Genomic DNA, 144,179 nt, shown 5'->3' on the forward strand with positions numbered 1-144,179 from the left:
GTACTCTCATCACACGGCTCCACGGTGCGGCCCCTCGGTACTCTCATCACACGGCTCCACGGTGCGGCCCCTCGGTCCTCTCCTCACACGGCTCCATGGTGCGGCCCCTCGGTCCTCTCCTCACACGGCTCCACAGTGTGGACCCTCGGTCCTCTCCTCACACAGTGCGGCCCCTCTGTCCTCTCCTCACATGGTGCGGCCCCTCGGTCCTCTCCTCAAACAGCTCCATGGTATGGCTCCACGGTCCTCTCCTCACATAGTGCGGCCCCTCGGTCCTCTCCTCAAACAGCTCCATGGTGCGGCCCCTCGGTCCTCTCCTCACATGGTGCGGCCCCTCGGTCCTCTCCTCAAACAGCTCCATGGTGCGGCTCCTCGGTCCTCTCCTCACACGGCTCCACAGTGTGGACCCTCAGTCCTCTCCTCACACTGTGCGGCCCCTCTGTCCTCTCCTCACATGGTGCGGCCCCTCGGTCCTCTCCTCACATGGTGCGGCCCCTCGGTCCTCTCCTCACACGGTGCGGGCTTTCGGTCCTCTCCTCACACGGCTCCATGGTGCGGCCCCTCGGTCCTCTCCTCACACTGCTCCACCGTGCGGCCCCTCATTTCCCGCTTCTCTTCTCCAGCAACCTCAGCTCAGCATCAGCAAAATGCAGCTTCCTGCTCTCGGGTCTTCATTTTCAGTGGCTTGGCCCCGCCCCTTCCGATGACGTCAGTGCCTCAGGAAATAAACTCCGGAGTCAGTCTAGTCTGATCTAGTCGCTCCCGCAGTGGGTGCCGCTATTGTCTCTGGTGTCAGCCGCCGCACACAGGACGTCTTCACACGGCTGCGGCCTCTCTGCGGTATCAGGTGAGGTGACAGCAGCCAGGACTCGGGCGCAGCTCTCACACAGGCTGTGCAGTCATGGCTTCCTCTCTCTCAGGCACAGAGTGGCCGGTTGTCCGGTGTTCTGCTCCCTCCCTGCAGTCTCCTCCCCGCGGTCCGCACACTGTCAGGACGGAGGCTCCGCCCCCTTGTCTTCTCTGGAGCAGAGACCACCCCCTTGCTCCCTCGGGAGATCGGACCTGTCTGTCCCCACACGGAGGCACCGCCCCCTTGTCTCCTCTGGAGGAGGGACCGCCCCCTTGTCTGTTCTGGAGATTAGACCTGTCTGTCCCCACATGGAGGGACCGCCCCCTTGTCTCCTCTGGTGATTGTACCTGTCTGTTTCATCACTACTGTAATGTCCTATACGTGGTCCTCCCAGACACGGGGATACACCGCCATCACTACTGTAATGTCCTATACGTAATCCTCCCAGACACGGGGATACACCGCCATCACTACTGTAATGTCCTATACGTAATCCTCCCAGACACGGGGATACACCGCCATCACTACTGTAATGTCCTATACGTGGTCCTCCCAGACACGGGGATACACCGCCATCACTACTGTAATGTCCTATACGTGGTCCTCCCAGACACGAGGATACACCGCCATCACTACTGTAATGTCCTATACGTAATCCTCCCAGACACGAGGATACACCGCCATCACTACTGTAATGTCCTATACGTGATCCTCCCAGACACGAGGATACACCGCCATCACTACTGTAATGTCCTATACGTAATCCTCCCAGACACGGGGATACACCGCCATCACTACTGTAATGTCCTATACGTGGTCCTCCCAGACACGAGGATACACCGCCATCACTACTGTAATGTCCTGTACGTGATCCTCCCAGACACGGGGATACACCGCCATCACTACTGTAATGTCCTATACGTAATCCTCCCAGACACGAGGATACACCGCCATCACTACTGTAATGTCCTGTACGTGGTCCTCCCAGACACGGGGATACACCGCCATCATTACTGTAATGTCCTATACGTAATCCTCCCAGACACGAGGATACACCGCCATCACTACTGTAATGTCCTATACGTAATCCTCCCAGACACGAGGATACACCGCCATCACTACTGTAATGTCCTATACGTGATCCTCCCAGACACGAGGATACACCGCCATCACTACTGTAATGTCCTGTACGTGGCCCTCCCAGACACGAGGATACACCGCCATCACTACTGTAATGTCCTATACGTGATCCTCCCAGACACGGGGATACACCGCCATCACTACTGTAATGTCCTATACGTAATCCTCCCAGACACGGGGATACACCGCCATCACTACTGTAATGTCCTATACGTAATCCTCCCAGACACGAGGATACACCGCCATCACTACTATAATGTCCTATACGTAATCCTCCCAGACACGGGGATACACCGCCATCACTACTGTAATGTCCTATACGTAATCCTCCCAGACACGAGGATACACCGCCATCACTACTGTAATGTCCTATACGTAATCCTCCCAGACACGAGGATACACCGCCATCACTACTGTAATGTCCTATACGTGATCCTCCCAGACACGGGGATACACCGCCATCACTACTGTAATGTCCTATACGTGGTCCTCCCAGACACGGGGATACACCGCCATCACTACTGTAATGTCCTATATGTGGTCCTCCCAGACACGGGGATACACCGCCATCACTAATGTAATGTCCTATACGTAATCCTCCCAGACACGGAGATACACCGCCATCACTACTGTAATGTCCTATACGTAATCCTCCCAGACACGAGGATACACCGCCATCACTACTGTAATGTCCTATACGTAATCCTCCCAGACACGGGGATACACCGCCATCACTACTGTAATGTCCTATACGTGGTCCTCCCAGACACGGGGATACACCGCCATCACTAATGTCCTATACGTGGTCCTCCCAGACACGGGGATACACCGCCATCACTACTGTAATGTCCTATACGTAATCCTCCCAGACACGGGGATACACCGCCATCACTACTATAATGTCCTATACGTAGTCCTCCCAGACACGGGGATACACCGCCATCACTACTGTAATGTCCTATACGTAATCCTCCCAGACACGAGGATACACCGCCATCACTACTGTAATGTCCTATACGTAATCCTCCCAGACACGGGGATACATCGCCATCACTACTGTAATGTCCTATACGTAATCCTCCCAGACACGGGGATACACCGCCATCACTACTGTAATGTCCTATACGTGATCCTCCCAGACACGGGGATACACCGCCATCACTACTGTAATGTCCTATACGTAATCCTCCCAGACACGGGGATACACCGCCATCACTACTGTAATGTCCTATACGTAATCCCCCCAGACACGGGGATACACCGCCATCACTACTGTAATGTCCTATACGTGGTCCTCCCAGACACGGGGATACACCGCCATCACTACTGTAATGTCCTATACGTGATCCTCCCTTATGCCTCAAAACTACTGGAACAGCATGTCCATCTTGAACTGTCCGCTCACCTCACCTCTTCTTGTTCCCTCTTTGACCGGTTACAATCTGGCTTCCGACCCCATCACTCAACTGAAACTGCCCTAACTAAAGTGACCAATGACCTACTAACTGCCAAGAGCAAGCGACACTACTCTGTCCTCCTCCTCCTGGACCTGTCTTTTGCCTTCGACACAGTGGACCATTCCCTATTATTACAAACCCTCTCATTCCTTGGCATCACAGACTTGGCCCTATCCTGGATCTCATCATATCTAACAGACCGGACATTCAGTGTCTCCCTCTCCCACACCACCTCCTCTCCTCGCCCCTTGTCAGTCGGTGTTCCCCACGGCTCAGTTCTAGTGCCCCTGCTCTTCTCCATCTACACCCTCGGCCTGCGACAGCTCATAGAATCCCACGGTTTGCAGTATCATCTCCAAGCCGATGACACGCAGATCTAACTATCTGGACCTGACCTCTCGTCCTTACTGACCAAAATCCCACACTGTCTGTCTGCTATCTCGGCCTTCTTTTCTGCTCCCTTTCTAAAAATAAACATGGACAAAACAGAATTCATCATCTTTCCCCATCTCACTCTACCCCTTCACGAGACCTATCCATCAATGTCAATGGCTGCTCACTTTCCCCGGTCACGCACGCTCGGTGCCTCGGGGTGATCCTCGACTCTGCCCTTTCTTTAAAGTCACATATCCAAGCTCTTGCCTCCTCCTGCCGACCCAAACTCAAAAATATTTCCCTGATCCGCGCATTCCTTCACCTGTTATGAAAGATAATTCAGAACCACAATGGACATAGAGGTCAGCGCACATACAGTGACCTGACAATAACCCAAAAAACGAGAACGAGCTCTGAGACGTGGGAACTCTGTTGACCGCAATCCCTGATCCTAATAAACCACACTAGAGGCTGCCGTGGATTGCGCCTAACGCTGCCTATGCAACTCGGCACGGCCTGAGAAACTAGCTAGCCTGAAGATAGAAAATAAGCCTACCTTGCCTCAGAGAAATACCCCAAAGGAAAAGGCAGCCCCCACATATAATGACTGTGAGTAAAGATGAAGAGACAAACGTAGAGATGAAATAGATTTAGCAAAGTGAGGCCCAACTTTCTGAACAGAGGGAGGATAGGAAAGGTAACTTTGCGGTCAACACAAAACCCTTCAAAAACCACGCAAAGGGGGCAAAAAGACCCTCCGTACCGAACTAACGGCACGGAGGTACACCCTCTGCGTCCCAGAGCTTCCAGCAAGCAGAAAAAAACAAATACGCAAGCTGGACAGAAAAAAACAGCAAACAAATAGCAAAGAGGAACTTAGCTATGCAGAGCAGCAAGCCACAGGAACGATCCAGGAGGAAACAGGTCCAACACTAGAACATTGACTGGAGGCCAGGATCAAAGCACTGGGTGGAGTTAAATAGGGAAACACCTAACGACCTCACCACATCACCTGAGGAAGGAAACTCAGAAGCCGCAGTACCACTTTCCTCCACCAACGGAAGCTCACAGAGAGAACCAGCCGAAGTACCACTTGTGACCACTGGAGGGAGCTCTGCCACAGAATTCACAACATTCACCATGTTACCACAAAAACGCTAGTGCACGCCCTTATCATCTCCTACCTCAATTACTGCAACCTCCTGTTGTGGCCTCCCCTCTAGCACTCTGGCACCGCTCCAATCCATCCTACACTCTGCTGCCCGACTAATCCACCTGTCCCCCCGCTATTCCCCAGCTTCTCCCCTCTGTCAATCCCTTCACTGGTTCCCCATTACCCAGAGACTCCAGTTCAAAACCCTAACCATGACGTACAAAGCCATCCACAACCTGTCCCCTCATACATCTGTGACATGGTCATCCGGTACCTACCTACCCGCAACCTTCGATCCTCACAAGATCTCGTTCTCTATTCCCCTCTTATCTCTTCTTCCCACAACCGCATCCAAGACTTCTCCCGTGCTTCCCCCATACTCTGGAACTCTCTTCCCCAACACATCAGACTCTCACCTACCATCGAAACCTTCAAAAAGAACCTGAAGACTCACCTCTTCCAACAAGCCTACAACCTGCAGTGATTCTTACTCTGCAGAACCTCCGCACAACCAGCTCTACCCTCTCCTACTGTATCCTCACCCCCTCCCCTGCAGACTGTGAGTCCTCGCGGGCAGGGTCCCCGCTCCTTCTGTACTTGTGTGTGCCTTGTATTGCTCATTTTTATTGTGCTTGTCTATATTTGCCCCTTTAACATGTAAAGCGCCATGGAATAAATGGAGCGATGTATATGTGTATAATAATAATCCCGCCATGTTGGGCAGTCACAGACCAGAGGCAGGCGGAGGGGCGGGGAGTCACAGACCAGAGGCAGGAGGAGGGGCCGGGGAGTCACAGACCAGAGGCAGGAGGAGGGGCCGGGGAGTCACAGACCAGAGGCAGGCAGAGGGGCCGGGGAGTCACAGACCAGAGGCAGGCAGAGGGGCCGGGGAGTCACAGACCAGAGGCAGGCAGAGGGGCCGGGGAGTCACAGACCAGAGGCAGGAGGAGGGGCCGGGCAGTCACAGACCAGAGGCAGGCAGAGGGGCCGGGGAGTCACAGACCAGAGGCAGGCAGAGGGGCCGGGGAGTCACAGACCAGAGGCAGGCAGAGGGGCCGGGGAGTCACAGACCAGAGGCAGGAGGAGGGGCCGGGGAGTCACAGACCAGAGGCAGGCAGAGGGGCCGGGGAGTCACAGACCAGAGGCAGGCAGAGGGGCCGGGGAGTCACAGACCAGAGGCAGGCGGAGGGGCCGGGGAGTCACAGACCAGAGGCAGGAGGAGGGGCCGGGGAGTCACAGACCAGAGGCAGGAGGAGGGGCCGGGGAATCAAATCACTGACCGCAGGCAGGTAAAGGCGCTGAGAAGTTGCAGACCGGAGGCAACTGGAGAGGATGGGAAATTTGAGACTGGAGGCAGGCGGTGGGGCCCAGGAGTTTCAGAAAAGTTATATGTAACTGAGGCTTCAGATTTCTATATAGGATGTTGGAAAGCACAAGGTACTAACAGGTGGTGGAAGGTCTCACCTGTCTCATTTAATCTGTAAATGTCACTGTGCAATGAGATCAGATCTGTATGTGACTGACGATGTCCTTGTATGATTTAAAGCCTCCTGTCATAAAGACACCGAAGAACCAGATCCATTCACACCACCAAGATTTATCCCCGAATGACGAACCAGAGATGGACGAAGACGAGAACAACATTTCCAGAAGAATCATAGACTTCACCTTAGAGATCATCTCCCTACTGAGCGGAGAGGTAAACTCTTCTATATTTCTATTATTATCTGCTGAGCGGAGAGGTAAACTCTTCTATATTTCTATTATTATCTGCTGAGTGGAGAGGTAAACTCTTCTATATTTCTATTATTATCTGCTGAGCGGAGAGGTAAACTCTTCTATATTTCTATTATTATCTGCTGAGTGGAGAGGTAAACTCTTCTATATTTCTATTATCTGCTGAGAGGAGAGGTAAACTCTTCTATATTTCTATTATCTGCTGAGCGGAGAGGTAAACTCTTCAATATTTCTATTATTATCTGCTGAGCGGAGAGGTAAACTCTCCTATATATCTATTATCTGCTGAGCGGAGAGGTAAACTCTTCTATATTTCTATTATTATCTGCTGAGCGGAGAGGTAAACTCTTCTATATATCTATTATCTGCTGAGCGGAGAGGTAAACTCTTCTATATTTCTATTATTATCTGCTGAGCGGAGAGGTAAACTCTCCTATATATCTATTATCTGCTGAGCGGAGAGGTAAACTCTTCTATATTTCTATTATTATCTGCTGAGCGGAGAGGTAAACTCTTCTATATTTCTATTATTATCTGCTGAGCGGAGAGGTAAACTCTTCTATATTTCTATTATTATCTGCTGAGCGGAGAGGTAAACTCTTCTATATCTCTATTATTATCTGCTGAGCGGAGAGGTAAACTCTTCTATATTTCTATTATTATCTGCTGAGCGGAGAGGTAAACTCTTCTATATATCTATTATCTGCTGAGCGAAGAGGTAAACTCCGCTATATTGACAGATGACCTAGACAGGCAGAGTTAAAAAAAAAAAAGTCACAAAATCAAGTCTGTTTATAAAAGCCGGTGAATAACATCTCTTCATTTAGCCCAGCAGGAGTCAGACATTGCAAATTAAAGATCCATTCGCGTTTGAGAAACTCCAGAGTGATATCCTAATGTTAGAATGTATGGTCTCAAGTCCCATGATCTTAGTTTCAGCAATATTGCAATTATGCTCACTCCAGAAATGTGCAGCCACGGATGACAATGTTTTCCCCTTCTTTGTATCTTCACTGTGGCAATGTTGGAAAAATGTTGTTGTATACGTTTTCTTAGTTCTTGCATGGTTTGACCCACATATATTTTAGGGCATGGGAAGGCTAATGCATATATTATATTACTTTACATGTCTTACAGTTGAAATAAGATTTGAACTGAATCGTAAAAGGAAAAATAGGGAGTGTGATGGTGTCACAACCAACGACGTATTGGCACATGTTACACCCACCACAAGGAAAAGTGCCACGGGCGTCTAAAGCCCCTATTAAGTTTAACTGTAGGTCTTTTAAAATGGCTATGGCTCACACGATAATTCAAGGTGGTGGCCCTTCTGGCAGCCAAACTAGTTTGCTCAGAGATATGGGGTTTTAACTTGGGTTTACTCAGTAAGATGCCCCAATATTTGGAAAGGATCCTGTGAATATCCCATATTGTGAATTCTGTGGCCAAGCTCCCTCCTGTGGTCATGAGCGGTACTTCGGCTCGTTCTGTCTATGAGCTTCCTTTGGTGGATGAGAGTGGTACTGCGGCTTCTGAGTTTCCTTCCTCAGGTGATGAGGTTAAGTCGTTAGGTGCTGCTCTGTTTAACTCCACCTAGTGCTTTGATCCTGGCCTCCAGTCAATGTTCTAGTATTGGTCTTGCTTTCTCCTGGATCGTTCCTGTGGCCTGTCTTCCTGCATAAGCTAAGTTTTGCTTGTGTTATTTTTGTTTGCTATTTTTTTCTGTCCAGCTTGCTATATTGGTTTTTCTTGCTTGCTGGAAGCTCTGGGACGCAGAGGGAGCACCTCCGTATCGTTAGTCGGTGCGGAGGGTCTTTTTGCCCCCTCTGCGTGGTTGTTTGTAGGGTTTTGTGTTGACCGCAAGGCAATCTTTCCTATCTTCGGTCTGTTCGGTAGGTTGGGCCTCACTTTGCTAAATCTATTTCATCTCTGCGTTTGTATTTTCATCTCAACTCGCAGTCATTATATGTGGGGGGGCTGCCTTTTCCTTTGGGGTATTTCTCTGAGGCAAGCTAGGCTTATTTTTCTTTCTTAGGGCTAGCTAGTTTCTCAGGCTGTGCTCGAGGCGCATAGGACTGGTCAGGAGCGCTCCACGGCTACCTCTAGTGTGGTGTGATAGGATTAGGGATTGCGGTCAGCAGAGTTCCCACGTCTCAGAGCTCGTCCTATGTTTTTGGTAATTGTCAGGTCACTTTGACTCTGAACTTCAAGGTCCATTGTGGTTCTGAATTACCTGTTCATAACAGTACTGGAGGCCCAAAGTACTAATGCTTCTCAATAGAGGGAAAAGAGAAGTTCTGAGACCATTTTTTTTTCTTTGCACTGTGTTCTGTCTTTCTTTTCCCCTTTACATCAGGGTGGTTCAGAACACAGGTGTGGATAGGACATTCAGGGTCTGTTCTCTTTGATGGATAATCTCGCTATAAATGTACAGAACATTCAAGATTTAGTTGTTCAGAATCCTATGTTAGAACCTAAAATTCCTATTTCTGAGTTATTTTCTGGAGATAGAGCTAAGTTTTTGAATTTTAAAAAGTAATTGTAAACTATTTCTGGCTTTGAAACCCCGCTCCTCTGGTGACCCAGTTCAACAAGTTAAGATCATTATTTCTTTATTACGTGTCGACCCTCAAGACTGAGCATTTTCCCTTGCGCCAGGAGATCCTGCATTATGTAATATTGATGCGTTTTTTCTGGCGCTCGGATTGCTGTACGATGAACCTAATTCAGTGGATCAGGCAGAGAAAAATTTGCTGTCTCTGTGTCAGGGTCAGGATGAGATAGGGATTTTGTCAGAACTTTAGAAAGTGGTCCGTGCTCACTCAATGGAATGAATGTGCGCTGGCAGCTATTTTCAGAAAGGGTCTCTCTGAAGCCCTTAAGGATGTCATGGTGGGATTTCCTATGCCTGCTGGTCTGAATGAGTCTGTCTTTGGCCATTCAGATCGGTCGACGCTTGCGTGAGCGTAAATCTGTGCACCATTTGGCGGTATTATCTGAGCATACACCTGAGCCTATGCAGTGTGATAGGACTTTGACCAGAGCTGAAAGGCAAGAACACAGACGTCAGAATGGGCTGTGTTTCTACTGTGGTGATTCCACTCATGCTATCTCTGATTGTCCTAAGCGCACCAGGCGTTTCGCTAGGTCTGCCACCATTGGTACGGTACAGTCGAAATTTCTTTTGTCCGTTACTTTGATCTGCTCTTTGTCTTCTTATTCTGTCATGGCATTTGTGGATTCAGGCGCTGCCCTGAATTTGATGGACTTGGAGTTTGCTAGGCGCTGTGGTTTTGTCTTGGAGCCCTTGCAGTGTCCTATTCCATTGAGAGGAATTGATGCTACGCCTTTGGCCAAGAATAAGCCTCAGTATTGGACCCAGCTGACCATGTGCATGGCTCCTGCGCACCAGGAGGATATTCGCTTTCTGGTGTTGCATAATCTGCATGATGTGGTCGTGTTGGGGTTGCCATGGCTACAAGTCCATAACCCAGTATTAGATTGGAAATCAATGTCTGTGTCCAGCTGGGGTTGTCAGGGGGTACATGGTGATGTCCCATTTCTGACTATTTCGTCATCCACCCCTTCTGAGGTCCCAGAGTTCTTGTCTGATTACCGGGATGTATTCGATGAGCCCAAGTCCAGTGCCCTACCTCCGCATAGGGATTGTGACTGTGCTATCGATTTGATTCCTGGTAGTAAGTTTCCTAAGGGTCGACTGTTTAATTTATCTGTACCTGAGCACGCCGCTATGCGGAGTTACGTGAAGGAGTCTTTGGAGAAGGGTCATATTCGCCCGTCATCGTCGCCATTGGGAGCGGGGTTCTTTTTTGTGGCCAAGAAGGATGGTTCGCTGAGACCTTGTATTGATTACCGCCTTCTAAATAAAATTACGGTCAAATTTCAGTACCCCTTGCCGCTGCTGTCTGATTTGTTTGCTCGGATTAAGGGGGCTAGTTGGTTCACCAAGATAGATCTTTGTGGTGCATATAATCTTGTGCGTATTAAACGGGGCGATGAATGGAAAACAGCATTTAATACGCCCGAAGGCCATTTTGAGTACCTGGTTATGCCATTCGGGCTTTCTAATGCTCCATCAGTGTTTCAGTCCTTTATGCATGACATCTTCCGAGAGTACCTGGATAAATTCCTGATTGTATACTTGGATGATATTTTGGTCTTCTCGGATGATTGGGAGTCTCATGTGAAGCAGGTCAGAATGGTGTTCCAGGTCCTGCGTGCTAATTCTTTGTTTGTGAAGGGGTCAAAGTGTCTCTTTGGTGTTCAGAAGGTTTCATTTTTGGGGTTCATTTTTTTTCTCCTTCTACTATCGAGATGGACCCTGTTAAAGTTCAGGCCATTTATGATTGGACTCAGCCAACATCTCTGAGTCTGCAGAAGTTCCTGGGCTTTGCTAATTTTTATCGTCGCTTCATCAATAATTTTTCTAGTATTGCTAAACCGTTGACTGATTTAACCAAGAAAGGTGCTGATGTGGTCAATTGGTCTTCTGCTGCTGTGGAAGCTTTTCAAGAGTTGAAGCGTCGTTTTTCTTCTGCCCCTGTGTTGTGCCAACCAGATGTTTCGCTTCCGTTCCAGGTCGAGGTTGATGCTTCTGAAATTGGAGCAGGGGCTGTTTTGTCGCAGAGAAGTTCTGATTGCTCGTTGATGAAACCATGCGCCTTCTTTTCCAGGAAATTTTCGCCTGCTGAGCGAAATTATGATGTTGGCAATCGAGAGTTGCTAGCCATGAAGTGGGCATTCGAGGAGTGGCGTCATTGGCTTGAAGGAGCTAAGCATCGCGTGGTGGTCTTGACTGATCATAAGAACTTGACTTATCTTGAGTCTGCCAAACGGTTGAATCCTAGACAGGCTCGTTGGTCGCTGTTTTTCTCCCGTTTTGACTTTGTGGTTTCGTACCTTCCGGGCTCTAAAAATGTGAAGGCGGATGCCCTGTCTAGGAGTTTTGTGCCCGACTCTCCGGGTTTGCCTGAGCCGGCAGGTGTTCTCAAAGAGGGGGTAATTTTTTCTGCCAACTCCCCTGATTTGCGGTGGGTGCTGCAAAAATTTCAGGCTAATAGACCTGACCGTTGCCCAGCGGAGAAACTGTTTGTCCCTGATAGGTGGACGAATAAAGTTATCTCTGAGGTTCATTGTTCGGTGTTGGCTGGTCATCCTGGAATCTTTGGTACCAGAGATTTGGTGGCCGTCTCTGTCGCGGGATGTGCGTTCTTTCGTGCAGTCCTGTGGGATTTGTGCTCGGGCTAAGCCCTGCTGTTCTCGTGCCAGTGGGTTGCTTTTGCCCTTGCCGGTCCCGAAGAGGCCTTGGACACATATCTCTATGGATTTTATTTCGGATCTCCCCGTCGAAATTACCTTTTTTGGATATCCTCTATTCTTGAACCTTTGTGTGAGATCCTTGAATCAAAAATTCACCCTGAGTGCTGCAATTCCTCTTCAATGTAAAGAATTGTCCCTTGGGAATGCCATTTTTCACATGTAGAGGATGGAAACTTGAGTAATGAAGAAGGCTGTTGGTAGCCGTAGGTTTACTATACAAAGTGGAATATACCCAACAGTCCCTGAAATAAAGTCTCAAATCCAGGAATTCGACCATCGTGAAGGACCAGTGTGCCGTTAAACAGATGTTAAGAGAATTAGCATTCAATTGTCCAATGAATGCTTGACATTCTTCCACGGTGCCTATCCAGAAAAATAGAATGTCATCAATGTAGCTGAACCACTTGATAATGTGCTGAGAAAACACATCCAGACAATACACCTCTAGAAGTTCCCACCACCCTAAAAACAAATTTGCTGACAAGGGCGCACAACGTGCGCCCATCGCAGTGCCGGATACCTGCCTATAATAGACCCGATCGAAAACAAAATAATTCTTGTCCAATAGAAAATGTAGGAGGTCCAAAATTAAGGAATCATGTCCCCTTTCCCCAGAGGTCTGCAAGTCAAGAAAGTAGGACACCACCTGTAGGCCAAAGTTATGTGGAATACTGGTATAAAGAGATTCTACATCAAGAGTTACCGTTAGAGTATGGGGTGGAAGTACCAAATCTTGAAGCTGTTGTATAAGATGTGAAGAATCCCTCACAAATTAGCCCAAAGAGGAAACCAATGGCTGAAGGAAAAAATCAAGATAAATACAAGGTCATTTGAGTAAACCCCAATCCCCGAAATGATAGGCTTACCTGGCTGTTCCTGCACTGACTTTTGCACTTTGGGGAGCCCGTAAAAGGTAGGTGATTTCGGATGATGGTTGGACAAAAAATCTTTTTCTTGTTTTTTAATGATTTTAGGCATAGACGGTAGATCGTCCAATTTACTTTTGAAGAGCATGGTGGGATCTGAGGGTAGAATCTGATAACAGATGGGGTTTTTCAATTGGTGTTTGGCTTCCTTGGTATAAAGGTCAACTGGCCAGATAACAATATTGCCACCCTTATCTGCTTCCCTGATGATAAATTCATCACTAGTGCTAAGTTTTGAGATAGCTGCACATTCTAATTTACTCATGTTCCCATTCCCAATATGGTCTAGTTTCAGCAGTTGAATTTCCCTAGAAACTGTATCAGAAAAGATTTGTACCACAGGGAACTGAGAAAAAGCTGGCGTAGCTTGAGATGGCAATTTACTCCAAAAAGTCTTTTCGGTTAACCAGTCTCCCCTTCCTCCAGCAATGCCACAAGGTCCCTAAGCACATGTCTCTCATCATATGGAAGGCTGTCAATAACAGAAGGCTAATGGTATAATCATTTAAACATAAGTTGCCTACAAAACAAATCTTTGATCAGTGTAAATTTGCCTAATGTATTCATCGGACAGAAAGGTAGACCGCGTTCAAGGACAGAAATCTCAAGCTCAGACAAAACGTAAGAAGACAAATTCATGATTTGTAACCTACCCATCTCATGTGAGGCAGTAGAAGGGGTAACAGACATTAACGTCTCTGATTCGATCTGGTGTCCCTCTTGTAATTGGGGGACCAATTCCTGTATGTCTTGGTTTTTTTTTTTTTTTTTTGTGGTGTCTATTTTTTTGTAAACCCCTCCTGTTGCGCCTTCTCGGCTCCAAAGATAAAAAATCTCTAGACTGTAGTTCATGTGATGTAGAAATGTCCCTGATGGAGGTGCTTTCAGACCCCATGGGCCTCCTGTTGCCTTTATGAATCCATCTATAGGCCCGTCCATTTTTAAAATCCATCTGGTCTCGCTTGAATTTGTGTTTTTTTTTTTTTTTCCTCCCAGTAATTTATTTTTCAAATTGATCAATTGGGGTTTTCAGTTGTTCTTGGAAAGGTTCTACCAGGTTCTTTTTATCAAAGGAATTCAGCTTCAATTCACAAGATTTAATTTTATCCTTGATGACCACTAATAAACCCCTATCATGCTGTATCAACATGTCCATAATGATCGTGGAGCACTTCAGCAAACCACTTTCCCATGTTTTTTGAAAAGGACCCTCTGCTTCCCAGGCAGGGAAGATTTGTACCCTTAAAACTCTGGGAACCAAACCACATTTCTTATATTCCTCCAGGCTTTTTATATTCCACCATCATTTTGAAATTGACTTATGGAAGCCAGTAACCTCTCTTGATACAGTCTGAAAACCAGCATCCGTATTGATATCACTACTCGTACCGCCCTGAGGCTCATCAACAATCCCCTGCGCCAGATTCAACCACACTGCCTCTCTGGCAGCCAAATCCGTAACTAAAATGTAAATGAAACCTACGTGCCAACACTCCAGAGAAGGTGGAGACAAAAATCAACCACCTAAAGGCATCAATATAACAAACGGGTGGAGGGCACCACAAAACAATAATGATGGGGACCAACCCAGGGCCCAGACAATAACAATGAATAAAGACTGTGTCCTGACACCGCTCCAATTTTTTGGTGTGGTGTGCTGTTTGTATCCTGTATATCTGACCTACACTGCTCCTTATTACTAGTATCACTGTGTTGTGGGGACTACCTCTTTACGGGTAATACTGTACTTGTTTAGTCACGTGTCTAACTTTTTAAATGTTTTTAAGTGTGGTGTTCTTGCGTTTTTTTTTTGTTGCACTCAATAGAACTTAATTATCTATTTACTATGTGGTGATCACCGTTATTGTGGCCCTACTTTTTTCTTTTCTTTATTCATTGACTCTCGATCTCCAACTACCAGGGTCCTCGGACCTCCCAAACAGCAGGGAGTAATCCAGGTAGTCAGTGCCACATGCGCTCTCCTGCTGAGATGGACGGGCAGCTGCAGAGACGACACATAAAATGTCATGTTCTTATGTTTCCTTATGTGTAATATTCATCAGCATCTCTCCATATACAGGATTACACCATAGAGAAGACATCAGGTGACTGTGTGACTCCCATCATCCATCTCCATGTATCCGGAAGAGGGAGCAGGAGTGAGAGCCCCATCACAGAAGCCCCACACTCCCCGATGCCTGAGAAGAAGATCCTAGATCTCACCAACGAGATCACATTGCTGCTGACTGGAGAGGTGACTGCTGGGAAATTCTAAAGTAATACAATGGGGGATTCTGGGTAGTGATAGTATACAGTTAGGTCCAGAATTATTTGGACAATGACACAAGTTTTGACCTTTACAAGATACAGTAGTTATATAATCTGGGACAACAGTGCCGACTCTCAGCTTTAGTTTGAAGGAATTCCCATCCTAATTGTAGGAAGGGTTTAGGAATTACAGCTCTTTGATATGTAGTTCCCTCTTTTTCAAAGGACCAAAAGTAATTGGACAGTTATCTTAAAAGATCTTTAATGGGCTGCATGGGATATTCCCTCATTAATTCATCATAAATTATGCAGGTAAAAGGTCTGGGGCTGATTTCTGGTGTGGCATTTGCATTTGGAAGCTGTTGCTGTGAACCCACAAAATGTGGTTAAAGGAGCTCTCAATGGAAGTGAAGCAGATCTTCATTAGGCTGAAAAAAGAAATCCAAAAGAGAGATAGCAGAACAGTTTGTACATTCTGCAAAAAGAACGCACTGGGGAGCTCGGTTACTCAAAAAGACCTGGATATCCACAGAAGACAACAGTGGTGGATGATCACAGAAGCCTTCACAGCATCCACCCAAGTAAGGAACACTCTCCATAAAGATGATGTCTCGGTATCTGAGTCTACCCAAAGCATCCTGCGAAAGCAAAGAAGTGCAATGGCCGAGACATCACCAGATCTCAGCCCCAACAAGCCGCATTTCACAGGCTGAAGACTAAACTGAAGGGAGAAGGAGCCACAAACAAGCGACAACTGAAGTCTCAGCGATGGTGATGGCCTCCAGACCTCAGGCCGGTATTACTGCAAAGGAATCTCTGCAAAGTATTGAAAATGGACATTTTATTTATGGGAAAGTTAATTTGTCCAATTACTATTGAGCCCTTGAAATGTGAAAGCTTTATAGAAAAATGTCTGCAATTTCTAAACGTTTCACAGAAGATTTTTGTTCAATCCCTTTAATTAACCTCTTCCTGTCATTTGATGTATCTATACGTCACGGAAGGGAAGAAGTTCCCGATCGATGAGGTGCAGATACGTCCTGGCGATCGCCTGGGCACAGAAGTTGTGCGATCGCTGCCGGGAGTTCAGCTAACATGATAGCAGACACCCGGACCTCACTACCGCTGGCCGCACCGCCCCTGGTATTTTAACCCCCTAAATGCTGTAGTCGATATCGATCGCAGTATTTAGAAGGCAATCGTGACGACCTGATCATTGCCATGGTGACCCGAGGTTGTCCTGACGACATCCAGGCTACGGCGCGCCTATTAGACCATGCGGAGAGGATAAGAGGCTTGTGTCAGTGCAGCAGTAACAGTTACAAAGCATTGCACTACATTATAGCAGCGATCAGACCGCTACACGTGCAAGTCCCATAGTGGGACCAAGTAAAGAAGTATTGAAAAATGGAGCGGCCCGACCGACAAAACAGCACACTAGTTAACCCCGTCAGTGAGCACCGTAAAAAAAAATAAAACACCCGGTAAAAAACTTGGTTCTTTCATCATACCGCCGAACAAAAAGAGGCATAAAACGCAATAAAAAAGACAAATGTAAATAAAAATGGTTTCTCTGAAAACGTCATCATGTTCCGCAAAATACAAGCCGCCATACAGCTCTGTGAGCAGAAAATGAGAAAAGTCACATAAGAAGGAAGGATGGTCCAGCGATGAAGCAGGGTAAGAATTAAGACGTCACATTTACTGATGGTCTGAAGATTACCGCAGCCTCATGTCACACGCTAAACCTGCGCGTTTCCGCTAGAGAGCCGTACTGCCGGTCTAGATCGCTGCAGGCGGACCGTTATTACATACTATTGGCTGTACATCACATGTGGCTCATCAGCCAATGGAAAACATGCAGACAATTAGCGCACCTGCTGGAACAAATACATGTCAGGCTGCTTTCACATTTGCGTCTGTGTACAAATATTTAACATGGTGTACTCAAGGACATGGTTTGCATGCATTCTCATGCTTTTGCGTACACGTGCATCTTTTCTCAATGTGCGGCAGGATGCAGCGAACGCAATATTGTGCAATATTTGACGCCTAAAAAAATTGCAACATCGATTGTGGATGATTGCGTTAAAAAAATGCATTACTGTCTATGGGAACGCATTGTTACGCAGGGACATGCGTTCGATACGTAATGCGTAGTTCACACTATTCCTGTCCAGGAAACTACAGTATGTTACCAGCTGCAAAATCACTGATGTGTAAAAGGGCCGACAGGTCGTCCATTACTCTCAACACTCTGCATGTAAGTATAGGAGCTATGAAAATGGCTCTCACTGCTGTCTGTACTTTGTACTATTATTTTTTTCTGTTCCGTTTAGACTGGTTGTCTCCTGGTGCTGCCGTCTCTCCTGGCGCTGCCGTCTGTCCTGGAGCTGCCGTCTGTCCTGGAGCTGCCGTCTGTCCTGGAGCTGCCGTCTGTCCTGGAGCTGCCGTCTGTCCTGGTGCTGCCGTCTGTCCTGGAGCTGCCGTCTGTCCTGGTGCTGCCGTCTGTCCTGGTGCTGCCGTCTGTATTGGTGCTGCCGTCTCTCCTGGAGCTGCCGTCTGTCCTGGCTGTTGTGAATTCTGTGGCTGAATTCACTCCTGTGGTCACAAGTGGTACTGCAGCTTCTGAGCTTCCTCCCTCAGGTGTTTTGGTGAGCTCGTTGGCTGCTTTGTTATTTAACTCCGCCTGATTCTGTCTTCCTTGCTCCTTGTCAATGTTTGTGTTGGATCTGAGCTTCTGGATCTTTCCTGTGGCCTGCTGCTCTGCTTAGATAAGTGCTGCTTTGTTTTTTGTTGCTACTTTTTCTGTCCAGCTTGTCCATTCGTTTTGCTGGTAGCTCTGAGACGCAAAGGGTGTACCGCCGTGCCGTTAGTTCGGCACGGTGGGTCTTTTTGCCCCCTTTGCGTGGTTTTTTGCTTTAGGGTTTTTTTGTAGACTGCAAAGTTCTCTTTGCTATCCTCGCTCTATCTAGAATATCGGGCCTCACTTTGCTGAATCTATTTCATCCCTACGTTTGTCTTTTCATCTTGCTAACAGTCATTATATGTGGGGGGGCTGCCTTTTCCTTTGGGGTATTTCTCTGAGGCAAGCCAGGCTTAATTTTCTATCTTCAGGCTAGTCAGTTTCCCTGGTTGTGCCGAGTTGCCTAGGTAGTGTCAGGCACAATCCACAGCCACCTTTAGTTGTGTTTAGGATAGGTTCAGGTTTGCAGTCTACAGAGATTCCACGTCTCAGAGCTCGTTCTATTGTTTTTAGGTTGTTGTCAGATCACTGTGTGTGCTCTGATTGCTGGCACACTGTGTCACTGGATTGCCTGCATAACAGTACAAGGAGCCTACCTAATGATTCTCAATAGAGGGAAAAAGGAAGTTCTGACATCATTTTTTTTTTTTTCTCTCAGCTCTGTGTTCAGGTTTTTTTTTTTTCCCTAGACATTTGGGTGTTTCAGGACACAGGTGTGGACATGGATATTCAGGGTCTGTGCTCTTCAATGGATAATCTCGTTACAAATGTACAAAGGATTCAAGATACTATTGATCAGAAATCTATGTTAGAACCAAGAATTCCTATTCCTGATTTGTTTTTTGGTGATAGAACTAAGTTTCTTAATTTCAAAAATAATTGTAAGCTATTTCTGGCCTTGAAACCTCATTCTGCTGGTAATCCTATTCAACAGGTTTTGATTATTATTTCTTTTTTGCGCGGCGACCGTCAGGACTGGGCATTTTCTCTTGCGCCAGGAGACCCTGCATTGAGTAATGTCAATGCGTTATTCCTGGCGCTCGGATTACTTTACGATGAGCCTAATTCAGTGGATCAGGCTGAGAAAAATTTGCTGGCTTTGTGCCAGGGTCAGGATGATATAGAAGTATATTGTCAGAAATTTAGGAAGTGGTCAGTACTCACTCTGTGGAATGAATCTGCGCTGGCAGCTTTGTTCAGAAAGGGTCTCTCTGAGGCTCTTAAGGATGTCATGGTGGGTTTTCCTATGCCTGCTGGTTTGAAGGAGTCTATGTCTTTGGCCATTCAGATCGGTCGACGCTTGCGCGAGCGTAAATCTGTGCACCATTTGGCGGTATTGTCTGAGATTAAACCTGAGCCTATGCAGTGCGATAGGACTATGACCAGAGTTGAACGGCAAGAATACAGACGTCTGAATGGGCTGTGTTTCTACTGTGGTGATTCCACTCATGCTATTTCTGATTGTCCTAAGCGCACTAAGCGGTTCGCTAGGTCTGCCGTCATTGGTACTGTACAGTCCAAATTCCTTCTGTCCATTACCCTGATATGCTCTTTGTCATCGTATTCTGTCATGGCGTTTGTGGATTCAGGCGCTGCCCTGAATCTGATGGATTTGGATTATGCTAAACGTTGTGGGTTTTTCTTGGAGCCTTTGCGGTGTCCTATTCCGTTGAGAGGAATTGATGCTACACCTTTGGCCAAGAATAAACCTCAGTACTGGGCCCAGCTGACCATGTGCATGGCTCCTGCACATCAGGAAGTTATTCGCTTTCTGGTGCTACATAATTTGCATGATGTGGTCGTGTTGGGGTTGCCATGGCTGCAAACCCATAATCCTGTATTGGATTGGAACTCTATGTCGGTATCCAGCTGGGGTTGTCGGGGGGTACATGGTGATGTTCCATTTTTGTCTATTTCGTCATCCACTCCTTCTGAGGTCCCAGAGTTCTTGTCTGATTATCAGGATGTATTTGAAGAGCCCAAGTCTGATGCCCTACCTCCGCATAGGGATTGTGATTGTGCTATCAATTTGATTCCTGGTAGTAAATTCCCTAAAGGTCGATTATTTAATTTATCCGTGCCTGAACACGCCGCTATGCGCAGTTATGTGAAGGAATCCCTGGAGAAGGGACATATTCGCCCATCGTCATCACCACTGGGAGCAGGGTTCTTTTTTGTAGCCAAGAAGGATGGTTCGCTGAGACCGTGTATTGATTACCGCCTTCTTAATAAGATCACTGTTAAATTTCAGTATCCCTTGCCATTGTTATCTGACTTGTTTGCTCGGATTAAGGGGGCTAGTTGGTTCACTAAGATAGATCTTCGTGGTGCGTATAATCTGGTGAGAATCAGGCAAGGAGGGAGTCATTGTGTCTGCCATCTCCCCTGATTTGCGGCGGGTGCTGCAAAAATTTCAGGCGAATAAACCTGATCGTTGTCCGGCGGAGAAACTGTTCGTCCCTGATAGGTGGACTAATAAAGTTATCTCGGAACTTCATTGTTCGGTGTTGGCTGGTCATCCTGGAATCTTTGGTACCAGAGAGTTAGTGGCTAGATCCTTCTGGTGGCCATCTCTGTCACGGGATGTGCGTACTTTTGTGCAGTCCTGTGGGATTTGTGCTAGGGCTAAGCCCTGCTGTTCACGTGCCAGTGGGTTGCTTTTGCCCTTGCCGGTCCCAAAGAGGCCTTGGACACATATTTCGATGGATTTCATAGTTACATATAGTTACATAGTTAGTAAGGCCGAAAAAAGACATTTGTCCATCCAGTTCAGCCTATATTCCATCATAATAAATACCCAGATCTACGTCCTTCTACAGAACCTAATAATTGTATGATACAATATTGTTCTGCTCCAGGAAGACATCCAGGCCTCTCTTGAACCCCTCGACTGAGTTCGCCATCACCACCTCCTCAGGCAAGCAATTCCAGATTCTCACTGCCCTAACAGTAAAGAATCCTCTTCTATGTTGGTGGAAAAACCTTCTCTCCTCCAGACGCAAAGAATGCCCCCTTGTGCCCGTCACCTTCCTTGGTATAAACAGATCCTCAGCGAGATATTTGTATTGTCCCCTTATATACTTATACATGGTTATTAGATCGCCCCTCAGTCGTCTTTTTTCTAGACTAAATAATCCTAATTTCGCTAATCTATCTGGGTATTGTAGTTCTCCCATCCCCTTTATTAATTTTGTTGCCCTCCTTTGTACTCTCTCTAGTTCCATTATATCCTTCCTGAGCACCGGTGCCCAAAACTGGACACCGTACTCCATGTGCGGTCTAACTAGGGATTTGTACAGAGGCAGTATAATGCTCTCATCATGTGTATCCAGACCTCTTTTAATGCACCCCATGATCCTGTTTGCCTTGGCAGCTGCTGCCTGGCACTGGCTGCTCCAGGTAAGTTTATCATTAACTAGGATCCCCAAGTCCTTCTCCCTGTCAGATTTACCCAGTGGTTTCCCGTTCAGTGTGTAATGGTGATATTGATTCCCTCTTCCCATGTGTATAACCTTACATTTATCATTGTTAAACCTCATCTGCCACCTTTCAGCCCAAGTTTCCAACTTATCCAGATCCATCTGTAGCAGAATACTATCTTCTCTTGTATTAACTGCTTTACATAGTTTTGTATCATCTGCAAATATTGATATTTTACTGTGTAAACCTTCTACCAGATCATTAATGAATATGTTGAAGAGAACAGGTCCCAATACTGACCCCTGCGGTACCCCACTGGTCACAGCGACCCAGTTAGAGACTATACCATTTATAACCACCCTCTGCTTTCTATCACTAAGCCAGTTACTAACCCATTTACACACATTTTCCCCCAGACCAAGCATTCTCATTTTGTGTACCAACCTCTTGTGCGGCACGGTATCAAACGCTTTGGAAAAATCGAGATATACCACGTCCAATGACTCACCGTGGTCCAGTCTATAGCTTACCTCTTCATAAAAACTGATTAGATTGGTTTGACAGGAGCGATTTCTCATAAACCCATACTGATATGGAGTTAAACAGTTATTCTCATTGAGATAATCCAGAATAACATCCCTCATAAACCCTTCAAATATTTTACCAACAATAGAGGTTAGACTTACTGGCCTATAATTTCCAGGTTCACTTTTAGAGCCCTTTTTGAATATTGGCACCACATTTGCTATGCGCCAGTCCTGCGGAACAGACCCTGTCGCTATAGAGTCACTAAAAATAAGAAATAATGGTTTATCTATTACATTACTTAGTTCTCTTAGTACTCGTGGGTGTATGCCATCCGAACCCGGAGATTTATCTATTTTAATCTTATTTAGCCGGTTTCGCACCTCTTCTTGGGTTAGATTGGTGACCCTTAATATAGGGTTTTCATTGTTTCTTGGGATTTCACCTAGCATTTCATTTTCCACCGTGAATACCGTGGAGAAGAAGGTGTTTAATATGTTAGCTTTTTCCTCGTCATCTACAACCATTCTTTCCTCACTATTTTTTAAGGGGCCTACATTTTCAGTTTTTATTCTTTTACTATTGATATAGTTGAAGAACAGTTTGGGATTAGTTTTACTCTCCTTAGCAATGTGCTTCTCTGTTTCCTTTTTGGCAGCTTTAATTAGTTTTTTAGATAAAGTATTTTTCTCCCTATAGTTTTTTAGAGCTTCAATGGTGCCATCCTGCTTTAGTAGTGCAAATGCTTTCTTTTTACTGTTAATTGCCTGTCTTACTTCTTTGTTTAGCCACATTGGGTTTTTCCTATTTCTAGTCCTTTTATTCCCACAAGGTATAAACCGCTTACACTGCCTATTTAGGATGTTCTTAAACATTTCCCATTTATTATCTGTATTCTCATTTCTGAGGATATTGTCCCAGTCTACCAGATTAAGGGCATCTCTAAGCTGTTCAAACTTTGCCTTCCTAAAGTTCAATGTTTTTGTGACTCCCTGACAAGTCCCCCTAGTGAAAGACAGGTGAAACTGTACAATATTGTGGTCGCTATTTCCTAAATGCCCAACCACCTGCAGATTTGTTATTCTGTCAGGTCTATTAGATAGTATTAGGTCTAAAAGTGCTGCTCCTCTGGTTGGATTCTGCACCAATTGTGAAAGATAATTTTTCTTGCTTATTAGCAGAAACCTGTTGCCTTTATGGGTTTCACAGGTTTCTGTTTCCCAGTTAATATCCGGGTAGTTAAAGTCCCCCATAACCAGGACCTCATTATGGGTTGCAGCTTCATCTATCTGCTTTAGAAGTAGACTTTCCATGGTTTCTGTTATATTTGGGGGTTTGTAACAGACCCCAATGAGAATTTTGTTACCATTTTTCCCTCCATGAATTTCAACCCATATGGACTCGACATCCTCATTCCCTTCGCTAATATCCTCCCTTAAAGTGGACTTTAGACAAGACTTTACATAGAGACAAACCCCTCCTCCTCTCCGATTTTTACGATCCTTTCTAAACAGACTGTAACCCTGTAAGTTAACTGCCCAGTCATAGCTTTCATCTAACCATGTCTCGGTTATTCCCACTATGTCAAAGTTACCTGTAGATATTTCTGCTTCTAGTTCTTCCATCTTGTTTGTCAGGCTTCTGGCGTTTGCGAGCATGCAGTTTAGAGGATTTTGTTTTGTTCCAATCTCCTCACTGTGGATTGTTTTAGAAATGTTCTTACCTCCCTTCTGAGTATGTTTTCCTGGATCTTCTTTGTTTGAGTCTAATGTTTTTCTTCCCGTCCCCTCTTCTTCTAGTTTAACGCCCTCCTGATGAGTGTAGCGAGTCTTCTGGCGAATGTGTGTTTCCCAGGTTTGTTGAGGTGTAGTCCGTCTCTGGCGAGGAGTCCATCGTACCAGTAATTCACACCGTGGTCCAGGAATCCAAATCCTTGTTGTCTGCACCATCGTCTTAGCCAGTTGTTTGCATCAAGGATCCTATTCCATCTCCTGGTGCCATGCCCGTCTACTGGAAGGATAGAAGAAAAAACTACCTGTGCATCCAGTTCCTTTACTTTCTTCCCCAACTCTTCAAAGTCCTTGCAGATTGTCGGTAGGTCCTTCCTTGCCGTGTCATTGGTGCCAACATGTATCAGAAGAAATGGGTGGACGTCCTTGGAGCTGAAGAGCTTTGGTATCCTATCGGTCACATCCTTGATCATCGCACCTGGAAGGCAGCATACTTCTCTTGCAGTTATGTCCGGTCTGCAGATGGCTGCTTCGGTGCCTCTCAGTAGTGAGTCTCCCACCACCACCACTCTTCGTTGCTTCTTGGCTGTACTTTTTGCTGTCACTTGTTGCTGTGTGCCCTTTTCTTTTTTGCTTGCTGGTATTGCTTCATTCTTAGGTGTGCCATCTTCATCCTCTACAAAGATTTGATATCGGTTCTTCAGTTGTGTGGTTGGTGATTTCTCCATGGTCTTCTTGCTTCTTTTGGTCACATGCTTCCACTCATCTGCTTTTGGAGGTTCTCTGACACTTTTTGCACCTTCTGTGACCAGTAGAGATGCTTCTGTTCTGTCTAGAAAGTCTTCATTCTCTTTGATGAGTTTCAAAGTTGCTATTCTTTCTTCCAGACCCCGCACCTTTTCTTCTAAAAGGGCCACTAGTCTACACTTCTGACAGGTGAAATTGGATTCTTCTTCTGGTCGATCTGTGAACATGTAGCACATGCTGCAGCTCACCATGTAGGTTGTCACATCTGCCATGTTGCTCCTAGATCCTGCTGACTTGCTGTGTGTTTTCCTTCTTGTGTAATCTACTCAGCCAAGCTCTCTTGCAATAATGTCCTACAGGCAAAAATTTGCGCGCCGTAAGGCGCGCGGTTTGGTGATGCTTTCGAAGCATCTGGTCCCGGCTGTACCCAACGATCTTCTAGCTTAGGGAGACTTCGCTTCTCCCAGAAGGCACCTGGAATATGCAAATTAGCCTCCTGAAGCTTGAATCCCTGGTTTGGTGATGCTTTCGAAGCAGCTGGTCCCGGCTGTACCCAACGATCTTCTAGCTTAGGGAGACTTTGCTTCTCCCAGAAGGCACCTGGAATATGCAAATTAGCCTTCTGAAGCTTGAATCCCTGGTTTTCATTTCATTTCATTTCTGACCTTCCCGCTTCTCAAAAGATGTCAGTCATTTGGGTGGTCTGTGATCGCTTTTCTAAAATGGTCCATCTGGTGCCCTTGGTTAAATTGCCTTCCTCCTCTGATTTGGTGCCTTTGTTTTTCCAGCATGTGGTTCGTTTGCATGGCATTCCTGAGAATATTGTTTCTGACAGAGGTTCCCAGTTTGTTTCAAGGTTTTGGCGAGCCTTTTGTGGTAGGATGGGCATTGACCTTGGAAACATATCTGAGATGTTTTGTTTCTGCAGACCAGGATGATTGGGTGTCCTTTTTGCCTTTGGCTGTGTTCGCCCTTAATAATCGGGCCAGGTCGGCTACCTTGGTCTCTCCATTTTTCTGCAATTCTGGGTTCCATCCTCGTTTCTCTTCAGGACAGGTTGAGTCTTCGGACTGTCCTGGTGTGGATTCTGTGGTGGACAGGTTGCAGCAGATCTGGACTCAGGTAGTGGACAATTTGACCTTGTCCCAGGAGAAGGCTCAACTTTTCGCTAATCGCAGACGCCGTGTGGGTCCCCGACTTCGTGTTGGGGATCTGGTTTGGTTATCTTCTCGTCATATTCCTATGAAGGTTTCCTCTCCTAAATTTAAACCTCGTTTTATTGGTCCGTATAGGATTTCTGAGGTTCTCAATCCTGTGTCTTTTCGTCTAACCCTCCCAGACTCCTTTTCCATACATAATGTATTCCATAGGTCGTTGTTGCGGAGATACGTGGCACCTATGGTTCCATCTGTTGAGCCTCCTGCCCCGGTTTTGGTGGAGGGGGAATTGGAGTATATTGTGGAGAAAATTTTGGATTCTCGTGTTTCTAGACGGAAACTCCAGTATCTGGTTAAATGGAAGGGTTATGCTCAGGAAGATAATTCCTGGGTTTTTGCCTCTGATGTCCATGCTCCAGATCTTGTTCGTGCCTTTCATGTGGCTCATCCTGGTCGGCCTGGGGGCTCTGGTGAGGGTTCGGTGACCCCTCCTCAAGGGGGGGGTACTGTTGTGAATTCTGTGGCTGAATTCACTCCTGTGGTCACAAGTGGTACTGCAGCTTCTGAGCTTCCTCCCTCAGGTGTTCTGGTGAGCTCGTTGGCTGCTTTATTTAACTCCGCCTGATTCTGTCTTCCTTGCTCCTTGTCAATGTTCCAGTGTTGGATCTGAGCTTCTGGATCTTTCCTGTGGCCTGCTGCTCTGCTTAGATAAGTGCTGATTTGTTTTTTGTTGCTACTTTTTCTGTCCAGCTTGTCCATTCGTTTTGCTGGAAGCTCTGAGACGCAAAGGGTGTACCGCCGTGCCGTTAGTTCGGCACGGTGGGTCTTTTTGCCCCCTTAGCGTGGTTTTTTGCTTTAGGGTTTTTTGTAGACTGCAAAGTTCTCTTTGCTATCCTCGTTCTATCTAGAATATCGGGCCTCACTTTGCTGAATCTATTTCATCCCTACGTTTGTCTTTTCATCTTGCTAACAGTCATATGTGGGGGGCTGCCTTTTCCTTTGGGGTATTTCTCTGAGGCAAGCCAGGCTTAATTTTCTATCTTCAGGCTAGTCAGTTTCTCTGGTTGTGCCGAGTTGCCTAGGTAGTGTCAGGCGCAATCCACAGCCACCTTTAGTTGTGTTTAGGATAGGTTCAGGTTTGCAGTCTACAGAGATTCCACGTCTCAGAGCTCGTTCTATTGTTTTTGGGTTATTGTCAGATCACTGTATGTGCTCTGATTGCTGGCACACTGTGTCACTGGATTGCCTGCATAACACCTGGCGCTGCCGTCTGTCCTGGCGCTGCCGTCTGTCCTGGCGCTGCCGTCTGTCCTGGCGCTGCCGTCTGTCCGGGAGCTGCCGTCTGTCCTGGCGCTGCCGTCTGTCCTGGCGCTGCCGTCTGTCCTGGCGCTGCCGTCTGTCCTGGCGCTGCCGTCTGTCCTGGCGCTGCCGTCTGTCCTGTGCTGACTGCTGTGCTGTTGGACTGCTGCCTGTAATGTAAGTTTTGGTTTCCTTTTTTTTTTTTTGGCTGCATTGTGTTTGGCTCCAACAAGTTTATTTCTTATCTTTTTTTTCTGTAGTGTTTCACTTGACTGCTACCTGCTCTTCAACCTGTTCCTGAAGTGAAGAACGGACGGCTTCCCATGGTGGACATGACACCGATTAGGTAATCACATTTGCTGTACTGATTGCTATGTATTGACTGGAAATCCTATGTCTGTGTTACATCATGTCATTTCTTTGCAGGTACCTTTCAGTGATGACGAGCAGGAGCAGTCGAGTGGAAATGATTCTTCCCAGGGTCGTCGGGCTCATGTGTATCAGGAGGAAAGACGGGGTGTAAGTATTCTTTTCATCAGAGATGTAATTGAATTTTTTTTTCTTTTTTTCTTAAATTATTTTGTTTTATTGGATCTATAGGTTCCAAAACTGGAAGAAGCCAATCAGGACATTGAAAATGAGCAACTCCTTAACCTTATGCAAGAGCGAGTGTGGGAAGAAGTGGCCAGATCGCTGTTGCATGATCGGGACCGTGCCACGCCACGTACCAGAAATGATTATGGTAAGTATTGCAATGTGACACACCAGTGAACTGTAAATGTAGAGGTGCATTGTTTTACAATTTTTTTTTTTCCTTTTTTTTCCTCCTTATATTTTTATGAAGGATGAAGGATCGCTTCAGCAAGGACATGAGACAGGAGAACCAGGTTAAAAGTGGTGCTGCTCGAAGGATAATAATAAAATGCAAATACCACGTAACCTTGCTTTCCTGACACCTGCGCTTGCTACGCGGACATGAGTATCGTTTGTGTTGTCTGACTATTATTTAACCTTTTTTTTGTTTTGTTTTTTTACTAATGTTTTTGTTTTATTTTCACCACAGAACCTGGTGCAGCACAACACAACCTGGATCATCGTCTTTTGAAGCGCCCCTCATCGACCAGCCACCGGACAGATGCAGTCCCAATCATCCACCAGCGATGTAGCAACCTGTCAGGCCTCACAGGCTGGGGAACAGGCAGCCGCCGGTCCATCAGGTTTTCCTTTCTCCCAGCCCTCTGCCGCTGCTTTTGTTGGGTCTTATCAGCGGCAGAGGGCCTGGGAGAGGTCACTCATGCCTGAGTTTAGGCACTTAAGCTCGGTCTTCCAGGAGGGGATTAAGGTGCTTGGTGACAGACAAAAGAGTGGGTTCAACTATGTGAACACACTTCTGCAGGATGTCAACAAACGCCTTGACCACCTGGAATTCGACCTTGAGAGACTGGCGCAACATTTTTTTTCTTCAATAGAGCGGGAAGTGTCAGAAAACCTTATGCCTCAATTCCAGCTCAATGTCATGCGGGCCTGCCAGGCTGCTTACAGCCACGCATTGCAGCAGCAGTCCCAAAGCTACAATTCACAGGCCAGAGGATATTACCAGTAGCCGACCATATACTTTACAACTCCCACAGCACTGAACTATCCTTCACCACTGCCTCCAGTTCACAGATCCACCAAGCTCCCAAATTCAGCACCTCTGCAGCCAGCAGCATCCACCATGCTCCCATGTTCAGCACCTCTGCAGCCTCCACCATGCTCCCACGTTTAGCACCTCTGCAGCCAGCAGCCTCCACCACGGTCCGAAGTTGAGCACCTCTGCAGCCAGCAGCATCCACCATGCTCCTACGTTCAGCACCTCTGCAGCCAGCAGCATCCACCATGCTCCTACGTTCAGCACCTCTGCAGCCAGCAGCCTCCACCATGCTCCTACGTTCAGCACCTCTGCAGCCTCCACCACGCTCCCAAGTTCAGCACCTCTGCAGCCAGAAGCCTCCTTCACTGCCTGTCAGATCAGCAATCTGATGTAATATAGTAATGTCCCATCCTGGGACCATGTAAAAAAGTTTTAAAAAAAATATGTGTGTGTGTGAAATTTTTTTTTTTTTTTTAAATCCCAAAATAAAAAAATTATTATTTTTCCAATAAATGTACAGCACTGGCAAAAATTAAGAGACCACTGCAAAATCTTCAACATGTCTCCAAAGTTCCAAGCAATAAATGTTGTATTTTCTGAAAATGATAAATGTTCACAAATAACAAAAAAATGCATTGCTTGCAGACCTCAAATAATGCAAAAAAAAAAAAGTTCATAATTATTTAGAAACCACAATACTAATGTTTTACCTCAGGAAGAGTTCAGAAATCAATATTGTGTGGAATAACCATGATTGTTAATCCCGGCTTTCCTGCGTCTCGGCAGCTTTCCACCAGTCTCTCACACGGCTCCTGGTACAATAATGTCAGCCGTTCTCCTGTGTTTGATGTTTTGTGACTATCCATCATCCTCCTGATTACATTCCAGAGGTTTTCAGTGGGGTTCAGGTCTGGAGATTGAGCAGCCATGACAGGGATGTGATGTGTTGTGAATTCTGTTGTCGAACTCCCTCCTGTGGTCGTGAATGGTACTTCGGCGAGTTCTGTCTATGGGCTCCCTCTGGTGGCTATGAGTGAAGCTGCTGCTTCTGAGGTTCCTTACACAGGTGATGTGGTTTATCCTTTGGTTGGCTGCTCTATTTAACTCCTCTCAGATCGTTACTCCATGCCAGCTGTCAATGTTTTTGCATTCGTTCAGTTCGCTCCTGGATCTCTCTGGTGACCTGCCTTCTCCTGCAGAAGCTAAGTTCCTTATTGTCTTATTTTGTTCTCTGTTTTCTTGTCCAGCTGGTTTTCATGATTTGGTCTTGCTAGCTGGAAGCTCTGGGATGCAGAGTGGCCCCTCCGCACCGTGAGTCGGTGCGGAGATCTTTTTTTGCACACTCTGCGTGGTCTTTTGTAGGTTTTTGTGCTGATCGCAAAGCTACCTTTCCTATCCTCTGTCTATTTAGTAAGTCTGGCCTCCCTTTGCTGAAACCTGTTTCATTTCTGCGTTTGTTACTTTCATCTTTACTCACAGTCAATATATGTGGGGGGCTTCCTTTACCTTTGGGGAATTTCTCTGAGGCAAGGTAGCTTTATTTTCTATCTCTAGGGCTAGATAGTTCTTAAGCTGTGACGAGGCGCCTAGGTCTGGTCAGGAGCGCTCCACGGCTATTTCTAGTGTGTGTGATAGGATTAGGGCTTGCGGTCAGCAGAGCTCCCACATCCCAGAGCTCGTCCTGTATGAGGTTTAACTATCAGGTCATTCTGGGAGCTCCTAACCACCAGGTCATAACAGTGATGTGGTGGTCCTTCATCCACACCTTTATTGACCTAGCTGTGTGGCATGGCGCATTGTCCTGCTGGAAAAAAACAGTCCTCAGAGTTGGGGAACATTGCCTGAGCAGAAGGAATCGGCTGTTTTTCCAGGATAACCTTGTATGCGGCTTGAGTCATGCGGCTCCTGGAGACCTCCGGCTTCTGAGGAGGTGCGGTGCGCGGCTCCGGTCTGGGCAGACCCTGGGAAACCCGGGCGGGAAGCAGAGCCAGCAAGAGATGGTAGCCATTTTCTACTGCGTGCTCTGGAAATCGGAGGCGCAGCACTGAAGAATCCACTTCAGGGGTGGCTGGTTAGACGGTACACAGGAGGATACGCGCGGTGTGAGCTCTGAGAAAAGAGCCCCACATTCCCTCGTTAAAGATATATACCGCGTGCTGGCGCCCACCATTATAACTATATTCAGCACTTTCGCTGCCATCTCCGGTCTGCTAACGGCACGTCATATTAGACCATACACGGAGGTCTGTTGCGGGAGCCTCATAATGGGCTTCCACTGCTAAGAAGCTGAAGTCGCAGTGGGTGCAATAATCTGCTGATAAAGCAATATAATAGACAATACGCTGGTGTTTCTGCGCTTTCACTTTCCTTTCCCTACATATGGGGTATAGAAGATGCAGCAACTTGTCGGTGTAACATTATATTTAAAGCTGTACTGCATCACTCTGGTACACCAAGAAAACTGAGCTTCTATTTTATAAAAGTGCTGCTCGAAGCAGGGGCAAAGGGAGAGGAGAATATATTTAACCAACTTGCTATATCCCATATACGATAATTATAAACCGCTTGAAGAGTTCAGGGGCGACTGAAAAGCTAAAAGAATTTGTAAGACCTGATCCATCTGACAACTCAAGATCCCACAGAAATAATCAATCAAATGATAAAGCTGCAGTCCAGCATAAAAATCATACGTCTGATGGTGAAGAAGTTGGGGATCAAGAAGACCTGACTCTAACGGTATGTGCACAGGTTGCAGATTTCCAGCAGATCTGCAGCTTTTTTGTCTGTGCAGAAACGCTGCATATCCGCAAGTGATTTACAGTACAATGTAAATCAATGGCAAAAAAAAATGCTTATGGAGAGTGGTTCAAAAATTTCTTCTGCTATCGCCTTCAGTGTACTCTTGGGTGTAATTCATCTGGACCTGTAGACTTTAATTCATTTGTTAGCGAAGTGTTCCCTCACCATATTTCTGTTTATAGATAACCTGGATTCTTCTATTCCCTTTATAGGACAGTGAAGATCAGTTGATGTTACATTTCCTTTCTGACAGAAAACAGATGCAAAATAGGAATTTAAAAGTTCGGCCTTCTCAACATCCTTTCTTACCATTTCATCATTTGCATCCTGTAAAAATCCTATGGCATCTTTTTTATTGCTTTTGACATCTCTTGCAGCCTTAATTCAGTGTCAGCTTTAGATAATCTGATTCGTGCCCTGCAGGTTCTGCAGACAGCATTATATTCTTCTTTAGATATGCCGCCCTCTTTCCATTTGATAAACATTTCTTTCTTCCTTTTTAGCATCTGTTTAAGTTCTGTGTTCATCCATCCTTGGTTTCCTTAATTGCTTTGAATTCTTCCCTCCTTTTGGAATTGTTAACAATTGTGCTTTGAGAATCTAATTTTTCAAGATTTCCCAACCTTCCTGGACATTTTTGTCCTTAAGGATATCCAGCCATTGGATCCCTCCGATTCTCTTCCTGAGTCCCTTAAAATCTTCCTTTCTGAAATCTAGCCTTGAAGTCTGAGTCTTCACAGGTCTTCCTCCTCTAGTTCTCCAAAATTTTAAAATAGCATGGTAGCTACCTCCTAGGGTACCAATCACTCTTACCTCCTCAACCATTTCCTCCCTGTTTATAAGGATTAGATCCAAGGTAGCAGATCCCCTTGTTGTCTCTCCTACCTTTTGGAAGATAAAGTTGTCAGCAAGAGAGAATAAGAATTAGCTTGACCTGTTAGTTTTGCCTGAGAGAGATTCCCAACAAATGTCTGGATAGTTGAAATCTCCCATAACCACTATGTCATATTTTTTGGAGAACTTTGACATTTTATGCATAAAGAGTTCATCCATATTCTCAGCTTGCACATGCGGCCTGTAGTAAATACCTACAATGGTGTCCTTTCCGTTGTTCTCTCCTTGTATTCTTACCCAGTTTCCACAGAACTCAGTCTCTGAAGCTTGGATCTCTGTGCAGATATACTCTTTTCTCTTACCCCCATGATGGCACCACGGAGAGAGAGGGATCCGCCCCCAGGGACAGGAAACCTACAGGTGAAAAAGGCAGTACCTCTCTCCCACATCAGTTCGGTTTCCTGTCCCTGATTGGGAACCTGCAGCGTGATCATTGTGGGATGCTGGGGGTCCATCGCTTCGATTATTTGCAACGGGGTGCCCTGCTTTGGATGCGGTGGATATCCCATCCCCGAAGGCCATGATCCCAGGGTCGGCGGGCCTTGTGCGTGAGCAGGGGAGAAGCAGTGAAGAAAGACCCAGTCTGCTTCTCCCCATAAAAAGTTTAGCAACCGGTAATAGGTGACGGCGGTCACCTGGTGTCTTACCGCCGTCTTTTCCTGCTGGAGCGGCGCTCCCTCTGCCGTACACTGGAGTGCACCTGTAGTCCCAGGGGAGGCTGGTCGGGTGCGGTGGTGGCGGCGAGGCGATCTGGCAGACGGTGGATTGGCCATGCTCCCTCCAGGAAGCAAGACGCCGGAGGAATGAGCGCACACACTGGCCACAAAGCACCCTGGTATTCCCAGTATGTCCGATATGCTCTGTAGAATTGCCCGCTACGTGAGTAAAAAAAAACTCTGCCATATGCATAGAAAATATCATTTCGGAAGAGTCCCCAAGATTCGCATCTGACTGAAAATAGTTAATTAAATCCCAGGTAGAGGATGCGTTAAAAAGTGCCAAAGGTTTAAAAAGGAATCACAGGTCCAAACATAGATCCCCGGAGCCAAGTTCCAGCGAAGAAGATAGCGATACCTCTAATTCAGACAGTTCGCTCTCCTCTCTATCATCCTCTTCCTCCTTGGAGGGGGGCCGAAATTGCTTTCCCATTGATGAGACATACGCTTTAGTAAAGGCGGTAAGAACAACTATGGGACTAGTAGAGACCAAATCCAAAAAATAGCGCAAGACTTTATGCTTAGCGGTCTGGAACAAAGGAAACGAAGAGCATTTCCAGTAAATGATAAAATACCTGCCCTAATTAAAAAAAAAAAAAAAAAGAGTGGAAGAGGCCAGACAAAAAAGTCCTCTTAACCCCGAAAATGAAATATCCTTCTGACGACCCAGCCTGTTCTTCCTGGAGCAAGGCACCAAAATGAGATTTTGCCATTGCAAAGGCATCGAAAAAATTTGCTTTACCTTTTGAAGATATGGGGACCCTAAAGGACCCCATGGATAAGAAGTCTGAGGTATTTTTAAAAGGTTCTTGGGAGGCCGCCGGGGGCGTGACTAAAACCAGCTATAGCCGCCACATGCACCGCCAGAGCGTTAATGGTGTGGTTAGATCATTTACAGTCACAGCTAAAAGATAGATCTCCGAGAGAATCAATATCAGATTCAATCTTAATAATGAAAGGAGCAGCTGCGTTTCTGGCAGACGCATCTATGGACTCTGTGAGACTGGCAGAAAGAGCTGCTTCCTTTTCAAAAGCAGCTAGGAGGGCTTTATGGCTCAAATGTTGGCCGGGGGACCTATAAACGAAAGCCAAATTATGTTCCATACCCTGTGAAGGGAAGTTCCTATTTGGCCCTACCCTAGATCATATCCTGGAAAAAGCGGGTGACAAGAAAAAAGCCCAACCAATTATATGAACAGTCCTTTCGGACCAGAAAATTCATGCGTAGAAGGCCCCCAAAAAATCAGAAAGAAGGATGGGACGATAAAAAATTTAAAGGAAAGGGCTAATTGTTCAACAAGCCTGACACCAAAAAACAACCCTAATGAAGGTGGTCCCCAGGTGGGGGGAAGACTGGCACACTTTCTCCCAGCCTGGGAAGAAATATCCGGGAGCCTATGGACACTAAATATAATAAAAACAGGGCTGAAACTAATATTCCATTCAATGCCGTCACTTCACTTTGTAATAACACCACAAAGGAAAGCGGAAGCCGAACAACTGGGCCTTCAAAAGGAAATACAAACGCTATTAGCAAAGAATGTACTACAGGAAGTCCCAAACCAGGAGAAGGGCATGGGATTCTATTCTCCTCTGTTTCTTTGGACAAAACCGGATGGAACTTACAGGACGATAATAAATTTTAAAAAATTGAACTAGTACCTAGTGACGGAGAGTTTCAAGATGGAAACAATAAAGACATGTTTGAGAACACTTTATCCGTCTTGTTTTATGACTGTCATCGATCTAAAGGACGGATACTACCATGTGCCCATCCACCCAGACTACCAGAAATTTCTCAGAGTGGCGGTATTAATGCAGGGAGAATTAAAGCACTACCAATTCAGGGCCCTTCCCTTCGGTCTAGCCATAGCCCCGAGGGTATTTACGAAGTTGATGGCGGAGGTCATGGCTCACATAAGAGAGCAAAACATATTAATAGTTCCATATTTGGACGACCTCCTGGTAGTTGGCAAAACTCCCCTCCATTGCACTCAACAATTGAACAAAGTAATGACATCCCTGACAAACCTAGGTTGGTTGTTGAACCTAGCAAAGTCCAGGATCATTCCAACCCAAGTACAACAATACTTGGGGTTAATATTAGACTCAAACCGGCAGGAATGCCGCCTTCCAGGGGAAAAAGTTTCAAACGTGGTCCAACTGGTAGAACAACTCAGAGTCTTCAGTAGTAACTCTACGAAAAGCGATGTCCATACTGGGATCGATAAGTAAATAACGAAATTTGAACTGCACTACTGCACTAGAAATATGAAAAATGAGAGCTTTTAGCGCATAAAAATGGCCAATTTTATGTGTACCTCGTAGCCACTTTACGGCATCTCTCTTATACGAGGTCCTACGCTTGACCTACCTCGCTGAGAATAAGCGTCTCCATCTGAATGGGTACATATGAAACCTCTTCTTGGACTCAAATTCTCTCTCTCTGTGGAGGGGTATTGGACCTACTATAATTAAAACACCTGAAGCTAGGAGGCAGGGAGTGCACGATCAGAAGGCTAGAGAATACATTTCAAAAACCTGACCTGCACATCCAAACATAGACACAGTGTGAACAGGTGCTGAACCCAGAGTCGCCAACTCGTATATATTTTCATATTTCTAGTGCAGTTCAAATTTTGTGTTTTCAAGTTTGCATGTTTTGGCGCTGCAGTGTGCTGCCCTATTTACTTAACTATATACGAGTTGGCGACTCTGGGTTCAGCACCTGTTCACACTGTGTCTATGTTTGGATGTGCAGGTCAGGTTTTTGAAACATACTGGGATCGATGACAGCCTGTCTTCCAGCAGTCCAATGGGCCCAGAGTCACACCAGAGACCTCCAGTGGGAGATCTTAGAAGCAGATTCTATATTAAAAGGGGATTTAGAAAAGCACCTAAAAATCTCCTTGCAAACAATACATTCCCTAGCTTGGTGGGTGGATCCACACAATCTAACCAGGGGTGTTCCATGGGTATGGCCAACATCTATAACCCTAACTACCGACGCGAGTCCTTGGGGTTGGGGGGCTCATGTGGACAATCAAATTGCTCAAGGGCCATGGTCGGAGGAAGAAAAACTGGTTTCCTCAAACATGAAAGAACTCCTAGCAGTAAAATATGCACTCATCCACTTCCTACACTCCCTCCATTCCCATCACGTGAAGGTATTATCGGACAACAGGGTGGTAGTAGCGTACTTAAATCACCAGGGGGGCACGAGGTCTCGTACCCTGATGGAAGTGACAAAATCCATTCTTTTGTTAGCAGAGACCAATCTATCGTCACTGTCAGCCCTTCACATCAAGGGGTCAGAAAATCAAACTGCAGACTTTTTAAGCCGAACACAACTCAATCAGGGAGAGTGGGAATTGAATCAGGCAGTCTTCAATCACATAGTACAATTGTGGGGTCTCCCAGAAATAGATATTTTTTTGAACAACCAAAACCGAAAGACTCGGGCCTTTTGTTCAATCGACCCGTGCGGGAACCCAGTGACCCTAGATGCCTTTTCAATTCCATGGAATTTTCGTCTAGCCTATGTGTTTCCCTCAATAGCGCTAATTCCTTTAGTGTTGAGAAAGATCAGGGAGGACGGAGCAAGAGTCATCATGATAGCTCCTTTTTGGCCAAAGAGAGCATGGTTTCCATGGCTAAGGATAATGTCTGTAACAGACCCTTGGGTCCTTCCAGAGATTCCTAACCTACTATATTAGGGGCCGGTAAATCACCCGCAAGTAAAGAACTTGCATATGACAGCCTGGAATTTGAAAGGAAGCTTCTAATCAAGAGAGGGTTCTCTTCAAATTTAGTCTCCACTCTTCTACTAAGCAGAAACCCAGTGACTACTAGGGCGTATGGGAAGGTTTGGCGGAGATTTTTATCAGTATCAGGTGCCAGTTTATCTTAGGAAATCCCAATTCAGAAGGTACTAGAATTTCTTCAGAAGGGGTTAGAAAAAGGCTTAGCAACAAGCACGCTTAAAGTCCAGGTAGCAGCGCTGGGAGCCCTTTACAACTGTGACCTGGTGGGGAACTGCTGGGTAAAGAGATTCATTAAGGCCTCATCCAGATCTAGACCAGTGGTACACCATACTACACCTCCCTGGGATCTAAATCTAGTTCTCTCCGCACTAACCAAAGCACCTTTTGAGCCACTGTCCCAGGCCTCTTTAAAAATATCTCTCAAAACCTCCCTTATTGTGGCACTAACGTCAGCACGAAGGATTAGTGACATGCAGAGCCTATCAGCACACCCACCTCTGACATACATACTAGATGACAGAGTAATCCTTAAAACCGATCCATCCGACCCCCTAAAGTGGCATCACGTTTCCATAGATCTCAAGAGATCTTGTTACCCTCTTTCTGTCCAAATCCCAGAAATAGGAAAGCGGAACATCTACTTAGACTAGACGTTAAAAGATGTTTAGTCCAATATCTAGCGGCCACAAGTTACTATAGGAAGGATAGGTCTCTGTTTTGTCTCTGTTTGTGTGTTTTCAGGGTCCAAACAAAGGGCATAAAGCGTCGAAGGCCACACTTGCGAGATGGATAAGGGACGCCATCATCCTCTCGTATTCGTCAAGTAATGAAGCCATTCCAGAGGAAGTCAGAGCTCATTCAACCAGATCGGTGGCGACCTCCTGGGCAGAGAGCAGGAGCATCAATTGAACAGATATGTAGAGCGGCCACTTGGTCGTCTCCTTCCACATTTTTTAAACACTACCAACTAGACCTGACTCCCTCTTCAGACCTCACCTTTGGCAGAAGGGTTCTAGAGGCAGCGGTCTGTTATGTCTGCTAATGAAAGGTGTTCTGAAGGCAATCCAGAAACACAGTGTGCTTAGCGATCAGAGCGCACACAGTGATCTGACAAATACCAAAAAACAAAAGAACGAGCTCTGAGACGTGGAAACTCTGTAGACTGCACACCTGATCCTATCCTAAACACAACTAAAAGCGGCTGTGGATTGCGCCTAACAACTACCTATGCAACTCGGCACAGCCTAAGAAACTAGCTAGCCTGAAGATAGAAAAATAGGCCTGACTTGCCCCCAGAGAAATACCCCAAAGGAAAAGGCAGCCCCCCACATATAATGACTGAGTAAGATGAAAAGACAAAACGTAGGGATGAAATAGATTCAGCAAAGTGGGGCCCGATATTCTAGGACAGAGCGAGGATAGTAAAGCGAACTTTGCAGTCTACAAAAAACCCTAAAGCAAAAACCACGCAAAGGGGCAAAAAAGACCCACCGTGCCGAACTAACGGCACGGCGGTACACCCTTTGCGTCTCAGAGCTTCCAGCAAAACAAAAGACAAGCTGGACAGAAAAAAAAAAACAAAAAAGCAAAAGGCACTTAGCTATACAGAGCAGCAGGTCACAGGAACAATCAGGAGAAGCTCAGATCCAACACTGGAACATTGACAAGGAGCAAGGATAGCAGCATCAGGTGGAGTTAAGTAACGAAGCAGCTAACGAGCTCACCAGACCACCTGAGGGAGGAAGCTCAGAAGCTGCAGTACCACTTGTGACCACAGGAGTGAATTCAGCCACAGAATTCACAACAGCGGTCCCTCCCTAATGTACATCTATAAAATTCTCTCCGTGGTGCCGTCATGGGGGTAAGAGAATATCGTAGTTACTTACCGATAACAGTATTTCTCTGATCCCATGACGGCACTCGTATATTCCCTCCCTTCACGTGTGAGTGTGATCACTAGAGTTAGTCTTAATACTTAGTCACGCGGTGCCTCTAATAAGTTAAAGTTAACATTTTTGTTTGATAACATTTAAGTTACAGCTGAAGTTCTGTTAAGGCTCTGTAAACCAACTGGTGTGGGAGAGAGGTACCGCCTTTTTCACCTGTAGGTTTCCTGTCCCTGAGGGCAGATCCCCCTCTCCGTAATGCCGTCATAGGATCACAGAAATACCGTTATTGGTAAGTAACTATGATATTCTAGCATACAATGCGACGCCTCGTTTATCAAGTCTGTTTCTTGCAAATAAGTTGTCTCCTTCTAGCCTTGTATTCTAGTCATGTGTATCATCCCACCAAGTTTCAGTGATTCCAATGACATCACATTTCTTCTCCTGTTAGTAGTACCAATTCTCCTTGTTTGTTGCCCATGCTTTGTGCATTCATATAGAAACAGTTTAGTTTGTGATTGGTTTCTCTTTCTCCAATATTTGTATTATTTAGATTTTTTTTTTGTCTTTGTTCTTCCTTTCCACTTCTAATAGCAGAGTTCTCAATAGTATTTGTCAGGTGTATGGCTTTCTCTGGCCTTTTGCTTCCCTTCCCTCATTGTTCTAGTTTAAAGCTCTCCTGATGAGTGCAGCAAGGCAAATTCCAAATACCGTATATACTCGAGTATAAGCCGACCCGAGTATAAGCCGACCCCCCTAATTTTGCCACAAAAAACTGGGAAAACTTATTGACTCGAGTATAAGCCTAGGGTGGAAATGCAGCATTTACCGGTGAATTTCAAAAATAAAAATAGATCATTATTTCCCCATAGCTGTGCCATATAGTGCTCTGCACCGTTCATATTTCCCCATAGGTGTGAACCATATAGTGCTCTGCACCGTTCATTGTGCCCCCTAGCTGTGCCATATACGGTGCTCTGCACCGTTCATTGTGCCCCATAGATGTGCCATATACGGTGCTCTGCACCGTTCACTGTGCCCCATACATAGCTGTGCTGTGCCATATACGGTGCTCTGCACCGTTCACTGTGCCCCATAGCTGTGCTGTGCCATATACGGTGCTCTGCACCGTTCACTGTGCCCCATAGCTGTGCTGTGCCATATACGGTGCTCTGCACCGTTCACTGTGCCCCATAGCTGTGCTGTGCCATATACGGTGCTCTGCACCGTTCACTGTGCCCCATAGCTGTGCTGTGCCATATACGGTGCTCTGCACCGTTCACTGTGCCCCATAGCTGTGCTGTGCCATATACGGTGCTCTGCACCGTTCACTGTGCCCCATAGCTGTGCTGTGCCATATACGGTGCTCTGCACCGTTCACTGTGCCCCATAGCTGTGCTGTGCCATATACGGTGCTCTGCACCGTTCACTGTGCCCCATAGCTGTGCTGTGCCATATACGGTGCTCTGCACCGTTCACTGTGCCCCATAGCTGTGCTGTGCCATATACGGTGCTCTGCACCGTTCACTGTGCCCCATAGCTGTGCTGTGCCATATACGGTGCTCTGTGCTCTGCACCGTTCACTGTGCCCCATAGATGTTCCACATAAATTTGTGCCGCCGCTGCCGCAATAAAGAAAAAAAAACACATACTCACCTCCCTTGATTGCAGCTCCCGGCGTCTCGTTCCGGCGCCTCCATCTTCCCGGCGTCTCTGCTCTGACTGATCAGGCAGAGGGCGCCCGCGCACACTATATGCGTCATCGCGCCCTCTGCCTGAACAGTCAGAGAGCAGAGACGCCGGGAAGATGGAGGCGCCGGCCGGGAAGATGGATCGGCGCCCGGCGGCTGGAACGAGGACAGGTGAATATAACATACTCACCTAGTCCTGGCGATCCTCGCGCTGTCCCCTCCTGTCTTCGGTGCCGCAGCTTCTTTCTCTATCAGCGGTCACCGGCACCGCTGATTAGAGAAATGAATAAGCGGCTCCGCCCCTATGGGAGGTGGAACCGCTTATTCATTTCTGTAATGAGCGGTCCCACGTGACCGCTGAAGAGAGGAAGAAACTGCAGCGCCGAAGCCCGTGGGACGGCAGGGACAGCGCGAGGATCGCTGGGACTAGGTAAGTATACCTCAGCGCCCTCACCCGCCGACCCCACCGCTACCGTGACTCGAGTATAAGCCGAGGGGGGCACTTTCAGCCCAAAAATTTGGGCTGAAAATCTCGGCTTATACTCGAGTATATACGGTACATGTTTTCAAGTCTTCGTAAGGTGCACCCCCATCTCTAGCAATCTGTCAATCGTATAGGTAATTCAGTCCGTGATCCAGAAATCCAAATCCTTGCTGATTGCACCATCGACGTAGCCAGTTATTCACCTGCAGAATCTTATTCCACCTCCTTGTTCCATGGCCGTCCACTGGGAGGATGGAAGAGAAGAGAAGACCACCTGCGCTCCCAGTTCTTTCACTTTCTTACCTACGTTTTGAAAGTCACTGCGGATGGTTTCCAGGTCCTTTCTCACGGTGTCATTTGTCCCCACATGTATTAGCAGGAATGGGTGATTGTCTGTAAGTCTGAAGAGTCCTGATAGCCGGTCAGACACATCTTTAATTTTTGCACCTGGGAGACAGCACATTTCTCTTGAGGTTATATCCGGTCTGTAGATAGCGGCCTCTGTTCCTCTCAACAGGGAATCCCCCATGGCCACAACTCTCCGTTTCTTCACAACATTTTTCTTTCTCCATCCAGAATAGATAGATATATCTATAGATCTATAGATAGATTATAGATATAGATGACAGATGGATAGAAAATAATCTATAGATATATAATAGATCTATTGATAGATAGAAAATACCGTAGATAGATAAATAGATCTATAGAGAGATAATAGATATATCTATAGATAGCTATATGTATACAGGGACCAAAAAAATGGAAAGCAGCACTCCAGGTTTTAGCAAAAATATTTGTGGACTTTATTGGGCCCACATGGCGTGGTGCTACATGGCCCTTGTGGGCCCAATGAAGTCCAATTATATTTTTGCTAAAACCTGGAGTGCTGCTTTCTATTTTTTTTGGTCCCTGTATATTTGGCAAGTATATGGATTAGATGCTTGGAGGCCTGTGCACCCATTTAATTGTATGCACTGTTCCATTTTTTTCTTCTATCTAGATATAACTATAGATAGATATATCTATTAATGGGTAGATAGATAATACCAAGCCCGCTGTTTAGTAATAAATAGTGATGAGCGAGTATACTCGTTGCATGGGTTTTCCCGAGCACGCTTGGGTGATCTCCGAGTATTTTTTAGTGCTCTGAGATTTAATTTTCTTCACCTCAGCTGAATGATTTACAGCTACTAGCCTGCTTGATTACATGTGGGGGTTCCCTAGCAACCAGGCAACCCCCACATGTACTCAGCCTGGCTAGCAAAAATATTCAACCTTTCTCTCTCTTCCGGTATTTTCCCATCCTCATTTAAGCAGGCCATCATACATCCACTACTTAAAAAAACCATCCCTCGATCAAAACTGTGCCGCTAGCTACAGACCTGTCTCTAATCTTCCCTGCTCCACTCCCGTCTTACCCGCTATCTCTCAGATAACTCTCTTCTCGACCCTCTTCAATCTGGTTTCCGCTCTTTACACTCTACTGAAACTGCCCTCACTAAAGTCTCTAATGACCTACTAACAGCTAAATCTAATGGTCACTACTCCATGCTAATTCTCTTGGATCTCTCCTCAGCATTCGATACTGTGGATCATCAGCTCCTCCTCACTATGCTCCGCTCCATCGGCCTCAAGGACACCGTTCTCTCCTGGTTCTCCTCCTATCTCTCTGACCGCTCCTTCACTGTATCTTTTGCTGGTACCTCCTCCTCTCACCTTCCCCTTACTGTTGGGGTTCCTCAAGGATCAGTCCTAGGCCCCCTCCTCTTCTCTTTGTATACTGCCCCTATTGGTAGATTTGGTTTCCAGTACCATCTCTATGCTGACGACACCCAATTATACACCTCTTCTCCTGTTATCACGCCGACCTTTTTAGTAAACACCAGTGATTGTCTTACCGCTGTCTCTAACATCATGTCCTCCCTCTATCTGAAACTCAACTTGTAAAAAACGGAACTCCTCGTGTTTCTCCCTCTATTAACATACCTTTGCCTGACATTTCCATCTCCGTGTGTGGTTCCACCATTACTCCAAAGCAACATGCCCGCTGCCTTGGGGTCATACTTGATTCTGACCTTTCATTCACCCCCCACATCCGATCACTGGCTCGCTCTTCTTACCTGCATCTCAAAAACATTTCTAGAATTCGCCCTTTTCTTACTTTCGACTCTGCAAAAACTCTTACTGTTTCACTTATTCATTCTCGTCTAGACTAACTCTCTACTAATCGGTCTCCCTCTTACCAAACTCTCCCCGCTCCAATCTGTCCTGAATGCTGCTGCAGGATCATATTCCTCACCAGTCGTTACACTGATGCCTCTACCCTGTGCCAGTCATTACACTGGTTACCCATCCACTCCAGAATCCAGTACAAAACTACTACCCTCATCCACAAAGCACTCCATGGCTCAGCACCACCCTACATCTCCTCCCTGGTCTCAGTCTACCACCCTACCCGTGCCCTCCGCTAATGACCTCAGGTTAACATCCTCAATAATCAGAACCTCCCACTCCCATCTCCAAGACTTCTCACGTACTTCGCCAATTCTTTGGAATGCACTACCCAGGTTTATAAGATTAATCCCCAAAGTTTTAAGCGTACCCTAAAAACACATTTGTTCAGACTGGCCTACAGCCTCAACGCATTAACCTAACGATCCCTGTGTGGCCCATTCAAAAAAATAAATAAATAAAAAACCTTAAACCATAATCAGGTTCCTCACATCATGTTCTTATATATTTCATGCAGTTAATAGCCCTCTGTGTCTGTACTGATAATACTTAGGCTGATAACTGGTTCATGCAGCTTTACATGAACACTCGATCCTTACACTATGGCTGGCCCGAACAACGAAAGCAATTGTTACCATCCACCTCTCGTGTCTCCCCTTTTCCTCATAGTTTGTAGCTCGCGAGCAGCAGGGCCCTCATTCCTCCTGGTATCTGTTTTGAACTGTGATTAATGTTATGCTGTAATGTCTATTGTCTGTACAAGTCTCCTCTATAATTTGTAAAGCGCTGCGGAATATGTTGGCGCTATAGAAATACAATTATTATTAGTAGTAGTAGTAGTAGCTGTAAATCATTCAGCTTCCGCGATGAAAACTAAATCTCCGAGCAGTTACAAATACTCGGAGACCACCCGAGCGTGCTCGGGAAAACCCGAGTAACAAGCACACTCACTCATCACTAGTAATAAACATAATAAAATGGTACATAAAGAGTTAAATAAAGACACATAGAAATACATGCAGCCGCACATTCCGGTCCTGATTGCAGTTGGCAGTGCCAGGTATTGAGGTGCGAGTTTCCCGGCCTTAAACGCAATATCTGTTTAATTGAAACGCATCCGCGAAACGCGCGTCGGGGCGTTTGTGGTACCGTGGAGGGGCACTTCTTTTGATATGGGATTGTCTTAGATTCCATACACGATATTTTGCTTTGCACTTTTGGCACTAATTGCTCTTTATGATCTGTTATATTGAAAATTTGCAAAATATTATCTTTCTTAGGAGAGATCCTTGTTATTCAGTCTTTGTACTAATCCATAACATGTTACTTTTCCACTCTACCACGTGTGGTTTACTTGAGTACACTCTTTTCCTCTTACCCTATGTGTGTTATTTAACATTTTTATGAATTTTTGTGTTATATACTCTTTAATAAAATGTATACATTTGTATATTATACCTCTGTGAGTGATGTGTCCGGATACTTGTTATCTGAATTTTTTGGTCATGAATTTTCACCACACCCCTGGTGTAGTTATATTTAGGAAATCACTATTATGGTGAAAGTTCCTCTATAATTAATACGTCTTTGGATATGTTTGTAGGGCTCATATTCATGGCCTAGGAAGGGGCCATGGATATTGCTCCCCGGCTACAAGCACAGCTCACAGCCGCCCCAGAAATGGCGCATCTGTAAGATGCGCCAATTCCGGCGCTTAGCCTCTCCCCACTGCCCTGTAGCGGTGGCATATGGGGTAATAGGAGGTTAATGTCACATTTGAATTGCAAGGTGACATCAAGCCAGCTTAGTAATAGAGAGGCGTCAATAAGACACCTATCCATTACTAATCCTGTATTTGTGAAAGGGTATAAATAAATACACAGCCAGAAAAAAAGTATTTTAATGAAATAAAACACAACACAGTTTTGCCATCTTTATTTTTCTGCCAATCCATGCGACACCCTCGATCTCCTGCAAAAAAAAAAAAAAAAATAAACCAGAACCAGCACAAATACTTCCTGTTCTGATGTAGTCCATTTAATAATGAGTGTCCCACGACAATCTCCCCTATAGAGCTTTTCCCACGCAGCGGTGCCGCAAGTGACAGCGACCTCTGACAGCGGAGTAATACAGTGCGGAGGACTAACTCCTGTCACTGTAACACCGGAGCCCCTGGAAGCTTCGCATCTGCCGATCTGACAGCTCTCCACGGGAGATCATCGTGGGACACTCATTATTAAATGGATTACATTGGATCAAAGAGTATATAGTGGTTCATTATTTTTATTTTTTACAGGTGATCGAGGGCTTCGGGGACTTTGTGATTGGTGAGTATATACTGTATGTTGTATGTACTGTATGTCTATATGTATGTACTGTACGTGTGTATGTGTTTTTTTTTTTATTAACACTTGAACGCAGTAGCCGGATGATGGGACTACTACTGTCTGCTCTTCTAGCACTTAGGGGCTCTTTATATGGAATGCACAAACTATTCTTGGAAAATCTGGGTTCCAGGAGGCAAACAGCGCTCTGTCCCTCCCTAGTCTCTCCATATGGCTAAGTAGTACTGTACAGCCACATATGGGGTATTGGTGCACTCAAGAGAAATTGTACAACAAACCTTGGGTCCAATTTCTCCTGTTACCCTTGTGAAAATACAAAATTTGTAGCTAAAAAAGACTTTTGTGGGAATTTTTTTTTTTTTATTACATTTTCACGACTTAACGTTATAAACTTTTGTGAAGCACCTGGGGATTCAAGATACTCAATACACATCTAGATAAGGTCCCAAAGGGGTCAGGTTTCCAAAATGGGGTCACTTGTGGGGGTTTCCACTGCTTAGGCACATCAGGGGCTCTTCAAACGTGACACGGCGTCCACTAATTATTCCAGCAAATTTTGCATTCAAAAAGTCAAATGGCGCTCCTTCCCTTCCAAGCACGGCTGTTCGCCCAGACAGTAGTATTCCCCCACATATGGGGTACCGACGTTGCTCAGGAGAAACTGCACCACAAATTGTGAGGCTCATTTTCTCCAGTGACCCTTGCGAAAGTAAAAAAAAAAAAAAAAATTAGATCTCAAGGAAAAATTTTTGTGAAAGAAAAATAAATATTTGTTTTTTCCTTACACATTCCAAAAATTCCTGTGAAGCACCTGAAGTGTTAATAAACTTGAATGTGGTTGTGCGCACCTTGAGGGGTGCAGGTTTTAGAATGGTGTTACTTTTGGGTATTTTCTGTCTTATAGGCCCTTCAAAGTCACTTCAAGTGTGAGGTGGTCCCTAAAAAAAATGGTTTTGCAAATTTTGTTGTAAAAATGAGAACTCGATAGTCAAATTTTAACCCTTATAACTTCCTAACAAAAAAAAAATGTTTCCAAAACTGCTGATGTAAAGTAGACATGTGGGAAATGTTATTTATTAACTATTTTGTGTGATATGACTCTCTGATTTAAGGGCATAAAAACTAAAGTTTGAAAATTGTGAAATTTTCTACAAATTTCCATTTTTTTTTTCACAAACAAATGCAAGTTATATCAAAGAAATAATACCACCGCCATGAAGTACAATATGTCACGAGAAAACATTCTCAGAATCACCAAGATCTGTTAAAGCGCTCCAGAGTTATTACCTCATAAAGTGACAATGGTCAGAATTGTAAAAATTGGCCTGATCAGGAAGGTGAAAACAGACTTTGGGGCGAAGGGGTTAAAGCTTACGCCATTAATCGTTACATTGCAAGAAACAGCGTTAATGAAATTAAGAGATGAGATTAAAGCCATAAAAACTTCCTTGGCCAGCTAAGAAAATGTGAGTGAAGTGCCTCTTCTGGATTACACAAATAATCAAGTTTATAGATGGAAACAGCAAATCCATTGCCAAAACTAGAGTGGAGGGACAAGTCTACAAAGAACAAAGGGAGTCAGCTTCGCCAGCCCGAACACGTCTATGGGATCTTCTTCCTCCCATACCTGTGGTGATATCTCAGATACTTCAACAGAAAACGAGGACATTTTATCACAAAGATCTGGGTCCAACACATTTTACAGATCTCTATAAAAAAAAAAACGGCACGGAAGGGCAGGGAGGTAACACAAAGGCAAGAAGATGTCCTCAACAAGTGAAAATCGGGTACTAGCCGGCCCTGTCGTCAACTTGTCCAGCTATATTCTTTCCACTGCCCAGATTTCCCCAATCTCTAAAGGTTTATCGTAGGTTTCTCGCCAACCAATAAACTCAAATTATTTCAGACTATATGGGACATTAACAAACTAGTAAAAAACCTTACCTTACTATGTCCTGTTTTTTTTAAAAAAAAATTGAGGATCGTAATCTTGAAGTATCTGAGTCTAATATGCCTGTGGCGTCCCCATGACTTTCTCTTTCCAGAATTTTGCAACTCGGGTATTGTTACAATCTGAATCCCTTGTGCCAGCGGTGCCTTCCTACTAGAGAAAAAGAAATATCTCTACTAAGATGGCGCCCTCGATGGCTGCCCAGTAGCAGTTATCGGCGATCCAATAGATGCTAATACGCCTCAGAGCATGAGCATATCATTAACTGTAAACTCATCACCAGGTTTCCGTGTAATCAGTATAACGGCGCCGACCTGACACTGTAGGTTAATGTGCACAATCCTGCCGACAGGTTCCCTTTAAGGTTGTGCTTCAGAAACGCAGATTTTAATGGACTCCGAAAGAGGGTAGGAACGATCCAATGGCCGGATGTTCTAAAGGGCAGAAATGTCCAAGAAGGACGGGAGATGTTACTAAATGAAATTCTCACTGCACAATCAGTAACAATCCCGAAAAGAAGGACCAATTGGAAGCATTTAAAGGGAACCTGTCACCTGAATTTGGCGGGACCAGTTTTGGGTCATATGGGCGGAGTTTTCAGGTGTTTGATTCACCCTTTCCTTACCCGCTGGCTGCATGCTGGCCGCAATACTGGATTGAAGTTAATTCTGTCCTCCGTAGTACACGCCTGCGCAAAGCAAGATTACCTTGCGCAGGCATGTAGTACGGAGGACAGAGAATTAACTTCAATCCAATATTTCAGCCAGCATGCAGCCAGCGGGTAAGGAAAGGGTGAATCAAACACCTGAAAACTCCGCCCATATGACCCAAAACTGGTCCCGCCAAATTCAGGTGACAGGTTCCCTTTAAAGAGACCAGGATGGATGAACACAGAACTTAACCATGTGTATGACAAATGGAAAGAGGGGGCATATCTAAAGAAAAATATAATACTGTTTCCAGGGAATGCAGGGTAAGAGATAGAAGAGCTAAAGCCAGAGGTGAAGCAAGGCTTGCATGGGAGACCAAAAGCAGCAAAAAAGGATTTGGGGATATGCCAAAAGAAAAATCAAAGATGCTATAGGATTTTTACAGGAAGAAAAGGGTGAAGTGGCCAAAAATGATGTTGAGACGGCCAAACTTTTAAATTCCTATTTTAGATGGTGAGATGATGATGGTGAGGGAACGCTTATTTAATTTACATGAATTTACATCTCCTGCTCCAGATGAATTACATCCTCTGGAAATTGAGATTCTGGTTTGGCATTTATCCTAAGTCATGTGACGAGGCTCGTTAAGGGATCGACATTGACTTATAGGATTGCTACTTCTAATAGGTGGCACTAGAGTTCTAGTCCTCTTCCTCTCTGAAGAGACAATTTGCATATTTCGCAGAGGAGCATTGCGGCTTTAAGTCTCCCCATCTCGGCATGCTTAACATGTCACTCTCCGCAAGGAGAAATGATACTTCTTGGATCCTAGGGTACTGAAAGAGTTAGCAGAGGAAATTGCAGAACCACTAGGTATAATATTTGAAAAATTCTGGAGAACAGATTGAAAAAGGACAAATGTTGGTCCAATCTTCAAGAAAAGAAAGAAGATGGAGCCAGGAAATTACAGGCCAGTGAGCCTAAAGGTACCGTCACACATAACGATATCGTCAACAATATCGTTGCAACGTCACGCTTATGGTGACGTAGCAACGATCCCGCTAACTATCTCGTTATGTGTGACAGCGACCAACGATCAGGCCCCTGCTGGGAGATCGTTGGTCGTTGGGGAATGATCAGGACCATTTTTTGGTCGCTGATCACCCGCTGTCATCGCAGGATCGGCGTGTGTGACGCCGATCCAGCGATGTGTTCACTTGTAACCAGGGTAAATATTGGGTTACTAAGCGCAGGGCCGCGCTTAGTAACCCGATATTTACCCTGGTTACCATTGTAAAAGTAAAAAAAACAAACCACTACATACTCACATTCTGATGTCTGTCACGTCCCCCGGCGTCCACTGTGTCATCGCCGGCCGTAAAGCAGAGCACAGCGCTGACACAGTCAGTGCAGGGAAACTCTCGGCAGCAGTGCGTGCATTAGCAGCGCTCCTGCCGAAAGCAGTTTTAACCCTGTGGATGCCAGCGGGGACGTGACAGACATCAGAATGTGAGTATGTAGTGGTTTTTTTTTTTTTTTTTACTTTTACAATGGTAACCAGGGTAAATATTGGGTTACTAAGCGCGGCCCTGCACTTAGTAACCCGATGTTTACCCTGGTTACCCGGGTGCTGCAGGGGGACTTCGGCATCGTTTCAACTATGCCGAAGTCGTTCCCCTGATCGTTGGTCGCTGGAGAGAGCTGTCTGTGTGACAGCTCCCCAGCGAACACACAACGACTTACCAACGATCACGGCCAGGTCGTATCGCTGGTCGTGATCGTTGGTAAGTCGTTTAGTGTAATGGTACCTTTACTTCTATACCAAGAAAGATCTGTGAACAAATAATTAAACAGCATGTATGTGAGTACTTGGATAAGAATAAAGTAATTAACCAGAGTCAGCATGGGTTTGTAGCAAACAAGTCATGCCAGATGTAACAGGGTGTCACCTCTTGTGAATTCTGCTCTTGGGCTGCCTCCAGTGGTTGTTGATGGTAATGCAGTTATTCTTGGGCAGCAGTCTTGGACAGGTGTTTCTGCTAATTGCAATTCTGACTGGGGTATTTAGCTGTGCAGAACTCATTAGTCCTTGCCAGTAGTCAATGTTCCTTTGGAAGTGTTGGTCCTCTGCTTGGCCTCTCCTGCTTGCTGCCAATTCAGCTAAGATAAGTGTTTGCTTCATTTTTTTAGACACACTGCTGTGTGTTTATTTTCTGTAACATAGTAACATAGTTAGTAAGGCCGAAAAAAGACATTTGTCCATCCAGTTCAGCCTATATTCCATCATAATAAATCCCCAGATCTACGTCCTTCTACAGAACCTAATAATTGTATGATACAATATTGTTCTGCTCCAGGAAGACATCCAGGCCTCTCTTGAACCCCTCGACTGAGTTCGCTATCACCACCTCCTCAGGCAAGCAATTCCAGATTCTCACTGCCCTAACAGTAAAGAATCCTCTTCTATGTTGGTGGAAAAACCTTCTCTCCTCCAGACGCAAAGAATGCCCCCTTGTGCCTGTCACCTTCCTTGGTATAAACAGATCCTCAGCGAGATATTTGTATTGTCCCCTTATATACTTATACATGGTTATTAGATCGCCCCTCAGTCGTCTTTTTTCTAGACTAAATAATCCTAATTTCGCTAATCTATCTAGGTATTATAGTTCTCCCATCCCCTTTATTAATTTTGTTGCCCTCCTTTGTACTCTCTCTAGTTCCATTATATCCTTCCTGAGCACCGGTGCCCAAAACTGGACACAGTACTCCATGTGCGGTCTAACTAGGCATTTGTACAGAGGCAGTATAATGCTCTCATCATGTGTATCCAGACCTCTTTTAATGCACCCTATGATCCTGTTTGCCCTGGCAGCTGCTGCCTGGCACTGGCTGCTCCAGGTAAGTTTATCATTAACTAGGATCCCCAAGTCCTTCTCCCTGTCAGATTTACCCAGTGGTTTCCCATTCAGTGTGTAATGGTGATATTGATTCCTTCTTCCCATGTGTATAACCTTACATTTATCATTGTTAAACCTCATCTGCCACCTTTCAGCCCAAGTTTCCAACTTATCCAGATCCATCTGTAGCAGAATACTATCTTCTCTTGTATTAACTGCTTTACATAGTTTTGTATCATCTGCAAATATCGATATTTTACTGTGTAAACCTTCTACCAGATCATTAATGAATATGTTGAAGAGAACAGGTCCCAATACTGACCCCTGCGGTACCCCACTGGTCACAGCGACCCAATTAGAGACTATACCATTTATAACCACCCTCTGCTTTCTATCACTAAGCCAGTTACTAACCCATTTACACACATTTTCCCCCAGACCAAGCATTCTCATTTTGTGTACCAACCTCTTGTGCGGCACGGTATCAAACGCTTTGGAAAAATCGAGATATACCACGTCCAATGACTCACCGTGGTCCAGCCTATAGCTTACCTCTTCATAAAAACTGATTAGATTGGTTTGACAGGAGCGATTTCTCATAAACCCATGCTGATATGGAGTTAAACAGTTATTCTCATTGAGATAATCCAGAATAACATCCCTCAGAAACCCTTCAAATATTTTACCAACAATAGAGGTTAGACTGGCCTATAATTTCCAGGTTCACTTTTAGAGCCCTTTTTGAATATTGGCACCACATTTGCTATGCGCCAGTCCTGCGGAACAGACCCTGTCGCTATAGAGTCCCTAAAAATAAGAAATAATGGTTTATCTATTACATTACTTAGTTCTCTTAGTACTCGTGGGTGTATGCCATCCGGACCTGGAGATTTATCTATTTTAATAGATTTATCTATTTATCTGTGCTTATCTTGTTTCTATTTTGTTCCTGCTAGACTGTGCCTGATGTTTTTTACTCAGTCTAGTTGGGCTCGCTGGAGTCGCAGATATACTCTCCACATCTTTAGTTAGGTGGTGGAGTATTTGTATTTTTCTGCTGTGGATATTTTGTAGTGTTTTATGCTGACCGCATAGTATCCTGTACTATCCTTTCCTATATAGGTAGAAGTGGCCTCCTTTGCTTATCCCTGTTTTCTGTCTGCGTGTGTCTTTTCCTCTCCTACTCACAGTCATTATTTGTGGGGGGCTACCTATCCTTTGGGAATCTACTCTGAGGCAAGAGAGTTTTCCTATTTCCATCTTTAGGGATATTTAGTCCTTAGGCTGTGTCGAGGTGTCTAGGTCTGGTTAGGCACACCCCACGGCTACTTCTAGGTGCGGTGATAGGATCAGGGTTTGCGTTCAGTAAAGTTACCACTGCTCCAGCGAAGGTCTTTTCATGCTGCTCCAAGGCCACCTGATCATAACAGTCACCCCAGCCTGTACACATGGACCATACTTTAATCAGGCTTACATTAGCATTCCTTGCCCTGTATCTGGTGGGGGCATGCTTGTCTTTGTTCCCCTCTGCAGGGGGCATCTCCAATACACAAACCTGTAGAGAGACTGCAAACAGGGTTTCTGGAACTTTCTTAATCTTTGAAGCTATGTTTAAGGGGGTGGGTGTTGGGATCAGCCCCTTTGTTGGGCAGAGATACTAAGAGTGGTAGGACAACAAGCCACATCTGTTAGTCGATGCTGTGTGCTTTGAAGGACAAGGATCTGCTGCAGCTGGATCCTGGTATCATGTATGGAGATTGGAGATCATTTTGCCACATGGAATTGTGAGGTCTCAGTTCGCTGTTCCAATAAATCTTGTTGGATTGTTTATCAGCCTGGTGTCTTTCTGCTCTGTCGTATACCCCATCACACCAGACTAATCTAATTTCCTTCTATGATGGAATCACTGACTGGGAGGATCAGGGAAATGCGGTAGATATAGTATATCTCCACTTCAACAAAGCATTTTGTAAAGAATCTCATACCATCCTTATTGAAAAAATGACCATGTATGGGATTGACTAAGCAACAGTTAGGTGTAACATAGTAACATAGTTAGTAAGGCCGAAAAAAGACATTTGTCCATCCAGTTCAGCCTATATTCCATCATAATAAATCCCCAGATCTACGTCCTTCTACAGAACCTAATAATTGTATGATACAATATTGTTCTGCTCCAGGAATACATCCAGGCCTCTCTTGAACCCCTCGACTGAGTTCGCCATCACCACCTCCTCAGGCAAGCAATTCCAGATTCTCACTGCCCTAACAGTAAAGAATCCTCTTCTATGTTGGTGGAAAAACCTTCTCTCCTCCAGACGCAAAGAATGCCCCCTTGTGCCCGTCACCTTCCTTGGTATAAACAGATCCTCGGCGAGATATTTGTATTGTCCCCTTATATACTTATACATGGTTATTAGATCGCCCCTCAGTCGTCTTTTTTCTAGACTAAATAATCCTAATTTCGCTAATCTATCTGGGTATTGTAGTTCTCCCATCCCCTTTATTAATTTTGTTGCCCTCCTTTGTACTCTCTCTAGTTCCATTATATCCTTCCTGAGCACCGGTGCCCAAAACTGGACACAGTACTCCATGTGCGGTCTAACTAGGGATTTGTACAGAGGCAGTATAATGCTCTCATCATGTGTATCCAGACCTCTTTTAATGCACCCCATGATCCTGTTTGCCTTGGCAGCTGCTGCCTGGCACTGGCTGCTCCAGGTAAGTTTATCATTAACTAGGATCCCCAAGTCCTTCTCCCTGTCAGATTTACCTAGTGGTTTCCCATTCAGTGTGTAATGGTGATATTGATTCCTTCTTCCCATGTGTATAACCTTACATTTATCATTGTTAAACCTCATCTGCCACCTTTCAGCCCAAGTTTCCAACTTATCCAGATCCATCTGTAGCAGAATACTATCTTCTCTTGTATTAACTGCTTTACATAGTTTTGTATCATCTGCAAATATCGATATTTTACTGTGTAAACCTTCTACCAGATCATTAATGAATATGTTGAAGAGAACAGGTCCCAATACTGACCCCTGCGGTACCCCACTGGTCACAGCGACCTAGTTAGAGACTATACCATTTATAACCACCCTCTGCTTTCTATCACTAAGCCAGTTACTAACCCATTTACACACATTTTCCCCCAGACCAAGCATTCTCATTTTGTGTACCAATTTCTTGTGCGGCACGGTATCAAACGCTCAGTGATTCTTTCAGTGATCATACTGAAAGAATGGTATTAAATGCTTGCACATCCAAATGGAAAAGTGTTTCAAGTGGGGTATCACAAGGCTCTGTCCTGGCTCCAGTGTTGTTCAACATTTATAAATGATCTAGATAAGGGAACTGAAGATAAACTAATCAATTTTGCAGACGATGCAAAACTAGGAGGGATAGCTAACACTAGAGAAGACAGCGAAAGAATTCAGAAGGATCTAGATAAGCCTGAACAGTGGGCAGCGACTAATAGAATGCTATTTAACAGGGATAAATACAAGATTCTACATCTGGGCAAGAAAAATGAAAATTACATGTATAGAATGGGAGGAATAGAACTAAGCAACAGCACATATGAAAAAGACTTGGGTATACATGAGTCAAAAGAGTAATGCAGCAGCAAAAAAGGCAAACACAGTTCTAGGTTGTAGTAAGAGAAGCATAGAGTCCAGATCACGTGAAGTAATTATCTCCCTCTACCCCTCCTCGGTCAGGCCTCATCTGGAATATTGTGTTCAGTTCTGGGAACAACATTTTAGAAAAGACATTGTAAACCTGAGCAAGTTCAGAGAAGAACTACGAGAATGGTGAGCGGACTGCAAAGTATGTCCTACGAGGAACGGTTAAAGGATCTGGGAAGTTTCAATGTAAAACACTTTATAACCTGCAATATCGCTTGCGTGATCTATATGAATGTACGACGTCGGATCCAATATGTAGGCTACACAATGGAACCCTTGTAGAAACTCATCAGAAGGCACGTGTCAGATGCCATAAATCCGACAGCCATTAGCATGTCTGCGGTTTCCTGGCATGTACTGCACACATAAAGGGAATAGATCTGCTTTAACATTTTCAGGCATAGAAAGAGTCTATAAAGCGACCGGGTAACTTGGAAAGCACAATCCTGAGCAGTGGCTCATTCTGGATCTTCAGGTTGTTGCATACCAAACGCCACTGGGGCTAAATGTGAGACAGGACATTGTCCTACAATACATGGGATTGATTGTGAATCACTTCTCATAAATTGTAACAGTTTTACATGTATGTGTTTCAGCAGGTGAACTTATTCTGTGCATGTTTTCGATTGGCTGATGAATCACATGTGACTTAAAGCCAATAGTATGTAATAACGGTCTGCCTGCAGCGATCTTGACCGGCAGTATGGCTCTCTAGCGGAAACGCGCAGGTTTATTGTGTGACATGAGGCTGCAGTAAACTTCTAAAGCATCAATAAATGTGAAGTCTTAATACTTACCCTGCTTCATCGCTGAACCATTCTTCGTTCCTATGTGGCTTCTACAGCTGCGACCTGGGCGTCTCCCTGCGATGTCTCCATTGTGGCCCTTCCAGCAGCAGACCAGGTTAGCTGACTTTCTCCTCCCCCCTTCTTAAATAAAAAGTTATAGCTCTCAGAATAAAGTGAGACAGAAATAATTATTTTTTTCTATAAAATCTTTTATTGTGTAAAAGCACCAAAACATAAAAAAGCTATAAATGTGGTATCGTTGTAACTGTACTGACCCGAAGAATAAAGTTGCCTTGTTAATTTTACCAAACAAGGAACTTCATAAAAAAGACCATTCCTGAATCGATCTTTTTTGTTCATTCTGCCTCCCAAAAATCGGAATACAAAGCGATCAAAAATGTCATGTGACCGAGAATGGTACAGATAAAAACATCAACTCATCCTGCAAAAAACAAGCCATCACATGACTCTGTGGGCCATAATATAGGAAAATTATAGCTCTCAAAATATGGTGATGCAAAATGGTTTTGCAAAAAAATAAAAAAACAATAAAATACTTTTCGTTTGACAGCAGCCAAACATAAAAACCCAGCATAACTTTGGTATTGCTGTAATCGCACCGACTCACCTAATCACTCATACCGCACGAGGAACGTTGTAAAAAATAAAACAAGTTCTTCACCTGCTGTTCATTTGTTCATTCTGCCTCCCAAAGATCACAGTAAGGCTCGGTGCACATTTATCCTGCGCTGAGCGCTTACACCGGGGTTTCCGTGTAATTCTCTGAAATATGTGATTCAGACAGGACCTCTGGCGGAAGATTCCCTTAAATAGAGGAAGATGGGGGCACTGTGGACGCAGTCTGACCTGTGATCTGGCGGTGTCCGTCTTTTTAGAATTGCATAAAAGTGCCATCGGCCACAGTTTTGTGCACTTCTGAAAAGAAGGAAACCACGGAACAGAATCCAGAGTAACTCTACTGCCTCACTATAGTGAATGGATCCATCAGGTGTTTCATCTGAGTCACGTCACTCGGAGATTTAGATGAAAAACCCGATGTCAATACTCAGCGTAGAGCGCTGTATAAATGTGATCCCAAATGTTATGTAAAATGTTCCCAATAAAAGCTTCAACTCAATCCACAAAAAAAAACAAATCCCCACTCAGGTCCATCATCTGTTAACGGAAATATAGAAGGCTGTCACTTTACTAGTTACACAAAGGCTTTAGAAATAGCTCCTCGCTCCACGAAAAGAAAGTTAGCGAATTCTGCACTTCCAAATCTAAAAGCCGCCCTGCATTCTGAGCCCCAGTGTGCCTAAACTTAGTATCCACATGTTTGGGATTTCTGTAGCTATGAGAGCCCAACTAATTTACGGGTGTATGTCTCCAGAAGAACGAGCTTGGCATAATGTACTGGTCACTATAATGGCAGATTTGCAGTTTTCGTTCAGTAGCATCCACTGCTGCTTGTTTCTGGAAAACACCCATAAAGTCAAATCTTCACTACACCTGTAGATAAATTCCTAAAGGTGTATAATTTCCAATATGGGGTCTCTTGAGGGGATTCTGCTCTTCTAGCATCTAGGGGCTCTGTATATGGAGTGTGCCGACTGTTCTAGGAAAATCTAGAGTCCAAGAGGCAAATAGTGCTTTGTCCCTCCAGAGTCTCGCCGTATGGCTAATCAGTACTGTAAAGCAACATATGGGGTATTTCTACGTTCAGCAGAAATTTTGGGACAAATTTTAGTGCCATTTTTGCCAATTTTCCGTGTGAAAATGTAAAATCCGGGGCTAAAACTTAATTTTGTTGTAAAAACGTAAATATTTTTTCATTACTCAATGGTATAACATTCTGTGACACACCCGTGGTGTCAATATGATTACTGCCCCCTTAGATTAATTCATTGAGAGGTGTAGTTTGTAAAATGGGGTCACTTATGGGGGGTTCTGCTGTTCCAGCACCTCAGGGGCTCGGCCAATGTGACTTGGTACCTTCAATCCAATCCAGCAAAATCTGAACTCCAATGTAGCACTCCTTCCTTTCTTAGCTTTGCACTATGCTTCAAAAGTAGTTTTCGACCACATGAGTATCAGCATACTCAGGAGAAATTGCACCATTTTTGAGGTCCATTTTCTCCTATCCTTGTGAAAATGAAAACATATGGTACTAAAACTAAATTTGGGAAATGTGGGAAATGTTTTTATTTTTCATTTTCACAGTTCAATTTTGTAAAATTTTGTGAAGCACCTGTGGGTTCAAGGTGCTCATCACACATCTAGATAAATTCCTTTAGGGGTCTAGTTTCCAAAATGGTGTCACTTGTGGAGGGTTTCCACTGTTTAGGCACATCAGGGGCTCTTCAGACATGACATGTCATCCCCAGACATTCCATCAAAGTCTATGTTCCTAAATGTCACTCCTTCCTTTCTGAACCATGCTGTGTGCCCAATCAGTAGTTTTCACTCATATGGGGTATCAGCATACTCAAGAAAAACTGTACAACAAATTTTGGGGTCCATTTTCTACCTTGTGAAAATGCAAAATTTGGGGCTAAAATAAAATTGTGAAATTTTTATAAAGCACCTAGGGATTCAAGCTGCTCACCACACATCTAGATAAATTCCTTGAGGGGTCCAGTTTCCAATATGGGGTCACTTGTGGGGAATTTACACTGTTTAGGCACCTCACGGGCTCTCCAAACACGAGAAGGCATCTTCTCTCAATTGCAGTTTTGTGTTCAAAAAGTCAAACGGTGCTCCTTCCCTTTCCAAGTTCTGCCGTGCACCCAAACAGTAATTTTTCCCCACATATGAGCTGTCCTCGTGCACAACAAATTATGTGGACTATTTTCTCCTGATACCCTTGTAAAAATAAAGAAAAGTGGTGCTAAAGTAATATTTTTGTGAAAAAAAAGTAAATGTTAATTTTTTCCTTCCACATTGCTTTTACCCCTGTGAAGCACCTGAAGGGTTAATAAACTTGAATGCAGTTTTAAGGGGTGCAGTTTTTAGAGTGGTGTCACTTTTGGGCATTTACTGTAATGTAGCCCCCCAAAGTTACTTCAAATGAGATCCCTATAAAAAAAATGGTTTTGTAAATTTTGTTGGAGAAATCACTGGTCAACTTTTAACCATTATAACTTCCTAACAAAAATAATTATGTTTCAAAAATTGTCCGGTGTAAAGTGGACATGTGGGAAATGATATTTATTAACTATTTTGTGAGATATGACTCTGATTTAAGGCCATAAAAATTAAAAGTTTGAAAATTGCTATATTTTCACCAAATTTCCAATATTTCATAAATAAACACAAGTCATATCGAACAAATTTTACCACTGTTATTAAGTAGAATATGTCACGCGAAAACAATCTCAGAGTCAGTGGGATCAGTTAAAGCTCCAGAGTTATTACCTCATAAAGTGACAGTGGTCAGAATTGTAAAATTTAGCCTGGTCATGAAGGTGAAAACAGGGTGGGGATGAATAATAATTATCTTTATTTTTATATAGCCCTAACATATTCCGTAGCGCTTTACAGTTTGCACACATTGTGAGCCCCGTCGGGGACAGCGATGATAATCTAAATTCCCCTATCAATATGTCTTTGGAATGTGGGAGGAAACCAAAGAACCCGGAGGAAACCCACGCAAACACAGAGAGAACATACAAACTCCTTGCAGATGTTGTCCTTGGTGGGATTTGAACTCGGGAATCCAGCGCTGCAAGGCTGCAGTGCTAATCACTGAGCCGTCGTGCTGCCCGTTGAAGGAGTTAACTCTGAAATTCTCCACTTCAATTACATCTAAGTTTAATTTTAAATAAAAAAATTTAAATAAAAACTCACGACCTGCAGAGCTGAAATCACGAGGATTCCTCTCTGGCCAATGATTTCTGCAACTAACTGTATGTTTGTCAGGTTCCTGTCAGGTGTCAGGATGCCGCTGTCTATTTCTCCATGGAGGAGTGGGAGTACATGGAAGGACGGAAGGATCAGTACCAGGAGGTCAGGATGAAAAATGACCCAACGAGGAGCGACCAGGACAAAAGCAACATGACTGCAAGAATATTACTCCTCGCCCTGGAGATAATCGACTTGTTAAAGGGAAAGGTGAGAGTCTCCCATGAGATCACTCTGATCTCTACTAATATAACCGGACTGAAAAGATGGATAGAATCTGTGGTGATCGGCGTCTGTCACTGTACACAGGAGCACACGGTGGTGAAGAAGACGTCCGGTGACCGTGTGACCCCCTGTATGACCGGAGGACGGAGCAAGATCCAGAGCCCCATCACAGAACCCCTGCACTCCCCGACACCGGAGAAGAAGGTCCTAGAACTGGCCAACAAGATCACCGAGCTGCTGACCGGAGAGGTGACTGCTAGGAGATTACACTGGGGGATTCTGGGTGATGAGAGGAGAGGAGACTGCTGGGAGATTACACTGGGGGATTCTGGGTGATGACTGGAGAGGAGACTTCTGGGAGATTACACTGGAGGATTCTAGGTGATGAGCAGAGTGGAGACTGCTGGGAGATTATACAGTATACACTGGAGGATTCTGGGTAATGAGAGGAGACTGCTGGGAGATTATACAGTATACACTGGAGGATTCTGGGTGATGAGAATAGGCAGCTGGGAGATTATACAGTATACACTGGAGGTTTCTGGGTGATGAGAGGAGACTGCTGGGAGATTATACAGTATACACTGGAGGATTCTGGGTGATGAGAAGAGGCTGCTGGGAGATTATACAGTATACACTGGAGGATTCTGGGTGATGAGAAGAGGCTGCTGGGAGATTATACAGTATACACTGGAGTCTGGGTGATGAGAGGAGACTGCTGGGAGATTATACAGTGTACACTGGCGGATTCTGGGTGATAAGCGGAGACTGATGGGAGATTGTATAGTATAAACTGAAGGATTCTGGGTGATGTTAGTCTATTTGGTTGCCAGATTGCTCTCAGGTGTCAGGACGTCACTCTCTATTTCTCCATGGAGGAGTGGGATTATGTAGAAGGACACTGGGATCAGTATAAGGACGTTGTGGTGGAGGAGCAGCGGCCCCTTGTATTACCAGGTAAGAGGAGACCTCAGTCATTTCTTTGTGGCCGTTTCTGTGGTCGGCCCTGGCAGATATAATACAGCCGCACTACTGTCTCAGGCCTTGCATACACGTGTCTGTAATTACCACTAGTATAATTCTTATTTGTAAGATGATTTCGCCCGTTTATGAGTGTCCACTGATGATCATGAATGAGAAGCAGGTCTGCTGTGGGACGTGGTCTGGAAGTCCAGGCGTCTCCTTTGTGTACCCCTGATCATTGCTTAGAACTTCTCAGACACAGTTACTGGTGAAGCAGGAATCAAAGGAAGATCCAATATTCTTCACTTTCTGTTACCCAGGTGATTGGGAGATGTGCATTTGATTCCATATCATTACTCCTAGATCCTCCATCCTGGATCAGAGGTGGAACATGAGTGGGCCTTTACATGTAAAGTTTTTATTTTAAAAAAATAATTAAATCTATTTATATTTCCACCAGAAAATGGAACCGATCTTCCTGGAGAAAATGCTGTGTTATCACTAAAATATAATATAAAAGATGAAGATTTTCCGTTTCAGTCCTCAAGAGAAAACCTTAATACCCTTATTATACAACGAGAACATCTTGTTAAATATAAGAAAAGTCACACAAGAGAGAAGCCGTATACATGTTCAGAATGTAAGAAATGCTTTTCAAGCAAATATAATCTTATTTGTCATCAGAGAATACATACAGGAGAGAAGCCATATTCATGTTCAGAATGTGGTAAATGTTATCCTAGTAAATCAAGTCTTTTAAAACATAAGAAAATTCACACAGAAAAGAAGCCGTATTCATGTTCAGAATGTAAGAAATGCTTTTCACACAAATCTAATCTTATTTGTCATCAAAGAATACATACAGGAGAGAAGCCATATTCATGTGCAGAATGTGGTAAATGTTATACTATTAAATCAAGTCTTTTAAAACATAAGAAAATTCACACAGAAAAGAAGCCGTATTCATGTTCAGAATGTAAGAAATGCTTTTCACACAAATCTAATCTTATTTGTCATCAGAGAATACATACAGGAGAGAAGCCATATTCATGTTCAGAATGTGGTAAATATTATACTACTAAATCAAGTCTTTTTACTCATAAGAAAATTCACACAGAAAAGAAGCCGTATTCATGTTCAGAATGTAAGAAATGCTTTTCATTCAAATATATTCTTATTTGTCATCAGAGAATACATACAGGAGAGAAGCCATATTCATGTTCAGAATGTGGTAAATGTTTTACTATTAAATCAAGTCTTTTTCAACATAAGAAAATTCACACAGAAAAGAAGCTGTATTCATGTTCAGAATGTAAGAAATGCTTTTCACAAAAATGTAATCTTATTTGTCATCAGAGAATACATACAGGAGATAAGTCGTTTTCTTGTTCAGTATGTGGTAAAGGTTTTATGCGTAAATTTAGTCTTATTACGCATGAGAGAATTCACACAGGAGAGAAGCCGTATTCATGTTCAGAATGTGGTAAATGTTTTACTAGTCTTGCGAGTCTTTTTGCACATAAGAAAATTCACTCAGAAAAGATGCCATATTCATGTTCAGTATGTCAGAAAAGATTTGCACGTCAATCAAGTTATATTACGCATGTGAAAATACACACAGGAGAGAAGCCTTATTCATGTTCAGAATGTGGTAAATGTTTTAAAAAAAAAGTAAATCTTATTATACACAGGATAATTCACACAGGAGTGATGCCGTATTCACCTTCAAAATGTCAAAAAGGTTTCAGATGTAAAGCAAGTCTTACTGCACATGAGAGAATTCACACAGGAAATGAGTATACATGTTCAGAATGTGGAAAATTCTTTATGAGTAAAACACGTCTTATTACTCATGTGAAAATGTGCATAGAAGAAAAACAGTATTCATGCTCCGAATGTGGAAAATGTTTTAATACTGAAGCCCTGCTAAGTGATCATCAAAGAGATCACACTGGAGAGAATCCAGTTACATGTAGCGAATGTGGGATCTCTTTTATATATGAATCAAGTCTTATCAGACATAAGAAAATTCATGTTCAGAGTGTGGACAATGTTTCTTTAAACGAATCTTTTCAGGTTAAACATCAGAGAAGTTACACAGTAGAGAAGCCGTACTCATGCTCAGAATGTGGAAAATGCTTTATAAGCAAAGAGAAGCTTCATAGTCATCAGAGAAGCCGCACACAAGGGGGAAGCTGCTTAATGTGAAACATTTTTACAAATATTTACAATATTTTTATTCAGTTTTACAATATATATATATATATATATATTTTTTTTTTTTTTTTTTATTTAACAATGTTATTTGTAGACATTAAACCGGTTGTTCACTACTAAGACAACCCCATCTCAATGAATGTTTGCCCAGTTAAATTAAAAACCCTTATACACAGCTCCTATGTTGGCGCCATTCCAGCGTACTTCACACTCGCTTTCATGGGGCTCATTTGTCTTTGTAATAGTGATGATCGAGCACTTAAATGCTAAAATGCTCTGTATTTGAATTGAGCAAGTTGGACTCTCCGGCTGGCTCGACTCATGTATAGAGTATAATGAAAGTCAATGGGAAATTTGAGCATTTTTCCGGAAAACCCTACCAGGACTGCTAGGGGATGCAGGAAAATCTTTGAAACTTAATGGAAACGGTGCTTAAATGGAATGGAAACAGCATGGGGAAGACATCTGGATGCATCTCTGTCTCCCAGGTGGCTGTTGGGAGCAATGTTGTCATAGTATTACATTATTATATTGCTATTATTATTAATAAAACATACAAATGCTGTGGCATTCGGGGTAATGGTATTTGAGTTTGACAGCTTTGATTTGTCAAAAAACAGTTGCCATCAACCTCTAAAGTTAGTAATGGAGAAGCGTCTATCAGATAATAAATTCCAATGAAAAATAAAAACACACGGAAAAAAAAGCTATGAATAAAAACTCCTGCACACTATCCTTCATTAATCAAAGTAATCCAACGAATCCAAAGTAGGTCAGAAGAGGAACTTAAAAGACTAATCAGTCTCTCGTTCACCATCTTATTACCCAAAATGTTGCCACGCAGGTCTGATGTAGTCCACGTTCCCCGATTCTGTCTCCAGTGACTATAAATAGCAGCAAATAGACCGTTATTCCCGGGTGCTGGGTAATGGCGTCAACGCTCTTCACAGCCACCGAGTGTCGTTACTCTCAGATTAAAAAAGTTTGACTTTCATGAAAGGTTTCTCAACTCTGCAGGCAGTAAATATAAAGAGTCAAATTCCACATAAAACAGAAAATCAATGACATCTGGAATATGAATAGCTTTTTTTTTGCAATTTATGCAACCTTAAAAATATGTGGGATGTACTAGCCGAAAAAAAGAATATTGGAACTTCTACAAACATTACCAGTAACAGGACACATTCGGGGGTAACCAGTAGTGATGAGCGAATATACTCGTAACTTGAGATTTCCCGAGCACGCTTGGGTGACCAAATATTTTTTAGTGCTCGGAGATTTAGTTTTTTTCACCTCAGCTGAATGATTTACATCTGTTAACCAGCATGAGTACATGTGGGGGTTGCCTGGTTGCTAGGGAATCCCTACATCTAATCAAGCTGGCTAAGAGATGTAAATTATTCAGCTGAGGTGAGGAAAACTAAATCTCCGAGCACTATAAAATACTCAGAGGACACCCGAGCGTGCTCTAGAAATCTCGAGTAACGAGTATATTCGCTCATCCCTAGTAACCAGACATGGAATTGAGCAAAGAAAGAGAAGACCAGGCTAGAAGGCGCTTCCACTTAGATGCATCAAGGATCCAGAGGGATGGATGGAAAGTTTTTATTTTAAAAACCCAGAAAAGGCTTGCTAGATGACTTGCGACAAATTTAAAAAGCTTAATAAAACATAACTACAACGCATTTCTGCTGTCTAGCCTTCATCAGGTGTTCTCTGGAATTGAGAGAGTTAGGCTGGGTTCATACTTCGTTAAAGCAGCCCATTCAACGCATACGTTAAACAGACTGCGTAAACGCAAGTGCCGAAATGCGATTGCGCTAGCGTAGATAGAGCTAGCAGATGCTCTACCTGCGCCAGCAGTGACGGACCCGGAAATGCTGCAGCCCGCGTCTGAGGGTCTGTCACAGAATGTCGGCAGATCGCTAGTGCATGCCCATCATGGCATGCATTGGCGATGTGCCCGAAATAGGTGTTAATGGCAGCATTAACGGGCTGTGTTACATCACGTTATGCCACGGTGTAATGCAGTCCGTCTAACGGACTGCCATAACGCAGTATGAACCCAGCCTTAATTGTCCAGGTAGAGGAGAGGAGTGGTGGAAAAACTTACTGAGAAAGGCATCCGGGATTAGGTTGGACACGAAGCGACCCATAGGAATGACTTATAGAAATGATACTATGTGTAATTACTGACATGTAGTATTGATATTGTTCTCTAATTATGAATTTGTCCATATTCCATATAGCGCTGTATTAATTGCATTATGTTACAATTCTTATAATTTCTGTGTTCACATTGGTTTTCTGTGGTTCTCATGATTGGTGGTTGGTTGCTTTAAATGGTATATACCATGATTCCGTGATACACTGTGTGACTAAGGGCCGTCCGCCAGAAACACGTCAGGGTGAACGTTCCCACTCACCATCATGGATATTAGAACAATATTGTAATCATTATGGAATAAAGCATTGACTTCCTCTATGTCTGCTGCAGTCTGTCTTTCTTTGTAATAAGCTGAGTGTCCGTCCTCCTGACGGCTCCGTGATTAGTTTCCCCAGGGCTCGTTCAGATGACGGTTCTATGGGAACATGTGCTGTTCCTGTAAAGCAGTTAATACAAGAGAAGATAGTGTTCTGCTACAGATGGATCTGGATAAGTTGGAAACTTGGGCTGAAAGGTGGCAGATGAGGTTTAACAATGATAAATGTAAGGTTATACACATGGGAAGAAGGAATCAATATCACCATTACACACTGAACGGGAAACCACTGGGTAAATCTGACAGGGAGAAGGACTTGGGGATCCTAGTTAATGATAAACTTACCTGGAGCAGCCAGTGCCAGGCAGCAGCTGCCGAGGCAAACAGGATCATGGGGTGCATTAAAAGACGTCTGGATACACGATGAGAGCATTATACTGCCTCTGTACAAATCCCTAGTTAGACCGCACATGGAGAACTGTGTCCAGTTTTGGGCACCGGTGCTCAGGAAGGATATAATGGAACTAGAGAGAGTACAAAGGAGGGCAACAAAATTAATAAAGGGGATGGGAGAACTACAATACCCAGATATATTAGCGAAATTAGGATTATTTAGTCTAGAAAAAAGACGACTGAGGGGCGATCTAATAACCATGTATAAGTATATAAGGGGACAATACAAATATCTCGCTGAGGATCTGTTTATACCAAGGAAGGTGATGGGCACAAGGGGGCATTCTTTGCGTCTGGAGGAGAGAAGGTTTTTCCACCAACATAAAAGAGGATTCTTTACTGTTAGGGCAGTGAGAATCTGGAATTGCTTGCCTGAGGAAGTGGTGATGGCGAACTCAGTCGAGGGATTCAAGAGAGGCCTGGATGTCTTCCTGGAGCAGAACAATATTGTATCATACAATTATTAGGTTCTGTAGAAGGACGTAGATCTAAGGATTTATTATGATGGAATATAGGCTGAACTGGATGGACAAATGTCTTTTTTCGGCCTTACTGTGTTACTGTGAAGAGCCGGTGTGTCAGTACACATCACAGTTTTTTCACATGAGCCAATGGTTTATGTAAAAACTAAATTGTAGCGGGCATTATTCCGATCACATTTCTGGAGCAGACGTGTGTATTGTGGAAAGCCAGGCTCCGTTGTGTCTTCTCAGTCTCCGTTTTATGCTCTAAATCTATCCTGTAACACAGAAATCCCCCTAGACATTTCTAAGTGCCTGAGAAACGGCATCAGAGCCAGACATCTAAACAGATTTATGGCTAAATCTCAGAAAACAGTTGTTTGCTTTGAAGGATAGCATAAGATAACTAGGTGGTCTACCAATCAAAAAATATGTGAAAAAAGCCAGATAGATGAGCTATTAAAATTAAACTTTTAGTAAGTTCAACTAAAATAATGGAGCCTCTTTGGTCCACTAAGAGTAAGACAGAACATATATACATGCAAAAAAGTCACACAGAGATTATCACTTAGTTTTAGTGATGAGAATATATAGCGATGGGTTAGGGAAGTACAATATCATGTAAACATTTCAACCCTAAACACACAAGGGTGGTTTGCACGTTAATGACCGGGACAATTTTTACAATTCTGACCACTGTCCCTCTATAAGGTTATAACTCTGGAGCTTCCATGGATCCCGGTGATTCTGACATTATTTTCTCGTGACATATTGTACTTCTTGATAGTGTTAAAATTTCTCTGACATGACTTGTGTTTCTTTGTGAAAAAAAATGGAAATTTGGCAAAAATTTTGAAAATTTCGCAATTTTCCAAATTTGAATCTTAACGCCTTTAAAGGGACACTGTCACCTGAATTTGGAGGGAACAATCTTCAGCCATGGGGGCGGGGTTTTGGGGTTTTTGATTTACCCTTTCCTTACCCGCTGGCTGCAATATTGGGTTGAAGTTCATTCTCTGTCCTCTGTAGTACACGCCTGCACAAGGTGCAATCTTGCCTTGCGCAGGCGTATACTACGGAGGACAGAGAATGAACTTCAATCCAATATTGCAGCCAGCATGCAGCCAGCGGGTAAGGAAAGGGTGAATCAAAAACCCCAAAACCCCGCCTCCATGGCTGAAGATTGTTCCCTCCAAATTCAGGTGACAGTGTCCCTTTAAATCACACAAAATACTTAATAAGTAACATTTTCCACATGTCTACTTTACAACAGCACAATTTTGGAACACAAATTTTTGTTGTTAGGAAGCTATAAGGGTTAAAAGTTAAACAGCGATTTCTAATTTTTTTGGAAAAAGAAAAAAAACAATAATTAAAATCCGATAAAAACACACAAAAGCCAGTTAAAAGCATACAAGTGGAAGAGAATACGAACAAAAAATCAATCAATGTCACCTCTAATTTTATCTACAGAAAGGGTGCAAAATTAAGGGCCTCATTGAGCCTGAATGGTTGCATTGTCCCCAGTGTAAAGGCCCCTTCACATTTAGCGACGCTGCAGCGATATAGACAACGATCCGGATCACTGCAGCGTCGCTGTGTGGTCGCTGGAGAGCTGTCACACAGACAGCTCTCCAGCGACCAACGATCCCGAAGTCCCCGGGTAACCAGGGTAAACATCGGGTTACTAAGCGCAGGGCCGCGCTTAGTAACCCGATGTTTACCCTGGTTACTAGCGTAAAAAAAAAACACTACATACTTACATTCCGCTGTCTGTCCCCGGCGCTCTGCTTCTCTGCCCTGTGTAAGCACAGCGGCCGGAAAGCAGAGCGGTGACGTCACCGCTCTGCTTTCCGGCTGACCAACAATCACAGCCAGAGCAGGAGGAGCGCCGGGGACAGACAGCTGAAGGTAAGTATGTAGTGTTTGTTTTTTTTTACTTTTATGCTGGTAACCAGGGTAAACATCGGGTTACTAAGTGCGGCCCTGCGCTTAGTAACCCGATGTTTACCCTGGTTACCAGTGAAGACATCGCTGGATCGGTGTCACACACGCCGATCCAGCGATGTCCACGGGAGATCCAGCGACGAAATAAAGTTCTGGACTTTGTTCAGCGACCAACGATGTCACAGCAGGGGCCTGATCGTTGGTCGCTGTCACACATAACGATTTCCTTAACGATATTGTTGCTACGTCACAAAAAGCAACGATATCGTTAACGATATCGTTATGTGTGAAGGTACCTTAACAATCCATTTTAGTTCCCGCTGCGCCAATAATTTTTTGACATTTTCCCCCCTAATAAGTCTTATTGATAGTTTGGAAGGGATCCTTTGGATATAGTGAGCACTTTGATTGGTATCATTTTCCCCCCTAATGCCTGTATGGACCACATCAATTCCCCTAATCAAAAGTCCTGACAGGTACTGAGCAGGGGATTATCTTTCTCTCCTACTAATGGTTTTAATTATTTTTCAGGGCTGAAAGACCTTCACCTATTCTCACGCAAACTAATTCTTACAAAATTGCACTCTAAGGGTACCGTCACACAGTGGCATTTTGATCGCTACGACGGCACGATCTGTGACGCTCCAGCATCGTAACAATATCGCTCCAGCGTCGTATTCTGCTGTCACACTTTGCAATGTACGACGCTGGAGCGATAATTTCATGACGTATGTGCGATGTAGAATCCGTTGGTTACTATGCGCACATCGTATACAATATCGTGCACACCTTTGTTACACGATGCGATCATGCCGCCACAGCGGGACACTAGACGACGAAAGAAAGTTTCAAACGATCTGCTACGACGTACGATTCTCAGCGGGGTCCCTGATCGCAGGAGCATGTCAGACACAGCGAGATCGCTGGAACGTCACGGATATATCACTGGAACGTCACGAATCATGCCGTCGTAGCGATCAAAATGCCACTGTGTGACGGTACCCTAAGGCTATGTGCACACGCTGCGGATGCGCAGTGTTTCCGCAGATGCGGGTCCGCAGCGGTTTCTCTTGTGTTTACAGTACAATGTAAACCCATGGGAAAAGCAATCCGCAGTGCACATGCTGCGGAAAAAAACACGCGGAAATGTAGCGGTTTACATTCCGCAGCATGTCAATTCTTAGTGCGGAATCCGCAGCGGTTTTACACCTCCATAATAGGAATCCGCAGGTGTAAAACCGCAGTGGAATCCGCACAAAAACCGCGGTAAATCCATGTGACAGACATGTGACCGGTTACCAGGGATACTTAAGGTCCTGCAGGGGAGCAGAAAGACACCTCCCCTTGAGAAAGCCATGCTGTAAAGCGGCGAAAGGTACGTCGGGGTGCGTCCAGTTGTGCATTCCGATGGCAATAAACAAGAACAAGTGTATGCATAAAGATAGGGATCACCACAAAGTTTTTAAGAATAACAAAAATCTTTATTATGAGAACAACATGCACAAAAACATTTAAAAACATCTAAAAACATACAGTAGAGTACTGGGTCCACCAAAATAACGGGAGAATACCCACAACAATAAGCTTCCCACACAGCTAATATCAATTCTATCACCAATAGACATAAACAACCACTGATCATAATAGCCTACATACTATATAGGTGCGCTTTAAGCAAGTAACTGCTCCACAACATCGGGCAGACAGGTTGGTGCAGATGAGCCACCAATAACTGTGGACGCACACATATACGGACGCAAGTAGAGGTATGTACAAATCAATAACCCTGAAACTGGTAAAACCCAGTCCACCCCACACCTAAGTCCTAAAGTAAATCTTACCCAACCTGACGCATACACCTATAAAAAGAATCCTAGACTGGCAGGCACATCAGATTAGTGAGGCTGTGTGGGTGGAAAGACCCACGCGTATCGACGCTCACGGCGTCTTTCTCAAGGTCGATATGATGCTAATGATGTTGTCCTCTGATATTTATAATTATCAGTAATCACAAGAAACACCTACCCGGTGTGTAGGGGCATGGCGGCGCCGGTAATCCTGCTCGGCGTGGAGGTATGTTCACTGCGCAGGTGCAAGAAAAATCTCCCATGGAGCTGTTCGCGGTAATCTGCGCAAGCGCAGAAACGCCCAAACAGTGCGTTCAGTATCCATGGGAACCGCCAACGCACACAGCGTAAACATCGCTCGTGGACATGAGCACAATGCCTCCCAAGAGCGCAAGAATCTGGCAGTGTCAGACACAGGGATAGATTAACTACGCAGACATAGGCGGTTTTGTCATAACCTCCATTGCGGCGGTCACACAGGCGTCAAAACCGGAAGCCTGTTACCGCAGTCCCGGGGTATATTGAAACTCCTCCCCACAGGTATAAGCTGTGACCCTGGAGAATTCCAGCTGTCACACCCATAGGTCACAAGGGGGATATAATGCAGCCCAACACAAGCATAAGTCCAACACACAGCCCTGGCCAGGGTGCACGCTCACATACCAATTCAATCGCTCAACTATAATAAACTTGTTGTCACGAGGTCTCTAATGCAACCGCTCCAACCCACCATTGAGTGGACAGGGAGCAATGGCACCAGAGTCCCCCCAAAAATGTACTGTCGCGTAATAATCGTGGTGCTTGAAGAGAGGAAATGTCCCACAAAGCGAGAAAGAGGAGGGAGGGGGGAAGGGTTTTCTTGAGGAGGGGGGAGGGGGGAGGATGGAAGGGGGAGGGAGGGATTCGGACACATGGACAAGGGACGAATTAAATACCCATAGATGACTTGGAGAGGGACAGAAGGAAGCCCGCCCATCCAACACCAAGGTTTCAGATGTACAAATAGCAAAAAGCACTAATGTAAGCTTTCAATAAGCACAGCTAGAAAGACAATGGGTACTAAACAGATTGGCACGCAACAGAGAAACTAATACACCGGTATGGACTCCACACTTGGAAATGTCTCTTAGATCAGACGATTACGGTCCTTCATCCACCCATGGTCCTTCTTCGTCCAAAAGAATTCTTCTTCAATTATCGAAACAGGGCTAAAGACCCATACTGTCGATAGTCATCGACCCCCCTGCATCACCTAGGATATAAACCAAGGATCAATAACAAAAATGAAATGAAGCCCACAGACCACCCGCACCACCAGATCAAAGTGCACGGGAAACCCCAAAGTGGTCATAGAGCACAAAACTAGGCCTTTTTGTAGAAACCCGTGTATAATAACTCCTCATTTAGTCCGCCCGGTGCCAAGCTCTTAAGTTCAAAAATAAGACGAGACTCCTTTCTCAGTAACTCATCCGTCAATCCACCACCCCTAATACTAGAGATCACCCCCTCAAGGCCCATAACACGAAGGGTCCTATGGCTGCCATTATGAGATTCCAAGAAATGGTTAGCCACCGAGGTAATCTGCTTCCCTTTCTCCCTATCAACTCTGGCCATGGTGATGTTCGAAATATGCTGTTGCACCCTGTGGCGCAACTCCTGGGTGGTCTGGCCCACATAGATTTTTTGGCATCCGCAAATCAGGGCATACACCAGATTCCTCGTACGGCAATTGAAGTAAGATTTTGATTTAACCCAGAAGGGCAGAGACGGGATGCAAGTACCTACATCAGCCAACATGAATGGACAAATGGAGCAGCTGCCACAAGGGTAGGACCCAATAATGGTCTTACCTGCACATGTTCTAGTCGTTGGTCGCTTGTAGTGGCTCCTAGTCAGGCAGTCCTTCAAGTTGGACGCTCTCCTTGCCACCATCCTTGGTCTACTCGGGATAATTGTCCTCAATCTCGTATCGCTGAGTAAAATCCCCCAATTTGACTCCATTATACGGTAAACATCTTTCCATTGATTATTGAACCTCGTGATTAAACTAAGTTGGTTCTTGTTGTTCCTCTGTTTTGTCATGAGGGCCTCCTCCCTTGATTTTTGCCGAGAAAACTCGAATGCTCTCGAGACAACCCTCCTTGGGTACCACCGTTCCTGGAAATGTTTTGTAAGCATTTTTGATTCCTCCTGGAAACTTGACATGGTGCTACAGTTCCTCCTTACACGAAGGAACTGTCCCTTTGGGATACTATTGCATAGATGGTTTGGATGGAAACTGGAGTAGTGCAAGATGTTGTTCGTGGCAGTTTTCTTACGGAAGAGGGTTGTAGTAATCCGACGATTCTCAATCATAATCCTCAAATCCAGAAATTCCACCATGCTATCGGAATGGCACGCCATCAAGTGGATACCGCATTGATTGGTGTTTAGCTCCATAATGAAGTCTTCAAGGGTTTCCACAGTACCTGTCCACAAGATAACAACGTCATCAATAAAGCGGTACCATTTTAAGATGTGCTCCCGGTAGTTCTGATTCTTATACACCTGGGTCTCCTCCCACCACCCCATAAAGATGTTTGCGTAAGGGGGCGCACACCTCGCCCCCATAGCTGTACCGGACACACCTGCTTGTAGTAGACCCTATCAAAAACAAAATAGTTTTTCTCCAAAATGATTCTGAGGAGGTCTAGTACAAACGAATCGTGGCCCATATTGCCTGTTGTAAACTTGTCCAAAAAATACCCCACGGCTGCAATACCTAGGTCATGGCTGATGTTAGTGTATAGCGCCTCCACGTCAAGTGTAGCCAGGATGGTATCCTCAGGTAAAAACAGGGGGTCCAACTGCTGGATGAGAAATGACGAATCCCGTATATAGGAGTCTAATTTGAGCACAATCGGCTGCAGGAAGAAATCCAAATAAATGCATGACTTTTCATAAAGCCCCCCAATCCCCGAAACGATGGGTCTGCCCGGTGGCTCCGACAAAGATTTATGCACTTTTGGTAACATATAGAACGTCGGAACCACCGGGTGTCTCACCGTTAAAAAATCCAGTTCTTTTCTACTGATAATGCCCTGATCATGAGTACACCTTAGAAGTCCATCCAGACTGGATTTGAATATTGGGGTTGGGTCCGAGGGTAGGGCAACATAATGCCGCGGATTATCAAGTTGTCTTCTTGCCTCCCTGCAATACATCTCCTTAGGCCACAGCACTATGTTGCCCCCCTTATCAGCCTCTTTGATCTCAAAGGCCTCATTGGATCTCAATCCCCTTAGTGCTCGTTTTTCCACATCTGATAGATTGTTGTGGCCCAGTCTGTCTAGCCTCATATCCTGGATGTCTCTACTGACTTTTTAAAAAAAAATTTGAATAGCGGGAAAAAGGGCAAAAGATGGAGTCGCTTGCGAAGGCAGCCTTCCATCAAACTTCCGCCTACCTTGGTAGTTTTCGCTTTCGTCCAGCAGATCCGTTAGGTCCCGTAATAGCTGTCGGTCCATGTCCGTTAGATCATCCATCGCTGCAGGGTTCTGATATAACATCTTAAAGGTAAGTTGTCTGCAGACCAAATAGAGATCTTTAGTTAACTCGAATTTATCTAACGTGCTCATAGGGGAGAAAGACAAACCCCTAGACAAGAGTTTCTTCTCAGCAGCGGTTGGGTTGTATGAGGATAAATTTATGATGTTCAGCTCACCCATATCAGCCTCTGGCACGATGTTACCCTCTACCGCTTGCGATTGTTGAAGCGAGTGACCCTCTTGAAACTCGGTGACCAATCTCTGTTCCTGCCATTCCGCTTTTTCCGGCTTACGATGTTTCCTTCTCCCGCGTCTGTGCCGCTTTCGCGGTCGCTGGTGTCGGTAGATAAAAAATCACTCGAGACTAATTCCTGTGTTCCACTACCAGCATTTATATCCTGAACCAGTCGTCTCCTACTGGTCATTCTTTTATTCCCCTGGTGCGACCATCTGAAGGCCCTACCTTCCGCATAGTCAGTTCTATCCCTATGGAACTTATCTTTTTTGCCCCTGATTACATCCTTCTCAAATTTCTCAATGATCACCTTGAGGTTCTCCTTGAAGGGGATAACTTTTTCCTTCTTATCAAAACCCTCCAACTTCCCCTCTTTATTCCTAATCTCCTCCTTCAGTTTGGCCAACAACTGATAGTCATGTGCAATAAGTAGATCAATAAGGATATATGAGCAACCATGTAAACCTTTTTCCCAGGTATCCTTAAAATCAGCATCCACTTCCCAAGCAGGGAAGATCTGTACCCTAAGACCTCTGGGTGTGATGTTCTGCTTTTTATAACTCTCCAACGTCTTAACATTCCACCATGTTTTGGTTAAGTTCTTATGTAGATGTGCAATTTCTGATGTTAAACTCTCAAACCCCTCATCCCTTACTGCGCCTGCCTCAGCACCCAAAGCTACCTGACCAAAGATATCCACCTCCTGATTACGCCAAGCCGCTTCCCTGGCGCTCAAATCCATAACTTGAATCAAATAGAATATTTATAAATAGTATATATAATATATATCACAGAATGTGCCACCACTCTAGAAAACCAGCTAAAGAAACCAGTCAAAAAATCTGCACATAAACTCTTTGTTAAGCGGGCACCATCCAAATATACATGCAAAAAGGGGATCACCATATGCATACCAAACAACAATGGCAATAAACAAGAACAAGTGTATGCATAAAGATAGGGATCACCACAAAGTTTTTAAGAATAACAAAAATCTTTATTATGAGAACAACACGCACAAAAACATTTAAAAACATCTAAAAACATACAGTAGAGTACTGGGTCCACCAAAATAACGGGAGAATACCCACAACAATAAGCTTCCCACACAGCTAATATCAATTCTATCACCAATAGACATAAACAACCACTGATCATAATAGCCTACATACTATATAGGTGCGCTTTAAGCAAGTAACTGCTCCACAACATCGGGCAGACAGGTTGGTGCAGATGAGCCACCAATAACTGTGGACGCACACATATACGGACGCAAGTAGAGGTATGTACAAATCAATAACCCTGAAACTGGTAAAACCCAGTCCACCCCACACCTAAGTCCTAAAGTAAATCTTACCCAACCTGACGCATACACCTATAAAAAGAATCCTAGACTGGCAGGCACATCAGATCAGTGAGGCTGTGTGGGTGCAAAGACCCACGCGTATCGATGCTCACGGCGTCTTTCTCAAGGTCGATATGATGCTAATGATGTTGTCCTCTGATATTTATAATTATCAGTAATCACAAGAAACACCTACCCGGTGTGTAGGGGCATGGCGGCGCCGGTAATCCTGCTCGGCGTGGAGGTATGTTCACTGCGCAGGTGCAAGAAAAATCTCCCATGGAGCTGTTCGCGGTAATCTGCGCAAGCGCAGAAACGCCCAAACAGTGCGTTCAGTATCCATGGGAACCGCCAACGCACACAGCGTAAACATCGCTCGTGGACATGAGCACAATGCCTCCCAAGAGCGCAAGAATCTGGCAGTGTCAGACACAGGGATAGATTAACTACGCAGACATAGGCGGTTTTGCCATAACCTCCATTGCGGCGGTCACACAGGCGTCAAAACCGGAAGCCTGTTACCGCAGTCCCGGGGTATATTGAAACTCCTCCCCACAGGTATAAGCTGTGACCTTGGAGAATTCCAGCTGTCACACCCATAGGTCACAAGGGGGATATAATGCAGCCCAACACAAGCATAAGTCCAACACACAGCCCTGGCCAGGGTGCACGCTCACATACCAATTCAATCGCTCAACTATAATAAACTTGTTGTCACGAGGTCTCTAATGCAACCGCTCCAACCCACCATTGAGTGGACAGGGAGCAATGGCACCAGAGTCCCCCCAAAAATGTACTGTCGCGTAATAATCGTGGTGCTTGAAGAGAGGAAATGTCCCACAAAGCGAGAAAGAGGAGGGAGGGGGGAAGGGTTTTCTTGTGCATTCCAGCACTGATAAGGTTAACCCTTATTCCTTCTGGCTAACACTCATGCTAGAATTGTGTACCTACATGGTGGCATGTGAGACGGCACTATTGTGAACTGTGGACATTATCATGCATTAACTATAGGGCAGAATCTGTGTTGTGCTCCCTCTGGAGGCCTTGAGGGGATACTTTCGGACACACTATTGGATAGGGTTATTTACCACACACTTTTGGTCCCGTTTGATGAACATTATATTTATATGGTGCTGTATGTTGCTCATTGGTGTCCTTTACCATCACATCTTTTGTTTGTCAATATACAGTATCTGTGATTTTCGTAATAAAGATTTGTTATAAGCTTTTTCTACCACAAAACTCCTTTATTAGCATATTGTAATGGAGTGGTATACAGGTAGCTAGGCGATGGTGTTTAGTTTACTAACTAATATGAGTCTGGACATTTTTGTATTTACCCCAAAAGTTATTGCACAATTTGTCCTGAGTACGTTGATACCCCATATGTGGGGGTAAACCACTGTTTGGGCGCACGGGAGAGCTCGGAATAGAAGGAGCGCCATTTGACTTTTCAATGCAAAATTGTCTGGAATTGAGATCGGACGCCATGTTGCGTTTGGAGAGCCCCTGATGTGCCTAAACAGTGGAAACCCAAGACTGCACATAAGTACACACACAAAACAACAACACAAAAACCATTAAAAACACTGATGAAAAAAGGCGTACATGACATGATATCTTTTCCCTGAGGAACCCGCTACTCAGGCGGCGATACGCGTGGGAGCCTATCCCACATTCTGCTTCCCCACTTCACAAGATCTTTCTCTATGGCTTTGGACTGTGGGTATGACAAGGTTTTTTTTTTTTCCATGGGATTGAGGTTTTGGGCTCTTGCATTGTCTAGTTCCCCCTCCCCCTCCCGCAGGTCCTATGCGTACTATTACTGAGACACTTCATATATTCACATCTCTTATGCTTTTCTATTTTTTCTACTGTCTCATTCATCACCATTTTTGTTGGACGCCTTTTTTCAGTTACATTTTTTCTTTTTGCCATATGACTAAAGCTTCTATATTATTGAAGTATCCTGCACGCATATTATGTGCCTTATTATAGGGATGTATGGTATTGCAATATTAACATCTTTACACCCATTTCATGGAGTGGCCATTTATCCTCGCATTATCTTCGCTCGTGCAGTCAGATTCTTGTGATAACATTATTGCGGGAAGCACATACTTTGTGGGCTGTCATTTTCCTCACTCTAGGATATGACATATATATATATATGCATGTTTTATTGCATGTTTGCATTTTTTTAGTGTTTTTAATGGTTTTCGTGTTGTTGTTTTGTGTGCGTACTTATGTGCAGTCTTGAGCTTTTTGCCAATTTAATAAAAACTATTTTTGATACTGGATTATATATGGAGGTGTTCCTGTCTATGTGGGCATGATCTTTTTCTTGCTCTTTCTTCATGTTTAATCACAAGCCCACAGTGAACCTTCCAATCTTTGTTGTATTTTTGCGGTGCCCTCCATTTATATATTTATAAACAGTAGAAACCCCCCACAAGTGACACCATTTTGGAAACTAGACCCCCCCAAGGAACTTATCTAGATGTGTGGTGAGCACTTTGAACCCCAAAGTACTTCACAGAAGTTTGTAACGTAGAGCCGTAAAAATAAAAAAATCATATTTTTTCCACAAAAATGATATTTACAAATGACACCTCTCAATGAATTCATCTAGGGGTGCAGTGATCATATTGACACCATGGGTGTGTCACAGAATTTTATAACATTGGGCAGCCATGCGGAGAGACTCGTGAGGAACGGAGCGCTATTTGCCTATTTTAGTGAATGGGTCTGTGCATGTCAGTGTGTTTCCATGGACTGTGTGTCCATGGGGAAAACACGCTGACATGTCCGTTTTTTAATGTCAGCACGGGCCACAAAACATCCAGCACACGTGCATACGCATAACACACATGGATGTCATCCATGTGACATGCATTGGCGCCAGGGAAGAAGCGTTACAGTAAGTGCTGTTCCCCGACACGGGGTGCTGAACACGGCGATTATCATTCTCCACTGCTCAAGCTGATTGCCGGCAGAGCAGGGGAGAATGATGAGAGCCATGTTCAGCACCCGGCGCTGGGGAACAGCTTTTACTGTAACGCTTCTTCCCTGGCGCCCGTCCTTGTGGTACTGATGTGAAGTATTACACACATGGACATCGACATCTCTGGTACCGGAAATATCAGGACGTTTGAAAGAGCCGTTATATCGGGGTTTTATGTTGGCAGCTGTCACACACCAAAAGACGCTTTTTATTGCAAAATATGGTTTTTGAATCACCATATTTTGAGAGCTATAATTTTTCCATATTTTGGCCCGCAGAGTCATGTGAGGTCTTGTTTTTTGTGGGACGAGTTGACATTTTTTTTTGGTACCATTTTCAGGCACATGACTGTTTTGATCGCCTTTTATTCTGATTTTTGTGAGGCAGAATGAACAAAAACCAGCAATTCATGAATTTCTTTTGGGGGGCGTATATACCGTTCTGTGTGTAGTAAAATGGATAAAGCAGTTTTATTCTTCGGGTCAGTACAATGACAGCGATACCTCATTTATATCATTTTTTATGTTTTGGCAATTTTATACAACTTTAAACTATTTTATGTAAAAAATAATTATTTTTGCATCGCTTTATTCTGAGAGAAATAACTGTATTTTTTCTCTGACGCTGTGTGGTGGCTCGTTTTTTGCGGGACAAGATGATGTTTTCAGTGGTGCCATGGTTAGTTATATCTGTCTTTTTATTGCATTTTATTCCACTTTTTTGCTCGGCGGTATGATGATGAAGCATTGTTTTTTGCTTTGTTTTATTATTTTTTTTAAATATTTTTAAAATAATTTAATAAACATTTTTTTTACTTTAGTCTATGTTTTACACTTTGTACCACTATGGGACAATCATTTTGTGCAGGCTGATCGCTTCTATAGCATGCAGATGAAGCAGCATTGTCAGGAACATGATATCTTTGATTGTCTATGATCACACACACTGAGCTCTGCTACATCCATTAAAGCTGAGCACAGACCCACGCTGTAGGCTTTTCCAACCCCCCCTTCACTCTGCCTAGGAAGCTCATCTTCTCTCATGGCCTGCAGGCATTTCCCTCCTCCCTGAGTTCTGCTGTATCACAAAACTATAGTGTGGCACTCTGTCCCCCCTCCCTCTCAAATGCAGGAGTGAGCAGAAAACCTTTTGTCTGAAAATGTGCTCTGTTGGATATGTACAAACTTAATAGTAAGGCATAACTTGACCCCAAATAGTGACAGAGATATGAAAGTTATATATTTGGTATGTGCATTGGCCGGCCATCACCCAGTGCATTTTCTCTGCTAGGGGTATAAGACCCTGAGAGTTTTTCACTAGCTTTTGACCAGTAAGCTAGCTGAGAGATGCTCTGTAATGCATCTTGATGTATCACCCATCCCCCGAGCCACATGGGTTGCTGTCACGGCTCCCGGGTATAAATGGAGGGAGAGCTGCACACAGCAGCAAAGGAGCTGAGCTAAACGCTGAGTTACTAACCTGGTAATCAACAGGACCTTAGACATGTGACAGAGTGGGAGGAGGTCAGGGGGTGGAGTCAGACACCGGGAAACAGAAAGGGGATAAGCACTAAAGAATAATGAAACAAGCAGAGGTCAGAGTCAGGGTATCACAAGGTACCAAAAGGGAGAGACGGGAGAGACGAGCAAAGCCGGAGTTCAGTAATCCAGGAAGACGAATAGAATAACGCACGATAAACATGATGCAAGCCGGTCACACACTCCAGGCGTCAGACACACAGACTGAAACAGAATGTATAGCTGACAAAGAAGCCCAGATAGTAGTGAGTATAAATATTCTTCCCATCTTGAAAGAGAGGTCAACCATAATAACCCTGAGAGAACAGGACATTAACCATGTCCTAACCATGACAGTTGTCATGAGATGAAAAGATATAAGGATCTGTAAGTGTTTTTCTTCTGTTAAACCCTTTTTATTTGTAATTGTACTGTACATACAATACTTGTCTACTTTTATAATATCTTATTATACTTCTGTAAACACTGCCTACCTTTTGGAGTAAAATATATAAAATTACTTTGTCTCTCCTTGCTCTATAACGTACTGTCACGTCCTCTGAAGTGAATTACGCTACTAATTTGGGTGGGCTCCAGACCAGTTATTAATTAAGATATCGGAGCTGGTGGCAGTGGATTTGTCCTGTGCGTTTGGGAGGCTGTGTAGCGATGGTGGAGGTGATAATTATTGTTCCTGCCTGAGTGGGAGTAGTTATATCACCTTCATTGCAGTGTGCCCATTAGCCAGTACAAAGTAAGGCAGCCTTTCTGGCAACTAATTATCTTAGGTGCAGTACCCTATCTGACCTGAGGGTAAGGGGAGTGCCAGAGAGCTGCAAGTACCCAAACCGGAAGTGGGATATAGATAAATCCCCTTCAGAAAGAACCAGGGGAAACCAAACAACCCCGGTTCATGACAAATTGGTGTGATCGGCGGGGATGATAAAGGTATCCTCCCCATGAACCGTGACATATTGGTGGCATAGCGGTGGGATCATAGAGCATTAGTGAACAGGTTTGAGCAATCATTCTTTTCACTAAAAACTTGCACAGTTCTTGCAAGGACTTTGCACAGAAAGTTTTGGAGAACAAGCTCAGTGTTCACTAGTCCTGAGACAATACTGTGTACTTGCGATTACCTCCTCCCTTTCTCCTCCTTTTTCTGTTCTATCTTTTATTTGGCAACCATGGCTATGCTTGGAGAAACCTTTTATAAGAAGCAGACCAAAGACGCTCTTATGGTCTTGTGCATATTGAAGCAGATTGACTCCGGGCAAAAACAAAGACCAACTGATCGCGGATCTGGTGCAAAGGGAAACCGCTCAAGACCGATCTCAGAGCACAGTGGATGCAGAAGCCAGCACCAGCACAGGTGGTGCTGTGGCCGAGTTCCAACCACTGAATGCCAGCCCTACTAGCAACCGGGGCGGATTGGACCCCCACCTGCAGGTGGTATTGGAACAACTCCCAGCCAACAACCGTGATGGACGTCTGCAGCTGATCCAGCAATACCACGAGAAAGCGGGCTGAGCGGGAAGCGGAAGCCCAGCGGGAGGCAGAGAGACCTGAGCGGCAAGCGGAGTGGGAGCACCAGCTGGAGTTAGCCTGACTCCAGGGGCCGAATTGTCCGAGTCCAGCGGCAAGCCCAACAGCGCTCAGACCTCTAAAGCACAGCCAGGGCACTTTCCTGTGATAGAAAAGGATGGGGACTTGGACACTTTTATGCAGGCATTTGAGAAAGCCTGTAGACAGTACCGGCTGCCTGGGAACCAATGGGTCCGATACCTGACCCCAAGGCTAAAAGGCAAAGCTCTAGAGGCGTTTGCTGCTCTCCCGCCAGACCAAGATGAAGACTATGAAGCCATCAAGCAGGCCCTGATAAGTACCAGCTAACTCCTGAGGTTTACTGTAAAAAATTTCGGAACCTCCAAAGTGGCCCACACAACAGTTATTGTGATGTGGTGCATGGACTCAGGACCCACTTTGACCAGTGGATCCAAGGACTGTCAGTGGCCACCTTTTGAGCAGCTGGGGGACCTGATGTTCAAAGACCACATCTTACATCGTTGCCCAGCTGCGGTGCGACAATTCGTGATGGACAGAGAGCCCAAAGACGTGGCTAAAGCAGCGCAGTTCACCGACGCCTATGAGGCCAACCGTAAATTAGAAGTGCGGAAGCTAGTCACCGCCAGCTGGAGAGGGGATAAGCCTGCAACCAACCCCAGTGCCCCTGCCAGCCAAATCACCAGAGGCCCAGTCCCCTTGCCAACAGCATAAGACCTGTTTTGAATTCTGTTGTCGGGCTCCCTCCTATGGTCATGAATGGTACTTCGGCTGGTTCTGTCCATGGACTTCCTCTGGTGGGTGTTTCTGAGTTTCCTTCCACAGGTGACGAGGTTAATTCGTTAGCTGGCTGCTCTATTTGACTCCACTTAGATCTTTGATCCATGCCACCTGTCAATGTTCCAGTATTGGTCTAGTTCACTCCTGGATCGTTCTTGTGACCTGTCTTCCCAGCAGAAGCTAAGTTCCTGCTTGTTTTTCTTTGGTTTGCTATTTTTCTGTCCAGCTTGCTATTTTTATTGTTGTCTTGCTTGCTGGAAGCTCTGGGACGCAGAGGGAGCGCCTCCGCACCGTGAGTCGGTGCGGAGGGTCTTTTTGCGCCCTCTGCGTGGTCTTTTTGTAGGTTTTTGTGCTGACCGCAAAGCAACCTTTCCTATCCTCAGTCTGTTCAGTAAGTCGGGCCTCACTTTGCTAAATCTATTTCATCTCTGTCCATTATTATTATCCACCAGGTCCATTATTGTCCTGACCACCAGGTCATGACAGTACAGGTGGCCCAAAGTACTAATGCATCTCAATAGAGGGATAAGAGAAGTTCTGAGACCATTTTTTTTCTTTGCAGTGTGTTTTGTCTCTATTTTCCCCATTACCTCTGGGTGGTTCAGGACACAGGTGTAAACATGGACATTCAAGGTCTGTCCTCTTGGATGGATAATCTCACTACAAGGGTACAAAACATTCAAGATTTTGTGGTTCAGAATCCGATGTCAGAGCCTAGGATTCCAATTCCTGATTTGTTTTTTGGTGATCTAAGTTCTTGAATTTCAAAAATAATTGTAAATTGTTTCTTGCCTTGAAACCTCGCTCCTCAGGTGACCCTGTTCAACAAGTAAAGATCATTATTTCTTTGTTACGTGGTGACCCTCAAGACTGGGCATTTTCCCTTGCGCCAGGAGATCCGGCATTGCGTGATGTTGATGCGTCTTTCCTGGCGCTTGGATTGCTTTATGACGAACCTAATTCAGTGGATCAGGCAGAGAAAATCTTGCTGGCTCTGTGTCAGGGTCAGGATGAAGCGGAGATATATTGTCAGAAGTTAGCTGAACGGCAAGAACACAGACGTCGGAATGGGCTATGTTTTTACTGTGGTGATTCCACTCATGCTATCTCCGATTGTCCTAAGCGCACTAAGCGTTTCGCTAGGTCGGCCACCATTGGTACGGTACAGTCTAAATTTCTATTGTCCGTTACTCTGATTTGCTCTTTGTCATCCTATTCTGTTATGGCATTTGTGGATTCAGGCGCTGCCCTGAATTTGATGGACTTGGAGTATGCTAGGCACTGTGGGTTTTTTCTTGGAGCCCTTGCAGTATCCTATTCCATTGAGAGGAATTGATGCTACGCCTTTGGCCAAGAATAAGCCTCAGTACTGGTCCCAATTGACCATGTGCATGGCTCCTGCACATCAGGATATCCGCTTTCTGGTGTTGCATAATCTGCATGATGTGGTCGTTTTGGGGTTGCCATGGCTACAGGTTCATAATCCAGTATTGGACTGGAAATCTATGTCTGTGTCCAGCTGGGGTTGCCAGGGGGTACATGGTGATGTTCCATTTTTGTCTATTTCGTCTTCCACTCCTTCTCAAGTTCCAGAGTTTTTGTCGGATTATCGGGATGTATTTGATGAGCCCAAAGCCAGTGCCCTACCTCCTCATAGGGATTGCGATTGTGCAATTAATATGATTCCTGGTAGTAAGTTTCCTAAGGGCCGATTGTTCAATTTATCTGTGCCAGAACACGCCGTTATGCGGAGTTATATAAAGGAATCCTTGGAGAAGGGTCATATTCGCCCGTCGTCATCACCGTTAGGAGCAGGGTTCTTTTTTGTGGCCAAGAAGGATGGTTCTTTGAGACCTTGTATTGATTACCACCTTCTTAATAAAATTACAGTCAAATTTCAGTATCCTTTGCCGTTGCTGTCTGATTTGTTTGCTCGTATTAAAGGGGAGTTGGTTCACCAAGATAGATCTTCGAGGGGCGTATAATCTTGTGCGTATTAAACAAGGCGATGAATGGAAAACAGCATTTAATACGCCCGAGGGCCATTTTGAGTACCTGGTTATGCCATTCTGGCTTTCCAATGCTCCATCAGTATTTCAGTCCTTTATGCATGACATCTTCAGAGAGTACCTGGATAAATTCCTGATTGTGTATTTGGATGATATTTTGTTCTTTTCGGATGATTGGGAGTCTCATGTGAAGCAGGTCAGAATGGTGTTCCAGGTCCTTCGTGCGAATTCCTTGTTTGTGAAGGGGTCAAAGTGTCTCTTTGGAGTTCAGAAGGTTTCATTTTTGGGGTTCATTTTTCCCCTTCTACTATCGAGATGGACCCTTTTAAAGTCCAGGCCATTTACGATTGGACTCAGCCGACATCTGTGAAGAGCCTGCAAAAGTTCCTGGGCTTTGCTAATTTTTATCGGCGCTTCATCGCTAATTTTTCTAGTGTTGCTAAATCGTTGACTGATTTGACCAAGAAGGGTGCTGATGTGGTCAATTGGTCTTCTGCAGCTGTAGAGGCTTTTCAGGAGTTGAAGCGTCGTTTTTCTTCTGCCCCTGTGTTGTGCCAGCCAGATGTTTTGCTCCCGTTTCAGGTTGAGGTTGATGCTTCTGAGATTGGAGCAGGGGCTGTTTTGTCGCAAAGAAGTTCTGATGGCTCGGTGATGAAGCCATGTGCTTTCTTTTCTAGAAAGTTTTCGCCTGCTGAGCGTAATTATGATGTTGGTAATCGTGAGTTGTTGGCCATGAAGTGGGCATTCGAGGAGTGGCGTCATTGGCTTGAGAGAGCCAAGCATCGCGTGGTGGTCTTGACAGATCACAAGAATTTGACTTATCTTGAGTCTGCCAAACGGTTGAATCCGAGACAGGCTCGATGGTCGTTATTTTTCTCCCGTTTTGATTTTGTGGTTTCGTATCTTCCGGGCTCTAAGAATGTGAAGGCTGATGCCCTGGCAAGGAGTTTTGTGCCTGACTCTCCGGGTGTTCCTGAGCCGGCGGGTATTCGAAAAAGAGGGGGTAATTTTGTCTGCCATCTCCCCTGATTTGCGGCGGGTGCTGCAAAAATTTCAGGCTGATAGACCTGACCGTTGCCCAGCGGAGAAACTGTTTGTCCCTGATAGATGGACTAGTAGAGTTATCTCTGAGATTCATTGTTCAGTGTTGGCTGGGCATCCTGGAATCTTTGGTACCAGAGATTTGGTGGCTAGATCCTTTTGGTGGCAGTCTTTGTCACGGGATGTGCGTTCTTTTGTGCAGTCCTGTGGGACTTGTGCTCGGGCTAAGCCCTGCTGTTCTCGTGCCAGTGGGTTGCTTTTGCCCTTGCCGCTCCCGAAGAGGCCCTGGACGCATATTTCTATGGATTTTATTTCGGATCTCCCCGTCTCTCAAAAGATGTCGGTCATTTGGGTGGTTTGTGATCGCTTTTCTAAGATGGTCCATTTGGTACCTTTGTCTAAATTGCCTTCCTCCTCTAATTTGGTGCCATTATTTTTCCAGCATGTGGTTCGTTTACATGGTATTCCGGAGAACATCCTTTCTGACAGAGGTTCCCAGTTTGTTTCGAGGTTTTGGCGATCCTTTTGTGCTAGGATGGGCATTGATTTGTCTTTTTCCTCGGCTTTCCATCCTCAGACAAATGGCCAAACCGAACGAACTAATCAAACTTTGGAAACATATCTGAGATGCTTTGTTTCTGCTGATCAGGATGATTGGGTGTCCTTTTTGCCGTTGGCTGAGTTCGCCCTTAATAATCGGGCCAGCTCGGCTACTTTGGTTTCGCCGTTTTTCTGCAATTCTGGTTTCCATCCTCGTTTCTCTTCAGGGCAGGTTGAGTCTTCGGACTGTCCTGGTGTAGATACTGTGGTGGATAGGTTGCAGCAGATTTGGACTCATGTGGTGGACAATTTGACATTGTCCCAGGAGAAGGCTCAACGTTTCGCTAACCGCCGGCCCTGTGTGGGTCCCCGACTTCGTGTTGGGGATTTGGTTTGGTTGTCGTCTCGTTATGTTCCTATGAAGGTTTCCTCTCCTAAGTTTAAGCCTCGTTTCATTGGTCCGTATAAGATTTCTGAGGTTATCAATCCTGTGTCATTTCGTTTGGCCCTTCTTGCTTCTTTTGCCATCCATAATGTGTTCCATAGGTCGTTATTGGATTGGATTCTCGTATTTCGAGACGGAAACTCCAGTACCTGGTCAAGTGGAAGGGTTATGGTCAGGAAGATAATTCCTGGGTTTTTACCTCTGATGTTCATGCTGCCGATCTGGTTCGTGCCTTTCATTTGGCTCATCCTGGTCGGCCTGGGGGCTCTGGTGAGGGTTCGGTGACCCCTCCTCAAGGGGGGGGTACTGTTGTGAATTCTGTTGTCGGGCTCCCTCCTGTGGTCATGAATAGTACTTCGGCTGGTTCTGTCCATGGACTTCCTCTGGTGGGTGTTTCTGAGTTTCCTTCCACAGGTGACGAGGTTAATTCGTTAGCTGGCTACTCTATTTAACTCCACTTAGATCTTTGCTCCATGCCACCTGTCAATGTTCCAGTATTGGTCTAGTTCACTCCTGGATCGTTCTTGTGACCTGTCTTCCCAGCAGAAGCTAAGTTCCTGCTTGTTTTTCTTTGGTTTGCTATTTTTGGTTTGCACCATGAGTCGGTGCGGAGGGTCTTTTTGCGCCCCCTGCGTGGTCTTTTTGTAGGTTTTTGTGTTGACCGCAAAGCAACCTTTCCTATCCTCAGTCTGTTCAGTAAGTCGGGCCTCACTTTGCTAAATCTATTTCATCTCTGTGTTTGTATTTTCATCTTTGCTCACAGTCATTATATGTGGGGGCTGCCTTTACCTTTGGGGAATTTCTCTGAGGCAAGGTAGGCTTTATTTTTCTATCTTCAGGGCTAGCTAGTTCCTTAGGCTGTGCCGAGTTGCATAGGGAGCGTTAGGAGCAATCCACGGCTATTTCTAGTGTGTATGATAGGATTAGGGATTGCGGTCAGCAGAGTTCCCACGTCCCAGAGCTCGTCCTTATTATCAGTAACTATCAGGTCATTCCGTGTGCTCTTAACCACCAGGTCCATTATTGTTCTGACCACCAGGTCATGACACAGACCTACCACCGACCTTCATCAGTGTTTTTTTCTGCAAGCGGCTGGTCATATCAGTGCCCAATGTCCAGAGAAGCAGAAGAACCACCCAGCCAAGGCCCCAGGGCCTGATGCAGCAGTTCCTTTGGAGGGTGGGGTGGATGGGAGGGTCTGTGACAACGTGCAGCATGTCACTGGGCCAGGTCGCTACAGGCTTCAAGGACACCGGGGCCGAATTAACCCTCATCCGACCCAAACTGGCAGCCCTTGAAAAAATTATTGCTGGGAAAACCCTGACTGTCACCGGGATTGGGGGCATCCGCTGTCCCTTGCCAATGGTCCGGGTGTATAAAGATTGGGGTGTCGGGAACGGGGTGAAGGAAGTGGAGCTGTCCGATAACTTGCCCACTGATGTTTTATTGGGGACTGATTTGAGGAGGATGGTTGCATACTATGTCCCTGACTCCCCTTCCCAATCTAATGCTGATGATAATGATGGGAAATTGCATGTTTTACCTGACAATGCTTTACGGATTAATGATGTACCTGATAATCATTTTTCTGAAAATTCCGAGGGTAATACTGATGACGCTGATGATGAAAATCTGCATGATTTACCTGCTGACTATTTATTTCCTAAGGATGCTGTGTTCACAGGGGCAGGCGTGCTCAGCCACATCACTCTGCGGGGTGGGATGGCTGAGAAACCCCTAACAGGAGCAAGCGATGGTGCTAAGGGAAATGGGGAGATGCATGGGAACCGTGAGGAAGGTGATGCTGTGCAACTGACCAGTGCCACCGAGGAAGGTAACTGCCCCTTAAGTAGCACTGCTCCTGAGGTAATGGGGGTGGGGGGGAGGTAGTACCCATAGCAGCGCAGGCTGATGGGTCTGTGGAGAACCCCGTTGTAAAGGTACCTTCACACTCAGCAACTTTACAACGAGAACGACAACGATCCTTCCTTGACGTTGCAGCGTCCTGGTTAGCGATCTCGTTGTGTTTGACACGCAGCAGCGATCAGGATCCCGCTGTGACATCGCTGGTCGGAGCTAGAAGTACAGAACTTTATTTGGTCGTCAGATCGGCGTGTATCGTCGTGTTTGACAGCAAAAGCAACTATGCCAGTAACGTTCTACATGGAGCTAACAACCAGTGAGAACGATAAGTGAGTCGCCGTTACGTCACTGGATCGCTCCTGCATCATTCTGGAGTTGCTGTGTTTGACGTCTCTACAGCGACCTAAACAGCGACGCTCCAGCGATCGGCTCGTTGTCTATATCGCTGCAGCGTCGCTGAGTGTGACGGTACCTTAACAGGTCAGATTAACCCCCCGCCCAGAATATACCCGGGGTTAAAGTGGCCTAGGCCAGATTATACCCCGGGTATATTCTGGCCTAGCCCAAACTATACCCCGGGTTATAAATTGGACTAGTCCAGTTTATACTCCTCCAGGTCAGAATATACCCCAGCTACTGTAGATCAGATTTTTCAGCCTTTTGAGAATCATTGAGTGATATAATCAATAGCGGAGCCCCAGGCAGCGCACAGGCACCTCAGGCAGTGCACGGGGCCCCAGGCAGTGCACAGGATCCCAGGCAGCACACAGGAGCACCAGGCAGCCCACAGGCCTCCATGCAGCGCACAGGGGCCTCAGGCAGCACACGGGGCCCCTGGTAGAACACAGGGCACCAGGCAGTGTACAGGGCCCCAGGCAGCACACAGGGACCCCAGGATCCCGCAGGGCCACAGGCAGTGCACAGGGGCCCCAGGTAGCACACAGGACCCCAGGCAGCGCACAGGGTCTCAGGCAGCACACCAGCGCCCCAGGCAGCGCACGGAGCCCCAAACAGTGCATGGTGCCCCAGGCAGTGCACAGGACCCCAGACAGCCCACAGGGGCCCCAGGCAGCGCACAAGGGCCCTAGGTAGCGCACAGAGCTCCAGGCAGCGCACAGGGGCCTCAGGCAGCACACGGGGCCTCTGGCAGAACACAGGACCCCAGGCAGCCCACAGGGCTCGAGGCAGTGCACAGGGGCCTCAGGCAGCACAGAGAGGCCCCAGGCAGTGCACGGGGCCCCAGGCAGAGCACAGGGGCCACAGGAAGTGAACAGGGCCCCAGGCAGCGCACAGGACCCCAGGCAGCCCACAGGGACCTCAGGCAGCCCATAGGGCCCCAGGCAGCACACAGGGCTCCAGGCAGCCCACAGGAGCCCCAGGCAGCCCACAGGACCCCAGGCAGCCCACAGGAGCCCCAGGCAGCCCACAGGACCCCAGGCAGCCCACAGGACCCCAGGCAGCCCACAGGGGGTCCCAGATAGCACACAGGGGGCAGAGACAGTGAGCAAGGGGGTAAGAGATAGCGCGCAAGGGGGGAAATAGACAGAGCGCATGTTCCCTGTGCGCTGTCTGGGACCCCCTGTGGGCAATCTGGGACCCACTGTGCGATGTCTGGGGCCCTGCTCTTGAGTATATCACTCAATCCTATAAGGCTAGTTTCACATTTACGTACAGCCGTGCGCATGCATACGCTCTCAGTGAAGCCTTGACCACTGCTGCTCCCTGCCGGTTAAGCTCTGCCCACGTTCTTTTGACGGTGCTGCAACCCACGCCGAAGGCAAAAAGGTGGGTTTTCTTGCGTTCACTGAATCGCCAAAGCAACGCATGCGGATGCAAACATCCGCAGGGCCTGTGTACCCAATGATAAAGATAAGGTACGCAGGCCACATGCGGCCGTATGCGTACCTGGGCGGAGCTTAACTGGTGGGTGTGGTAGTGGGCGGGGCTTCTCTGAGAGCGTACACAGCCTTGCGCAAATGTGAAACTAGCCTAAGATGTCTAGGGCCCCTGTGTGATGTCTGGGCCACTGTGCTCTGCCTGGGGCCCTGTGTGCTGCCTGGAACCTCGTGTGTTGCCTGGGGCCCCGTGTGCTGCCTGGGGCCCTGTGCGCTGCCTGGGGCCTCTGTGCTCTGCCTAGGGCCCCATGTGCTGCCTGGGACCCGTGTGCTGCCTGGGGCCCTTGCGCTGCCCGGGGCCCCTGTGCACTGTCTGGGTCCCTGTGCTCTGCCTGGGGCCCCATGTACTGCCTGGGGCCCCTGTGTGCTGCCTGGGACCTCGTGTGTTGCCTTGGGCCCCGTGTGCTGCCTGGGGCCCTGTGTGCTGCCTGGGACCTCGTGTGCTGCCTGGGACCTCGTGTGTTGCCTTGGGCCCCGTGTGCTGCCTGGGGCCCTGTGCACTGCCTGGGGCCCCTGTGTGCTGCCTGGGACCTCGTGTTCTGCATGGGGCCCTGTGATCTGTCTGGGGCCCTGTGCACTGCCTGGGGCCCTTGTGCGCTGCCTTGGGCCCCTTTGCACTGCCTGGAGCCCTGTGCACTGCCTGAGGCCCCTGTTTGCTGCCTGGAGACCCGTGCGCTGCCTGGAGCCCCCCTGCGCTGCCTGGGGCCCCTGTGTGCTGCCTGGGGCCATGTGCGCTGCCTGGTGCCCCGTTATTAAGAATGTCACTCAATGGTTCTCAAAAGCCTGAAAAATCTGATCTACAGTAGCTGGGGTATATTCTGACCTGGAGGGGTATAAACTGGACTAGTCCAATTTGTACCCTGGGGTATAGTTTGGGCTAGGCCAGAATATAACCGGGATATAATCTGGCCTATGCCACTTTAACCCCGGGTATATTCTGGGCGGGGGGTTAATCTGGCCTGTTACATCGGGAAGACAGCCTACATAGCTGTTTCAATACACAAAATACAATGCAGCACTATGCCTGTGTGGCCAGTGGAAAAACAAAATCATGCGGTGTGTGGACCGCTCAGATTTCCCTCATGCACCCCAATGCACTTTTCGCCCAGAGCTTCTTCCGGGGGCGTGTCTATGTGAGGGGAGGACCGCCTTTTTATATGCGGCTTGGCCAATAGAGGTTCAGTGCATGGTGATGGGGCGGTTAGAATATTAATGTACTCCTTGCGTGTAGGCGCATGAAGCGTCCATCATGCCCTTGATGTCAATTGCACTTCCGGGAAAGCGCTCGCTGGAAAACGAGCTGGAACGCAAGCGTATCCAGAATCGAGCGCTCCCGGAAATGCGTAGGGCTATGACGTACCATGTATGCGCACCGCAAGGAGGGCATCGATGGGCAGAGAATCAGCACAGACATGGCGTATACGTACATGGTCAAGGGTGACACGTGTGAATATTGGAAAAATGAATAAACGTGAAGTCAAGTAAAGATGAAAAAGTGGGAATTTGTGAAGACTACATTAATTAGACCCCTTAATATCAGGAATATGATTAAAGTGCATAAATTACATGAAAGTGTCACGTGAACACGGCGACACCGCCCCATTAGATAATGTAATATGACTCTACTAGTAAGATAATAAAGCGCTCTGGTGCCAGTATAGTGTGACCACAGGATTGTATTGATAAAAAGTGCATTAGTGCTGTGAAAGTGATATTGAGAATGTTTGCCTAAATATAAATCCGGAAGAGATGGGATAAGAGGAAATCAAAGGCATCGGCAATAGTGAAGACTTTCATCTCCTACCGGATTCAAGGGAAGAGCTATTCTGAAATAGAAATCCTCCAATTTTTTGGAAACTTCAAGATATGATAATTGGATTATCCTACTTTTCATGTAATCTATATATATATATAAGAGGCATCATGATTACTTGCTAATCCCACCCCCTGCACAGTAGCTCCGCCCCCCACCACATCACCACACACAATCCCGCCTCCCCACATCACCACACATAATCCCGCCCGCCCACTACATCATCATACATAATCACGCCCCCTGCACAGTAGCTCCGTCCCCACCACATCACCACACACAATCCCGCCCCCCACCACATCACCACACACAATCCCGCCCCCACCACATCACCACACACAATCCCGCCCCCCACCACATCACCACACATAATCCCGCCCACCACATCACCACACACAATCCCGCCCACCACATCACCACACACAATCCCGCCCCCCACCACATCACCACACATAATCCCGCCCCCCCACCACATCACCACACATAATCCCGCCCCCCCACCACATCACCACACATAATCCCGCCCCCCACCACATCACCACACATAATCACCACACATAATCACCACACATAATCCCGCCCCCCCACCACATCACCACACACAATCCCGCCTCCCCACATCACCACACATAATCCCGCCCACTACATCATCATACATAATCCCGCCCCCTGCACAGTAGCTCCGTCCCCACCACATCACCACACACAATCCCGCCCCCCACCACATCACCACACACAATCCCGCCCCCCACCACATCACCACACACAATCCCGCCCCCACCACATCACCACACACAATCCCGCCCCCCACCACATCACCACACATAATCACCACACATAATCACCACACATAATCCCGCCCCCCCACCACATCACCACACACAATCCCGCCCCCCACCACATCACCACACACAATCCCGCCCGCCCACCACATCACCACACATAATCCCGCCCCCCACCACATCACCACACATAATCACCACACATAATCCCGCCCCCCCACCACATCACCACACATAATCACCACACATAATCACCACACATAATCCCGCCCCCCCACCACATCACCACACACAATCCCGCCCCCCACCACATCACCACACACAATCCCGCCCGCCCACCACATCACCACACATAATCCCGCCCCCCACCACATCACCACACATAATCACCACACATAATCACCACACATAATCCCGCCCCCCACCACATCACCACACACAATCCCGCCCCCCACCACATCACCACACACAATCCCGCCCGCCCACCACATCACCACACATAATCCCTGTTAAATATTAATTATTCTTATTTTTATTCTGTACCGAGCACATGGTTTCTTGCTGACACTATCAAAAGCTATTTCTGTGTATGTAGCTCAGAGTATAAGTTAACTCCATATACAGAGGACATGTGATCTGTGTTGAACATATATAAACGTCTCTTAGGAGGGTGTGGGGGCTTTTGTCACGTGGGACGGTCACCTCCCTGCCTTCACCATCATTCTCCATGGACATGAGACAAGACACGAGGAACAACAGCTGTTAGCTACTCCATGCCATGATGACTTCAGACTTCACACAGACAGACGGTTTTACCATTCAGGACCTTGGGAAAGATGAGTAACAAGACAAGCGCTGATATTTACACATGGACACTCTGTTCGTAACTGTTTCATCTACTTTTATGTTTTTGCTGCAATGGTGGATAATTCAATAAACCACTATTCTTTCATCAGAATAACATGACATTTTTCTTTTAAGAATAACGCACCTGGTTAAGTCTTGATTAGATATTTTTGCGCAATAACGATTTTTAACATTGGCCTAGCCAGCCAGTTTTGATTTTTTGTGCTATTTTTGCGTGAATTTCCTTCTTCTTGCACACGGGGGAAGACAGAACAGTTCCGCTAGATTGTGCAAGTATTCAGGAATTCCACTTCAAAACTTCAAGTCACAAAGAACTCATACAAGAGCCTACGAATTACGGAGACTTTAACAGGTTTCAGACGGATTGACAGCAAGCACTGGTAGTGCTGAAGAACAGACGTGCTAAAAATAGCCGTGCTGAAGTCCGGAGCCCAGCATTGTAAAAGCAAAGGGACTACAAGCTGAGATTTCAAGGTAAGACAAATGGATTTGATTAATTCATATGCTAAATCAAGTCAGATAGAATTTGTAAGTTTGTACGGATCTAGCTTAGAAATATTTTGTGTCTCTTTATTTTCAGAATGCAGAATAGCGAATTTGAAATTAGATTCTAAGCTAATATCTAGGAAAAAAGAAAAAGAGCAACTGAAAAATATTTTACATATGGTTTATGTAATTGTGACGCCCAGGAGACCGGGATACCCAGCACCGGACCAATGGAGTCTGTCTCTTGAGGGGGATGTCACGGGTGGCTTGACCCGGTGCTGTGGCCTCAGGCAATGCACAGTGTAAGGGGTATCATGAGGGGACAGGCACTTACTTGATCAGCAGCAGGTTCTCCCAGCGGTGACGATCTCGATCCTGGATAGATGGCTATTGTCCAAATGAAAGACTGAGGCACTGAAACGTTTAACCAGTTTACTTTAACATAAAAGGATTTACAACCAGTCCTGTCACCGGAGTCTGTATGGGAACTCTGAGTTACTTTGACCCTGCCGGGGTCTTCGCCTCTTATTGTGCGCAATTTCTGTGTGGCCCTGCTGCTGTATGTGAACTGGCTGCCGGCCCAATCTGTCCCCTCCGGGTCCTGGTTCGACGGGCAACCCGAGTCCTTTTATCGGTTTACCCCCTCTGGGAGTACCGCTGAACTCTGTGTCTGTTGCTGCATCCGACCCTAGTGAAGCTGATATCACCTCACGTTTTTCCGGTTGCTGTATTATATATAATGAATACAGCCACGGATCCGGTATCCGTCTTTGCGCCTGTTCTGGGTAGTGATTAATGCTACCCGATTCTCACAATGTCCTTTTTCCCTATCCCTCTTCTCCTCAGGCCGGTGATTTAGGCCTGGTAACAGTCACAGGGCAGTTAGAGATTCAACTGTATGACCTCTCACTTTCAGCTCCTTGGCCCAACTGCCATTTCTTCTCTCAGACCAGAATGGATCAAGGGGAGTCTCTGGAGCTCCCCCTTCTGGCCGGAGGTGGTAGTGCAGTCTTGCTATTTTAGTATTTGCACTTACTGTCTGTAACTATTTTTGTGGCAAATACCCCTAGGGGTGCCACATTCCCCCTTAGTTAAGAACAGTACTCTGGGACTGTGGGACAATAACATTTTGAAATAACAATTAATATGTACAGAGTCTTAAAAATGAAAAGTTACAAAAACCACTCAAGGAAACAAAAATAGAGTTCTGTAAAAAGTCACTTCAAATAGCGTCCATTAATACAGTTCTATCCTTGAAGGTATTAGGAACGGCACTGTACTTAGTGTCCAGGAATTTAGTTCCATTTTTCCAACGGAGTTATCAATATAAAGTCTAAAGAAAGTTCAAAAAGAGCAAAAAGCAAAGTTCAAAAAGCAGTCTTTCCGGAGCTTTGATTTAGTGCCTCCGGGCTGATAAAAAGTTCAAGAATATGCAATAAGTTCATACAGACAAGTCTCTGTAGGCACTGGGCTTAAACGTTGCAGACTGATAGCAATGACTATACTACATTTTCTGTTTAACTATATACGGCATAACATATATACAATTCACATTATGAGCTTTATAGTTGGTAATCTGCATACCTGGCCGGTAATTGACCCTGGGTACTACGCTGTGATCTACGTAATAGCGGTGTCTCTTCATGTGGTGTACTACTGTCTACTGCGGATGTAGTATCTGCCCGCTCTGCTAAAGATAATTCCACGACTATGGAGTTGGCAAGTCCACCGTGAATGGGATTACTCTGACCAGGAATCTGTTCTTCCTGGCCTGGAACCTCCTGTAGTACGGGGTCAGCCTCTTCCTGTCTTGGGACTTCTGGTATTGGGTTCGGTGTTGGGTAAAAGGCCACCATGGGAACCACTACTGCACCATGGTATGTTAGTAGGGTTTTGGGAAAGTCTCCTATACAGGTGTGATACACTTCCTCTTCTTTTTCCTTTACTGGTTGAACCTGTATGGGTTGAATAACTTCTGGTTCTGGCTGGACAACGTCTGGCTCTTTCAATGCTTCCGGACATAATTTAAGATTGTCTCTTGACACTAGTACAGATGTTAAGCCTCCGTTTTTGCTAATGAGACACATTTTAGGATTATCCACTCTTGTTGGTAAAACTGTGTAGGGTACGGCTTCCCACTGATTGTCCAGTTTATTGGTTCGACGATTTCTCTTGAGCACTTGGTCACCCGGTCTTAATGGGGTCGCTAGAGCATTCTGGTTGAAAGTTCGCTCTTGTCTTTCTCTAGTTTGCTGAAGGCTTCTTTCCACACTCTCTTGCACTTGGCGATATTGCTTTTGCCGTATGATATCCCAATTGGAGTCTTGAACTTCTGCGTCTGGTTTCAGAATTCCCATTTCTAGATCGATTGGTAATTGGCCGGGTCTTGCACGCATAAGGTAAGCTGGGGTGCAGTTGGTGGAGCTCACCGGGACATGATTATACAGATCCACCAAGTCAGGCAATTTCTCTGGCCATTGATTCCTTTCTGTCTCAGGTAAAGTCTTTAGTAGGTCTATTACAATATGATTCATCTTCTCGCATAAGCCGTTTGTTTGTGGATGATAGGCCGTCGTCCGGATCTTTTTGCAACCATACATATTACAGAATTCTCTGAAGATCTCTGATTCAAAGGCTGTACCTTGGTCGGTGAGAACCTGTTCCGGATATCCATGGGGTCTACAAAAGTACGTTTGGAACGCTTTGGCTGCTGTTTTTGCTGTCAGATCTTTTACGGGTACTACTACCAAGAAACGTGAATAATGGTCCACGATGGTCAAGGCATAGACATAGCCGGACCGGCTTGGTGTCAACTTCACGTGGTCCATGGCTACAAGTTCAAGTGGTTGTTTGGTGATTATGGGCTGCAGTGGTGCTCTTTGGTTCTTTTGATCGTTTCTTCTGAGGTTACACGGGCCACAATTTCTGCACCACTGTTCGATTGATTTTCTCATCCCGACCCAATAAAATCTTTCTCTTAGAAGTACTTCTAACTTTTTCCAACCGAAGTGACCAGCACCATTATGGTAAGCTTCGAGGACCATCTTCACATCTTGTTTAGGCACAATAATCTGCCAAACCAATTCATGTGTTTTCGGATTGGTGTATCTTCTACAGAGCTTCCATTGATACAGGAACATTTTGCCTCTCTCTTTCCAGAGTTGATGCGTCTCTTCTGGGGCATCCTCATAGGGATATGCACTTTGCTCAGTCAACAGTTCCTTCACCAACTTCACAGCCGGATTGCTGTCTTGGGTGTCAGCCCATCTATGGTGTGCTAACGGATTAAAATTCACCTCTTGTTGTTTCTGATAGGTACTTGACTGATGATGTTTTGCCTTGGGACGATGGAAGGCTGGTAGTTCAATTTCTTCAAGCTCCCCCGTTTCCTCTTCTACATCTCTCAAGTGTGGCATCCGGGATAGGGCATCGGCATTTCCATTCTTGCGACCTGCTCGATACTTGATTATGAAGTTGTAATTAGATAACCGGGCTATCCATCGCTGTTCTAACGCACCTAATTTGGCTGTGTCCAGGTGGGTCAACGGATTGTTGTCAGTATAGACAATAAATTCTACAGCGGCCAGATAGTGTTTGAAACGTTCAGTCACAGCCCAAACTACTGCCAGTAGTTCCAATTTGAAGGAGCTGTAATTTTCTGAATTTCTTTCAGTAGGCCGGAGCTTTCTACTTGCAAAGGCGATGACTTTCTCCCGACCTTCTTGCTTTTGTGACAGCACCGCTCCTAGTCCCACATTACTGGCATCGGTGTAGAGGATGAAAGGTTTATGGTAATCTGGGTATGCCAGAACCTCTTCTCCGGTTAGTGCCTTCTTTAGTTGTTCAAAGGAGTCTTCCCTTTCGTCGTTCCACTGAAAAGGAGGGTTTCGGTTTGAAGGTTTCTTCGTCTGCCCTACCAAGGTGTCTTGCAAGGGTGCTGCCAACTTGGTAAATCCTTTTATAAATCTGCGATAGTAACCCACCAATCCCAGGAATTGTCTCACTTCTTTTGCGCTGGTAGGTCTTGGCCAATCCCTTATGGCGCTTATTTTCTCGGGATCTGGTGCTACTCCCTCCGAACTCACGATGTGTCCCAGGTACTGTACCTTTGGCTTGAGAAGGTGACATTTGGATGGCTTGACTTTCATGCCATACCTGGATAAGGCTTCGAACACTTCTGCCAGGTCTATTAAGTGTTGTTCGTAAGTCTTTGAGTAGACGATCACATCATCTAGGTACAGGAGGACGGTCTCGAAGTTCTTGTGTCCGAGGCAGCATTCCATCAGCCGCTGGAAGGTACCGGATGCGTTGCAGAGTCCGAACGGCATGCGATTAAATTCACATAGACCCATTGGTGTGGTGAATGCCGTCTTTTCCTTATCTCTCTCAGCCACAGGGACTTGCCAATACCCGCTTGTTAAGTCTAAGGTGGAAAAATAATTAGCAGATTTCAAAGCAGTTAAGGACTCTTCTATCCTAGGCAAGGGGTAGGCGTCTTTATGGGTGATGTTATTAATCCGCCGGTAGTCTACGCACATTCTCATGATTCCGTCCTTTTTTTTGACAATCACTAGAGGGGCCGCCCAGGGGCTACAGCTGTCTCTTATTACCCCGGCCTGTTTCATCTCCCTCAGCATATCTTTTGCACATTGATAGTGAGCAGGCGGTATGGGTCTATATCTTTCTTTTATTGGGGGATGGTCACTGGTGGGGATTGTGTGTTCTACCCCTTCTATCCGTCCGAAGTCCAATGGGTGTTTACTGAAGACTTGTTCATATTCCGTCACTAGCCTATACACCCCTTGTTTTTGATGGGTAGGTGTTGAATTTATGCCCACGTGTAGCTGTTGGCACCAATCCTCCATTTCTCCATCTGAGCCATTGCTTTCCACCTGACAGGTTGGTTCTAAGGGCTCAATGGTTGTGATGGCATTGTTGTCAACAGTATATAGCTTTGCCACTGTAGCATACCTTGGCAAAGTGACCTCTTCCTCTCCACAGTTCAAAAGTCGTACCGGCACTCGTCCCCGGTGTACCTCGACTATCCCTCGTGCTGTGAGTATAGTGGGCCTGCTGTCGGTGTACACTGGTTCTATTAAGGCTTGATAATCTCGTCCCTTAGTACCAATGGCTGCTCTACACCATACCAGCATTTCTGTTTTTGGTGGGATTACAATAGATGTTGGATCACTTACCCTCACACTGCCGATTTCTCCACCTGCAACTTCTACCTGTTGCCTTAACATCAATACTTTTATTTCCCTCCGGAGAACTCTCTGCTGGCAGGATTGGGCAGTTTCAGCAATTTGCTGTAAGACAGAAATGACTTCGGAAAAGCAGTTCTCTAACACATTCATTCCTATCAATACAGTTGGTTCACAGTTCCGCCGGTCAACATCAACAACAATTATACCCTGTTTCTTCAGTTCTACTTTACCAATCTTTATGGTCATCTCCCTGAATCCTAGTTTCGGTACCAACTTACCATTACTGACCCATATATCTAGTTTAACATCAGAGGGCCCTTTATCAATATCTGCATCAGCCCAGTACCTCTTATAAAGGATATACGGTATAGATGAAATCTGGGAACCTGTGTCCAGCAAAGCGTTGAGGGGAATTCCGTCCAGCACGATAGGGATAATGGGTCGTCCTCCGATGTACCTGTCATGCCAGGGTGTTGGGCCTTGAAAGTTCATTCCTGCGAAGCGGCCCGCATTCCCAGGGGATTCCCGTTTAAATCACAATCTCGTGCAAAGTGGCCCGGCTGCTGGCAACGGCGGCAAATGGGCTGTCCATCCGGTTGGTAGCGGTCGCGGGGTCGTCCTCTCCATGTCGGGTATCTCCGGGGTCTCATCCATGGAACATCCTCTCTACAGTTTGCCAACTCCATCTTGTGTCCTCTCATCTCCTGCATGGTTTTAGCCATTGAAGCAACAACATCAGCTAAAGAGTCAAGCTTTTGTTGAAGAGCCTCATTAGTACTGGGCCCCAGGGGCTTAGCAATGGCCCCGGACATAGCTGATGTCACTGGTACTCCATGTTGTTGAGGTGCCTCTGCCATGAGTTGCGCAGGATCCTGATCCCGAGGTGCCTCTGCCAGCTGGAGACGTATAGCGCTCTCCTTTAATTGGGCAAATGTCAATTCAGGGTTCTTAAAAACAAGCATGCTCACATGCCCCCGGTGAGAAGGGGTGTAGAGTCCCTCAATAAATTGATCTCTTAGCAGTTTATCCGCTCCGGTGTTAAAAATGGGTTCAGCCAGTGTAAGTGATTTAAGGGCTTCCTGCAGGTTTAAGGCAAAGTCTCTCACGCCCTCATTAACTTTTTGTTTGCAATTAAAGAATCGTATTTTAGCTTTGCTGCTGGCCGTGGTTTCAAATGTAGCTTTTAATCCAGCAAATATGCGTTCAACAGTGCCTTTTAGATCAGCTGCCCATGCTGTGACTTCTCGCTTAGCATGGCCACTTAACTGCATCATCAGGTGACTAACACGCTGAACTTCACCCACAGGGAACATGTCAAAATGGGCCAGCATCTTTTCTCTGAAATCGTCAAGGGTATTAGGCTCACCTTCATACATTGGAAGCCATGGGCCACCCGGGGTATATGGCATCAGCACCGGCATGATGGGCGCCACTCCTTGCACCGCTGCGCTACCAGACGCTCTATCGACACTCTGTCTTTCAGCTGCATTAGCGTCGCCGGGTGCTGCGGCGTCTCCGTGCTGCGACATACTGTGCCCCCTTAGTTAATCCGGACCCTTCCGGTCCTCCGCTTCCGTCGGGATAGTGTAGATTCGTTCCGCTGTGCAGCAGGATCGATTTTCCCCTTGCTCTGATGTCAGAGCGCTCAGCTTGGTGCCGCCCACAATGACACGCCCCCTGCTGCTCCTGACGGCCGCGCGCTCAGTAATGGCGGATTCTGAAGTTTTTCAGTTAGACTGGGGCTCAGGTGATGGCGTAGCTCAATTAACAGTCTCGTGCCTAACGGTTATGAAGTGATTACCTCAGGGGATGGCGGCCATCTTTACTCCATTATAACCAATGGGGAAAAGTCACTTTCAATAGTTTTCAATGGGGAATGGAATTTTCTTTAATAAAGTCAATTTTCAAGATTTTTCATCCCAGTTTTCACAGTTTTGGGCTCCAATCACGGCACACAATACCCAGTATACGGGCTGGCTAGATCCTGTTCGTGACGCCAATTGTGACGCCCAGGAGACCGGGATACCCAGCACCGGACCAATGGAGTCTGTCTCTTGAGGGGGATGTCACGGGTGGCTTGACCCGGTGCTGTGGCCTCAGGCAATGCACAGTGTAAGGGGTATCATGAGGGGACAGGCACTTACTTGATCAGCAGCAGGTTCTCCCAGCGGTGACGATCCCGATCCTGGATAGATGGCTATTGTCCAAATGAAAGACTGAGGCACTGAAACGTTTAACCAGTTTACTTCAACATAAAAGGATTTACAACCTGTCCTGTCACCGGAGTCTGTATGGGAACTCTGAGTTACTTTGACCCTGCCGGGGTCTTCGCCTCTTATTGTACGCAATTTCTGTGTGGCCCTGCTGCTGTATGTGAACTGGCTTCCGGCCCAATCTGTCCCCTCCGGGTCCTGGTTCGACGGGCAACCCGAGTCCTTTTATCGGTTTACCCCCTCCTGGAGTACCGCTGAACTCTGTGTCTGTTGCTGCGTCCGGCCCTAGTGAAGCTGATATCACCTCACGTTTTTCCGGTTGCTGTATTATATATAATGAATACAGCCACGGATCCAGTATCCATCTTTGCGCCTGTTCTGGGTAGCGATTAATGCTACCCGGTTCTCACAATGTCCTTTTTCTCTGTCCCTCTTCTCCTCAGGCCGGTGATTTAGGCCTGGAAACAGTCACAGGACTGTTAGAGATTCAACTGTATGACCTCTCACTTTAAGCTCCTTGGCCCAACTGCCAGTTTTTCTCTCAGACCAGAATGGATCAAGGGGAGTCTCTGGAGCTCCCCCTTCTGGCCGGAGGTGGTAGTGCAGTCTTGCTATTTTAGTATTTGTACTTACTGTCTGTAACTATTTTTGTGGCAAATACCCCTAGGGGTGCCACATATTTAACGAGTTTGTGACAGAGAAGTCCAAAAAAGATTGTGTAGAAAGAATTTCTAAGGAAACTAATGATGTTCCCAAGATTGACTGTAATGGGAAGAGTGAGGAAGATGTGACGCACGTATCTGTGATGACGATGACCACCCAAAGTGACATTGACTTTGTGACTCAGGATAAAAAACAAGATGGAGGAAGCGTAGGAGAAAATGACAAAGATGATCTACGAGGGACAGATGTACCATTGCCCTTAAAAATAGACGACTCAGAGGCCCAACTCCAACCTAATTCTAGGAAAATCCTGCTAAAATTATGCAAAACCATTCCTGCATATGATGACAAAATCCATGTGTGCAGAAATTCAGAGATATTTGAGAGTTTTGCTGATAAGTTTGATTTGACTAATGTGCAGAGAAATCATTTGTTTAAAATTTGGATTCCGGGAAATTTTATTAGAAGATTTTCATTGAAAATACAGAATGAGGAGTTCCATGAAAATATGACTGATGTAGAAAGATTAAAAATTTTGATTTTCTGTGGATTAAAAGAAAATTATCCAGATCTTGATATTCTTCTAAAATTGAAGATTGGCCGGGAAGAATGTACGTTTACTTTTATGGCCATTTTTGAAAGGATTTATAAATTGGTCTGTACGAATTTGAATCAACAATCCATGATAAATTGTTTTGTAAACAAGTTTAAATTCTTAACTCCTGTATCTCGTGTTATGGCGTCACAGAAAGACTCATTATACGAATGCGCAAAATCCCTTGATTTTTCTAGAAAACACGAGAATCTTGAAAGGAAAACACATTTTACTAAGTTTTTGAAACCAGTCAGAATTCAATCTTATCAAAAGCCAAAATCAAAATCTTCAAACCTGATCCAAAATCAAATCTATGAAGTACGAAGAAAATTACATATTTGCTATAAACCCTATGAAACGATTCAGGAATCTATCAAAGAAATTCCTCTGAAAGGGTTAAAAGCTGAAGGCTCAGATCTGTCTGTAAAGATGGCGGAGACTGACAGACGGAAGCAGGTGAGTATCCCAGGGGGAGCTCAGCTGAACACTCCATTATCACAGCAGCTCTTCAAAGAGTCCGTAGGGTTAAAACTGACCTTACTAAATAAAGCATTTCAGATAATCGACAGAGAGTTACATTTTGGGATAGGAATTGGCTAAAAATGTAATTATATTATATGATGAGTTATACAATGTATTATTTATTAATATGTAATTATTTTATTCAATATAATTCTGCAGTTACATATATTAATATAATATACAGTAAATACTGTAGCATATTTGTATAAGTAGAGATTATATTAACTGCATTTTTATATGTATAGTGAAATAATTAAAATTTACTCCAGTAAAAATATTTAGAATTATAATTAAATACATTTATTAAATATATACATATGTATAAGATATTTAAATTACTTTGTGTTTAAATAAATATGAAATTAACCTTTATCTTTCATTTTCCCTTAGAATTTTACTTTCAAAGCGAGGATTGAACAAAAAATACCTGTTTCATGAATTTATGTCTTATTCACACAGGAAGTTATATTAACTGCATGATTTTTATATATTTAACACTTAAAAATAAATAATATATCTAACAACCTAAAAATGTGTGTACTACATGTAAATTTTCTTTCTGTAATAATCTAAAACGTGTTTTTTTTTCCTCCCACTGCATGGTGTGACATATGTGAGTTAAAGATATCATATAGCCTTGTTTTTTAGTTTTAGGAATTTTCCTCAGCTTTACATGCAAATGGATTCCTGTACCGAAATAGCGTTGGAACATTCAACTCGGGTTTCATGTAAATGGAGGAGTCCTTTCTATAGGTTAAAACATAGTGTTAGATAATATTTGGGGAATATTCAAAGGAATATTAGAATACTAAATTTAATAGATTACAATGCGCATTGATTGATAATTAGGATACAATATTTTGGGTTAATATATATGTGTATTCTTTGTATGTGAAATACAGTTAGGGCCAGAAATATTTGGACAGTGACACAATTTTCGCGAGTTGGGCTCTGCATGCCACCACATTGGATTTGAAATGAAACCTCTACAACAGAATTCAAGTGCAGATTGTAACGTTTAATTTGAAGGGTTGAACAAAAATATCTGATAGAAAATGTAGGAATTGTACACATTTCTTTACAAACACTCCACATTTTAGGAGGTCAAAAGTAATTGGACAAATAAACATAACCCAAACAAAATATTTTTATTTTCAATATTTTGTTGCAAATCCTTTGGAGGCAATCACTGCCTTAAGTCTGGAACCCATGGACATCACCAAACGCTGGGTTTCCTCCTTCTTAATGCTTTGCCAGGCCTTTACAGCCGCAGCCTTCAGGTCTTGCTTGTTTGTGGGTCTTTCCGTCTTAAGTCTGGATTTGAGCAAGTGAAATGCATGCTCAATTGGGTTTAGATCTGGAGATTGACTTGGCCATTGCAGAATGTTCCACTTTTTGGCACTCATGAACTCCTGGGTAGCTTTGGCTGTATGCTTGGGGTCATTGTCCATCTGTACTATGAAGCGCCGTCCAATCAACTTTGCAGCATTTGGCTGAATCTGGGCTGAAAGTATCTCCCGGTCCACTTCAGAATTCATCCGGCTACTCTTGTCTGCTCTTATGTCATCAATAAACACAAGTGACCCAGTGCCATTGAAAGCCATGCATGCCCATGCCATCACGTTGCCTCCACCATGTTTTACAGAGGATGTGGTGTGCCTTGGATCATGTGCCGTTCCCTTTCTTCTCCAAACTTTTTTCTTCCCATCATTCTGGTACAGGTTGATCTTTGTCTCATCTGTCCATAGAATACTTTTCCAGAACTGAGCTGGCTTCTTGAGGTGTTTTTCTGCAAATTTAACTCTGGCCTGTCTATTTTTGGTATTGATGAATGGTTTGCATCTAGATGTGAACCCTTGGTATTTACTGTCATGGAGTCTTCTCTTTACTGTTGACTTAGAGACAGATACACCTACTTCACTGAGAGTGTTCTGGACTTCAGTTGATGTGAACGGGTTCTTCTTCACCAAATTAAGTATGCGGCGATCATCCACCACTGTTGTCATCCGTGGACGCCCAGGCCTTTTTGAGTTCCCAAGCTCACCAGTCAATTCCTTTTTTCTCAGAATGTACCCAACTGTTGATTTTGCTACTCCAAGCATGTCTGCTATCTCTCTGATGGATTTTTTCTTTTTTTTCAGCCTCAGGATGTTCTGCTTCACCTCAATTGAGAGTTCCTTTGACCGCATGTTGTCTGCTCACAGCAACAGCTTCCAAATGCAAAACCACACACCTGGAATCCACCCCTAACCTTTTAACTACTTCATTGATTACAGGTTAACGAGGGAGACGCCTTCAGAGTTAATTGCAGCCCTTAGAGTCCATTGTCCAATTACTTTTGGTCCCTTGAAAAAGAGGACGCTATGTATTACAGAGCTATGATTCCTAAACCCTTTCTCCGATTTGGATGTGGAAACTATCATATTGCAGCTGGGAGTGTGCACTTTCAGCCCATATTATATATATAATTGTATTTCTGAACATGTTTTTGTAAATAGCTAAAATAACAAAACTTGTATCACTGTCCAAATATTTCTGGCCCTAACTGTATGTAGTTTGAACGTCTATATGTGTGTCACATGTGACAGAGTGACGGATGACAGAAGTGTATGGGCAGCTGCTGAGTGAATCTAATGTAAAAGTGACCAGAGCGTGGTATGTGGAATGTGGAATGTGTATGCACAGTTTGACAGAGGCCTCATGATTCATGGTATGTTGGGAAAAAAAAACAAAAACAAAAAAAAAAAACTTTGTATTTAAAAAAAATAATAGCATTCAGTTAAATTATTAGAATATTAAGATATATTTCAATATTATTATTCAACATATATTTATTGAGTGATTATTATTTAATAAGTACAATAATACATCAATATGATTTTTCTAGAAAACCTACATTTAGAACATTTTCCCAAATGATAATTTTATGATATTCAGTGTTTTTTTTATGGTTACATAGATGAGTACACATCTTCAAACAAATATAAGTCATAAAGCTGATATGACAGTTATAAAAATAATGATTTTTCACTTGGGTTTTTACAAATTAATTTTTTCATAAAATAATATTTTTTGATATTAAGGGGGAAATGTGTTTTTGATCCTGATCACATCATCACATTTCATCAAAACCTCTTTTTCTCACATTTTAATAAATAAGAAATATTAATAAGGTATTATTGGATATAATAACAATAAATATTATAAAAGTCATTTTTTTCTCTAATGAAGGGTATTATATGCAAAGTTGCATAATTTCAATATCTTGGTGATTCAAGGTTATGACAACATCTACATGGGGAAGTATTAAGGGAATGTGTTACTGAGACATAATCTCAGCATTTGTCATCAACATATAAAGGCCTTATTCTTATTTTTATTTTTTCATTCTCATTTTTATTTTTCATTTTTTTCATTTTTTCTTCAATTTTTATTCTTAATTTTTATTTTTCATCTCAAGAAAAAAATCAATATTTAATAAAGTAATGTCTATAAGCATATTGCTTTATCAAATATAGTGATCATATGGTTTCATTATATAAGAAAATTTCAATTCTGAGTTAAATACAACAATTCTTTCACTCATTCATTCATTCATATATATATACTTATTTTGGTTCATGGCTATACATACTTACATATTATTGGTCTACTGAACATAATTTAATAAAGTTTTAATACTAAATATCAGCACTTGTTACATAAAAGACACACTGACATCTATGGGTTCAAAAATAAATTACACCTATGACATAAAAATGTCCAATCACATGAAGAATATGGTTAATAATATACTATCATTTATTATTATTATTATTATTATTATTATTATTATTATTATTGTAACTCTCTTCTAATCGGCCTCCCTCTTACCAAACTTTCCCCGCTCCAATCTGTCCTGAATGCTGCTGCCAGGATCATATTCCTCACCAACCGTTACACCGATGCCTCTACCCTGTGCCAGTCATTACACTGGCTACCCATCCACTCCAGAATCCAGTACAAAACTACTACCCTCATCCACAAAGCACTCCATGGCTCAGCACCACCCTACATCTCCTCCCTGGTCTCAGTCTACCACCCTACCCGTGCCCTCCGCTCCGCCAATGACCTTAGGTTAGCACCCTCAATAATCAGAACCTCCCACTCCCGTCTCCAAGACTTTACACGTGCTGCGCCGATTCTTTGGAATGCACTACCCAGGTTAATACGATTAACCCCCAATCCCCACAGCTTTAAGCGTACCCTAAAAACGCATTTGTTCAGACTGGCCTACCGCCTCAATGCATTAACCTAACGATCCCTGTGTGGCCTATTTAAAAAAAAAAAAAAAAAAAAATCAGGTTCCTCGCATCATGTTCTCATACAATTTATGCAGTATTAGCCCTCTGTGTCTGTACTGTTACATACTTAGGCTGATAACTGGTTCATGCAGCTTTACATGAACACCTGAGCCTTACACTACGGCCGGTCCGAATGACTAAAGCAATTGTTACCATCCACCTCTCATGTCTCCCCTTTTCCCCATAGTTTGTAAGCTTGCGAGCAGCAGGGCCCTCATTCCTCCTGGTATCTGTTTTGAACTGTATTTCTGTTATGCTGTAATGTCTATTGTCTGTACAAGTCCCTTCTATAATTTGTAAAGCGCTGAGGAATATGTTGGCGCTATATAAATAAAAATTATTATTATTATTATTATTTTATTTTTCCAAATATAAACTCCATTTTAATATCATTTTAATATGGATATTATTGATTGCTATGGTACGCTGTGATATTATAAGTTAGGGAAATTACCAGATTTGGTATAGAATAGGGAATGAAGACTTCAATAAAGATACCGGAGATACGTTAATAAAGATTTTCATATTTCTAAATTCAATTGATTCTTAAAAGTTGCAAGAAGAAAAGCCGTTATCCAGAAGTTCCACAAGGTAACAATGCTCTGATTTCTGAGTAATAATAGACTGTGTCAAATACAATTCATGTCACCACTCACAACTACAGCATCCATCACTGACAACTGAGTACAGTATCAAAGATGAACTGTGTTATTACGTTCTTATCACGATCCAGTGGTTTCCTATCACCTATAAGACTTCCATGAAAGCTGGTGAACACTCAGGTAATTGTCAGGACGCTACAACCCTGACATGTGTCCTGTGCACTAAGGACTGGTTATGGTGCTATGTTTGGCAAGGAAGAGTCAATGTAACCCTTGCTGTGCTGACCAAAGACGTCACACCTGTTCCAAGACCAGTGCGGATGATATGAGGATTCCAGATGATTTCCAAGGCGAGCCATTGTAAGTCCAGGTTTCTAAAGGTGACACTGCACAGATATTAAAGCTACATTTCATCTATGAACTTTGTTTTCTTATCAACATTTGAATTTATGGACTTTGATTGACACATGACACACAGTCTCTACATATCTACATGTTATCATCTATTTCAAAAGACTTATAATAAAGATTGTTTAAAAGAACCAAGAAGAAGACATCAATATGAAGATCAGATGACATCAGACCTGAGATGCTTCAAGTAGATATAGGGAAGTATAATTATATATTTTATATGAATATTAGTCACGGCTTACCATAACATGAATTTACATATCATTATATTATTGAGAACATATAACAATATTATTATTGATATTATTTATTACATCATTTTGCCAAAGAAGAAAGTAGATCTTATTAATTTGAGGGTTCCAATCAATGTCTGTCACCCTCAAAAGGGGGAATTGTTAAATATTAATTATTCTTATTTTTATTCTGTACCGAGCACATGGTTTCTTGCTGACACTATCAAAAGCTATTTCTGTGTATGTAGCTCAGAGTATAAGTTAACTCCATATACAGAGAACACGTGATCTGTGTTGGACATATATAAACGTCTCTTAGGAGGGTGTGGGGGCTTTTTGTCACGTGGGACGGTCACCTCCCTTCCTTCACCATCATTCTCCATGGACATGAGACAAGACACGAGGAACAACAGCTGTTAGCTACTCCATGCCATGATGACTTCAGACTTCACACAGACAGACGGTTTTACCATTCAGGACCTTGGGAAAGATGAGTAACAAGACAAGCATTGATATTTACACATGGACACTCTGTTCGTAACTGTTTCATCTACTTTTATGTTTTTGCTGCAATGGTGGATAATTCAATAAACCACTATTCTTTCATCAGGATATCATGACATTTTTCTTTTAAGAATAACGCACCTGGTTAAGTCTTGATTAGATATTTTTGCTAAATAACCATTTTTAACAATCCCGCCCCCCCACCACATCACCACACATAATCACCACACATAATCCCGCCCCCCCACCACATCACCACACATAATCCCGCCCCCCCACCACATCACCACACATAATCACCACACATAATCCCGCCCCCCCACCACATCACCACACACAATGCCACCCCCCCACCACATCACCACACACAATCCCGCCCCCCACCACATCACCACACATAATCCCGCCCACCACATCACCACACACAATCCCGCCCCCCCACCACATCACCACACATAATCCCGCCCACCACATCACCACACACAATCCCGCCCCCCACCACATCACCACACATAATCCCGCCCACCACATCACCACACACAATCCCACCCCCCACCACATCACCACACATAATCCCGCCCCCCCACCACATCACCACACATAATCACCACACATAATCCCGCCCCCCCACCACATCACCACACATAATCCCGCCCACCACATCACCACACACAATCCCGCCCCCCACCACATCACCACACATAATCCCGCCCACCACATCACCACACACAATCCCACCCCCCACCACATCACCACACATAATCCCGCCCCCCCACCACATCACCACACATAATCACCACACATAATCCCGCCCCCCCACCACATCACCACACATAATCCCGCCCACCACATCACCACACATAATCCCGCCCACCACATCACCACACATAATCCCGCCCCCCCACCACATCACCACACATAATCCCACCCGCCCACCACATCACCATACATAATCCCGCCCCCCCACCACATCACCACACATAATCCCGCCCACCACATCACCACACACAATCCCGCCCCCCACCACATCACCACACATAATCCCGCCCCCCCCACCACATCACCACACATAATCACCACACATAATCCCGCCCCCCCACCACATCACCACACATAATCCCGCCCACCACATCACCACACATAATCCCGCCCACCACATCACCACACATAATCCCGCCCCCCCACCACATCACCACACATAATCCCACCCGCCCACCACATCACCATACATAATCCCGCCCCCCCACCACATCACCACACATAATCCCACCCGCCCACATCACCACACATAATCCCGCCCCCCCACCACATCACCACACATAATGCCACCCGCCCACCACATCACCATACATAATCCCGCCCCCCCACCACATCACCACACATAATCCCACCCGCCCACCACATCACCATACATAATCCCGCCCCCCCACCACATCACCACACACAATCCTGCCCCCCACCACATCACCACACATAATCCCACCCGCCCACCACATCACCACACATAATCCTGCCCCCCACCACATCACCACACATAATCCCGCCCCCCCACCACATCACCACACATAATGCCACCCGCCCACCACATCACCATACATAATCCCGCCCCCCCACCACATCACCACACATAATCCCACCCGCCCACCACATCACCACACATAATCCCACCCGCCCACCACATCACCATACATAATCCCGCCCGCCCACCACATCACCATACATAATTTATATATTTTAATCTCTATGGTTCTCTTCTTGCGGCTACTAGCATTTAAGTCCGCTTTGGATTACATATTGTGTTGAAGTGCCATAGCTGCTAACTCTGGACATTATTTGATATTTAAAGGGTACTATAGGCGCCAAATACTATAGTAGCCTGGAAAAACCCTTGACGGACCTCACCAGGAAGAAGCTTTAGATAGTACTGCCCCAAAACGCTTTGATATTTCCAAATCAGAGCGAAAAAAGATTCTTCACCTTATGAAAGCCCATCATGTAGTGGACCTATGGAGGGAGTGGCCTGGGAGTAACCGAGTCTACACTTATTTCTCTTCTGCCCACATACACTTATTCTAGGATTGATCTCCAACTGACAAAAGCAACTTCATTACCATCGTTATCATACACTCGTCATGTGCATTCATCTTGGGTCAGACCATGATGCCACCCTATCGGTCTTTAATTATTATATTATTATTTCCTCAAGACTATTTATATGGAGATTGTCATGCCATTGCTGCCGCCGCCTCTCCCCACTGCAGCTCGCCGGGTGCGCGCGCGTCGCATTCAGCTCTGCGCGTGCGCACATCTGATTCCTCTGTTGGCGCTCTTTCCTGTCCTCTCCGTCATCCTGGAGGACTGTAACCCGGAAGTAGCTCCCATGCTGCTATGTAAACTGCTTCCTGCTGCTTCTCTGTGCCTGATGTTCATTTGTGTTTACAAGTGCTTCTGGCCACCTGTGGTCTCTGAGCGTTCCTAGCTCTCTGACTTTGGGTCTCCCCCGCCCGCTGCAGTGCCTGCCTGTTTCCTGTGTTCCTGCCTTGTTCCTTCAGTTCCTTTTCCTCTGCGGTACCTGCCCGGCTCCTATATCTTTTCCTTGCTCCCGTCAGCCTCGGTCTCTCCATATTGTCCTGCCAGCCTCCGTGCCTCCGTAGCGTTCCCATCTTCTCCCTTGTCTCAGTAGTTCCTTTCTGTTCCCTCTGTCCCTTTGTGCCTGCTGTGTTCCCATCTGATCTCAGTCGACCCTCCAGCTTCCGTGGCGATAGTCCCTCACGGGCCTGCCCCTAACTCTCCCTGTATAGGGGGCGGTCCACCTGGTCAGCTCGTCCGAGAGGGGTTCGTCATCACGGTCCAGTGGGTCCACTCTCCGTTTTTCACTGTTTGAATCTACATGCTCTAATAGGACTGCACTCGGGTGACATCCGAGTGCAGCCAGATTCTTACAACGTCACAGAGAATAAACGAATCTTTACTAGCAGATCCTATAACCACTAATACAATCAGAGAAGACCTTGTGAAATATTTTGAAATTAATACCACAGAAGATTCCTCTCCGGGTATGATATGGCTAGCTCATAAACAATACATTACAGGTCCCCTGATTAAGTTATCTGCTAGCAGAAAGAAAGCTAGAACAGAACACCAACCCAAACTGGAGAATAGACCTGCTAAACTAGAGCTAGCTAACCAAATAACTACAACTCGCTATCCTTACCAATAAGACTGAAAAAGCACTAACTTGGACAAAAGCTACCTTTAATAAACATCTTAATAAACCAAGTAACATAGTAACATAGTAAGGCCCCAGATCTACGTCCTTCTACAGAACCTAATAATTGTATGATACAATATTGTTCTGCTCCAGGAAGACATCCAGGCCTCTCTTGAACCCCTCGACTGAGTTCGCCATCACCACCTCCTCAGGCAAGCAATTCCAGATTCTCACTGCCCTAACAGTAAAGAATCCTCTTCTATGTTGGTGGAAAAACCTTCTCTCCTCCAGACGCAAAGAATGCCCCCTTGTGCCCGTCACCTTCCTTGGTATAAACAGATCCTCAGCGAGATATTTGTATTGTCCCCTTATATACTTATACATGGTTATTAGATCGCCCCTCAGTCGTCTTTTTTCTAGACTAAATAATCCTAATTTCGCTAATCTATCTGGGTATTGTAGTTCTCCCATCCCCTTTATTAATTTTGTTGCCCTCCTTTGTACTCTCTCTAGTTCCATTATATCCTTCCTGAGCACCGGTGCCCAAAACTGGACACAGTACTCCATGTGCGGTCTAACTAGGGATTTGTACAGAGGCAGTATAATGCTCTCATCATGTGTATCCAGACCTCTTTTAATGCACCCCATGATCCTGTTTGCCTTGGCAGCTGCTGCCTGGCACTGGCTGCTCCAGGTAAGTTTATCATTAACTAGGATCCCCAAGTCCTTCTCCCTGTCAGATTTACCCAGTGGATTCCCGTTCAGTGTGTAATGGTGATATTGATTCCCTCTTCCCATGTGTATAACCTTACATTTATCATTGTTAAACCTCATCTGCCACCTTTCAGCCCAAGTTTCCAACTTATCCAGATCCATCTGTAGCAGAATACTATCTTCTCTTGTATTAACTGCTTTACATAGTTTTGTATCATCTGCAAATATCGATATTTTACTGTGTAAACCTTCTACCAGATCATTAATGAATATGTTGAAGAGAACAGGTCCCAATACTGACCCCTGCGGTACCCCACTGGTCACAGCGACCCAGTTAGAGACTATACCATTTATAACCACCCTCTGCTTTCTATCACTAAGCCAGTTACTAACCCATTTACACACATTTTTCCCCCAGACCAAGCATTCTCATTTTGTGTACCAACCTCTTGTGCGGCACGGTATCAAACGCTTTGGAAAAATCGAGATATACCACGTCCAATGACTCACCGTGGTCCAGTCTATAGCTTACCTCTTCATAAAAACTGATTAGATTGGTTTGACAGGAGCGATTTCTCATAAACCCATGCTGATATGGAGTTACACAGTTATTCTCATTGAGATAATCCAGAATAACATCCCTCAGAAACCCTTCAAATATTTTACCAACAATAGAGGTTAGACTTACTGGCCTATAATTTCCAGGTTCACTTTTAGAGCCCTTTTTGAATATTGGCACCACATTTGCTATGCGCCAGTCCTGCGGAACAGACCCTGTCGCTATAGAGTCACTAAAAATAAGAAATAATGGTTTATCTATTACATTACTTAGTTCTCTTAGTACTCGTGGGTGTATGCCATCCGGACCCGGAGATTTATCTATTTTAATCTTATTTAGCCGGTTTCGCACCTCTTCTTGGGTTAGATTGGTGACCCTTAATATAGGGTTTTCATTGTTTCTTGGGATTTCACCTAGCATTTCATTTTCCACCGTGAATACCGTGGAGAAGAAGGTGTTTAATATGTTAGCTTTTTCCTCGTCATCTACAACCATTCTTTCCTCACTATTTTTTAAGGGGCCTACATTTTCAGTTTTTATTCTTTTACTATTGATATAGTTGAAGAACAGTTTGGGATTAGTTTTACTCTCCTTAGCAATGTGCTTCTCTGTTTCCTTTTTGGCAGCTTTAATTAGTTTTTTAGATAAAGTATTTTTCTCCCTATAGTTTTTTAGAGCTTCAATGGTGCCATCCTGCTTTAGTAGTGCAAATGCTTTCTTTTTACTGTTAATTGCCTGTCTTACTTCTTTGTTTAGCCACATTGGGTTTTTCCTATTTCTAGTCCTTTTATTCCCACAAGGTATAAACCGCTTACACTGCCTATTTAGGATGTTCTTAAACATTTCCCATTTATTATCTGTATTCTCATTTCTGAGGATATTGTCCCAGTCTACCAGATTAAGGGCATCTCTAAGCTGTTCAAACTTTGCCTTCCTAAAGTTCAATGTTTTTGTGACTCCCTGACAAGTCCCCCTAGTGAAAGACAGGTGAAACTGCACAATATTGTGGTCGCTATTTCCTAAATGCCCAACCACCTGCAGATTTGTTATTCTGTCAGGTCTATTAGATAGTATTAGGTCTAAAAGTGCTGCTCCTCTGGTTGGATTCTGCACCAATTGTGAAAGATAATTTTTCTTGGTTATTAGCAGAAACCTGTTGCCTTTATGGGTTTCACAGGTTTCTGTTTCCCAGTTAATATCCGGGTAGTTAAAGTCCCCCATAACCAGGACCTCATTATGGGTTGCAGCTTCATCTATCTGCTTTAGAAGTAGACTTTCCATGGTTTCTGTTTTGTTTTGTTCCAATCTCCTCGCTGTGGATTGTTTTAGAAATGTTCTTACCTCCCTTCTGAGTATGTTTTCCTGGGTCTTCTTTGTTCAAGTCTAATGTTTTTCTTCCCGTCCCCTCTTCTTCTAGTTTAACGCCCTCCTGATGAGTGTAGCGAGTCTTCTGGCGAATGTGTGTTTCCCAGGTTTGTTGAGGTGTAGTCCGTCTCTGGCGAGGAGTCCATCATACCAGTAATTCACACCGTGGTCCAGGAATCCAAATCCTTGTTGTCTGCACCATCGTCTTAGCCAGTTGTTTGCATCAAGGATCCTGTTCCATCTCCTGGTGCCATGCCCGTCTACTGGAAGGATAGAAGAAAAAACTACCTGTGCATCCAGTTCCTTTACTTTCTTCCCCAACTCTTCAAAGTCCTTGCAGATTGTCGGTAGGTCCTTCCTTGCCGTGTCATTGGTGCCAACATGTATCAGAAGAAATGGGTGGACGTCCTTGGAGCTGAAGAGCTTTGGTATCCTATCGGTCACATCCTTGATCATCGCACCTGGAAGGCAGCATACTTATGGGGCCATAATGCGTGGAGCATCTTATGGGGCCATAATGTGTGGAGCATCTCATGGGGCCATAATGTATGGAGCATCTCATGGGGCCATAATGTGTGGAGCATCTCATGGGGCCATAATGTATGGAGCATCTCATGAGGCCCCTAATGTGTGGAGCATCTTATGGGGCCATAATGTGTGGAGCATCTTATGGGGCCATCAACCTTTATGCAGCATTGTATGGGGCAAATGTTTCTATGGAGCATCTTATGGGGCCATCATGAACTGTATGGAGCATTATATGGGGCTCCTGATTCAATATGGATATTCAAAAACACTTAACCTACTGATGTATCAATTAATTTTACTTTTATTGGTATCTATTTTTATTTTTGACATTAACCGGTAGCTGCTGCATTTCTCATCCTAGGCTTATACTCGAGTCAATAAGTTTTCCCAGTTTTTTGTGGCAAAATTAGGGGGGTCGGCTTATACTCGGGTCAGCTTATACTCGAGTATATACGGTAATTATAATTCCACGTGTGTTAATTCATAGTTTTGATGCCTTCAGTGTGAATGTACAATTTTTAGTCATGGTCTAAACTGTATTTAGTGTGAAGAAGCAGATTATATCTTCACTACCCAGACAAATAATGTTTTGCAAACCAAGAATAATTGACTTTTTATCTGTATGTTGCCTTTTGGATTTAACTTTGATTTCTGGTGGGTCAAGAAAACAGATTTTTGTTTGTGTAAGCCTGGAATAATGACTTGTAAGCTGATAATCTTTAATAACAATAATCTTTATTTTTATATAGCACTAACATATTCCGCAGCGCTTTACAGTTTTTCACACATTATCATCGCTGTCCCTGATGGAGCTCACAATCTAAATTCCCTATCAGTATGTCTTTAGAATGTGGGAGGAAACCCACGCAAACACGGGGTGAAGATACAAACTCCCTGCAGATGTCCACGGTGGGATTAGAACCCAGGACTCCAGCGCTGCAAGGCTGCACTGCTATCCACTGAGCCACCATGCTGCCCTAGACTAGGGATGTTTGCTGATACGCTAATTATGTATTGTATTATGGAGCCAGTTTGTTGATTCTGAAAGCAGCAAGGGGAAAACTATGCAAACAGAATAAATGATCAAGTATTGCTACTTGATCTCATCACCATTGCTTCCCTTATCTTGATGCTGGACTTAAGGACACTTGTTAAATCTAAAAATAAGTTACATGCCTCGGGTATAAAGAGACTCGGACACAGAGAGTGTGACACAGCTGGACATTCTGCAAAACATCCAACGGACAAGAGACAGGACTGCAGCCAGTTCATCATGGCACCATCATGAGGAATGCGGATCTGTCATTCTATAGGAAACAACCTAGGGGTTTTCAGCTCCAGTTGGAAGAATACAGATCTGCTCCATTGACCATTGCTGAACCATGGATATGTTGGGAGAAAGCCAGGATTGGGATCCACTTGTCGCCTGGCTCCATGGAGATGTTCGGATAAGCCAGATTGTGACTCTCGTGTCAACTGGCCTTGTACCATGTATGGACTCGTTGGACTGTCATTTCCTACATCTGCCATAATCCCAGCGGTCAGTAGTAGGGTGAGACTCTGTAATGTGCACCATCTTGGGGAATTTTGCTGGGACTGTTATATGTGTTATCTGCCTGTTTTGTGGTTTAATAAATTATTGCCACACTGTTTTACCCTCACCCTGTGTTTTCTGAGTAGCGTTATGCCCGCCGACCCCCCGTTTCTCCACATTTAGTATTCTGCATTATGATTTGTAAGTGGCCAAAACTTGGAGTAGATCCAAAATATAAAAGACTTATACCTGAAGTTTCATTTCTTATTTTGGTTTCCAAATGCTATTTCAAGATATTGACCAAATATGCATCAATAAGTGCAAATTATTTCTGTGGGAGATTTTGATTCTTTCTTTCCCATTGATATCATGCACAGGAAGTCTTACATCCACCCACTGCATCGTTATGTGATTTAGAATAAAGCTTTGACTTGCTCCTTTGGTCTTTTGTTTCATTTTTCTTTAGCTGTTGACTAGTGGGTTCACTGGTATGTTTACGGTGATTGCCGTAGTGAGGGGTTGGATTAAGCAGAGTGTCCGTCCTCCTGACGGCTCCATGATTAGTTTCCCCAGGGCTCGTTCAGACGAGCGCTCTATAGGTACATGTGCTGTTCCTGTGCACTGTGAAGAGCCGGTGTGCCGGTGCACATGGCGGATTCTCCACATGAGCCAGTGGTGTGAGTCATAAAGATTGGAGCGGCCATTATTCTTGTCCGATGTCTGGAGCAGACGTGTGTGTATTGTGGGAAGTCGTCAGGCTCCATTGTGTCTTCTCAGTCTCCATTTTATGCTCCAAATCTGTCACGTAACATCTCTACACAGATCCCCCTACACATTACAAGTGTCTGAGAAACGGCCTCAGAGCCAGACACCCAAACAGATTCATGTCGAAATCCCAGGAAACCATTATTGACAATAGTTTTTCTTTCTATAGCATCAATGTATTCTGCAGCACTTTACAATTTATTGGAGACATGTACAGACAATAAAAACGATACAATGTAACACAGTTCACCAGTTAGGCCGGCGTCACACTAGGCGTAAGTAAATACGGTACGTTTTTTACGGCCGCAATACGCAGTAATCCCAAAACACTGTTCCGTATTCCATGCGAGGATGCGATTTTTACGCACCAATTTATCCGTGTGGCATCCGTATGGCGATTTTTTTTTTCTCGCTGGCTTGCAAAATGGACATATCATGGATCCATCGGCTCAAATATTCTTAAAAACATATATACAGTTATATACAGTGGGGCAAAAAAGTATTTAGTCAGTCGGCAATAGCCAAGCGAAAAGCCAAAAACATCACTGCTCTAGAGGAGATCTGCACGGAGGAATGGGCCAACATACCAACAACAGTGTGTGGCAACCTTGTGAAGACTTTCAGAAAACGTTTGACCTCTGTCATTGCCAACAAAGGATATATTACAAAGTATTGAGATGAAATTTTGTTTCTGACCAAATACTTATTTTCCACCATAATATGCAAATAAAATGTTAAAAAAACAGACAATGTGATTTTCTGGATTTTTTTTTCTCAGTTTGTCTCCCATAGTTGAGGTCTACCTATGATGTAAATTACAGACGCCTCTCATCTTTTTAAGTGGTGGAACTTGCACTATTGCTGACTGACTAAATACTTTTTTGCCCCACTGTATGTATATATATATCAGTGAGATAGATATATATATTGTAGGGGTTTCACTCACTCAGCTGCGACGGCTGACACTCAGGAGACGTGTTCCTTTAAAGTTCACTGGGTTTATTGCTTCATAAACCATGTGGCAAAACAACAGAAAGCAAAATAGCCTTTGGTTCAGGCAAAGGAAAACAAGTGTCCAGTTCATCCGGCTCAGTCCTGAAGCCGTAACACACTCAGGAGGGTTTCACCTCCACACATATCTACCTGTGTAAAGGATTAGCCAGTCTTATATAGGACTAACCACGCCCAGTAATCTATCACATGATCAGCCATGTGGTCTGACATCACCACAGGTCCTGAAACACAAATATATGGTTATATAAAACAACGCAATATTCCGGGCTACATTACAGCAACAAGGCACTTATGTGGCACATACCTCCCATCGACTACACACCCTTTAGCCATGCTACATACCTCCCCCCTCTGCCTAATGCCGTGGGGCTTGGCACTTTCTCCCACTAAACAAGGGATTCTTGATAGGGCATCCGCATTACCGTGCAGCTTTCCGGCCCGATGTTCCACATGGAAACTGAAGTCCTGCAGGGATAAGAACCAACGGGTGACCCTAGCATTTCTACCCTTCGTTTCCCTCATCCACCTAAGTGGGGCATGGTCGGATATCAGTCTAAATTTACGTCCCAGCAGATAGTACCGCAATGTGTCCACTGCCCATTTTATGGCCAAGCACTCCTTCTCAACGACTGAGTAGTTCTTTTCAGATGAGGACAGCTTCCTACTCAGATAGAGAACAGGATGCTCCTCCCCATGTAGTTCTTGGGAAAGGACTGCTCCCACCCCAACATCTGAGGCATCTGTCTGAAGAATAAACTCTTTCTTGAAGTTTGGGGCCATCAGAACGGGTTGCTTACACAAAGCGTTTTTCATTTCTTGGAAGGCTGACTCTGTTTCTTCGGACCACTTAACCATTACTGGTTTTGTCCCTTTTAGCAGGTCAGTCAGAGGCGCAGCCATCGTGGCGAAGTTTGGGATGAACCTCCTGTAATATCCCACGATTCCCAGGAAGGCTTTAACTTGCTTCTTGGAAACTGGTTTTGGCCACGTTTGAATTGCCTCCACTTTACTGATTTGGGGTTTTATTTCTCCGTGACCCACTATGTATCCAAGGTACTTAGCTTCTTCTTTACCCAAGGCGCACTTCTTCGGGTTTATTGTAAATCCGGCCTCTCTTATAGCATCCAACACCGCTTGGACTTTCTCCAGATGACTCTCCCAGTCCGGGCTAAAGATGACGATATCATCTAGGTACGCAGCAGCGTAGGCCTTATGGGGTGCAAGAACTCTATCCATAGCCCTCTGGAAGGTCGCCGGAGCTCCCTGTAGGCCAAACGGCATCCGGGCATACTGGAAGCATCCATCAGGTGTCGAAAAGGCTGTCTTCTCCTTGGCTTCCTGCGCCATGGGGATCTGCCAATACCCCTTTGTCAGATCCAAGGTGGATATATATCTGGCGTGCCCAAGCCTTTCGATGAGCTCATCAATACGGGGCATGGGATAAGCGTCGAACTTGGAGACCTCATTCAACTTCCGATAGTCGTTGCAAAACCTCCACTCTCCATCAGGTTTTGGGACCAGGACAATTGGGCTTGACCAACCGCTCTTGGATTCCTCAATGACTCCAAGCCTCAACATACGCTCCACTTCCTTGGAGATAACTTCTCGACGAGCCTCAGGAATACGATAAGGTTTCACATTCACCCGCACATGGGGCTCTGTTAGGACCTCGTGCTCTATGACCTTCGTGTATCCTGGCAATTCTGAAAACAGGTCCCTGTTTTTCTGGAGTAACTCCCGGCACTGCTGTTTCTGGGTTTTCGATAGCGTCTCTGCTATAGTAACCGCTCCAACCTCACCTTCTGGGTTGCTTAACAATGACGGAGTAACTGTCGGCTCTCTATCTTGCCACGGCTTGATGAGGTTGACATGGTAAACTTGGAATGGTTTCCGTCTTCCTGGTTGGTGAATTTTATAATTTACCTCACCAAGTTTCTCGACAACCTCATATGGCCCTTGCCATTTGGCCAAGAACTTGCTTTCCACCGTTGGAACTAACACCAGAACTCGGTCTCCCGAATTGAACTGCCTCACTCTTGCAGACCGGTTGTAGACCCTGGCTTGAGCTTCTTGTGCTTGGAGAAGGTGTTCTTTCACGATAGGCATCACCTTTGCAATCCTCTGCTGCATCAGGGCCACATGCTCAATGACGCTTCTGTGGGGCGTGACTTCGGCTTCCCAGGTTTCCTTGGCTATATCCAGGAGTCCTCGTGGATGTCGGCCATATAGAAGCTCAAACGGTGAGAACCCTGTGGAGGCCTGTGGAACTTCACGAATGGAAAACATCAGATAGGGTAAGAGACAATCCCAGTCTCTACCGTCTTTCTCTATAGCTTTTCTCAGCATGCTCTTTAGAGTCTTGTTAAACCTCTCAACAAGACCATCTGACTGGGGATGGTACACCGAGGTCCTCAACTGGGAGATCTTCAGGGCTTTGCATAACTCCCTCATCACCTTGCTCATGAAAGGTGTACCCTGGTCAGTCAGGATCTCCTTTGGCAGACCTGTCCGGGAAAAGACATGGACCAACTCGCGGGCTATGCTCTTTGAGGAAGAATTCCTCAAGGGAATTGCCTCAGGATAGCGTGTGGCATAGTCCAGGATGACTAATATATACTGATGGCCCCGAGCTGATTTAACTAAGGGACCGACCAAGTCCATGGCAATTCTCTCGAACGGTACCTCAATAATGGGCAGTGGCACAAGGGGGTTCCGGAAATGAGGAGTAGGAGCAGTTAGCTGACATGTAGGGCAGGACCTGCAATAGTTCACTATTTCCCGGTGACACCCAGGCCAATAGAACCTCTGCACAACCCGTTCCTGCGTTTTTTCCACCCCTAGGTGTCCACCCAAGATGTGTGAATGGGCCATGTCCAACACTTTCCGTCTATACGGACCCAGCACTATCAACTGCTCTACCAACTCCTCCCTTATTTTCGTGACCCGGTACAACAATTCCCCCCTCAACAGAAAATGGGGAAATCTTTTGTCTGCCCTCGGCTCCTGTACCACCCCATCAATAACTGTGACATTATTAAAGGCTTCCCTCAGAGTGGGGTCCCTATGTTGGGCAGTCCCAAAATTTTCACCGGTAACCTCTAACTCCAGAATGTCAGATGTAGGGGATACTTCCTCCTCATCCCCAACCAGAACACAAAAAGGAAAGCTGTCTGCCTGTGGGTGTGGCGATACCGTTCCAGGGTTCACTGGTTCCCTGCCAGGGAGCTCAGAACCCTTTCCCCACAAATCCCAAAACAAACAGAAATCCCGGCCAATAATTATAGGGTGCAACAAGTCCTGAACTACGCCGACTATGTGGGATTCAGTGCCACATGCCGTTTCAATGTCCACCCTGGCCATAGGGTAGTCCTTTGCATCACCATGTATGCACCGCACTCCGACCTTCTTTCCTGGGAGCAGATGAAGAGGAAAAGTGGCCCTCACCAGGGTCACTAGGCTCCCCGAGTCTAACAGTGCCGTTACTGCTCGACCGTTCACCTTTACGGGACACGCTTGAGGTCCCTCGTTGGATGGAGAGTTCACACTACAGACTGGATACGCATAGTATGAACAACGGCGTCCCATGCTGCAGTCCATCTGCTCAGTGGCTTGGGAACAACGGGCAGCTATATGTCCTGGCTTGTGGCACCTCCAACAAATAACATCACCCGTGGGGACCTTGGGCACCACCTCCCCCGCCCTTTGTGACCTTGGACGCACCACCCCTTTTTGGGACTCAGCTGCCCTCTGGGACCCCCAGTACGGCATGGGCTGCCTCCCAAAGGAGCCTTCCAACCCTTGGTATCTCTCAACCAGTCCGATCAGCTCGTCGGCATTCTGGGGATCACCCTGGGCAACCCAAGACTGTATAGGCCTCGGGAGGGAATGGACCAACCGATCCATCATCACCCGTTCTACCATCTGTGCAGGCGCAGAGGTCTCTGGCTGCAGCCATTTCTGGACCAGGTGCAACAGATCAAACATTTGGGAACGAGGTGGTTTGTCCCGGTGATAGCCCCAGGAGTGAACTCGCTGTGCCCTGACAGTCAGTGTCACCCCCAGACGTGCGAGAATCTCGGCTTTCAATTTGTGATACTCTTTGGCATCCTGCAAGGTCAAATCATAGTACGCCTTCTGGGGTTCTCCCGTCAGGTATGGCGCAAGTACCTCTGCCCACTGCTCTGGCGGAAGTTTTTCCCTCTCAGCGACCCTCTCAAACACCGTCAGGAAGGCCTCAACATCATCCCCGGGAGTCATTTTCTGCAATGCACGTCTTACCATCTTCCGGACGTGGGTGTCATCAGCCAAACCTGGGGTTGGGGCGCTCGCCTTGCCCTGGATGGCGGTTGCCAGAAGCTTCATCTGCTGCTGATGCTCCTGCTGGCTCTGTTGTAACTGCTGCCGTTGCTCCTGCTGGCTTTGCTGCATCTGCTGCCGTTGCTCCTGCTGGCTCTGTTGTATCTGCTGCTGGCTCTGTTGTATCTGCTGCATCAACAGCCTGTTGGTCTCTTGCTGCCTTTGCTCCTGCTGGACCAAGTGTTTCAGCAGGTCCTCCATTTTCTCCGGCAATGCTTGCTGGCTTGCAACAGCCTTGACCCAGGACATTCAAAAATAAACTCACGTCTCCGCTGGGAACGCTGCCCGCATTCTCCACCAATTGTAGGGATTTCACTCACTCAGCTGCGACGGCTGACACTCAGGAGACGTGTTCCTTTAAAGTTCACTGGGTTTATTGCTTCATAAACCATGTGGCAAAACAACAGAAAGCAAAATAGCCTTTGGTTCAGGCAAAGAAAAACAAGTGTCCAGTTCATCCGGCTCAGTCCTGAAGCCGTAACACACTCAGGAGGGTTTCACCTCCACACATATCTGCTGTGTAAAGGATTAGCCAGTCTTATATAGGACTAACCACACCCAGTAACCCATCACATGATTAGCCATGTGGTCTGACATCACCACAGGTCCTGAAACACAAACATATGGTTATATAAAACAACGCAATATTCCAGGCTACATTACAGCAACAAGGCACTTATGTGGCACATACCTCCCATCGACTACACACCCTTTAGCCATGCTACAATATATATTTATATTTCATACAGCGCTAGATAGCAGATTAGCCGGTAATTCAATTGCCGGCTTTTCCTATCTCCTTCCCCAACTCGACATGATATGAGACATGGTTACATACAGTAAACCATCTCATATCCCTTCCTTTATTACATATTCCTCTTTACTAATGTAAGGAGTGTCTCTGTGTAAAATTTCTGACCAAATACTTATTTTCCACCATAATATGCAAATAAAATGTTAAAAAAACAGACAATGTGATTTTCTGGATTTTTTTTTCTCAGTTTGTCTCCCATAGTTGAGGTCTACCTATGATGTAAATTACAGACGCCTCTCATCTTTTTAAGTGGTGGAACTTGCACTATTGCTGACTGACTAAATACTTTTTTGCCCCACTGTATGTATATATATATCAGTGAGATAGATATATACATATATATATATTTCATGCAGCGCTAGATAGCAGATTAGCCGGTAATTCAATTGTCGGCTTTTCCTATCTCCTTCCCCAACCCGACATGATATGAGACATGATTACATACAGTAAACCATCTCATATCCCTTCCTTTATTACATATTCCTCTTTACTAATGTAAGGAGTGTCTCTGTGTAAAATTTGGGGGCTCTAGCTATTAAATTAAAGGGTTAAATGCCGGAAAAAAATTGGCGTGGGCTCCCGTGCAATTTTCTCTGCCAGAGTGGGAAAGCCAGTGACTGAGGGCAGATATTAACCCCTTTCTGCCAGCTGACAGAATAGTACGTCAGCTGGCAGATCCCCTGCTTTGAGGTGGGCTCCGGCGGTGAGCCCACCTCAAAGCCGCGACATGTCAGCTGTTTTGTACAGCTGACATGTGCGTGCAATGAGCGCGAGCGGAATCGCGATCCGCCTGCGCCCATTAACTAGTTAAATGCCGCTGTCAAGCACTGACAGTGGCATTTAACTAGCGCTCCCGGCCGCGCGGCCGGCGGTACTCGCACTGCTGACCCCGTCACATGATCGGGGGTCAGCAGTGCATTGCCATAACAACCAGAGGTCTCCTTGAGACCTCTATGGTTGTTGATGGCCGATTGCTTTGAGCGCCACCCTGTGGTCGGCGTTCAAAGCAACCCTGCATTTCTGCTACATAGAGGTGATCTCTGCATCACCTCTATGTAGCAGAGGCGATCGAGTTGTGCATGCTTCTAGCCTCCTATGGAGGCTATAGAAGCATGCCAAAATTAAATTAAAAAAAATTGATTAACCCCTTTCTTACATCAGACGTACTATCACGTCGAGGTGAGGTGGGCCCCTATGACCACCGACGGGATAGTACGTCATACGCGATCGGCCACGCTCACGGGGGGAGCGCGGCCGGGTGTCAGCTCCCAATCGCAGCTGACATCCGGCACTATGTGCCAGGAGCGGTCACGGACCGCTCCCAGCACATTAACCCCAGGCACACCGCGATCAAACATGATCGCGATGTGCCGGCGGTATAGGGAAGCATCGCGCAGGGAGGGGGCTCCCTGCGGGCTTCCCTGAGCCCCCCGCAGCAACGCGATGTGATCGCGTTGCTGCGAGGGTCTCACCTCCCTCCCTGCTCCCTCCAGCCCCGGATCCAAGATGGCCGCGGATCCGTGTCCTGCAGGGAGGGAGGTGGCTTCACAGAGCTTGCTCAGAGCAGGCACTGTGAAGGCTGCCGCGCTGCTAGTCAGATCAGTGATCTGACAGAGTGCTGTGCACACTGTCAGATCACTGATCTGTGATGTCCCCCCCTGGGACAAAGTAAAAAAGTTAAAAAAAAATTTTCCAAATGTGTAAAAAAAAAAAAAAAAAAAAATCCTAAACAATGAAAAAAAAAATATTATTCCCATAAATACATTTCTTTATCTAAAAAAAAAAAGACAATAAAAGTACACATATTTAGTATCGCCGCGTCCGTAACGGCCCGGCCTATAAAACTGGCCCACTAGTTAACCCCTTCAGTAAACACCGTAAGAAAAAAAAAAAAAAAAGGCAAAAACCAACGCTTTATTATCATACCGCCGAACAAAAAGTGGAATAACACGCGATCAAAAAGACAGATATAAATAACCATGGTACCGCTGAAAACGTCATCTTGTCCCGCAAAAAACGAGCCGCCATACAGCATCATCAGCAAAAAAATAAAAAAGTTATAGTCCTGAGAATAAAGCGATGCAAAAATAATTATTTTTTCTATAAAATAGTTTTTATCGTATAAAAGCGCCAAAACATAAAAAAATGATATAAATGAGGTGTCGCTGTAATTGTACTGACCCAAAGAATAAAACTGCTTCATCAGTTTTACCAAACGCGGAACGGTATTAACGCCTTCCCCCAAAGAAATTCATGAATAGCTGGTTTTTGGTCATTCTGCCTCACAAAAATCGGAATAAAAAGCGATCAAAGAATGTCACGTGCCCGAAAATGTTACCAATAAAAACATCAACAGTCCCGTAAAAAACAAGACCTCACATGACTCTGTGGACTCAAATATGGAAAAATTATAGCTCTCAAAATGTGGTAACGCAAAAAATATTTTTTTGCAATAAAAAGCGTCTTTCAGTGTGTGATGGCTGCCAATCATAAAAATCCGCTAAAAAATTAAAAACCCACTATAAAAGTAAATCAAACCCCCCTTCATCACCCCCTTAGTTAGGGAAAAATTAAAAAAATGTATTTATTTCCATTCTCCCATTAGGGTTAGGGTTGGGGTTAAGGCTACAGTTAGGGTTGGGGCTAGGGTTAGGGTTTAGATTACATTTACAGTTGGGAATAGGGTTGGGATTAGGGTTAGGGGTGTGTCTGGGTTAGAGGTGTGGTTAGGGTTACCGTTGGAATTAGGGTTAGGGGTGTGTTTAGGGTTTCAGTTATAATTGGGGGGTTTCCACTGTTTAGGCACATCAGGGGCTCTCCAAACGCGACATGGCGTCCGATCTCAATTCCAGCCAATTCTGCGTTGAAAAAGTAAAACAGTGCTCTTTCCCTTCCGAGCTCTCCCGTGTGCCCAAACAGGGGTTTACCCCAACATATGGGGTATCAGCGTACTCAGGACAAATAGGACAACAACTTTGGGGTCGAATTTCTCCTCTTACCCTTGGGAAAATACAAAACTGGGGGCTAAAAAATAATTTTGGGGGGAAAGTTTTTTTATTTTTTATTTTCACGGCTCTGCGTTACAAACTGTAGTGAAACACTTGAAGGTTCAAAGCTCTCACAACACATCTAGATAAGTTCTTTAAAGGGTCTAGTTTCCAAAATGGTGTCACTTGTGGGGGTTTCTACTGTTTAGGTACATTAGGGGCTCTGCAAACGCAATGTAAATCTGCACAAAAAAGAAAAAGAGCCACTCAAGCGAATGCACACCACATGGAAAATAAATAACAATACTCAAAATATAACCACGGAAATTTTATTAACAAACAGCAACTTCAAAACCATAAAACATACTTAAAAACAATGGTACATGAGAAACTTGGTCCACATAAACATATGAAATGTGAAATACAAATATATATAATGTAAACCTGCACACCCTTATATATATAATGGGAGACCCCACCGTCTGGCTCATGGGCCTATCTGCGCAAATATGGGCCAATAATAACTCCTATAGCGTGTATGACCCAGGAAATCTGGGCAAACACCAAAAACAAGGGCCAAACCACCTAAATACAAGGAATAAGGCAGCATTCTGTATAAACGGCCAGAGAAAACCCACCGGGGTATAAAACCCAGACGCAGCACCAGCCCATAATAGAGCAGCAAGGATTATACCATTACCCACATAGTCAGAGCAAGAGGAGGAGGAGGCACCACCGTCCCCAAGTGCAGGTCAGTGTGGACCAAGAGACACGCAGCCCAACGCGTATCGCCCTATGAAAGAGGGCTTCGTCAGGGGAAGGTGCTGTTTGCATAAAGCAGCCCATATAAATAGAAACCATATGGTTCACCTGATGTGACACCGGTGAGCAGAATCCAGGCGAAAACAGGAAGTGCGGCGCTGGCAGGGAAACGCCCCCAAGAGAGAGGAACATGGGGCCAATACATCCCCCACCAGGGGGAGGAAATGCGCAGGCGCGGCCGGCCCGCACTGACAGAACGGGCTGCAGCGCAACCGGAAGTGCGGCAACCAAATGGGTATGCCCGCACTTGTAATGGAGCCGGCACCAAGGCACGCCCCCAACAAGAATACACATAAGGAGGCACGTCCCCCAGCAGGGGGAAATATAGTGCGCAGGGGCCATAAGCCCATATCAATACGTAGGACTCCAGCGCAAGGCAAAGTGCGGCATCCAGATGGATATATCCGCAGCAAAAAAAAATATAGAGCCAGGACACATACGTCCCCTAATCATAAAGTAGTTGTCAATCAAAGCCGCGCAGCCGCAGTGCACCCAATGGGGAACGCCAATCGGCTGTAAACACCCAGTGTGAACTGCGCATGCGCAACCGCAAATAAAGGGGGAAACAAGCATATATTTCTAATGCCAAAATAGAAACAATGCCCCCATAAATATGACACGGAGATTAGGGACAAATATAAATGTGGCATGAAGTCCAGGACATAGAAACCATATAGAAGGGACCCAAATGTCATATTTCAGAAGCAAGTCCACTGAGGCCTATAAGAATCAGTGATTGAGTCAATAGGAACTCAACCCATACGAAAATTAAAATAACCTTGTGGCAAAAAGACAGCCGTGGAAAAGACGTTATTGTATATTGGCCACATGAAAAAGGGGCCTAGAAAGATGGTAAAAAAGGGGGGGGGGGAAGGGGGGGGTTTTGTCTCAAGCAAACATCCAGCCTCACATACCACATATACCACACTCGACCCCCGGGGGCAACACACTACACACATCATTCAGTACGGGAGATCTCAAAAGGCATATATATCATACAATAAATAACAGATGAAAGGTAAATAATCAAAATGCAGGACCAAAAAGTTTTTTATTAGATATCATAATATCACATATAACAAGCATAAGCATAACATAGAAAATATAAATATACCCCATCCACAATTGCACATAACCCGATATAAGGCCTAAAATGACCGTAAGAAATCTCAAAACACTGAAACGATGGCAACCCCCGTGACGATCCGAAGGGAGCAGTAAAGCAGAAAACATGATAATGGCCCGAGAGCCCATAGAAAACGCAATGTGACGCCTGCAGACCATTCCATCTAAGTCTGCATTCCAAATGGAGCTCCTTCCCTTCCGAGCCCTCCCATGCGCCCAAACGTTCCCCTCCACATATGGGGTATCAGCGCACTCAGGACAAATTGGACAACAAATTTTGGGGTCCAATTTCTCCTGTTACCCTCGGGAAAATACAAAACTGGGGGCTAAAAAAATCATTTTTGTGGGAAAAAAATTTTGTTTTGTTTTTACGGCTCTGCATTATAAACTTCTGAGAAGCCCTTGGTGGGTCAAAGCGCCCACCACACATATAGATACGTTCCTTAGGGGGTCTACTTTCCAAAATGGTGTCACTTGTGGGGGTTTTCAATGTTTAGGCACATCAGTGGCTCTCCAAACCCGACATGATGTCCCATCTCGATTCCAGTCAATTTTGCATTGAAAAGTCAAAAGGCGCTCCTTCCCTTCCGAGCTCTGTCATGTGCCCAAACAGTGGTTTACCCCCACATATGAGGTATCAGCGTACTCATGACAAATTGTACAACAACTTTTGGGGTCCAATTTCTTCTCTTACCCTAGGTAAAATAAAAAATTGGGGGTGAAAAGATAATTTTTGTGAAAAAATATGATTTTTTATTTTTACGGTTCTGCATTATAAACTTCTGTGAAGCACTTGGTAGGTTAAAGTGCTCACCACACCTCTAGATAAGTTCCCCCCCACATATGGGGTATCAGCGCACTCAGGACAAATTGGACAACAAATTTTGGGGTCCAATTTCTCCTGTTACCCTCGGGAAAATACAAAACTGGGGGCTAAAAAATCATTTTTGTGGGAAAAAAATTTTGTTTTATTTTTACGGCTCTGCATTATAAACTTCTGAGAAGCCCTTGGTGGGTCAAAGCGCCCACCACACCTCTAGATAAGTTCCTTAGGGGGTCTACTTTACAAAATGGTGTCACTTGTGGGGGGTTTCAATGTTTAGGCACATCAGGGGCTCTCCAAACCCGACATGATGTCCCATCTCGATTCCAGTCAATTTTGCATTGAAAAGTCAAATTGCCCTCCTCCGCTTCCGAGCTCTGTCATGTGCCCAAACAGTGGTTTACCCCCACATATGGGGTATCGGCGTACTCAGGAGAAATTGTACAACAACTTTTCGGGTCCATTTTCTCCTGTTACCCTTGGTAAAATAAAACAAATTGGAGCTGAAGTAAATTTTTTGTGAAAAAAAGTTAAATGTTCATTTTTATTTAAACATTCCAAAAATTCCTGTGAAGCACCAGATGGGTTAATAAACTTCTTGAATGTGGTTTTGAGCACCTTGAGGGGTGCAGTTTTTAGAATGGTGTCACACTTGGGTATTTTCTATCATATAGACCCCTCAAAATGACTTCAAATGAGATGTGGTCCCTAAAATAAAATGGTGTTGTAAAAATGAGAAATTGCTGGTCAACTTTTAACCCTTATAACTCCCTAACAAAAAAAAATTTGGGTTCCAAAATTGTGCTGATGTAAAGTAGACATGTGGGAAATGTTACTTATTAAGTATTTTGTGTGACATATCTCTGTGATTTAATTGCATAAAAATTCAAAGTTGGAAAATTGCGAAATTTTCATAATTTTTGCCAAATTTCCGTTTTTTTCACAAATAAACGCAGGTACTATCAAAGAATTTTTACCATTGTCATGAAGTACAATATATCACGAGAAAACAGTGTCAGAATCACCAGGATCCGTTGAAGCGTTCCAGAGTTATAACCTCATAAAGGGACAGTGGTCAGAATTGTAAAAATTGGCCCGGTCATTGACGTGCAAACCACCCTTGGGGGTAAAGGGGTTACATAGTTACATAGTTACATAGTTATTAAGGTTGAAGGAAGACTATATGTCCATCTAGTTCAACCCATAGCCTAACCTAACATGCCCTAACATGTTGATCCAGAGGAAGGCAAAAAAAAACCCCTGTGCAAAGAGTAAGCTCCACATTGGGGAAAAAAATTCCTTCCCGACTCCACATACGGCAATCAGACTAGTTCCCTGGATCAACGCCCTATCAAGGAATCTAGTGTATATACCCTGTAACATTATACTTTTCCAGAAAGGTATCCAGTCCCCTCTTAAATTTAAGTAATGAATCACTCATTACAACATCACACGGCAGAGAGTTCCATAGTCTCACTGCTCTTACAGTAAAGAATCCGTGTCTGTTATTATGCTTAAACCTTTTTTCCTCCAACCGCAGAGGATGCCCCCTTGTCCCTGTTTCAGGTCTATGATTAAAAAGATCATCAGAAAGGTCTTTGTACTGTCCCCTCATATATTTATACATTAAAATGAGATCACCCCTTAGTCTTCGTTTTTCCAAACTAAATAGCCCCAAGTGTAATAACCTATCTTGGTATTGCAGACCCCCCAGTCCTCTAATAACCTTGGTCGCTCTTCTCTGCACCCGCTCCAGTTCAGCTCTGTCTTTCTTATACACCGGAGACCAGAACTGTGCACAGTATTCTAAGTGTGGTCGAACTAGTGACTTGTATAGAGGTAAAATTATATTCTCCTCATGAGCATCTATGCCTCTTTTAATGCATCCCATTATTTTATTTGCCTTTGTAGCAGCTGCCTGACACTGGCCACTGAATTTAAGTTTGTCATCCACCCATACACCCAGGTCTTTTTCATTGACGGTTTTGCCCAGAGTTTTAGAATTAAGCACATAATTATACATCTTATTACTTCTACCCAAGTGCATGACCTTACATTTATCCCCATTAAAGCTCATTTGCCATTTATCAGCCCAAGCTTCTAGTTTACATAAATCATCCTGTAATATAAAATTGTCCTCCTCTGTATTGATTACCCTGCAGAGTTTAGTGTCATCTGCAAATATTGAAATTCTACTCTGAATGCCCCCTACAAGGTCATTAATAAATATGTTAAAAAGAAGAGGGCCCAATACTGACCCCTGTGGTACCCCACTGCTAACCGCTACCCAGTCCGAGTGTGCTCCATTAATAACCACCCTTTGTTTCCTATCCCTGAGCCAGCTCTCAACCCACTTGCACATATTTTCCCCTATCCCCATTATTCTCATTTTATGTATCAACCTTTTGTGTGGCACCGTATCAAAAGCTTTTGAAAAGTCCATATACACTACATCCACTGGGTTCCCTTGGTCCAATCCGGAACTTACCTCTTCATAGAAACTGATCAAATGATTAAAAATATAAAAAAAATAAAAAATATATAAAAGTTTAAATCGCCCCCCTTTCGCCCCAATCAAAATAAAACAATTAAAAAAAAATCAAACATACACATATTTGGTATCGCCACGTTCAGAATCGCCCGATCTATCAATAAAAACAAAGGATTAACCTGACCGCTAAATGGCGTAGCAAGAAAAAAAATCAAAACGCCAAAATTACGTGTTTTTGGTTGCCGCAACATTGCATTAAAATGCAATAACGGCCGATCAAAAGAACATATCTACACCAAAACAGTATCATTAAAAACGCCAACTCGGCACGCAAAAAATAAGCCCTCACCTGACCCCAGATCACGAAAATTGGAGACGCTACGGGTATCGGAAAATGGCGCAATTTTTTTATTTATTTTTTTTACCAAACTTTGGAATTTGTTTTCACCACTTAGATAAAAAATAACCTAGACATATTAGGTGTCTATGAACTCGTAATGACCTGGAGAATTATAATGGCAGGTTGGTTTTAGCATTTGGTGAACCTAGCAAAAAAGCCAAACAAAAAAACAAGTGTGAGATTGCACTTTTTTTGCAATTTCATCAAACTTGGAATTTTTTTCCCGTTTTCTGTTACATGGCATGGTAAGACCAATGGTATCGTTCAAAAGTACAACTCGTCCCGCAAACAATAAGCCCTCACATGATCGCTCCTGCACCGTTCTGGAGTTGCTGTGTTGTGTGACATCTCTACAGCGACCTAAACAGCGACGCTCCAGCAATCGGCTCATCTATATCGCTGCAGCGTCACTGAGTGTGACGGTACCTTTAGCCTCTCTCTTCCCTCTCCCCTGTAGCGGTGGGATATGGGGTAAGGAAGGGTTAATGTCACCTTGCTATTGTAAGGTGACATTAAGCCAGATTAATAATGGAGAGGCGTCAATTATGACACCTATCCATTATTAATCCAATAGTACGAAATGGTTAATAAAACACACACACATTATTAAAAAGTATTTTAATAAAATAAAGACACAGGGTGTTTTAATATTTTATTATACTCTTAATCCACCTGAAGACCCTTGTCACCTGAAATAAAAAACAAACAAACAATAATATCCCATACCTTCCGTCGTTAGTCTTGTCCCACGCTGTAAATCCATCTGAAGGGGTTAAATCATTTTACATAAATATTAATAATATTAATATTATTATTTATTGTTACAGCGCCATTTATTCCATGGCGCTTTACATGTGAGGAGGGGTATACATAATAAAAACAAGTACAATAATCTTAAACAATACAAGTCACAACTGGTACAGGAGGAGAGAGGACCCTGCCCGCGAGGGCTCACAATCTACAAGGGATGGGTGAGGATAGAAGAGGAGAGAGGACCCTGCCCGCGAAGGCTCACAATCTACAAGGGATGGGTGAGAATACAGTAGGAGAGAGGACCCTGCCCGCGAGGGCTCACAATCTACAAGGGATGGGTGAGAATACAGTAGGAGAGAGGACCCTGCCCGCGAGGGCTCACAATCTACAAGGGATGGGTGAGGATACAGGAGGAGAGAGGACCCTACCCGCGAGGGCTCACAATCTACAAGGGATGGGTGAGGATACAGGAGGAGAGAGGACCCTGCCTGCGAGGGCTCACAATCTACAAGGGATGGGTGAGGATACAGGAGGAGAGAGGACCCTGCCCGCGAGGGCTCACAATCTACAAGGGATGGGTGAGGATACAGGAGGAGAGAGGACCCTGCCCGCGAGGGCTCACAATCTACAAGGGATGGGTGAGAATACAGGAGGAGAGAGGACCCTGCCCGCGAGGGCTCACAATCTACAAGGGATGGGTGAGGATACAGGACGAGAGAGGACCCTGCCCGCGAGGGCTCACAATCTACAAGGGATGGGTGAGGATACAGCAGGAGAGAGGACCCTGCCCGCGAGGGCTCACAATCTACAAGGGATGGGTGAGAATACAGTAGGTGAGAGGACCCTGCCCGCGAGGGCTCACAATCTACAAGGGATGGGTGAGAATACAGGAGGAGAGAGGACCCTGCCCGCGAGGGTTCACAATCTACAAGGGATGGGTGAGGATACAGCAGGAGAGAGGACCCTGCCCGCGAGGGCTCACAATCTAGAAGTGATGGGTGAGGATACAGGAGGAGAGAGGACCCTGCCCGCGAGGGCTCACAATCTACAAGGGATGGGTGAGGATACAGCAGGAGAGAGGACCCTGCCCGCGAGGGCTCACAATCTACAAGGGATGGGTGAGGATACAGGAGGAGAGAGGACCCTGCCCGCGAGGGCTCACAATCTACAAGGGATGGGTGAGGATACAGGAGGAGAGAGGACCCTGCCCACGAGGGCTCACAATCTACAAGGGATGGGTGAGAATACAGTAGGCGATGATAGAGCTGGTCAAAAAAAAGATATTTGCAGGAAAAATGCGACATGGCATCCGCTAATTATTCCAGGAAATTGTATATTCAAAAAGTCAAATGGTGCTCCAAATTTTGAATTTTCACAAGGGTAACAGGAGAAAATGGACCTCAAAAATTGTGTTACCATTTTTTCTGAGTTCACCAATAGCCCATATGTGGGGGAATACTACTTTTGGGTCACAGTGCAAAGCTCAGAAGGGAAGGAGCGCCATATTACAGTGCAGATTTTGCTGCACTTGATTGAGAGTGCCATGTTACATTGGCAGAGCCCCTGAGGAGCCAGAACAGCAGAACCCCCTATATGTGACCCCATTTTACAAACTACACCTCTCAATGAATCATCTAGGGGGGCAGTGATTACCGTATATACTCGAGTATAAGCCGAGATTTTCAGCCCAAATTTTAGGGCTGAAAGTGCCCCCCTCGGCTTATACTCGAGTCACGGTAGCGGTGGGGTCGGCGGGTGAGGGCGCTGAGGAATACTTACCTAGTCCCAGCGATCCTCGCGCTGTCCCTGCCGTCCCACGGGCTTCGGCGCTGCAGCTTCTTCCTCTCTTCAGCGGTCACGTGGGACCGCTCATTACAGAAATGAATAAGCGGCTCCACCTCCCATAGGGGCGGAGCCGCTTATTCATTTCTCTAATCAGCGGTGCCGGTGACCGCTGATAGAGAAAGAAGCTGCAGCGCCGAAGACAGGAGGGGACAGCGCGAGGATCGCCAGGACTAGGTGAGTATAGCATATTCACCTGTCCTCGTTCCAGCCGCCGGGCGCCGATCCATCTTCCCGGCCGGCGCCTCCATCTTCCCGGCGTCTCTGCTCTCTGACTGTTCAGGCAGAGGGCGCGATGACGCATATAGTGTGCGCGGCGCCCTCTGCCTGATCAGTCAGAGCAGAGACGCCGGGAAGATGGAGGCGCCGGAACGAGACGCCGGGAGCTGCAATCAAGGGAGGTGAGTATGTGTTTTTTTTTCTTTATTGCGGCAGCGGCGGCACAAATTTATGTGGAACATCTATGGGGCACAGTGAACGGTGCAGAGCACCGTATAAGGCACAGCTAGGGGGCACAATGAACGGTGCAGAGCACCGTATATGGCACAGCACAGCTATGGGGCACAGTGAACGGTGCAGAGCACCGTATATGGCACAGCACAGCTATGGGGCACAGTGAACGGTGCAGAGCACCGTATATGGCACAGCACAGCTATGGGGCACAGTGAACGGCGCAGAGCACCGTATATGGCACAGCACAGCTATGGGGCACAGTGAACGGTGCAGAGCACCGTATATGGCACAGCACAGCTATGTATGGGGCACAGTGAACGGTGCAGAGCACCGTATATGGCACAGCACAGCTATGGGGCACAGTGAACGGTGCAGAGCACCGTATATGGCACAGCACAGCTATGGGGCACAGTGAACGGTGCAGAGCACCGTATATGGCACAGCAATGGGGCACAGTGAACGGTGCAGAGCACCGTATATGGCACAGCACAGCTATGGGGCACAGTGAACGGTGCAGAGCACCGGATATGGCACAGCAATGGGGCACAGTGAATGGTGCAGAGCACCGTATATGGCACAGCACAGCTATGGGGCACAGTGAACGGTGCAGAGCACCGGATATGGCACATCTATGGGGCACAGTGAACGGTGCAGAGCACCGTATATGGCACAGCAATGGGGCACAGTGAACGGTGCAGAGCACTGTATATGGCACATCTATGGGGCACAATGAACGGTGCAGAGCACTGTATATGGCACATCTATGGGGCATAATGAACGGTGCAGAGCACCGTATATGGCACAGCTAGGGGGCACAATGAACGGTGCAGAGCACTATATGGGGCACACCTATGGGGAAATATGAACGGTGCAGAACACTATATGGCACAGCTATGGGGAAATAATGATCTATTTTTATTTTTGAAATTCACCGGTAAATGCTGCATTTCCACCCTAGGCTTATACTCGAGTCAATAAGTTTTCCCAGTTTTTTGTGGCAAAATTAGGGGGGTCGGCTTATACTCGGGTCGGCTTATACTCGAGTATATACGGTATATTGATACCAAAAGGTGTGTCACAGACTTTTTTGAGCAGTGAAGAAAAAATAATTTACACTTTTACCACCAAAATTGTATTAGCCCCAAATTTTCAATTTTAACACTGGGAAAATGGTAAAATGCCACCAAAATGTGTCTTCCAATTTCTGCTGAATGTAGAAATACCCCATATGTGGCCGTACAATACTGCTTAGCCATACTGAGAAAGATTTTCCTAGCACAGGTTGCGGACTCCATATTCTGAGCCCCTAATTGGTAGTAGAGCAGATCCTCCCCTCAAGTGACCCCATTTTGGAAATTATAACCCTTTGGGAATTTATCTACAGATGTAGTGATGATTTTGACTCCATGGGTGATTTCTAGAAACAAGCAGCAGCGGGTTTTGCTGAGTGAAAATTGCAAACTGCCGTTGTAGAGCCCAGTACATTATGCCCAGCTCATGCTTCTGGAGACATACATCTGTAAATTAGGCGTGCTTTCATCACTGCAGAAATGCCAAACATTTGGGCGCTAAATGTAGTTTAGGCACACTGGAGCTCAGAAGGGATGGGGGGCATTTGAATTTGGGAGCCGAGAATTTGCTGAATTTCTTTTAGGGCGGAGCAATTTCGCTTTCCAGAGCCTTTGTACTACCAGTAACATCAAAGACCCTTAGGCCGGCGTCACACTAGCGAGTTTTACGGACGTATGAGCGCATAAAATACGTTCATAAAACTCGCCTAACAAACGTCCCAATTATTCTCTATGCCCCTGCTCCTATCTGCCGTATTTTACTGATCAGTATTATACGGCTTTCTACGGCCGTAGAAAATCGCAGCATGCTGCGTTTGTCACCGTATTGCGCAAAAAAAAGCCAATGAAAGTCTATGGAAGCCCCAAAAATACGGATTACACACGGACCAGCAGTGTGACTTGCGAGAAATACGCAGCGGTGTTAGAGAGAAAAGCCGGAAATTCAGTGCGGTGTACAGTAAAATCACACTGACAGCTTCCAGTAGAATAGGTAGAATAAATGTGTACACATAGAATAGGTATATATATATATACTAGATTGTGGCCCAATTCTAACGCATCGGGTATTCTAGAATATGCATGTCCCCGTAGTATATGGACAATGATGATTCCAGAATTCGCGGCAGACTGTGCCCGTCGCTGATTGGTCGAGGCAACCTTTATGACATCGTCGCCATGGCAACCATTATGACATCATCGTCGCTGTGCCCGTCGCTGATTGGTCGAGGCCTGGCGGCCTCGACCAATCAAAGACGCGGGATTTCCAGGACAGACAGACAGACAGACAGACGGAAAAACCCTTAGGCAATTATATATATAAATATATATATATATATATATATATATATGTATATGTCAGTGAGACACATATATGTATATATATTATTATTTCATACAGCGCTGGATGGCTTTAAAGCCGGTAATTCAATTGCCGGCTTTTGCTTTCTCCTTCCTAAACCCGACATGATATGAGACATGTTACATACAGTAAACCATCTCATATCCCCTTTTTTTGCATATTCCACACTACTAATGTTAGTAGTGTGTATGTGCAAAATTTGGCCAATCTATTAAAATAAAGGGTTAAATGGCGGAAAAAAATAGCGTGGGCTCCCGCGCAATTTTCTCCGCCAGAGTAGTAAAGCCAGTGACTGAGGGCAGATATTAATAGCCTGGAGAGGGTCCACGGTTATTGCCCCCCCCCCCCCGGCTAAAAACATCTGCCCCCAGCCACCCCAGAAAAGGCACATCTGAAAGATGCACCTGTTCTGGCACTTGGCCACTCTTCCCATTCCCGTGTAGCGGTGGGATATGGGGTAATGAAGGGTTAATGTCACCTTGCTATTGTAAGGTGACATTAAGCCAGATTAATAATGGAGAGGCGTCAATTATGACACCTATCCATTATTAATCCAATACTAGTAAAGGGTTAAAAAAAACACACACATTATTAAAAATTATTTTATTGAAATAAAAACAAAGGTTGTTGTAATAATTTATTCTACGCTCAATCCTTCTGAAGACCCTCGCTCTGTAACAAAGTAAAAATAATAAACCAACAATATACATACCTTCCGAAGATCTGTAAGGTCCCACGATTAGTGTTGAGCGATACCTTCCGATATCGGAAAGTATCGGTATCGGATAGGATCGGCCGATATTCAAAAAATATCGGATATCGCCGATACCGATACCCGATCCCAATGCAAGTCAATGGGACCAAAATATCGGAATTAAAATAAACCCTTTTCTTTCCTTGTAGGTTCATTCTACATGAAGGAAAACAACTAAGAATAATGCAGGATGTATTTGGGGAGGTGGCGGAGACATTAAAGTCATAGAGGTTTAGCCCAATCAAATAGAATAGCATGTTTTTTTTGTTTTGTTTTTAAAGACGTTCGGAGTGACAAAGATATTGACTATGTAAATTTTTTTTTATTTTGTCAGATATTGATGTTTCACTATTCCACGACCTTCCCCTTCTTTTTTTTTTTACTTTTCCTACACTTTCATCTTCATCATCATCAGCATCTTTGACATCAACTTCTTCTTCACCTTATTCATCTTCTTCATCCTTTACCTTTTTTTTTTATTACATTCTTCATATTCATTTTATTCAACTATTATTATTCTTCCTATTCTACATATTCATTTTATTCAACTGTATTATTCTTCCTATTCTACTTCATCATATTCTCATTTGTGACAGGCATTCCTGTAGTTGTTATCTATAAAAGTTGGAAGATTACACCTTCCGTTCTGCCAGTCACAAAAGTTACATTTGTCCGCGTTCAGTTTGGCCTGCAGCATCAGGCTTTATCCAGGGGCACCACGAGGAGGAACGGACTCCCCCCATACACTGCTTAGTCTTCTTCTGCATATAATTGAGATAATCTCTTTTGCTCTGATATTAAGTGTTATGCTTAATGTTCTTCTGCTCTTTGTTCTGCAGCCTCTTGTTCTTCTGCTTCTCGGTCTTCCATGTCGTCGTCTCCAGTGTCGTCATCTCCGCCGTCGTCGTCTCCGCCGTCGTCGTCGTCGTCATCGGGGTGGTCTTCCGGGTTGTCGTCGTCATCGGGGTGGTCTTCCGGGTCGTCGACTTTAGGGTCTTCAACTTGGAAATGTAGCAGAAGGTACAAGAAGGCTGAGAAAATGCCAAGAACCTGATGATGGAACTGGAACTCGGATGGCTACCCGAAGGTTCAAGAGCCTATGGAACTACCGAGGACCAACTGACGTTACTGGAACCCGGTTACTAAGCAGGAGGTACCCGTGCTAAAAAGCACTACCAAGGACCGCCTGACGTTGGCGGAACTCGGATACCCAGAAGGAGGCACCTAAGCCAGAGGCTCTGCCCGGAACCAGCTGACGGTACTGGAACCAGGATGGGGAGCAGAAGGTACAAGAGCAAAAGACACTGCCGAGAACCAGCTGACGGTACTGGAACCCGGATGGGTAGCCGAAGGTCCAAGAGCCAATGGAACTACCGAGGACCAGCTGACGTTACTGGAACCCGGTTACTAAGCAGGAGGTACCCGTGCCTGAAAGCACTACCAAGGACCACCTGACGTTGGTGGAACTTGGATACCCAGAAGGAGGCACCTAAGCCAAAGGCTCTGCCCGGAACCAGCTGACGGTACTGGAACCAGGATGGGGAGCAGAAGGTACAAGAGCAAAAGACACTGCCGAGAACCAGCTGACGGTGCTGGAACCAGGTGGTGGACCCGAAGGCCCACAGGAGAGGAGAGAACAGCTAGGCCGCGAGGCAGCCGCAGTTACCGAACCCCAACAGTCCTACAGGGGGAGCTGGGCCTACTGGCACTACAGAACCAGCCTTGACTACCAGTTCACGCAGCCCACATAGGAAGCTCCTAAACTGGAGGCACCCTGGAGTTGGCTAACCCGACCGCACCACGACGGGGCAAGCATAGGCGTCTCAGTGAGCTTGACACTACCCGGAAACAGCTGACGGTGCTGAAACCAGGTTTGGCACGAGGGAGTACCTGTGACAAAAACACTGCCGAGAACCAGCTGGCGGTGCTGGAACCCAGATGCGTTGCCCCAGTGTGCAAGAGCCAATGGCACGACCGAGGACCAGCTGACGGTGCTGGAACCCGGTTACTAAGCTGTAGGTGCCCGCGCTTAAAAGCACTACCAAGGACCGCCTGATGTTGGCGGAACTCGGATACCCAGGAGGAGGCACCTAAGCCAAAGGCTCGGCCCGGAACCAGCTGACGGTGCTGGAACCAGGTGGTGGACCCGAAGGCCCACAGGAGAGGAGAGAACAGCTAGGCCGCGAGGCAGCCGCAGTTACCGAACCCCAACAGTCCTACAGGGGGAGCTGGGCCTACTGGCACTACAGAACCAGCCTTGACTACCAGTTCACGCAGCCCACATAGGAAGCTCCTAAACTGGAGGCACCCTGGAGTTGGCTAACCTGACCGCACCACGACGGGGCAAGCATAGGCGTCTCAGTGAGCTTGACACTACCCGGAAACAGCTGACGGTGCTGGAACCAGGTTTGGCACGAGGGAGTACCTGTGACAAAAACACTGCCGAGAACAAGCTGGCGGTGCTGGAACCCAGATGCGTTGCCCCAGTGTGCAAGAGCCAATGGCACGACCGAGGACCAGCTGACGGTGCTGGAACCCGGTTACTAAGCTGTAGGTGCCCGCGCTTAAAAGCACTACCAAGGACCGCCTGACGTTGGCGGAACTCGGATACCCAGGAGGAGGCACCTAAGCCAAAGGCTCGGCCCGGAACCAGCTGACGGTGCTGGAACCAGGTGGTGGACCCGAAGGCCCACAGGAGAGGAGAGAACAGCTAGGCCGCGAGGCAGCCGCAGTTACCGAACCCCAACAGTCCTACAGGGGGAGCTGGGCCTACTGGCACTACAGAACCAGCCTTGACTACCAGTTCACGCAGCCCACATAGGAAGCTCCTAAACTGGAGGCACCCTGGAGTTGGCTAACCCGACCGCACCATGACGGGGCAAGCATAGGCGTCTCAGTGAGCTTGACACTACCCGGAAACAGCTGACGGTGCTGGAACCAGGTTTGGCACGAGGGAGTACCTGTGACAAAAACACTGCCGAGAACCAGCTGGCGGTGCTGGAACCCAGATGCGTTGCCCCAGTGTGCAAGAGCCAATGGCACGACCGAGGACCAGCTGACGGTGCTGGAACCCGGTTACTAAGCTGTAGGTGCCCGCGCTTAAAAGCACTACCAAGGACCGCCTGACGTTGGCGGAACTCGGATACCCAGGAGGAGGCACCTAAGCCAAAGGCTCGGCCCGGAAACAGCTGACGGTGCTGAAACCAGGTTTGGCACGAGGGAGTACCTGTGACAAAAACACTGCCGAGAACCAGCTGGCGGTGCTGGAACCCGGATGCGTTGCCTATCAAAGATTGTCTTCCTACAGCCCCAACTAGCGGTGTTGGAGCAAAGGGTAATCAGGGGGAGCAGAGTGTAGGCCGAAGCCTGCACTGGAGTCAGCTTTGTGTCTGTGTTGCGTTTGCAGGACACTTTGCCGGCTACACAGTGGGGGAACAGCAGACGGTGCTGAACCCCACTAACACATTGGCTGGTGTTTTTCTCTGTGCAGCTAGCACTTCCGGGCAAAAACTAGCTAAACTAGGTGTTATAGCCCAGGGGCAGCAGGAGGAGGAGAGGAGCAGAGTGTAGGCCGAAGCCTAGTTGAACCAATTTCAAAGGTAACCTTTAACCCCCCCTCAGGTGTTACAAAGTACAAGAGCCACACCTTGTGCAGCATTAATGCTGCACAAGTAAAAGGTTGCTCTTAATTTTTCTACTTGCACACGCTGAATGCAACACGTACACAATTTAGCCCATTCTACAGTCAAACTGTAGTTGAGGCGTGACTTGTAGAGTTGAGCGACCTTGACCTTTTTAGAGTCGAGCCGGGTTTCGCGAAACCCGACTATCTCAAAAGTCGGGTCGAGTGAAATCGGCCGATTATGACGTAAAGTCGGGATCGACCGAAACACGAAACCCAATGCAAGTCAATGGGGCAGCATAGTCGGCAGTGAGTGGGGGCCAGGAAAACACCTAGAGTGCCCATTTTAATGTCAAAACCATCCATTCTTCTTAATGAAGCTTGTCAAGCGTAATTTACCTTATAATAATTGGAAGGCATTTGAAATTGGGGGTCATTTGGCTAAAGTTGTGGTGGGCCCAGGAAATCTGGACCACGTCACGGCAGTGGAGCAAGGAGAGGTAAGTATTTCAACTTTGCAAGTGCTGTGAACCTGAGCAAGCAGGGGGGGCCCACTCGCTGGCATTGGCACTGGCACAGGGCCCCTCAAAGTACAGCGGTGTGTTTGCACGGCGGGGGCGCCTCCCACCGGCAGCAACACTTTTGCGTACCATGAGAGGCCCTGTGCCAGTGACGTCGCCAACTAGTATTCCTCCCCCCACCTGATGAAGGAACCTGCACTTTCATCTGCACCTTCCTGTTTGTCCCCGTTTAAGGTGGTATGGTATGCGGGAAGGGGGACCTGGCTTTCAGCAGGGTCACAATCTTGCAGTGTAGCGTGCACGGGAAATGTTGCGTTATGGGTCAATGTACCAGCAGACTCATCTATCACTGGCTGGGCAATGGGCAGGATGAGGAGGAAACACAGATATAGGCCCAAAGAATAAAGTGGGCTAAATGCAGTTCAAAATTGGTAACACAGGACTAATCAGGGGGGATTGCAGTGGAGGACAACTGGAATGAGAGGCTGACACAGAGAGTAGGCCCAAATCAGTAAGTAGTCGAAATGCAGTTCAAAATTGGCAACAGTAGTAAACAGGCGGCACAGCTTTGTTCAGTGGAGGAGAACAGCAAGGAGTGGCAGACACCGATAGTAGGCCCCAACCCAACTAGTAGGCCAAATGCAGTCTAACATTAACAACTACTTAACGAGCGCCTGAAAACGGAATTTCAGGACAGGAAACCAGGAGAACAGCAAGGAGCGGCAGACACCGATAGTAGGCCCCAAACCAACTAGTACGCCAAATGCAGTTGTTCCGTTTAACCACAATTTAATGAGAGCCTGAAGATAGAAGTTCAGGAAAGGCAACCTGGAGAACACCTTGGAGTGGAACACACCATCTCTCTACACCCCATACCCAATTTGTAGGCCTAATGCAGCGTAGTTTCCAACAACTACTAAACGAGAGCATGATGATCGAAGCATTGGCGAGGAAACCTGGGGAACACCTTGGAGTGGAACACACCATCTCTCTACAGTGGAACACACCATCTCTCTACACCCCATACCCAATTTGTAGGCCCAATGCAGCGTAGTTTCCAACAACTACTAAACGAGAGCCGGAAGATCGAAGCAATGGAGAGGAAACCTGGGGAACACCTTGGAGTGTAACACACCATCTCTCTACACCCTATACCCAATTTGTAGGCCTAATGCAGCGTAGTTTCCAACAACTACTAAACGAGAGCCGGAAGATCGAAGCAATGGAGAGGAAACCTGGAGAACACCTTGGAGTGGAACACACCATCTCTCTACACCCCATACCCAATTTGTAGGCCTAATGCAGCGTAGTTTCCAACAACTACTAAACGAGAGCCGGAAGATCGAAGCAATGGAGAGGAAACCTGGGGAACACCTTGGAGTGGAACACACCATCTCTCTACAGTGGAACACACCATCTCTCTACACCCCATACCCAATTTGTAGGCCTAATGCAGCGTAGTTTCCAACAACTACTAAACGAGAGCCGGAAGATCGAAGC

At 45.3% G+C, this 144,179-nt stretch overlaps 1 protein-coding gene across 1 annotated transcript; it reads left to right on the plus strand.

The window, feature by feature from the left end:
• Positions 1 to 711: 711 nt before the first annotated feature.
• On the plus strand, positions 712 to 63,890 carry LOC138638933 (zinc finger protein 665-like). The gene is made up of 7 exons (XM_069728688.1): positions 712 to 847; positions 6,522 to 6,674; positions 15,059 to 15,232; positions 59,214 to 59,405; positions 59,505 to 59,669; positions 60,254 to 60,377; positions 60,844 to 63,890. Exons 2-7 carry the CDS (start codon positions 6,597 to 6,599, stop codon positions 62,589 to 62,591), a joined length of 2,481 nt encoding a protein of 826 aa, XP_069584789.1. The 5' UTR covers positions 712 to 847; positions 6,522 to 6,596; the 3' UTR covers positions 62,592 to 63,890.
• The last annotated feature ends 80,289 nt before the right edge of the window (positions 63,891 to 144,179 follow it).

Source organism: Ranitomeya imitator, chromosome 5 (assembly GCF_032444005.1).
Source record: "Ranitomeya imitator isolate aRanImi1 chromosome 5, aRanImi1.pri, whole genome shotgun sequence".
Classification (NCBI taxonomy): Eukaryota; Metazoa; Chordata; class Amphibia; order Anura; family Dendrobatidae; genus Ranitomeya; species Ranitomeya imitator.

Excerpts from the sequence above, each read along its gene's own strand:
- LOC138638933 (XM_069728688.1), top strand. The coding sequence starts at position 6,597 with ATGGACGAAGACGAGAACAACATTTCCAGAAGAATCATAGACTTCACC. Across the intron at positions 15,233-59,213 it reads CATTGCTGCTGACTGGAGAG|GTTCCTGTCAGGTGTCAGGA; the intron begins GTGACTGCTGGG and ends TATGTTTGTCAG. Across the intron at positions 59,670-60,253 it reads CCGAGCTGCTGACCGGAGAG|ATTGCTCTCAGGTGTCAGGA; the intron begins GTGACTGCTAGG and ends TTTGGTTGCCAG.